The sequence below is a fragment of the Schistocerca serialis genome, chromosome 11, assembly GCF_023864345.2.
Source record: "Schistocerca serialis cubense isolate TAMUIC-IGC-003099 chromosome 11, iqSchSeri2.2, whole genome shotgun sequence".
Taxonomy (NCBI): Eukaryota; Metazoa; Arthropoda; class Insecta; order Orthoptera; family Acrididae; genus Schistocerca; species Schistocerca serialis.
The window spans coordinates 100,589,821-100,733,999 of NC_064648.1; the positions used below are offsets into that span (position 1 = coordinate 100,589,821).

The 144,179-nt window shown below is 39.6% G+C and overlaps 1 protein-coding gene across 6 annotated transcripts; it reads left to right on the forward strand.

Moving 5' to 3' along the window:
- Positions 1-15,838: 15,838 nt before the first annotated feature.
- LOC126427334 (zinc finger protein 708-like) lies at positions 15,839-103,437 on the forward strand. 6 transcript variants are annotated; one of them, XM_050089656.1, is made up of 7 exons: positions 15,839-15,914; positions 17,483-17,572; positions 39,597-39,689; positions 40,626-40,718; positions 68,084-68,121; positions 101,362-102,195; positions 102,280-103,437. In XM_050089656.1, the coding sequence occupies exons 2-7, from the start codon at positions 17,501-17,503 to the stop codon at positions 102,836-102,838; spliced, it is 1,689 nt and encodes a 562-aa protein (XP_049945613.1). In that variant the 5' UTR covers positions 15,839-15,914; positions 17,483-17,500; the 3' UTR covers positions 102,839-103,437. The 6 variants fall into 6 exon arrangements, with proteins under 6 accessions (XP_049945613.1, XP_049945611.1, XP_049945612.1 ...); XM_050089654.1 differs by having other exon boundaries at positions 101,362-103,437; XM_050089655.1 differs by having other exon boundaries at positions 40,626-40,703; positions 101,362-103,437.
- The last annotated feature ends 40,742 nt before the right edge of the window (positions 103,438-144,179 follow it).

A 144,179-nucleotide genomic window follows, 5' to 3' on the forward strand; every position in this document is an offset into this window, starting at 1 on the left:
TCTGCAAGGCTAATGGTATTCAACATCTGACGTCCGCGCCGTTTTCGCCACTGTCTAACGGGGCCACTGAACGATTTGTCAGGACTTTCCAGTCACAGATGTTGAAGTTGAAAGAGTCGCATTCTCGGGAGGATGCGTTTTTGCTCTTTTTGTCCTCATATCACTCTCAGCCCCGGGATGGTCGCTCGCCAGCCGAGTTGTTCCACGGTCGCCCTCATCGAACCTTGATGTCTTTGCTACATCCGCCGCATCCGGTTCCTGTGCAGTGGCAGACACCTGCTTTTGCCCCACGACGTTGTCTACTACCGCCACTATCGAGGTTCACGGCGTTGGCTGCAACGGCGCATTCTTCGCTGCCTGGGGCGCGCTATATATCTGGTTTTGGGAGCCTCTGGGGCGGTGCGCCGGCATCTCAATCAGCTGCGCCTCTGTCGTCGGACGGGATCTGCCGCTCGTCGTCTGCTTTCAGCGACGGTGCCGTCTGGTCGGCACCCCGGGGACCCATCTACTGGCTCACCTCATCCCCAGGTGTTACCGACGCTGCCTTCCATTTTGCCCCATGGCGACGCGCCGCCGCCGCCGCCGCCGCCTGCTCTCCCGCCGGCGCCGCCCTCAGTGAACGTGTAGCTGCAACCGCCGGGCGCCCCCCTGGGTCACACACCGCCGATCGCTCCCCGGGACTAGTTGTCCTCCGACATGGACCTCTTGCCCTCTCCAGACCATATGTCACCTTCGCCCGTCGGGTGCCCCAGCCCGATGGAGGTCGACCCTTCCGCCCTTCCTGTCTGTCTACGGGCGCATAACCCGCATGTTGGCGTGCACCCTGGAGTAGGTCTTCAGGCGTTCCCTAGCTCCCCGCAGTCCAAATGGCAAGGTGCGGGTGGCGCAGCCTCGACTGTTGTTAGGCTCTCCACCTCGTCGCATACGTCAACATGGGGTTCTCCCCACAACGGGCGGAAATCTTATACCACATCCATACGCCGATTTGTGGTGGAGGAATGTGGTGTCACCGCCAGACACCACACTTGCTAGGTGGTAGCCTTTAAATCGGCCGCGGTCCGTTAGTATATGTCGGACCCGCGTCTCGCCACTATCAGTGATTGCAGACCGAGCGCTGCCACATGGCAGGTCTAGTCTAGAGGGACTCCCTAGCACTCGCTTCAGTTGTACAGCCGACTTTGCTAGGGATGGTTCACTGTCTACATGTTGTTGTTGTGGTCTTCAGTCCTGAGTCTGGTTTGATGCAACTCTCCATGCTACTCTATCCTGTGCAAGCTTCTTCATCTCCCAGTACCTACTGCAACCTACATCCTTCTGAATCTGCTTGGTGTATTCATCTCTTGGTCTCCATCTATGATTTTTACCCTCCACGTTGCCCTCCAATACTAAATTGGTGATCCCTTGATGCCTCAGAACATGTCCTACCAACCGGTTCCTTCTTCTTGTCAAGTTGTGCTACAAACTCCTCTTCTCCCCAATTCTATTCAATACCTCCTCATTAGTTATGTGATCTACCCACCTAATTTTCAGCATTCTTCTGTAGTGCCACATTTCGAAAGCTTCTATTCTCTTCTTGTCCAAACTAGTTATCGTCCATGTTTCACTTCCATACATGGCTACACTCCATACAAATACTTTCAGAAACGACTTCCTGACACTTAAATCTATACTCGATGTTAACAAATTTCTCTTCTTCAGAAACGCTTTCCTTCCCATTGCCAGTCTACATTTTATATCCTCCCTACTTCGACCATCATCAGTTATTTTGCTCCCCAAATAGCAAAACTCCATTACTACTTTAAGTGTCTCATTTCCTAATCTAATTCCCTCAGCATCAGCTGACTTAATTCGACTACATTCCATTATCCTCGTTTTGCTTTTGTTGATGTTCATCTTATATCCTCCTGTCCATTCCGTTCAACTACTCTTCCAAGTCCTTTGCTGTCTCTGACAGAATTACAATGTCATCGGCGAACCTCAAAGTTTTTATTTCTTCTCCATGGATTTTAATACCCACTCCGAATTTTTCTTTTGTTTCCTTCACTGCTTGCTCAATATACAGATTGAATAACATCGGGAAGAGGCTACAACCCTGTCTCACTCCCTTCCCAACCACTGCTTCCCATTCATGACCCTCGACTCTTATAACTGCCATCTGGTTTCTGTACAAATTGTAAATAGCCTTTCGCTCCCTGTATTTTACCCCAGCCACCTTCAGAATTTGAAAGAAAGTATTCCAGTCAACATTGTCAAAAGCTTTCTCTAAGTCTACAAATGCTAGAAACGTTGGTTTGCCTTTCCTTAATCTAGCTTCTAAGATAAGTCGTAGGGTCAGTATTGCCTCACGTGTTCCAATATTTCTACGGAATGCAAACTGATCTTCCCCTAGGTCGGCTTCTACTAGTATTTCCATTAGTCTGTAAGGAATTCGCGTTAGTATTTTGCAGCCGTGACTTATTAAACTGACAGTTCGGTAATTTTCACATCTGTCAACATCTGCTTTCTTTGGGATTGGGATTATTATATTCTTCTTGAAGTCTGAGGGAATTTCGCCTGTCTCATACATCTTGCTCACCAGATGGTAGAGTTTTGTCAGGACTGGCTCTCCCAAGGCCGTCAGTAGTTCTAATGGAATGTTGTCTACTCCCGGGGCCTTGTTTCGACTCAGGTCTTTCAGTGTTCTGTCAAACTCTTCATGCAGTATCATATCTCCCATTTCATCTTCATCTACATCCTCTTCCATTTCCATAATATTGTCCTCACGTACATCGCCCTTGTATAGACCCTCTATATACTCCTTCCACATTTCTGCTTTCCCTTCTTTGCTTAGAACTGGGTTTCCATCTGAGCTCTTAATATTCATACAAGCAGTTATCTTTTCTCCAAAGGTCTTTTTAATTTTCCTGTAGGCAATATCTATCTTACCCAAAGTGAGATAAGCCTCTAAATCCTTACATTTATCCTCTAGCCATCCCTGCTTAGCCATTTTGCACTTCCTGTCGATCTCGTTTTTGAGACGTCTGTATTCCTTTTTTCCTGCTTCATTTACTGCATTTTTATATTTTCTCCTTTCATCAATTAAATTCAATAATTCTTCTGTTACCCAAGAATTTCTACTAGCCCTCGTCTTTTTACGTACTTGATCCTCTGCTGCCTTCACTACTTCATCCCTCAAAACTACCCATTCTTCTTCTATTGTATTTCTTTCCCCCATTCCTGCCATTTGTTCCCTTATGCTCTCCCTGAAACTCTGTATAACCTCTGGTTTAGTCAGTTTATCCAGGTCCCATCTCCTTAAAGTCCCAGCTTTTTGCAGTTCCTTCAGTTTTAATCTACAGTTCATAACCAATAGATTGTGGTCAGAGTCCACATCTGCCCCTGGAAATGTCTTACAGTTTAAAACCTGGTTCCTAAATCTCTGTTTTACCATTATATAATCTATCTTAAATCTGCCAGTATCTCCAGACTTCTTCCATGTATACAATCTTCTTTTATGATTCTTGAACGAAGTGTTAGCTGTGATTAAGCTGTGCTCTGTGCAAAATTCTACCAGGCGGCTTCCTCTTTCATTTCTTAGCCCCAATCCATATTCACCTACTACATTTCCTTCTCTCCCTTTTCCTACTACCGAATTCCAGTCACCCATGACTATTAAATTTTCGTCTCCCTTCACTATCTGAATAATTTCTTTTATTTTGTCATACTTATGGTCAATTTCTTCGTCATCTGCTGAGATAGTTGGCATATAAACTTGTACTACTGTAGTAGGCGTGGGCTTCGTGTCTATCTTGGCCACAATAATGCGTTGACTATGCTGTTTGTAGTAGCTTACCCGCATTCCTATTTTTTTATTCATTATTGAACCTATTCCTGCATTAACCCTATTTGACTTTGTATTTATAAACCTGTATTCGCCTGACCAAAGGTATTGTTCCTCCTGCCACCGAACTTCACTAATTCCCACTATATCTAACTTTAACCTATCCATTTGCCTTTTTAAATTTTCTAACTTACCTGCCCGACTGAGGGATCTGACATTCCACGCTCCGATCAGTAGAACGCCAGTTTTCTTTTTCCTGATAATGACATCCTCTTGAGTAGTACCTGCCCAGAGATCCGAATGGGGGACTACTTTACCTCCGGAATATTTTACCCAAAAGGACGCCATCATCATTAACCATACAGTAAAGCTGCACGCACTCGGGAAAAATTACGGCTGTAGTTTCCCCTTGCCTTCAACCATTCGCAGTACCAGCACAGCAAGGCTGTTTTGGTTGGTGTTACAAGGCCAGATCAGTCAATCGTCCAGACTGTTGCCCCTGCAACTACTGAAAAGGCTGCTGCCCCTCTTCAGGAACCACGCGTTTGTCTGGTTTCTCAACAGATACCCCTCCTTTGTGGTTGCACCTACGGTATGGCTATCTGTATCGCTGAGGCACGCAATCCTCCCCACCAACAGCAAGGTCCATGGTTCATGGGGGACTGTCTACATCCGCTCTCATTTGCAGAGACGACAGTTTAGCATAGCCTTCAGCTACGTCATTTGCTACGACCTAGCAAGGCGCCATGTTCAGTTGCTATAAATGTATTCTGAACAGATAATATTGTGAATCATGTACCATCAAGAGCGACGTTCATCAATAATGGATTAAAGTTAAGTATCAAACTAATTACGTCCGCTTCCTGGATTCTAATTCCTTGTCACGTTACAGACCTCACGTCAGTATAGTTCTTCCCTCCTCATGCCAGCCTGCATGAGCTAAAATGGGTGCATTTCGGCCTCCACTAGTAACATGGTGTTGGCCCTTCTGCCAACACAGCACCATGTGTAAATTTCGACAGTATCTCTATGGAAGGCCATTCACTGTTGTTACAGACCATCATTCACTTTGTTGGTTGACAGGTCGTAAGGATCCAACAGGACGACTCGACAGGTGAGCACTATGTCGTCAAGAGTGTGACATTACCATAGCGTACAAAAGTGGAAGAAGACACAAAGATGCTGATTGTTTCTCAAGAAACCCTGTGAAAGGCCATCAAGGCTTTGATGAAGATACTGACTGTCTCGATGCACTTCAGGATCTCTCTGCTGAATAGAAGAGGGACGCCAAGATATCTCAAATTATGCTTGCCTTAAATCGGTCAGAGGATGTGGAAGGACAATTTAAGGTAGTTTATGGACTGTTTTGCAACAAAAACTTTGATTCGTTTGGGAAAAGGTGGCTACCAGTGATTCCTAAACACATGTACTTAGATGTTCTACAGAAATTCCATGACACACCGGAGGCTGGACATTTAGGATTTATTAATACGATAGAATCCGCAAGAGATTTCTCTGGTCAGGTTCAGTTCCTCATTAACCACCTGGCCGACTCAAACCAATTCCACTATCCGAAACGCCTTTTCAGTGTATTGACCTTCTCGGACGATTTAGTGGCAATAGATGGATTATTGTTTGCATTGATTATCAGACACGCTATGCCATTACAAAAGCCGTGAAAACAGTCGAAGCATCCGAGGTAGCCAAATTCATTGTGGAAGACATTGTATTAAAACACGCTGCCCCAAGGTTGTTCCCATCGGGGGAAGGTTTTTCAATCGAATCTTGTGACAGAGATAACGCACTGGTGCAACATTACTCATGACATGAACACTGCCTACCATCCGCAAACTAACATGCTTACTGAACGCCTTAATAAGACCTTGGCAGACATGCTATCAATGTTCGTCGAGGTTGAGAAGAGCAACTGGGATGAGGTGCTACCTTTCGTGACATTTGTATACAAAACCGCCATTTTTCCTGGTGCATGAGCGTGAGGCGACTATGACGGTGGACATTGTGTTTCTGTTTTATCCTGATGACGTGGATGACGACTACATCGGCCAGGTGTTAATCAGGGCTGAAGAAGCTTGGCACTTAGCTCGACTCCGCATGCTGCAGACTCAAGGAAATGATCCCCGATGGTATGACGTGAGCCACAGCCCTCTTGTCTACCAGCCTGGTAACCTCATCTGGGTCTTCACTCCTGTTCGGAGTTGGTGTCTCTGAGAAGCTCCTCAGGCGCTACTTTGGACCGTATAAGATTGTAAGACAGTTGTCTGATGTTATGTATGAAGTTGAAGATTTCGACCCTGACACAAGACAATGAAAGATCAGAGATACGGTCCACGTTCTTCGAATGAAGCACTGCAAGGATACTGCAACCCAAGGTAAATTCGAAGCTCCAGCGGTAGGCAACAAGCGGAAAAGTAACGAAGAGCGTAGCGGCAAAGGAAGTTCTAAGAAGATCACCACCAGGGCGAGCATCAGTCATCGGTAGTTGGAGTATGCAGGACAGATGACTTGTTCCCGAACTAGGAGGATGTAACACTGAGACGCTGTTCACTTAAGGAGACAGCAAAGCCGCACATCAGATTAGTACAATGGTGTAGTTGTTACGATACTCAACTGTTGCATGGAGGGCCGTGAGTTCAAAGCTCAACTGGACTGTGCAATTCTAATTTCTATATTTGGTTTGAGTAAATTCTGGAAGTATCCACAAATGACAAAAAACATTGTACTAGAATGTTCAGGAGCTGTATATATACTGTATGTGTTCTGGTTGGAGGCATTTTGCTCTGTGCTCTTGTACCTGCAAGTGCTGAATAAACCTTTGTTAACTGAAGTTAGTGTTCGTCATTCAGCTATGTACACCTTCTTCTACGTGATACTAAACAGCACCTATTACATTTTTTTCTTTTTTTCTCTACAAAGGTCCTCTAGCATAATTTGCAGCTTAGATAAGAACAGTTCTGTTGTTGAAGTCCCTGGAATTCTGTATGTTGGGATTATTATAACATCTGCTAGTGAGTCCAATATTTCTACACCACAGCTCTCAAACACACATTCTTCATATAAATAATTAAAACAGTTTCTGGTCTTATAATTTATGTCACTATGTAGAAGTATACATGAGCCTTCGCATGATTTGTTTCTTCTGCTAAAGCTACTTGCCAATCTGAAGTTCCCTATTTTGTTTAGAATTTTAATGGTGTCCTTAGTAAACCACTGCTCATTTAAACAAACAACTCTAGTATTTGCACATTCTGACAGAATGATTTCCAATTCGTCTATTTAGGAGCTTTTATTGTTTGAAGCATCAGTTTTTAAACCATTTATATTCCAGTCGGTAACATATTACCTTTGACTATTAGTTATGGGCTCTAGAACATTTTTTACCAGATAATGGTTTGATTTTGCCTTTCTTAATGCTACACAAGTTTTTCCACCCTATCACTACTTATCAATTTCCCTTATATTTTATGACCTGGCAATTATCTATGAGCGTTTTACACATTTCACAAACACTAAGGTTCATTTTAAACAGAATTTTAATGTTAGACCGTTATATGTAAGGCTGACACTGCCCTTTGTAAAATTATGAAACGCTTTGTATGAAGTGTGAGAGAAAAACAGTACTTTAATAAAAAAAAACTATTTCTATGTTTCAGAAACATTAGTTCCTTCCTCCGCGAATATGGATACGCTTTGCAAGATTGGTAATGATGGGAAGATCACATAGACCACCCATGTAGAACACTTGTGTGACCCATTCATTAGTACTGCTCCAGTGTTTGAGATTCCCACCAGGTCAGATTAAAGCAACATATTGAAGCGACTCAGAGGCGGGTTGCTAGACAGGTTACCATTAATTCCTGCAAGGTGTGAGTATTATGAAGATGCCTGGCAAACTCATATGGGAATCCCTGGAGGGAAGATAACATTATTTTTGTGGAACACTATTGAGAAAATTTAGAAGATATGAGAAATCAGGGCTCATATGGAGCTATATAGATAGCCTTTCTTCCCTCAATGTATTTGTGAGTGTAACAGGAAGCAAAATGATTTGTAGTGGTACAAGGTACCCTCCTCCATCCACCATTTGGTTGCTTGTGTAGTATGTCTATATATGAAAAAACGAAAGAAAATTTTGACTGCCTAGTACATAAAAATATATTAGTTGAAACAACCTAAAGCTTCGTGGTTTATTTCAAATGTTATGTTGCACATTTATCTGTTCCTGATACACTCTGACAATCAGTGACTTGCATCTATAACAGTCTTACAATTTGGAGATCACAGTATTGCTTAGATCTATTAATAATCCCTCATTCAACTCTCTTTATCAAAAGATCACATAAAAAAAGTGGATTTTTGAGAAACTACATATAGGAAGATGTGATTGACATACAGCTGATCTTTTACAGAACAACAACGATCAAAATTTAAGCATATAGGTAACACAGATTTGTTAAGAGCACATATATGGGCTAAAGTACTACATTGGATTTGGCTCCCCTCATTTTACCTACAAACCTTGGCTGGAGTAACAAGTTTATTTGTAGCATGATCTGAGATCTACATTAGGTCGAATAGCGATAATTTAGTTGACATTTGTGGAACTCAGCGAATGAGAAACAAAGGTTGTAGTAACAGACAGACTTGTGGCTTTGCCTAAAATTTTGTTTGCCCCATATTTAAATGACTTACCCATAAGTAAAGCATTTTTCATACTAAAAAAATAAAACTGCTAGATCATGCTCAAAAACATATATTAGAAAATGAACAAGCATCCGACGTAGGTTTTGATGCATATTACGTACAGATATTGTACACAAACTGGGAAAGTGGAAGGGACGTTCCACTACTCATCTTTTACAACGTTTGATCCGTTTTTCCGCATTTGCTACTGCTGGTATGAGTGCAAAGAAAAATTCGTATTGCAAACGTCTGAGTGGTAGTTACATTAGTAAGCTGCACTTAATACACTGAAAAGCATTTACTGACATTGTTCTGAATGAGTAATATATATTATGCTATAAATCACTCTGCCATTCAGCTAATAATTCGTAGCCAACTGGCTTCAGTCAATCGCACAAGACCCTAATCTGTAACTCTGACTAAGCTGAGGATTAGTATGTCACAATAATTGAGATTATTCGCATTCGAACCTTGTTTCTACATTTAATTCTCATAACTGAAGCTTACTCAAGCAATCTGTATTGACTTCACGCTCAACATGACAGCTAGGGGCAAGTCTGTATAAGGCTGTGGCCAACACTTCTCACTTCTGTCAACAGAACCGCATATAAATCTAGTCACCAGATAGCACTATCGCGCTTTCAGCTTCTGATGACGTTATGAAGCGATTCCTCGGGGCCTGCGAGACGCACGTTCCAGTTGAAGGCGTTGTGAGTATTAGCTTTGAAAAAGAAACTTTTAGCGTGCAGGAAGATCTGTGTTTGTTACTTTTTGGTAAAGGTAGTAGATGCTGCATTGAACTGTAGTACTAACTCAGCAATAGGCTTTGCGCTATTCTGATTTCTAAGAGACGAAAATCGGAACGCAAAATTGTTGGAGAGATTTTTTTTTCTTTATTGTTATTTTAAACCTGTAGAACAGGCAGGCTGTCAGCAGCATTCTACGCCGCTCTTCAGCCAGAGGATACACAAAGAGAAGAAACACTGAGAAGACACATAAGTTACAGAACGGTGGGCAATACAACAGTAGACATAGAAAGACAAACACGGAGCCGTTCACACTCGACGATAATCCACACTGCGAACTGCTGATACGACGCACAAACACTGAAGATCATCATGGAGAAGAGGATAATAGGGGGAGGGTTTAGTTCCGGTAAGGCAACGGAAGGCCGACCAGAACTTGGACGAGTTGATTGGTAGGGTAGCATTTAAACGGGTGCATGTCTGTCGCCAGTCCCGGCGTTTCTTAGCCGCGAGCAAATTACGAATATGTCGCTGGAGTTGCCGGTGGCGTCGTAGTGTGCCCGGGTCACGCATGCGGAGGAAGGCACAGTAGAGACGACGGGATTCATGGAGGAGGAGGATGGCCTGTGGGGGTAAGGTAGGATGGTGGGGATGGACGGCGACAGTAGGGATGTGGGCCTCCACGGCTTCAGACAAGGTCTGCTGGAGAAAGGAGGCGGCATGGGAGACATCGTCAGGGTGGTGGTAGGTGAAGGGGTGGCTATCGACCTGGGTGGAAAGGATATCCCGGTAGGCATTCCAGTTGGCATGGCAATAGTCACGGACGTACTTAGGGGGAGGGTCATTACGAGGGTCGGGGCGGGGGCGACGACCGCTGAAACGGTGAGGAGGACAGGGAGATGGTCGCTACCAATAGGCTCCAGGACATCCACCGTTATGCGGCCACGGAGGTTGGGCGAGGAGAGGATAACATCAGGAGTGGAGTTGGATTCGGGATGGGTGTGCTGGGGGATGGGGATGAGGTCGCCTTGAAGGGAGGAGAGGAACCGATGCCACCGCCGTAACTGGGCAGCGGAACGACTATGGATGTTGAGGTCGGCGGCGATCACGTAGGAGGAGAAGATACGGTAGATGTGGGAGAGGAAGTCGAAAGGAATAGGGGCGTTGGGGCGGACATAGATGGTGGCACAGGAAATGGTAAGGCCGGGGAAGAAGAGACTAAGGATCAGGTGTTCGGTGGGGTCGGGAAGGAGAGTTTGGAGCCGAACGGGGATCTGGCGGTGGTGACCAATGGCAACTCCGCCACGCGCAATTGAGAGGGGATTATCGGAGCGGTGGAGGAGATAGAGTGAGGTGTGGATGGAGTGGTGGGGTTGGAGGAAGGTTTCATTGAGGAGGAAGGCATCCACGCAGTGGGTGGCAAGGGTGTGCAGGAAGAGGTTCTTGTTGGCGGGAAGGGAGCGGATATTGTTGAAAAGGGTACGTTGCTGTCGCGCCATGACAGGTATTTAGACGAGGGTGTCAAGACGGGAGAAGGTGAAATGGGCCTGGTTGTGGGAGTAGGTGGAGTACATTTTGAGTTGGAAAATGGAATGGGCGGCGAGGGAGATCTGTTGGAGGGTGTGGGGGCGCTGAAAGGGATGGACATTCTGAAGGACGACGGTGATGAACCTGATGATGTCCTCAGCGGTGGGGGGGGGGGGGACGAAGGGAATTGCCAGGAGGGGTGGGGGCGTCCAGAGGACGGACAGGGACGGTGAGTTCAGGAGTGGTCGGAGGGGGTCGGGCTTTACACTTTTGGGAGTAGGTGGGATGGGGGAGATTGCAGGTATTGCAGGAGGGAGGGGATTGAAGGTTAGGGCACTGCCGGAGGAAGTGTGCTTGCCTACAATGCGGGCAGGTGGGGGCCTCGCAGCACTCACCTGTTGGGTGTGCATTATAGCGCAGACACCTCTGGCAGCGCAGGGATTGAGGAGGGGAATGGGAGGGGTCGACCTTGTAGCGCTGGTTGAAGAGGAGGGCACCCTGCTTCAGGAGACGGTCAATGGAGGGGGCATCCTTGGAGAAAACCCGCATAAGGCGAGTGGGGCCGGCCGAGTTGAAAATGCGGCGAATCGCCCGTACCTCCAGCGTGGGATGCGCCTTGAGCTCCGCCAACACCTCCTCCGTGATCGACGGACTGAGCCGAAGGATCACGGTGGTGAGGGTCGGCGGGCGACGCGGGGGTTGGGGTTGGCGGGTAGGAGACGGAGGAGGAGCAGGTGTGCGGGAGGCCTTGGGGCCAAAACGGGTGATGGGGAGGCGGGAGAGGATGTCAGTATGGAGGGTGGGGCTGGGGGAGGAGATGAGAACAGAATCCCGTCTGGGAGTGAGGAGAGAGATGGGGGCACCAGGGAAGTGTTGGCGGAGGAGGAGGGAGAGATTCTGGGCCTCGAGAAGGGAAGGATCGGGACAGGAGAGGAGGTATTTGTATAAAGAGGGGGGGAGGAGGAGGAGGAGGAGGAGGAGAAGGAGGAGGAGGAGGAGGAGGAGGCGGAGGGAGCAGGGCCAGGTGGGGAGACATCCATGGCACCCTGGGGGGGGGAAGGAGGACAGGGTGGGGCCTTTTTGGGAGCGGAGGAGGTGGTGGTGCCACTAGGGCGTTTTATGGCGGCAGAAGGGCGGGTGGTGATACGTGGGATGGGAGCGATAGGGAGGTGGTGTGAAGGGACAGGTCCCGGCGTGGACGCAGCAGTCGGATGGTGACGGTGAAGGCGACGGCGACGGTGGTGGCGGTGATGGCGAAGGCGATGGGGAGAGTTGGGCATGGCCACCACCCTAGCTGGAGCGGCAGTGACAGGCTGGGGGATTGGGGGGAAAGGATCAGATCGAGAGGAGCGGGAGGAAGAAGTTGGAGAGGGGGCGACAAAGACCGAGGGTGAAGGGAGAGTGAGAAGAGGTGGGATGGAAGGAGGGGGGTGTGACTGGGCACACCATGTTATAGTGGTGGTGGCGGCGGAAGGAGAAGTATAAACAATGGCTGTGGTGGTAGTGGTGGCGGTGGTGGGGGTGGGAGTGGGGGCGGACATGATGACAGGGAGAAACAAAAACGCACAGGACGAAAAAGAAAGGACACAAACTGGGGACAGACGAAGACGGACGAAGACCAGGGACGGCGACGGCGGGTGGCAGGAACGCCGCAGCTGCTGCTGCTGCTGCTGCTGCTGCGGACCGGGCCGGGGCTGCTGTTGCTGCTGCTGGCTGGCTGGCTGGCTGGCTGGCTGGCTGGCTGGCTGGACCGCTGCTGCTGCTGCTGCTGCTGCTGCTGCTGCAGGAGGACTGGCTGGCTGCTGCCGGCTGGACCACCGCTGCAGACTGGGACCGGGACCGGGACCGCTGCCGCTGCTGCTGCTGGCTGGCACCTGCAATACTCCTAACGCTTCGATTAGAACCGAAAGGTCAATCGAAGGGCGGTATCCTTCCAGATTACCGCCGAAGATGTGCATTTTTTGGAGAGAGAATGGGAAACATAATATATTCACAATCTGGAAAGCAACTAATGGTAACAACTTATTCAGCAGTGGATGTCGCGATTGTTATGTTAGACTGTGTTCCCTAACGTTTCTCTCACATTATACGGCACTAGAGGTGGCAAAAAATAACGTAACTGATAGAAATAACCGGTTACTGAAAAGTAACGGTTACTGCGATAACCGTTCCTCTGATACAGGCAGTTATTTCAATAATTGTCTAATGTCAACAGTGCCTCGCGCCATCTGTTGATCGAAGATCGTACTACGCTTTCCCGTCAACTCATCGGAGATCTGGCTAGGAACTAAGGAGAGGGTAGACCATTTTGAAGGCGTTCTATAGGCCAACGGAATAACTATGAGACTGCGCGCCATCTGTTGATAAGAACTGTGTACTATATCGTGCGCCTTCGTTCCCTTAAGCCACCGCCTCATAGGTCAATTTAGCTTGGACAGGTTGTATAAAAAGAGGTACCATAAGGAATTCGAGCGACTATGGAAATAACTGTCAGAGATCGGTATTTTCGTCTGGCAGTTATCGTTATTGGCTCACAGTTCTCGCTCTCTGGCAGTTATCGGGCTACCATTACAGGTAACCTGGAAGTTGGTAACGGAATAACTGTGTGTCGTGTTCCTGATACAGTGACTCCAGTCTTAGACCCCGGTGATATTACAGAAACGATAGCTACTGGAGCGAACAAATATTTACGTACTTCTTCGAAAATAGCCGCTGGCCATCGCGAATGACAAATAGCATGTCAGAAAGTGTAACATAATACAGTTGAATATAATAATTATTATCCTCATCATTTGTCAGGAGATTGTCAAAATATGTGAATATATCACAGTAACTGCTAATATTTACAGAATTGATACACTGTCAGAATAAAACACAGTTACGCACTTTTAATACATTTATCATACACAGAATACCCGATCTTGACTGTTGCAACCAAGTGCTGTCAAAACTGAAATATAGCAGAATTTTTACCTAAGCTGGTCTATCAGTCTCTGTTACGATATTCATCTACAGAGTAGAAGGAGGGGTCAATGGAAGCGTCTGATTCCACCCGTCTGCTTCGACGTAAAGGTGGTGTTGTGTGTGAATGTCATTACAGCACGGTGTTTATGAGTTGGTTTTTGTGTGTGTGTGTGTGTGGGGGGGGGGGGGGGGGGGGGGGAGGCTGCCGATCTAGTTTGCAGTGCCGGAATTTGCGGGTGGTAACTATTATTATTATTATTATTATTTTCCTAGCTGTGATGTTTTGTGTATTTATGGAGTACTGAATGTGATTTAATTTATGTAGGAATTATTGATTTGTGGACTTTTGGGATTGTGGTTTTATTTTTCGCAGTTGTAGGTGTTGTATTTTTGCATCATTAGCTGTGGTGGACCTATATAGGTCACCGGAAATGACTTATTCCCATTTTCATAGTTGTATGTGTTGATCTTTTAGTATCGTAATCTGAGGTCGACCTATGTAGGTCAAGGGAAATGTCCAATTCCAATTTTCGTACTTTAAGTTGTGGGTATTGGTGTTTTAGTATGGTCACCTATGGTTGACCTATATTGTTCAAGGGAAGTGTCTGATTCCTACAGAATTTTGTTGGTGTAGCAGAATGCTGCCTTTTTTTTTTTTTTTTTTTTGGATCATGGTGTTTTTTTTTTTTTTTTTTTTTTTTTTTTTTTTTTTTTTTTTTTTTACTAGCTTGTCTTGTCCTCACCCTAAAACCCCCAACTTCCCGCAGTTGTCCTGTTGGTTTGATTGTATTTTTGATGGGAGATGTTATTGTATTATTTATATGTATTTTCGTGTTTGTTGCCATGTGTATGTAGTGACGTCATAGACACACTTAAAATAGCCATTTCCGGCGTATTGATGACGGGTGGAATCAGACACTTCTGCATCAAATAGTCTTTCAAACACACTGTAAACCGTGCTTTATCTGAAACCAAGTTTTTAATGGTTGCTGACTTGCTGGCAGTTTATTGAAAATGCATGTTCCTGAATATTGGACCCCTTTTGGACCAAGGTAGTGATTTTAGGTCTTTATGTAGATTGCTGTTCCCATTTCTAGTTCTGATATTATGTATTGAGCTATTGGTTGGAAATACTTGTAACAAATTTCATTAAGGAATAAATATACTAGGTAGCAGTGGTTAGAATACAAAGTTCCTTGAACAGGTTCCTACATGATGTTCTTGAATTTATACCACAAACGATTTTTATTACACGCTTTTACATGCGAAAAACTTTTGCTACGTTTGATAAGTTACCACAGAATATGCTCCCTTATGAAATAATAGAGTGAAAAAATGTGGTATGACCTTCCCAACTGAATTTATTATCGAGTTGTAGTCCCAGAAATGTAACACTGTCAACCTTTTCGATCTGCATGTCTTCATATGTTATAAACATGCTGTAGCTGGAGAAATCGAGCAGTTTCCAAATCTGGCATAAAACCTGGATTAGCGTACTCACACTTTCCCCAATAGGACTAGCTTTTACAGCACAGGAGTAAACGAATCTGTCGCATTACGTATATTTTTGTTGTGTTACGAGGCTGTACACTTTATTCTATTATGTGAGTGGCACAAGAAATTAATCTTCGAATTTAACCTACAGTACTCAGTTTACATATTACTTCATACTTAAAAACGCACGTTGTTAACATTTTACTTAAACAGTGCTGTGGCGAAGTTCCGCGTACTTTCTGTCGCAACTGCGAAGATAATATTTCTAATAGCGACCGATAACCTACAAACATATAATATGAAACACTAATAATCGTTCTAACATCAACTGAAATGTACCCGGAGTTAATAAGCTAAGGTTATGACACGATTCATACGACATTCCTGCCATTTCACACTACTCGCAGTTATACTGATGTCGTTATTTAACTGTACCCCCTCGGTGTATTCGGTATTCGCTAGCGAAAAATAACTTGGCTAGCGATAACGGTTATCAAAGGAACTGTGATAACGGTTACTCCACAATAACCGTTTGGCCCACCACTATACCGCACAGTGTTCTGTCTTGCTGTAAGAACTTTGGTTCTGCTGATGCCTGATGAGTGACGATAATCTGTCGCCATCGCTGGGTTTTGAGGAAATTGGTGTGCTACAACCTTCAGGTAATAAATAATCGTTTAGAAGTCACAAACATCAATAAATTAAAAATGAAAATTTGTTTGGGATGTAATTTACCGCAGTATTTCTTTTCTGTTACGATAACAGTTGATTTTGATGGTGTAGTCGCGAATATCTTGTGATGATACTGTGATAACTAATCCTGACACAATTTTTTTTTTCTAATTTTTAATAGGCACGCATGAATGAGATTTTATTCAGTATTTAATTGTGACATTGACCTGCCTGGTAAAATCGTTACGTTTGTCTTCGTAAAAGAAACGTTGAGATTCTGACGTGTTGTCAGAAGTTACTGGGGCAGTTTCTCCACGAAATGATCTCCATAGAAAGTGAATATAAGTTTAGTGTATTAGGTGACATGAGAAATGCGTACAGTGAAGTTTACACGTTCACCATGTTAGTATGATTATGTTGACTTGCTCAGCCGTAATAGTGTTTGCGAAGATAGTTTGCTGTTACCTGATACAGGGATATGGCTGCTCCAGATAGTAGAGCTACCGTTAAAGCAATTTTACAGGTGCCTGCACTTCCAACATTTCATGGTTTATGTTCGCATGAAAGGAAATGATTTAGAAGATATTGTGTTGCATTTTCTGTTAATTTTCAGTGTGTTTTGATTATTTAACCATTTGATTTTTTTTCTATTGTTTAGTAAATCGCGTGTAAATACCAGTTTTTTGTAGTGTGTTGGTTTTAATGTATTTTTGTTTAAGAATACCGTAACATTATTTAGGAAGTGGCAACAAATTTGGCCAGGACGAGGTACTAATTAACCTAAGTGTAATTTCACTAACAAAAACATTGCACATCATCAGAACTCGACAGAACATTCGTCATTGTTGTGGTTATAAGGAAATGGTTTCACTAAATCAGATTTTTAAGAAAAAACTAAGTGACATCAAAACTTGATGGTAATCAAGAATCAGAAGTTCCACAGTGCAGTGTGTAGATAGCAGTACAGGCATATGTTTTTCTTCAATGATCAGTAAAGATTTCGGAGTATCAGTGCTTACTCCAAATTGAGCGTACAACTGTGAATGAATGTAGACGAAGTAAGTTTCAAAGTAATACCTATGTTAAATATACATATTCAGTTGTTGGCGGACATTGCCTGTGTGTCAGACTGAAATTAAGTAACAACTTGGTTTTATTCTATAATTTCACTGTAATGTATGGGGTGCTTTAATTGATCATAATACTGAAGTTAGTGTAAAAAAAAATAATAATAAATAAAAAAAGTCTTCCATAATTGTCAGTGGGACAGTATACCATAAGCCAGTGTTACAAAGGAGCAGTAGCGACAATCGATACACTTTCATTTCCTTTGAATGTGATTTTAAGATTAAATGTTGTGTCCCTTCAAAACCTAAGAAATGTAAATGAGTTAAAATCACTGAACAGTCTTTTCCTCATCCACTGTTCAGTGTGTTTCCTGTGTAATCAAACATTTTCTGCACCCAGTAGTGGAGTGAAAATGCTGCCTTTGAGTTGTACCACATGGTAACAGTGGAAATTGAGTAAAACTGTCTTTATCTGATTGCTTGTTTTTCAGGCGTTTAGAACTGCAGCTATGGACCAGAAGCCACGTGTGTGGATGAAAAAAGAGGAAACAGATGAAGTACCAGCTGACTCAGGCTCCATGGTAAGTAGCTTACTTGTATTTCTTATGAAGGTTTCATTAATTTCTTTGTGCAATGTCGTGCGTGAATACATACAGTTCATGTCATACTGATGGAACCATGAGTACTAAAAAAAAAAAAAAAAAAAAAAAAAATTCAGTGTTAAATAGCCTGTGACATATTTCACATGTTGAAATGATCCTTGTATCAAATGTCACATGGAACTGAGGCAATGGCTAAAATGTAATGTTCCATAAACACGGAAAAATTTTAAATGCACCACCCAATACACTGGTAAGAGCATTGCTATAAATTGGGTATATTCTGCTCAGATATGCTTCTCGTAAATGACAACCTTAATGTGCACCTTAAGAAGAACTATGACTATAATGAATGTTAGCAGTGCCATTAAATTTAAAAATGGGACTGGTGCAGTTAGTGCATTATTGGAGCAGACCATAGAATCGGATAAAAAATATAAATTCTTTATTGATGATTCAAAATAAATATTTAGTAAATAATTTTGAAGTGATATTTATGTAGTCACTAGTCTGAGAAGACAGTTTCATAGTTATATTTATGCTAAGTTTTGTTGTTGTGTATGCAAAGTAAGTGTAAATAGGACTGACAGCAGTAAAGTTCAATTTCAGTCAGATGTCGTACAGAGACATAAATTGTTAAGCAGCATGCAGCTGCAGAATTGACTTGTATTTATGCAGCAAAGTTTTGACAAAGCCATGGTGTTACACGTGACATATTTCTTCATAACCTATTCCTACAGTCACTGCACATTGTTATACATATTGTTTGTAAAATTGCTAGGATGTTACAGTTACTGGTGTAAATGTTATGTACACATGTCACTTGAAATTTGATATGAAGGTTTGTCAGCTATCAGTAGGCAAACAGTTTCGCTGGGCACCAGGAGTATTTTTAATCTGCCAAGTAGCCTTGAGGTTCCTGACCCTACCATACAAACTACTTGTGAAATATCTACACTGAAAAAATCTGTTTGCTCTGACATTCATCTTACGTGCAACTGCAGAAGTATTTTGATAGCATAAATGCAGCATTTTCTTTTGAATATAAATGAGTGCTATCCATCTTGGGCACTGGGCACAATTGCAGAAGTGTTGGATAGCACTGAAGCAGCATTTGCATTTGGATATATGAGAGTGCTTCATTATAGTTTGAACAAATGGATTGAAAAGCTTGTGATTAATTTGACCACCCATATCACAACACTAATCCTAAACCATCTCTGTGGGGAAATTATAGGAAAGTAATTAAGTATACTAAATTTTACTAAACACAGTAATAGGGTGGTTAGAACTAACATATACGGGCTTTGGCTTTGACACTTGAAGTAATGATGGTTTGTCCAACAACACTTAACATGTTATTTATTTTGCAGTTATGTAACTTTTTGTGAAATGAAAATCATTGTGGTAGAGTGATACCTAGCACAAACCAAGGTGTAGACTGGGTTGTAAGGTGCACATTTTGCTTTTGATTTGGGAAACGTCAACAAATGAGAATAAGAATTCATAGTTGTGGTGACATAGTCATCTGTGGCAGAGCCTGACATGTAGGTTAATGTGAAACGTGTCAGTTTATGACTTGTGAGAGCCAGAATCAGAATTACTACATGTCGTCAGAAATACAACAAAACCTGTGGCAGTATCTATTTTAGGCTTGTTTGATTTCTAGTCTGGTGATGATGACAACCATTTTGATAATGTCAGGGGTAAATCCAGATAGATGCTACTGGCAGGTCAAAATTTGCCAGAGTGTAAAGAAATTGTATTTAGAATTTGTCATTTTAAAACTGTAGTGTTTCCAAATTAACAGAGTATTTCAAGGTCTAGAATGAACAAAAATCAATTCAATACTCATTATTCTGGGCCTGAATCTCAAAGCTATTGAAAGGCCACATGAAGGTAAAATTGTGGTGTTAAAATCACCCCCTTGAGACCTATCGTGCAGCTCAAGGGCTGGGTTAGATTGAAAGATGAAAGTGTGGCTGTGACCTGACAAAGCCAACAAATGTGAAGGCTAAATTAAGTTTGGGGGTAACAAGTTGACCAGTAGCAGAGCCTAATATTTACCAAAAAATGTATAGGGGTGTCCAGAATGTAACTTTCACCTATATGACGTCTTCTTACGTTGCATCATGTCATGTTAGTTGATGGACTGAACTTTCCTATTACCTTTAGAGATGCCTGTAGACATAACATGAATTGAAAGCCACCTTCTTGCGAAACTAATTAAAACTTAATTTTCAGATGGTGTATGTTCTGGGAATGAGCACATGACAAAAAGTAATGCCTCAGAACTTTTATGTGAATATTATTAAAGCTTTTTAATTACAACAGACTTCATTACCATTCTACATCTTTATTCTTCATGTTAATATATTTATTTCTCAACATCGTCACCATGGTGACGAACACGTTACTGCCAATGAGATATCAGTTTGTTGGTACCATCACTGTAGAATGTGTGACTTTGTTGGAAGGCCCACCGCTTCTCACACCAATTCATCACTGTCAAAGTGAAGTCCTTGAAGGTGTTTTTTAAGATTTGGAAGCAGATGAAAATAGGTTGGGCTCAGGCTGGGGCTGTATGCAGGGTGATCGATAATCTGGCATTGTCATGTTGAAGAAGAGGGTGCTCCATGTGTGGATGAACTATTGAATTTGTGCTCTGTGTTTACTGAGGGTTTTGTCATGTGCCGACATGGTTAATTCGCACACACACTGCAATTTGGAGACCTCTAGCAGAGGGTTGCATAATTTGTCAGTAAAGTGGGAGAGTTGACAGAGTAATGTGCATGACAAGTAATACAAAAACTGATATTGAGAACAGAATAAAAATTTTGGAGGCATTACTTCCCAGTACACCCTTTTAATAAATAGATACCTTTGACCATTCCCTCCAAAGTTGTGGCATGGCTACCTTTGCTTTGGCGGCATTCTTTTGGAAACCATAATACTGAATGCATATTCATTGATCAGCCAGAACATTATAACCACTGACCTAGAGTCAGTGTAAACCTGTCCAATCAATAGCAGCGTCCCCTGATGAGGAATGATTGCTAGTCACACACACATGTTGCATCTAGTATCAGTGAGCATGTCATCTGTGTATAATAGGGAAGGTTCATGACACACACATGTTACATCTAGTATCAGTGAGCATGTCATCTGTGTGTATAATAGGGAAGGTTCATGATGAATCTGAGTTTGACCTAGGGCAGATTGTGATTGCCTGGAGGCTCGGCATGAATGTTTGAGAAACTGTACAGCTTGTTGAGTGTTTGAGAAGTGCTGTGGTGAAACTAAGGTGAAACCACATCTAGACATTGTGGGGTTGGGCAGTCACTCCTCATGACAGATATTGGACATTGATGGCTGGGCAGATTGGTGAAATACAATGCATCAAATACTTCTAACGATGTATCTGAGCATCAGTGACACCTGCTTGCACCAGTGTTAATGCCATGACGCCGAGAACTATGACTGAAATAGGCATGTGACTATTGGTACTGGAGGTTGGCACAGTGCCAGAGCATTGCATGGTCTGATGCATGCCGATTCCTTCCTCATCAAATCAGTGAGAGGGTGCATATCCATTATCTTCCAGGGCAACAGCTCCTTGACTCCTGTGCTGCAGTGAGGAGACAAGTTGGTGGCAGCTCTGGGGAACATTGACACGGGCATTCACAAGTCGAGTGGAGCACGTGCAAGGCACTATCAGCCAAGGAGTATTGTAAACTGGTTGCAGACCATGTACCCTCCTTCATGATGATCCTATTTTCCGATGGCAGTGGCATTTTTCAACAACATAATGCACTGTGTTACAAGGTCAGGAGTGTAATAATGGTTCGAGGAACACAGTGGCGATTTGAAATTGATGTACTGGTTCCCCAACACACCAGATCTGGGCTGAATCGATGTGGGATGTCATAGAACATGGCATCAGAGCTCATTGCCCCCACCCACTTCCTCATGATTTTTGAGAATTTGGTGACCTGTTGGTGCAGATGTGGTACCAACTACCCTCCAGTGGCTTACCAAGGCCACATTGCTTCCACACCACAATGTGTTCCCACCATTCTGTGCAAAAGTTGGACATACCGGCTTTTAGGAAGGTGGTCATGATGTTCTAGCAGATCAGAGTTTGGCAGTTCCCATTACTGAAAGAAGAACGTTTTGTGGTTGTGGTGGTGGTGATGATACTATCATTGTTATCATTATTTGTATTAGTATATTCAAATTATTATATGCAGTTAATTAATAGGAAGATCAATTAATGACACCATTTTTGTTGTATTCTTGGCATCTCCTGCCAACCATCTCTCTCAAGTGCATCCTCCTTCCATACACCATGCCGCCTTATTATTTCATTGATACAGTCTTTCCAAAACTTAAGTGGTCTACTGTGTTTCTGTCAGCAAGCTAGTTTCCAATCAAAAACTATTCTTTGGCCACCAATTATCTAATATTTTCAACAAATGTCCATATCAGTTTAATGATTTTCTTTGTATGCTATTGCTGTTTCATTTGTCCTCATTTCAGCACTTACGCCAACATGACTGGCTTTTTTCAGTCTTGATACACTGGTGCTTCTTCATAAATAATACAACCATGACTTCATCTTCTTTTGAGGCCAACATGTAAAACCCATAGTTCTGGTCGATAGCATAGGACTGGTTTAATATTTAGCCCCTGCAATCATTTCTTTCTGTTAGAAATGTTCTTGTCCCACCAAAAAGAATTAATGGTGTTGGAATAGTAGTAAATGGTGTGCCAAGGTGTTCATTTTTTAATGATCTTATCAGAAATAAGTGTTCAGTGAAATAAATATTTTGATGTTGCAGTTGTCTTCTAAAAGTTGTATGATTTGAATATTAGAAGTGGTAATGAGTGAAGTGATGCAAGACATTTCAGTAGCATAGATGCCTTATAAATGGCAAAAGTGACAGGATTATGTTGGATGAGGGGGAAAAATGCAGGAGAGGCTAAACTGAAGTTGCTTTGTTAAAATTAAGTGACAGGGAAGATTTTATCATTATATTCTGATAGTAGGTTGGCAGAGTACACATTATTGAACCAGTAGGAGCCAGTGTAGTAAAACACATGAACAGACTGAAACTTTAAAGGAACTGTGAGGTGATAAACTGAAATATATTTAAATGTTCAATAATTACAGGTGTCACAAGAACACTGTGGAATCATTTTCAGGATTGCAGAACACAGTAGCTACTCCCCATCAGTTCAAGATAACAAAAGCAATGTTGTAATTTTACTCAGCATTGTTGCAGTAGAATTTTTATGAGTAATATTGTTTTTGATTGAAGTATTGTGTGAAGATTTGAAGTAATGGTGTTGGAAATATATGTTAGTTATTAACTGAAGTTGAGTGATGATTGTTAATCTTGTAATGGGAAAAATAAATTACCAGGATAGTGGCAAAATGAAATAAAGGAACAAATTTGATTTGGGCTTGTGGGGCAGCTGTGAAATTGGAGTGGAAGATATTACATACAGTACTACACCTTGCTCAGGTTTGTGCAAAGTTCATGAAAAGTCAAAAGTGTCTAGTATTAAACTGAAACTATAAAATTAAAATATTATGGCAGGGAATAGAAGATCCAAGGAGAAAGAAGAATTGCAGGTTTATCAGGTAAGAAGATTGAAGATCGCAAGGTACAGTGGCTAAAGGAGAAGGAAGAATGGCAGGCTCATCAGATAAGAGGAAGATTGAAAGGTACAATGGCTAAAGGAGAAGGGAGAACTTTGAGAATTTATGAAAAGCAGACAAGAGAGATTAAGAAAATTGTCAATTGTCGATAAGCCAGAACAATGTGCACCAAAAACGAACAGTTGAACAAACAGCAAGGTAAGAATTTCTGAATTTGGAGCAGCACTACAAAACTACATTGAAACAGTTGGAGATACAATGAGAGAAAGCCAGGTGAGCACATATTTAGGTAAGAAATAAAATGTGCTAGCTGCAGTGCATTGTGATTTCGCCAAAATCAAGAAGACTGTGGTGGAAACACAGGAAATATGATGTAGTCTTTATAAGTGGAAACTATGAAGTGTGAAATCATAAAGAAAAGAAAGATTGAAGAAATCATACAGGAATGTGTTGAACAGAGAGTTTGACTGCTGTGGAGCAGGCACAGTGGAACTATAGTCATAAGGTATCAGGACTCTCAAGAATGCCAAGTTTTATCCAAAAGACTCAATCCATATTGTCAAACTTTCAGCAAAGTTTAGATGGGGTTGATTGAACAGTAGAGGAGCTCAGTTTTGTTACAAGGTAACAGAAGACATGGTTGCAAGGTGCACTCATGTAGGAATGATAGAAGAAAGTTACACAGATTTTGAGATTAGATTCCCAAAACAGTGAAATAATTTTGACTTTAGTGAGTGGACCAAAATACTAGAGATAATGCATGTTGATGAAAGAAGATTGAAACAGGAACAAAATGGGGAAGCAGGTGAAAGAAGATTGAAACAGGAACAAAATTGGGAAGCAGAAAGCAACAAAAGGTCCCTGACCATCTCAAGAACATTAGATGTGTAATGAAGAAGAAAAGATGCAATGGAAAGTGATGCATCAGAAGGAAGAAAAATAATGAACACTTGATGCAGGTGTGAAACAGGGCTACCCCGTCCTTCAATGCAACAAGCTGAGCTAAGGGTTATACATAAACTCTGTTCGAACATGGGTTGAGTCTGCTGTTTCCCCACAGATGCCGCAGACTACAAGCAGCACCACCAGACGTGGCTCAACACATGAACGGGGTGAGGTAATCGCACAATAAGCCATGCTGCCAGCACTGGCTGACATATGGGAATGTTGACCTCCATCCACTTGCGGGAAGGCAGCTGGCTATGGATGAAGAAACTTGTCTTCATGCAAATAAACAGAATGATTCTGTGTGTGTGAAGCAAATTTTAAGGTTATTTTCAGATTTTGTTTCATGTTTCACCTGGGCAATACCGTCATGTCCACCAGGTTGCCATTCCCCTAGGCATCATTCGTAAAGTACAGACAAGTGCTTACCAACAGTAGCAGACAACAGCAGTAACATATCATTGTGTGTACATGCCAGACTCCAGTGGGCACATGAGATGCCATTGTCATTCGCCAATATACCATGCACCCAATGATGGTGCCATGAACATGGTGCAACATTTTATCTGCATACCATATGAAACCTGTTCACATGTTACATGACACCTCACAGAAACCCTTTCACCAGATTACGTAAGATACTGCTGACAACTAGCTGATATTGCTCACACTTTGGGGTCAATGTTAGCCACCCTCTGCAGCTCATCTGTGCCCCGTGCATTTCCTCCCCCCCCCCCCCCCCTCCACTTGGATTGTGCCTAGACCACAGAACACCAGGTCACCAGCATTGTGAAGCCTAGTGCAGGGTTGGCTCAGGTGACTGAAAGCATAGGGGAGTTATGTAAGAATTTTACGAACGAGGATCAGGTAGTGATAGTGGGTGGAGCAGGGAACAGTCTCTATAGGGACGGGGAATATGACGTCAGTGGTGACTTGGTTAAGATAGCTACTCAATATGGTTGCACTAATGTGCATTTCATGCAACTGTTTCAGCGTCATGATCGGCCTCACCTTAATGTGACTGTTCGGCGCGTTAACGTGGGGATGGGGAGGGCACTGATGGTGGAGGCCATGGATCACATCTCAGGGGTGCCAGGTGGGTCTATCAGTAGATGGGGTTTCACTAGGCATGGCCTAAGCTTATAGGTCACAGTGTACTGGATGGTGGTAGTGGTGTCACTCATGGAAAAAATCCTGTAGTAGTTGGTGTTAGAGCTGCACCTTTTTTAGATTGAAGTCAGCTGATAGGTATACCTGCTTAAAGGAAGTCCCTCTTAAGGGCTCACCTTCAGAGGAGGTAATGTTTCCAAGTAGAGAAGGAATTGGGATATTTCATCAAAATATAAGAGGTATTAGAAATAAAGTTAGTGAACTGCTAATAGAGGTTAACTCTGAAGTTATTGGTATATCAGAGCACCACTTAAATAATTTGATAATTCAGAGGCTTCCTTTACCAGGCTACAGATTAGCTGGCTGTTTCTCGAGGAGTTCCTTGCGGGGTGGTGGAGTGGCTCTGTACGTAAAAAACAGTATTTCATTTGAGTCCATAGATGTATCACGACACTGCACTGAACAGATATTTGAAAGTGGTGCAGCATTAGTTGAATTTAATGAAACTAAACTTCTGATTGTTGTTGTTTATAGGTCCCCTAACTCAGACTTCAGAGCATTTTTGCTTAAGCTAGAGAGGGTTCTTCATCACTTTGCAGGAAATACCAGAAAGTAGTTATATGTGGTGACTTCAATATTAATTTTGTATATGATTGTGCAAGAAAAAGGTTGTTGGTAGATCTTCTAAATTCATATGATTGGCTGCAAACTGTGTTTTTTTTTCCAACTAGGGTGCAGGGGAAGAGTAGCACAGACATAGACAATATTTTTATTCATTCTTCATTACTAGATAGTCATTCTGTTAGTAAAAGGGTGAATGGCCTTTCAGACCATGATGCACAAATTTTAACACTAAAAGACTTGTACTCAAACCAATGTCATATTTAATTACAAACTATGTAGGAAAGTTAATCCAACAGCAATAGAGTTTTTTAAAACTTGTCAACAAACAAGAGTGGCAAGATGTTTATAGCGCTGGTAATATAGATGATAAATACAATGCTTTCCATCACACATTTCTCATGCTCTTTGAGAGTTGCTTTCCATTAGAACATTCTAAACGGGGTGCTGGCTGTAATGGACAGCCCAGGTGGCTGACTAGTGGGATAAGGATATCATGTAGAACAAAATGGGAATTATATCAAAATGTTAGAAGTAGTCACAATCAAGCTACAGTAGCCCATTATAAACAGTATTGTAAGGTGCTTAAAAATGTTATTAGCAAGGCAAAGAGTATGTGGTATGCAAATAGAGTAGCTAATTCACAGGATGAAATTAAAGCCATATGGTCAGTTGTGAAGGAAGTGTCTGGTCACCAGAACAAGGTCGATGATATAAAGTCAGTTCGCAGTTATAATGTTTCTGCTACTGATAAATCAGATATATGTACAATATTTAACAATCATTTTCTGAGCATCGCTGGTGAATTAAATAAAAATTTAGTTTCTACAGGAAATCATATAAATTTCTTAGCAAATCCCTTTCCAAGATTGATGTCTGAAATACTCCTCTGTGATACAGACAAGAGGGAGGTTCAGTCAATAATTAAATTACTGAAGACTAAGGACTCTCATGGTTATGATGGAGTGTCTAGCAGAATGCTAAAGTACTGTGCTGCACATGTTAGCCCTGTATTTAGCCATATTTGTAATTTTTCCTTTAGGAATGTTCAGTTTCCTGAGCGATTAAAGTACTCAGTAGTAAAGCCGCTTCATAAAAAGGGATAATGTAGATAATTTTAGACCTATTTCTATGTCATCAGTGTTTGCAAAAGTTATCGAAAAGGCTGTGTATGTAAGGTTAATTGATCATTTTATATCACACGATTTGCTATCAAATGTACAGTTCGGCTTTAGAAGTCGTTTATCAACTGAAAATGCTATATTCTCTTTTCTGTGAGGTACTGTAGGTGTTAAACAAAAAGTTTCAAATGCTTGGCATATTTTTTGATTTAACTAAGGCATTGGACTGTGTTGATCACAAAATATAGCTCCAGAAGTTCGACCATTACAGAATAAGGGGAGTAGCTCCCAATTGGTTCGCCTATTACTTTAGCAAAAGGCAGCAGAAGGTCATTATTCACAATGTTGATAACGGCTGTGGTGTGGGATCTGAGTGGGGTAGTGTCAAGGGGGGGTGTTGGAGCCACTCCTGTTCCTTATTTGTATAAATGATATGCCCTGTAGTATTATGGGTAACTCTAAAATATTTCTGTTTGCTGATGGCACTAGCTTGGTAGTAAAGGATTTTGTGTGCAACATTGACTCTGTTTCAAATTGTGCAGTACATGACTTCAGTTCATTACTTGTAAAAAATAAACTAACGTTAAATCACAGTAAGACTCAGTTTATGCAGTTTCTTACACACAATTCAACAAGACCTGACGTTTTAATCCCACAGAACGGGCATATGATTAGTGAAATTGAAAAGTTCAAATTTCTAGGTGTTCAGATAGATAGTAAGCTGTCATGGAAAACCCACATTCAGGATCTTGTTGAAAAACTTAATACTGCCATTTTTACTATTTGAACGGTATCAAAAGTGAGTGATACTTCGACACGTAAATTGGTCTACTTTGCTTATTTTCATTCACTTACGTCGTATGGTATTATATTTTGGGGGTTTCTCTTCCCATTCTAGAAGGATATTTTTGGCTCAGAAACGGGTGGTTCGGGTAATAAGTGGTGTGAGTTCACAAACCTCTTGTCCGCCTCTTTTCATGAGTCTGGGTATTTTGACATTGGCCTCTGAATAAGTATATTCCTTATTCTCATTTCTTGTTGCCAATATTAGTTTATTCCCAAGAATAAACAGCTTTCACTCAGTTAATACTTGGCAGAAATCAAACCTCCATGTGGATCGGACTTCCTTAACTGTTGTGCAAAAAGGTGTGCAGTATACGGCTGCATCCATTTTCAATAAGCTGCCACTCGAATTCAAAAATTGTGGCAGTAATCCACGCAGTTTCAAATCAAAACTGAAGAGTTTCCTCACGGGTCCCTCATTATATTCTGTTGAGGAGTTCCTTGAAAAATTTAGCTGATTCTTATTGTATTGCTGATATCGTTTACTTAAACTTATGAACAGACTTTTTTTAGGATCATGAACATTTATTTTTATCTGTTATTACTTTTATGTTGTAAGTTCATGTACTGACACGTTCCATGACCTTGGAGATTTGCTCCTCAATTTGGTCCTACAGAACTTGACATGTAAATAAATAAATTAGAATTGACCTATTCCAGGATTGTAAGGTCTCTGTTGCACCAATGGTTTTCCAGCATTTTGTATTTGTCATCCGTGCAGAGTGCCAGGGTGCCACCATCTTCTACACTGATAGTTCTGAGATGATAGATGAGTTGGGATAAGCTTTCATTTCTCCTACTGGCGTAGAACGCTATTTATTGTCAAGATCATTTATTGTGTCGACAGCAGAGCTTCTATCCATTCACAGAGCATTTTGTTTTTCAGGCCTCCCTCCACAGTGTTTCAATTTGTACCTACTCAGTCCCCCCCGGTTCCCCCCCCCCCCCCCCCCGCTCTCCCCCCACTACCACTGCTCTCCCCCCGCTCTATCTCCCCCCCCTCTCTCTTCTCCCCCTCTCACATCTGCACCTCTTGTGTTATAATGTGTTACATAGAGAAAAGTTCAATTATAACTACCCAGTACTAATTAGTTGTTAAGAAGTACCATAGCTGGACTTCATGTATGTGATGCATTTATATAATATATGGGGATTGTGACTGCTTAAATGCACTCATTATAGTTTGTTATTGTTACCACAGGCTCAGGTTTACCAATCCAGCATGACTGTAAAAGAGAAGTTGGGAGGAGGGTGTGAATATAGCAGGAATTTTAGAATTTATGTGACTGCATGGAATTAAGCAATGGAATTATGCATTGTTGAGTTGCGGTAAAAACAATGAGATGACTGACAAATGTGTGTACTTACATTAGCAGCCATGTTTTTACTTTAAGGTTAACATGGCAGACGCTTAGTACTGTTGTATGCCCGTAGTTGGAAATGAGGAAATGAAAAATAGAATATTTTTTTACACTTTCTGCTATATGGATTTAAGCATTACCTTTCAGCAGGTATAACAATTTAGCATGTATGCTTGTAGAATTGCTTCTTTACATTATAAACATAAATAAGAATTAGATGAGATTTTGTTGATGAAGCGACAAAAATTGGTGCCAAGTGCAAGACTCGGACCATAATGTACCGGGTGATCAAAAAGTCAGTATACATTTGAAAACTTAATAAACCATGGATTAATGTAGATAGAGATGTAAAAATTGACACACATGCTTGGAATGACATGGGGTCTTATTAGAACAACAAAAAACACCCCATATTGGTAGACATGTGAAAGATCTCTTGCACGCGTCAGTTCGTGATGATCGTGTCCTCAGCCGCCACTTTCATCATACTTGGCCTCCCAGGTCCCCAGACCTCAGTCCGTGCGATTACTGGCTTTGGGGTTACCTGAAGTTGCAAGTGTATCGTGATCGACCGACATCTCTAGGGATGCTGAAAGACATCTGACGCCAATGCCTCACCATAACTCCGGACATGCTTTACAGTTCTGTTCCCAACATTATTCCTCATCTACAGCTATTGTTGAGGAATGATGGACATACTGAGCATTTCTTGTTCAGAACATCATATTTGCTTTGCCTTACTTTGTTATGCTAATTATTGCTATTCTGATCAGATGAAGTGCCATCTGTCAGACATTTTTGAACGTTTGTATTTTTTTTTTTTTTTTTTTTGTTCTAATAAAACCCCCTGTCATTCCAAGCATGTGTGTCAATTTGTACCTCTTTACATTATTCCGTGATTTATTCAGTTTTCAAATTTATATTGACTTTTTGATCACCCCGTATATTTATGTGAACTCATAAATTTGATTTTTGTATTCACCATCTGATGTTCCTTTGACAGTTACAGAATCATAAAAAAGGAATCTACACTCAGTGCTGAAATAACAGGTGAGCTTAACCTTCTGAGTAGAGACTAAGATGTCTGTGCTTACATTGCATCTGATATTGACAGGCAGTCTTATGATGTTTGTTTGAACAGTTTTCTGAAAACAGTTTTCTCACGAGCAGCTAGTGTGATACCCCACAAACAGTTGAAATATTTTAGACCTTGTTGCTATAAACATGCTTATCTTTATAAATGGTATCAGTATAAAGATGGATTAGTGATCATGTAATACACTGATGATGGTTACTAAAGTTAATGAATCCTTCAAGAAGTTTAGAATAGGTTTGCAAGAAAGAGCAGGTAAACAGTTGTTAGCATCCCACATAGACGAGTGGATGTGATTTACTTCCAACATGATGTACGTGAGGAATATTGGCAGGCGTTGAATGGCTGTAAATCAGCCATTGAATAAGTATGTGCTGAGTAACTGGATTACAGACTGAAAGTATCCACTGTGATTTAATAACAAAATTCGGTAAATACTGAGGAAGCAGACTGTTGCACTCGGTTTGAAACAGTATGGACAGTGAAGACAGACAAAAAACCACAACCATCATACTTTAGCCACAGATTTTGCTGAGAACATGAGACATTTCTGGTTCTGCATAAAATCGCTAAGTTGGTGGAAGGCTTCTGTTCAGTCACTCATTGACCAGTCTGGCTGGTGTTGCTTTGGAGGATAGCAAAGGGAAAACCAACATTTGTTTCGCATAGGAGGATTGTGCAAACATATTGTCATTAGACCATTGTACAGACTGCTGTATTAGGGACATAGTAATGGGTTCCCAGATGTAGAGAAGCAACGGCAAGAGTTGAAAACAAAATAGTTGCCATTTCTGAATGGAATCACAAATCATTTTTCCAGAGAGTACTCTACAGCATTGGCTCTGAACTTAGTTTGTATTTATTGCAAATATCTCACCTAGTGCCCAAGTCCCAAGCAACTGTAAAATGGTGCAGATGACTTCTGTATATAAAAATGGTAAAAGAATGTACCTGCAAAATTACAGGCCCATATCCTTAACGCTCATTTGCTCCAGAGTTCTTCAACGTATTCTCAGTTCGAATAGAATAAATTTCTTTGAGACAGAAAAGTTTCTGTCTACAAATCAGCATTGATTTTGAAAGCATCACTTTTGAAAGCATCACTTTTGCAATACTCATCTTGACCTTTTGTCACATTATATCCTGCAAAGCATGGATGATGGGGAAACAAGCAGATTTTATATCCCTAGATTTCCAGCAAGCAAAGGACACACTGCCCCACTGTATACTGTTCACTGAGGTACGATGACGTGAAATGTGAATGGCACGTAGAAGTCTCAAAACAGCAAGTGTTCAGCAGATCATGATGCTGTGACTTACCAAACAAGAAAGCGCTGGTAGATACACAATAAAAAACACACAAACAAATTTCAAGCTTTTGCAACCCGAGCTTGCTTCATCAGGAAAGAGGGAAGGAGAGGGAAAGACGAATGAATGTGGTTTTTAAGGGAGAGGGTAAGGAGTCATTCCAATCCCGGGAGGGGAAAGACTTACCTTGGGGGGAAAAAAGGACAGGTATATTCACACACACACACACACACACACACACACACACACACACACACACACACACACACACACACACACACACAGGCAGACACATGTAAAGGCAAAGAGGTGTGTGTGTATATATAGATCTGATGAACAATAGTCTGTGGCTGTTTGCTGATGATATTGTGGTGTATGGGAAGGTGTCATAATTGATTGACTGTAGCAGCATCAGAGATGACTTGGACAAAATTTTTATTTTCTGTGATGAATGGCAGCTGGCTTGAGATGTAGAAAAATGTGAGTGAATAGAGGTATGTAGAAAAAGCAATCCTAAAATTTCAGAATACAGTATTGGTAGTGTGCAGATTGACACAGTCAGGTCAATTAAATATCTCGGCATCACATTGCAAAGTCATAGTAAAGTGGAACAAGCACATAGGTATGGTAGTAGGAAGGGAAATGATGAACTTTTGTGAGTTGGGAAAACTGTAGTAAAGTGTGATTCATCTGTAAAGGGAACTTTGATAGAGCAGTACAGAAATGACTGGCAGTGGTACAAGGTACCATCCACGATTCACCATTCGACTGCTTGTGGAGTTTGTATGCAGATGGAGAGGCACAGCACCAAGAAAGAAGCTAATCTTTTGCAGATTCCATGTGGGATGCATTCTCATATGTTTTAGGTTTGGAAAGCCCCTTTGCAAAGCCAATAAGTAGTGAAATGGCTTATGTGCCAGAGCCAAGGATTGGTCATCTGCGTTTGTCACTGAGGGGAATGTATATTGTGAAATATCAGAAAAAGTAAACATAAAACTAAACTAGAGGTGAAGCTGTCACCAGTGTGGAGGTTTTCGACACTGCAGTTCCCTACTATGGACAGTCCTACTGGCTGTGGTATGTCATTGTTCTCTTTCCACATGTGAACTGATTTATGCGTCCAGTCCTAGATACCATTTCCGCATGGAGATCCATAATGAATGTAACACTGGAGCTCCCAATTGACTAGCAAACCCCTTTCCCCTTATGCCTGTTTGCTACATGATGGAGCAGCCACCAGTCAACTCACAGGATGCTTGGCTGAGGCCAGCTTCCACATTCATTCTCTGCCTCAAATAGTACTAACAGATACTTCAACTCACTCACCTTCGTTGAGGGCAGCTCAGTCACATTGGGTACACTGTAAGGTGCCTTGGCAGCAGAACCAGTGGGCAAAATAAGCAACACCTGAGGTGTCCCATGTGCTAACCCAGATTTTGCAACAAGAGGCAGCAGGCTGGAGGCTGCTGAGCATGGCCGGATGCATCTTCAGCTGCATGCACACATTATATCCATTCTATCACTGTTAATTCAAGAGTTAACCATACAAGTACATAGAGGGAGCAATATATCTAACTTAAGTTCTTGTAATGTGTCACCAGTAGAGGCTGATGCATTACTAAACTGTCGCTGGTCATTCAAAAGAATTGACGCCTTTGCTACACTCTGTGCGAATATTCTGTAAACTCACAAAAATGGGAGATCACACCTTGAATAAAAACAGAGAAAGCTACAGATGTAATGTGCTGCTGAAACAACCCCGATGAAAGTATGGTATTCCTAGTGCTCAAATAATGTACCAGCTTAATCTCTATTTTAAATGGCTGTTACCTGATGGATAACTGCATGTCAGTTTTGACTGCTGTGGGTGTTGTTTGAATCAGAATCAGGCTGCTTAAGAATGCTACAGTCAAGGAAGAGAGATTTATGCATTAAACAAGGTCACAAAAATTAGCACAAAGTAAAATTATATATTTTCATTAAATGTAAATGGAAACAGTCACTGCCATTGCAAAATCATGTACATTCATGTCTAATCTTGACACAGGTCGAATATGTATGTGGTGACTGTTCTTCTGGATATGTCCAAGAGAAGAGAAACTATTTTGATCCTGCAGCCACAATGAATCTAGACAAAGGAATTTTGGGGCTCTGGAAAGTTTCAAAATCATGAAATGTTCAATTTTTACATTTTTGTATTTAAAAATCTATCTACTTCCCCATTCAATTAAGATATAATTTATTCAGTTCAAAAGACTGCAACTATTTTAAAATATTTTTGAAATATGTTTTGCATGCATGTGATCCACTGTGGTGCTGTTAAACTGTTGTCAAGTGTTGTACTAATGACCTGACATTCTCATCATGTACATTTTAGTGATGTGAGAGAAAATGTATTGTGGCTAACGTGTGATAGTTTTATATATATTGCTCACTCAGTTGTTGTGTATTTCATGTTTATTTAATCTTTTGTGATCCTGAAAATATTCGTAGTGAATTTGGTTCCTTGAAGTCTCTGTTTTACTGAAGGATAATCATGGGTAAATGAAAATTGACTAGAAATCCTGTGAAGGCTTTTAAGAAAACGAGAAATTTTGGAAAGCCAAAGGTAGATGTTATTACTGTAAACAATAAAGATAACCAAGTGCGTGAACCTAATCTTACTGCTACACCTGCCCATTGCAGTGAAAGTGGGAAAGAAAGTACTTCATAGAGGAAGCTTGGTTCAGTTAGTGAAAAGTATGAATGTTTTATGGGCGAATCAGATATGAATGAAATACTTGACATGTCAGTTCTCTACAGAATTTTTGTGTATTGCGTAAGTGTATTCAGTAGTGAAATCGGTCTGTAACGCTCTACAAAAAATCATGTAGGACTTGCCGGTGAAATGTAACAGACGTGTGGTAAATGCTCATACATAATGATCTTTTGGAACAGTGTTGCAGTAACTCCAAATGAAGAAAATGGTAGCAAAATCTTTGAACAGAAAATTAGTTTCATTTATGCCTTGCATATAGTTGGTAAGAGTGTTACTGCAGGTGCAGTTTTCTATGGCATGATGAATCATCCAAATCCCCAGCCAAGTTTACAACAATAATACATTTATAGGGTCTAAAGTAGAAAATACCTGTAGAGAATCTATGAAGAAAGCTGTGGAAGAGGCAATAATATAATACAGTGGTAATAGAAACTTGACTGCAGCATTCAATGGTACCTGGCATAAATGGGGACACACATACCTTCATGGTGTACTATCTGCCACCAGTACCTATACAGGAAAAGTTATAGATGTAGCAGTAATATATTTCAAGATTTTGTTGCATGTGGTAAAGTGTGATGTGTGGATTACCTTGGCGACAGTGATCCTAAAAGTTTCAAATATATTTAACAACTGAAGCCTTATGGTGATGATGATGATGTGCAGAAATTTGAGACATGTACAGAAACAAATGGGATCAAGACTTTGGTGACTGAAAACTTACTACAACTAACAGAAACTCAGTGACGGTGAAGGGTTGGTTGGGACAAAAAGGTTAACTGACAGTGTAATTGATAAAATACAAAACTGTTATGGAATGGCTATTAGTTAAAACACACAAAGTGTCAGTGAAATGAAGGAGGCTGTTTGGGCCATTATTTTCATATTTTTTCAACTGATGAAAGTCCCCATCATTACTTGTGTCCCAAAGGAGAAACCAGTTGGTATAAGCACAACAAGGGACTGCTGACTGGTGAAGTGTACACTCATAAACAGTCTCCAGATGCTGTAATGGGCATGATAAAACCCATTTTTCAGAGACTTAGTAGCACCTGAACTTTTGAAAAAGTGTCTTCATGGAAAAACTCAAAACCCCAATGATAGTGTAAATAATATTATATGGTCAAGAATTCCTAAGACTGGGTTTGTTGGAATAGAAACAATTGGCTTTGGTGTGTATGATGCTGTTGCTACTTTCAATGATTGCAACGTTGTAAGGTGCAAAATATTTCGAAATATGGGAATCAAAATAGGTTTCAACATGGGAAGAATGATGCTTGCTTTAAATAAGGAAGTCTTTTGGCTGCTGATATGGCTATAAATCGCCTAGAAATACAAGCCAGAGCAAGCAGGAGGAAGACAAAGAGGATGCTTGGGGAGTATTTCACAGAAGATGGAGATAATCCATTCTATGGCCCTGGAATACACCAAAAGGTAATCCAAACTTCGTCACTAGATTTCCGAAAGTTTTCTTTTTTCTTGCAAATTTGCAGAAGTTTGAGACATGTACAGAAACAAATGGGATCAAGACTTCCCAGGATCTACCAAACCAATTTGCTTCAAATTTTCAGGAAATGTTGCACAATGCCTTCTGCGTAACTTAACTCAGCCTTTTCCCAAAACTTGTGTATTGTTGAATCTGTGAATAAAAAATAGCACAAAAAGTAGTGAATTTTCATTAAAATAGGAAACTTTATCTGTAACAACTGAATTGAAATTCCTAAAAATGTCTGTGTTAAGTTGGAGCCAATACTCCTATAATAACCTGTAAAACTTTCAACACCCTAGGTCAAATGCTTTCAGAGAAAACATAACTTATATGCTGTTTTAACATTGGAAGATACGGCCTTCTGGAGCCTCTTACAGACATTAGCTGCCAGTGCACATTCATTTACGTCAATGAGGAAAGTTGAAAATTTGTGCTGGACCATGATTTGAACCCAGGTCTGTACTTCAGATGCTAAACTGTGTTCAAATTGACCCTGTGTCCATAATCATGTTGTATAAATGGAGATGTTGTCTTAACTGCTGACGACACCTTTGGCACAATTGTTTTATTAAATTCCATTGCAAGATGTAATTTTAGATATCTTACTTCTGATAAAGGTATATTTATATATACTGAAACCTTGGTCAAGAATTTTAATAAATTTTTATTCTGCAACTGTTTTAGCTATCATCATTTACCGTGTCATCTAACTGAAGAGAAATGGCGATTGTTCTGACTAGGGCAAACTATATCTGCTGATTTCTAGGCACCGTAGTTAACTGGGTTAGCAAATCCGCTTCAGACAGCAAAAAGCAGTTTCCAAAATTAGGTTTTCGTCATGTCACATGTAAATGTAGTGATTCGGAACATAGGACACGTGATCTAGTCAGCATATAGCAACATCACTGTTCAGTAGCGCGAACACACAAGTAGGAAAAGTTAATGGTAGAGGTAATGTACATAGTGTAGCTACAAGAAAAGTTAAGCTTTCACATATAATATTTGTCTTTTTTGTGCTTAGTACACTGAGATACATCACACAAATGTACCAGTAAAATTTTAAGTAATGACGTAAATGTCTGGTGTTGCTTGGCCCTCAATTTATTAAGCCTTAAATGAGAATCAAACGCTCCGTGATTTAAGAAATTCAAAGCACATTCACACACGTAACATAATGCATATTGTGTAAAATGAAATGTACTTTGAAAGTAATGCTTTTCAAACCACCAATCGAATTATTTTCCCATGACCTATTAGAATTCGTTTCAGCAGATGTCAGAAAATGCCAGAAAATGGTGTTACTGTGCCTGTGCTGTTATGATGATGCAGGTAGTCCATATGCTCATACGTATATAGCATTAAGAGACGTTACATTATGCCATAAACGAAACAGGACATCAGAGGAACCTGAAGAGCCTCAGAATTTCGTAAACGATAATAAAATGCATAATTTGACATACATAGCACATTCATATGTCTAGATTCACAAAGATGTACGCCTCAAGCTGATATTAAGCTTTCAGTGTTGTTTCGGTATGCAAATTTTCTTGGAGTACCAGTCCCATATTATCTCATGTTTAGTTCTCTATTATATCATAATGCCATGCGTCCCAAAAGATAACAATGTGCACTTGAAATTCCGCAAACATTTTGACCCTAGCCAATAGTCTTTCCAATAAATTGACTACCTCTGAGGAAAAGATTAATCAAAGCCATTTTTTTTAACAAATGTATAAAAATTACTTAAGTGTTCTGCAAGGGAACTAATGCCCGGTTGCCAAAAACATGGAAATAAAATCAAATCAGAAAACTGAAACTAATACCATATTTTAGCCTTCCATTATTAAATGAATGTTTTTTAATTCACTTTATAGCTCCTACCCACAGAAATCCGTTTTCTTTTCATGTGACTTGAGAACTGTAAACCAAGAAGAAACAGCAAAATCACGAAACGTAAACATGGTTCATGTGGAGACTACCTCTCATCCCACTACAACTTGGAGTGCTCTGCGCATGTGCAAATCTGGCAGTTTGGGGTCCAAGAAAACTGTTTCTGGGTAGCATATGGCTGCTTGTTGCTACTGCTGGTACAACAACTCATGTCTAGTTACCTTGGATACAGCTAACAGCCACACTTCAAGTAGCCAGAAGCAGGAGAAGGTACTGCTCATATGTGATTCAACTGCGTATCCGCATAAGCCTGCTGGCAACTACTCAAATGAATCTAATGAAACCATTGTGATGTTATGCCCATTTGGAAGCAGTTTGTTATGAATTATTGCATAGCCTTCATCCTAAAGCTTTTGACACATTTTGCTGTTGACAGACACCTGTTTGTGCCTTGTATTTTGTTGTTTTAAATGGCGCATTTCCTTTGCAACAAATTTTTATTTTTTTCTTGTTTGTTTTATTGCTGCAACTTTACATTGCAGTAGCAAGCTAAAGTAAAATTCTTTGTTAGAGTATCATTTCTTACCAGTCAAAACAAAAAAAAGGAACTGAAAACTTTAACAGGGAGAAATTCCCGAAATTCTTAAAAGATCTGGTGTTTTCCCAGTTTTCTCCTGTGTGAAAAAATTCCTTGGTTTTTCCCAGATTTCCCTGTTGTCTTGGAGCATATACACCTTGTCTTAGTGGTCCAGCCTGATCTTCACCATACCTGGTTTTTTTGTTTTTTTTCCCCCCTCTCACATAGTCTGTGCGACTTGTTAATCTTTTCTCTCTCTGTGCTTATCTTCCTCTGTCCACGTTGATAGTCTGTCCTAGGCAGTTCCTGAGTGGAGTGCCTATGGTAAGTGGCAGGGGTTGGGGGATGAATGTTCCCCCATTGCATCTGCTCTCAGGGGGCTTCCGGCTGCTCCCTTGATGGAGAACCTTGCCTGCCTTTCTACCTCTGTCGCTCTTCTTCTTTTTGTCCCTTAAGTCACTTTCATTGACGTTTTGTAAACCTTGGGGGTTTTCTTTCTCTAGGTTTTGTGCAGTAGGGTCTCTTATCTTCAGTCATTTAGACCTGTGTGTTCAAGGAAAAAGGCACTGTTGGCGTGTCAGTCTGTTCAGTCAACCAACCAATCACTGAACCATCTCTGTCCGTCTGCTACACTCTCACTGTCCATCTGTTCCAGTCCCCCTTCTCACTGTCTTTGTACCTCCCCTTCCTCTCTTCACATTCACACACCCATCTGCATAGGAGGTTGGTATTACTTACCTTTTTAGTATTTTTGTCTAGATAGTAAGTTACATGTATACCTAGCCTGATTGAAGTCGATCCAGTGGCATGGGAGGAAATGTGGAACATATATCCACTTTAATAATATTTATGGATACTGTGTATACTGGTTTCTGCTTGGTGTGTGAGAATAATTTTGATTGATATTTGGTGAACAATCTCTTGCTTATGTGCCTGGCTTTCATGGTAAACAAAGCTTTGATTTCAAATATTTGAATTGTGGCATCCACATTTTCTGGCTGCCTGGTGGTAACTGATGAATATGCATGATTATTAGTGTTTTGGGCTTGTCATCTTCTACACAAGATCTGTTTGAGAGTATTCTCTCTCTCTCTCTCTCTCTCTCTCTCTCTCTCTCTCTCTCTCTCTCTCTCTCTCTCTGTGCTTCCGTACCCTCCTCTAAGAGAGGGCCATGTGTAAGGAAAGGGCATGAAAGCCTTAAATGCACTTTTTTTCCTTTTTTCAGTTTCCTGAAGACCCACTAAAGAATGAAGAGCCTAGTGTTCGGATAAAGCAAGATTCAGAACTGAAACATCATGTGGATGGCTCTGATCTTAATGTAAGTTTCCACAGAAGCACCGTATTGTCCGCTAAGTGTAGTAAAACTCATGAAATTTATATGGGACATTCAGATTAAATTGTCATGGATTGTGAGCAGCTGTAACCTATCGTACCAGCTCAAGTTAGCTGTGTTACATGTTGGTTATTGCCAATAGTATTCATATTTTTACTAACTATTACTTTTGTATTAATGTTTCATCATGCCCTTATGTAATGAATGCCTTAAATACGTATTTGGTACCAGTATAGCAAGGAAGACTTCCTCTTCAAAGTAATTGCTAATCTAGTTAACTGCCTCTGTGTCACAGTGCTATAATGGAAGACTTGCAAGTAACATATGTGGTGGGTGTATGTTTTAGACTTTGCAGTCACAATTCACTAAAGTATTTACATCATCACTGAAATCCTGCATTGACTGTGTGTAATTCCTTATAATTTTTCTCCAGAACATGACACACATGTGCATTGTATCCTAATAAGCAGACAATGAAAATACATGGTGTCAGAGGAGGAAGCTATGTAAATATCATTAAATTTGGTAAATGTTGGATGTAATCTATGGAATGCCAAATTATTTTGATTAATAACCAAAAAGCATCCTTTTTTATGAATTAGCTGGCAGATTATTTCCGTCTCTTGTGTATGGGAGTGTGTAATCACCCAAGAGAGCAGACCCTAGTGCCACTGAAATCAGAGTAGATTATACGACAGGAAAAGAAAGTGAAAGTATGCCAATATAACTCTTACACAATAGCAGATAGGAAAATCAGAGACATTAGAACCGATTTTGAACCATCCTGACACTCGTTCTTCTCAAGTCATATGAATCTCTGTAAAGGTGAATGATACTAATAAAAAAGAATAATGATAGTTATGTTGTACATACAGAAGTTATTAAGCAGTTATAATTCCAAGGTTTGTTTACTTCTTTCAGTTTGTCGAATATCCATTGGGAATCTCTTGGTCCACTGATTTTATCAAGGAGGACCCTGAACTAAATGTGGAAGTCAATGTAAGTGAGAATATTGTAAGTATTCACACCTCTCACACTGCATGCAGAGTCAGAAAAAAGTCTTCTATTAATTGTGTAAAGGAAAGGATGCATTGCAGTGGAATTGGCCCAGATTGTGAGTTTCCTGGAGCTTATTTCTTTTCATAATTCTAAAGCATTCTTACACTCTTCCAATTGACTTGCATATTACTTATCATTTGCTGAGTGTTGTGAACAGAAGCGGAAGAGCGCTGGTGACTGGTATAATCCTATTTTCTGTAGCCGTTGTTGATAGCAAATGTGTTTTTTGATGGCTATGTGTGACGGATACATTAGATTCACATTTACACAAAGTGTAAATTCTAATAGTGTAAGTCATTTGAGAAATATTCCTCTTTCCAAGAACTTCTTTGTAAACAATTCAAAAGAATATCAGTCTTTCTTATCTTACGTGTGAATCGTTGCTATTCATTAGTTAGTACCAAAAATTTTCAGGGTTTTGAAAAAAGAGAAAATTTGTAGGTGTGAGATCACCCCTGATACCTTGGCCACAACCTATACGTATTGTGGCTACTTCTATGGTACCTCTTGTATTAGTAATAAATTATTCAGTCTTTTTAATGTAAAATGCTGGAGCTTAATAATGCAGAAAATAGATTTGATACTGATACTGGCAGATGGACAGCAAGATTCTGTATCATTTGTGGAATTAGTAATTTTACTAGCTAATTGCACAAGAAGCTAGATCAATAAATTTAAAGTCGTTGTTAATTGAACTCCTGGAGTGTGAGATTTATATTTTCTAAAAACCAGCAGAATTGGTTCCTACCTCAGATTTGCTCCTTCTGCATTAGACATTTGTTTGCCAGGCTTAATTTTGATGTGCATTCATGACAGTCTCATTTGCCTGTATGTTATGGTTTTCTAGATTGTAATTGCTGTTGTATGTGAAGGTGGCATTAGTGAAGAAGATAATAACCAAAGAGACGCATCATCTAGGAAATGAAGTCAAGAGATTAGATGTTGGGATCAAGAAGTTGTATTAATTTTTGTCACTTGCATGTTGTTGAACAGTAATTCTCAGTTGTTTTTGTTTTTCTGAGGTTTTGGTGATCTTGCAGACCAATACATATGTGCTACTAGCTGAAAGCCCTTGTTCTGCAATAAGATTCCAGCAGCTAGATGTGATTATAGGCTGATGTGGCATTGCTTGAAAGATTGAACATGGAGGCTAATTTGTAATGGCATGGTTTAAGAAATGTAAGCCATAGCCTCATAAATATTTCGTATTTTGCAATGCTGGTTATAGCTTCCCACGTCTGTGCCATGCATTAGGTGCATGGTAGGTTTAAGGCACTAGACTGCTGATGGTTGATATTTCTCATGTAGAAATCTTTTAAGCTATAGTGAAGATATGGAAAATTGAGGTTCCCAAATGGGTAAATGAGATTGAGAAAATCATCTTTTGCAACCATCAAGTACCGTAACGGAAAATGAGTGGCAGAAATTTGTGTTGGAAGCAGCTATTTCTGGGAAAGAATTCAGTGAGTGGACTATGAATGCATTGGAGAAAAACAGTGCAAGGACTCTGCAGTGACTAATGAGACAACAAGTAAAGTGTCAGACTGTTGTATGTTCAAATTCATGGGAGAGTAAAGACCTACAGTCACTTCGTGTAGAACACAACTAATTTCACAATGAAGTGTAACACAGTGGAGTGATATTGGAAAGAAATAGTGGGTTAGGGGTGAGGTAAGAGAGAGCACAATGTTCTGCAGAGTCATCAGGATGGTTTCACGTGGAATAAACATGTAGTTAAGCATAGGTGTATTTTTCATTCTTTTATTCAGTGAGGTGGGTCCCTTCATGTTATATGTGTAGAGTAGCATCGCGTGACTTTGCTATTTTGATTGATTGTTGAGTGGCTGAACAGAAAAATTTAGTTTCCAGTAGATATAGTGTGTCCAAAACCATAGTTCAGTAGTACATTATTAGCCATATTTTGACTCTGGGGTGAAAGTTCCACTTTACTTTTGTGTTTATGTTGAATGAGTTTCAACTTTGGCAATAAGCAGACAGCTGATACAATTTCTGTGTAAAGGTGTATTAATCCTTTGTTGGAGAAGCAGTTCAGAGGCAGGTTGCTAGATTTGTTACTGGTAGATCTGAACTAAACACAAGTGTTATGGAGATGCTTCGGGAACTCTGATAGGAATCCCTGGAGGGGAGGCAATGTTTTTTTCAAGGAATGCTATTGAGAAGATTTAGGTTAGTGGCATCTGAAGCTGACTGCCAAATGTTCTATTGGTGGCAACATACATTTCTCAAAAGGGGCACTAAGATAAAATGTGATATCAGGGTGCATATGCCTCACTTTTCCCCTCTTTCTGTTTGTGAGTGGAATGGGAAAGGAAATGGATATTAGTGGTACGAGATATCCTCTGCCACATGCCATAAGGGGAATTGCGAAGTATCACTGCAGATGCAGATGCTAGGTAAAATAAGTAGATGAGTGATGCTGCAGGAGCAACAGTGATATTTTTCACAGGAGATAATGTACACTCACACATACATACATACAAAATAATCTATTAGCAGTTCCCATAATGAGCATTGTGAGTAGATGAGCACTAGGCACAATTGCTGGTTGTCAGCATACTTCACAGGAGTAAATTGCTGTGGCAGCTTCTCCTTTAAATGTGTGTTGTGGCTCATTGTACATCCAACCACATCACCATTTAAGGAATCCAATGTGTAAATCAAAGAATGGACAAATGAGTAACCTTCACACACCATCCTTAGCAAGGTATAGGTTACAGTGTTGAAAGAAAATTTAATATTATGAAAAAAATTCTAAAATGTATAATAATAAATGCAACACATCAATAGAAATTAAGGTTTTTGCATTTTACCAAAAGAAATTATACTTATATAAACAATTCCTCAGGATGTTTAAAATCATCAAATTTCACAAGACTATAACTGTGGCATAAATGAACATACAGGCTTGGGGCAGAGTTTTACTTTCACACATGCCTTATTTACAAAAGTACCATATGATTTTCCAGTTGTATATGACTTACATGCATACAACATTAAGGTACTTTCCATAAATGTGTTTACTGTTGTATCCGCGGACCCAACCGAATAGCGCACGCGCCCTGCCGTCGCATCACTTGCCACAGTCTCCCGTTGCGACCGCTGGCGGCGCATGGCGTTGCAGCCGACTGAAGATGTCGCATGATTGCTGAACTGGGGCCTACAGCACCGTCTTGCTACACCATATAACAGGAGCGCTGGCCCCGAGTCAGGCAGTCTTGCAGACAGCTCGTTGCAGTCATCAGTACCATTGTTTGTTGTCTTGTTAACTAGCTCGCGGTGTGATTCAGTATTGTATAACAACTTAGGCCATGAATCAGGAATATTCTTTGGACACTAATTGGAACTGATCTACGGTACACTCTACACTGTCAATAAAGCTAAGTAACTGTTTTATTCCAGCTGGCACTTATTTGTCACTAATCATTTTCCTGCCACCAGATTTTAGTCACAACCTGGTCACGTCCTACTCCATATCCAAATTATGGTTGCCACACCCAGGCAGCCATAAAATTTATGATCAAACTCTCCATTTACTGATCACAAATATTAATATTTTTTAACACACTTAATCATCAAGACCCATGCATTTGCAAGTGTGTCAAGAGTTCCTAAAGTCACAGTTGTTACCATGTAGCATCATAGTTCACCCAAAGTTGTTTGAAGGGAAGCACATATGAGATCTGTTAAAAATTCGGGAACTTTGTCCACAAAATATTTCTATGCTTACCTTTTACTTATTGTTCATGGTCTCCTCCACAAATGGTACACCACACTCAATGCCATTTACACTTCCAGAAGTAGTCGTGGTATGCTTCTTGCTGGATTGCGTGAAGTACCACCTGTGAATATTTAGTTTGCTAAGTTTAACAAATCTTCGTCTTTTCAATGGGGTTTTCAACTTTTGAAATAAAAAGAAGTCCGCATGGGGTAGGTGTGGAGAGTACAAAGGATGAGGCAGCACAGTGATTCAGTTTTTTGTGTAGTTGTTATGCACCAACAGGGATGAATGTGCTGGTGTATTATCATGATACAAGAGCCATGAATTATCTCACCACATTTCAGGCCGCTCTCACATTTTCTCGCAGGTGTCACATGTCCTGATAGTCCCATTGATTAACAGTTTGTCCCTTTGGCACAAATTCATGAAGAACTAATCCTTCAAAGTCAAAGAAAAGTGTCAGCATGGCTTTGACATTTGATCTGACCTGACGAGTTTTTTTGGCCTTGGAGAACCTTTCCCAATCCACTGTGTAGAATGAACCTTGGTCTCAACATCACAACCACAGACCCACGTGTCATCACCAGCTAAGATTCTCTTAAGAAACATCTCATTGTCATTTTGTGATCCAAAAGCTCTTCAAGGATTGCAAGTCTAAGATCTTTCTGGTCATGACTCATGAGCCGTGGGATGAACTTGGCCACAACATGATGTATTCCAAGATGCTGTGTCAGGATTTCATGACACGATCCAACTGAAATGTTACATTCTTCTGCAACCTCCAACACCCAGTTGTTTTTTTTTTTTTTTTTTTTGCATGCACAGTTTCTTCGACATATCTGACATGAGCATCATGGTTAGATGTTGAAGAGGCCCTGAGTAAGTGTCATTTTTAAACTGTTAAACCGTTTCCAACACTGAGTACAGCTTAAGCACTCGCCCCCATAGGATTCCTGTATCATTTGGTGTGTCTCTGTAAAGGTTTTCTTCAGTTTCACACAAAACTTAATGCAAGCTCATTTCTCCTCTAACTCTGGCATCTCGAAATTCACAAAATGTGACACAATATTCTACTCAATACAACACAGAGCAATAACTGACAGATGTATGACAATGAAGCTTCTGGCAATTACACTTTAAGCATAGGCATGTGCAGGGGTGCCAACTGCTTTCCTGCCCAATACACCATTGACGGAAAACTGCGAATGTTCCAGAATTTTTTGAACAGACCATGTAGATGGAGCCTTTCAGAAACTCCCACAAATAAAGAAGATACTGTACTGTGAGGTCAAGCCTGGATTTGCAGCCCCGTACAGGCGATTGATCTACCTGTCAGCTCACAATTAAGAAGTGTTCTTTTATGCATGTTTCAAAGCAGTGGTACTACGTCCAGTTGAAAAATTATATTTCTGATAATTTTCCATTCCATCTATTTTCAGTCTGTTTGTGTTTTCCAATTTGTCCACATTCTTTAATTTGTTGCATAATTCCCTACTCTTCAAAGATTCAATTCACTGTTTATCTCACTAACTGTTCCTTCATAAAATTACGAAGTTGAATAAAAAATCATGAAAATCACCAACAAACTTCCTGTTGCCTGCTTCACAGAATGTTAGCTTTACTGCTGTTACATGTTTTGAGAACAGCAGTTAAAAAGTAACAAGAATAACATTTATTTGTATGTTAAATCCAGCTGCTCTCATAGTTCCATGCTGTTAATGCCTAGTGGTTGTTTACATCAGACAAGTTTCTCATTGGCTGATCATCTCCTGGCATACTGATTGAATTTCTTCATTCTCATTCATCTTAATGGTTCTCTGCAAGGCAGCAGTTAAAGACTCATTTTACTGCCATTGCAGTAGTCCTCTTCCTGGCTTCTTCTCCAATTATGCTCTTTGTGTAGTGGCTGTTCATATAATTTGTCACTGGGATATTTCAGATATATTACTAATTTCCCATAAAGTTCTTTTACATACTATAATTTTCTTTTAACATAGGCATATCAATCAAATGCCTATCCTCAACCTAAAAAGACACAGCTTAGATGACAGCTGATCATGCGTACAACTGGTTTACAGGTACCAGTTTGTCTTAATCCCACAAGAATTCATTTTATATGATTTCAAGCAATGAAAAATGACCTGCTACTGGTCATACACTAAATGAAATGTACTGCATACAAATCCATGGTCTCTGCTTGGATTTCAAATTGAAATCGTCAACAAATCGATAAACTTACCAAGTTGATGCACTCAGTGTTACTCGCGTACAGACAATAATGGCAACTTCTTTTGGATTTTTCATTTGTTCTTGGAATTACCTTGTGGGGCAGCCCACCACAAATAAATAAAATATCTATATGGTTTTTTAACATAAAAACCAATGTTGAGTTATGTACTGGCATGTATTTGCATGATTCCCTGGGTCTTTAAAGAGGTTCATGCAATTTTCAGTTGTCAACATCACATCACTTTTGTGCTGCATGCTTCTATAAGATAAATACTTATACCATGCCATGCAATATAAGATCATCCTATTGGACAGTACTAAGTGAAACTGTGCAAAGTGCTAGGAAGCATTTTTTTTTTCACATTCGAGGAATGTTTATAATTTCAAGGCCAAGAAAGCTTTCTGTTGACTCATTTTCATGCTGGTGTCTCTGTACTCTATTAACTGTCTGCACGCCGAGGAGCTTTGCACGTGGATTCTGATCCCGTATCTGTCATTGATACCTCTTCCTTGTATCTGTAACTCATTCTGATTTGTGTGGAATTTCATGATGTGTGTTTTTATATGTATAAATGTTGAATTTTTCTTTCACTGCCTGTAAACCAGTTGTGATCAGGACCATTATTCTCCTGGCTGTTTCTGGTATGAATGGGTTTCACTCAGTTAGCAGTATACTTGTGTTATCAGCAAACGTTACAGTTTTGAAGGTTCCTCCAGTGGCTTCAACACAACATTTATGTAGTCAAGACGAGTCAAATGCTGAACCCTATATAACATTGGACATAATGTTTCCCCATTCTGAATTCAATTTTCCTCCAGAAGTATCATTTGTTACTATGACCCAGTTTTTGATTGCTAAACTATGATTCAGTTATTGTAACTGAAATTCTCTTAACACCATAAAATTATGGCTTCCCAAGTAAAGAGGAGATCAAAATTGTAATAAGTGTTTCTACTGCAATTATAAATCTTGCTGCAAAATCAGCACAACATTTTAGTAATTAGGTTGTTACGATCATAACAAGAAGAGTTCCTGCTTCTGTCACCAGATGATTCCTGTGATCAATTTGACAGATCACCGGATCAAACTGATGTCCGCTGGTCGAGTATACACTTCCCGACTGAGTGTAATGGGTCTAATTTCAATTGTCACTTTTTCTTACCAGTAATTTCAGATACTGTTACAAAATTATTGTTTTCATGCAACTTTTTTTTCTCAATTTTTTTTCTAGATATTAGGCTGGTACATAAGTTTGTAGCACATTTGTTTTGCATGTTGGTATTCCAGTTGCTTTGAGTTTATTTATCAATTGTCATTTTTATTTGTTGTTCACTGTTGCTGTTGGAGTATAAATGTTGTCATTTGGTCATTTGGGGAGAGGGGACTTTGGTCACTAGAAAGTGGAGTGCCAAGTGGAGAAATAAGGATATTGCTGACATATTCTTCAGTTTTAGTTCTGTACAGGGGTAACTGTTGTGGAGGCAGCGAGAAACATTTGCGCCATGTACGTACACAATACCATTGGACATAGCTCAGCAAGAAAATGATTTTCTCATCTTAAGAACTGTTTTGATATTAGTGACCCTCCATGTTCAGGAAGACCTTGGGGGTTTGAAGAAGATAATCTAAAAGTATTAATCCATAATGATTCAATTCAGTGTACTCAAGAACTGGCAAGCGTGAGAATTGTGATCATTCCAGCATGCAGTGGAGGGGGTTTAAAAATCAGGAATATGGATACCACATGCTGTAAACCAAAATCACAAAAATCAGTGGATGGCCATATGCACATCTCTGATTGCTTGTCATCAGTTTGCTTGTGAAAGACACCAAACATTCCAGTCTGTGCCATTATGGTGACAATAAATGGTGTCTTTATGATGAAATAAGGAAAAGAAAGGAATAGTTGAGCCCAAAGAAAGCAGTAACAAGAGGTATCCACAAAAGGTAATGTTATACGTCTGGTGGAATAGCGATGGTGTGGTGTACTATGCATTGCATCCATGTAGAGTAACCACTTGCTGTTGCTGACGTTTACTGTCAAAAACACACACATCTTGTGGACGCAGTCCAAGAAAGATGTCAAAGAAGATTGTCTTAAGTGATGCCACTCCATGATAACCCCCACCCACATTGTGCTTGACTGACAAAAAACTATGCACAGGACTTGGGTTTTGAAGCAAACCCACACCCACCTTATTCATCTGATCTTGCACCCTCAGATTTTCGCCTTTTCTGCTCAGTATCAAATAACCTTCAAGGAACTTCCTTTCTAGATGAAAATGCACTCTGAACATGGCTTGACAAGTTTTTCACCTCAAAACCATGTGACATCTACAGTCACAGAAACAAAAAGTGACCCCGCGTGGGAAGACAGCTGTAAATAGTATAGGAGAATGTATCATTGCTGCCTAAAGTCACTGTTATGGGTATCTGTTGTGTGTATTAAACTTATGGAAAAATGCCAAGAACTTGCACACCAACTGAATACTTCGTGCAAATCGACACATCTACATAACCTTTTTTCTTTGTACTAATAAACTGTGTTTCTTTTCATCTCTATGTAACAGGTATCTCTAATGTTTGGTCTGTCACTTGGTCTGTCAAGCCCAATATTTGGAAATAGGTATTGTGAACACAGATATTGTACATACCTTTCACAATGAATTTAACTCGGTGCATCTGTGCTAAGTGTTTGATGATGAGGCTTTAGTTGTCAAGTTTACAAAGCACTTAATATTTCCTTAAAATAATTTTGATCCCTAAGTTAGTCATTGAGAGGTTAATGGATTCTGGCACCATTGATTCTTACAAAATTTGAGGAGTGTGTGGGTCAGTTGTGTGTTTTGACTGTTGCACAACATAAAGGGTAATACTCCTATTCTGAAATGAAAAGTTTCTTTCTATTCTGTTCACATGATTGTAATGAACAACTCAGAGGACGCAGTAAAATATTTTGTAGGTTATCAAAAATGAGCAGAGCTTCTATAATTAGTTTCATATGAAGAAAATACAGTAAAGAATTAACAGAAGCTCTAAATTAGTTAATAAATTTATTTGATTCATTGTGGAAATGACTGAAACACTCAATATTCACCAATTAATGATTGAAATAATTTGGATTTGTGGCATGATCAATTCACCTGGTAGTTTAGTAGACAGATATAAATGGAGTTCGTAATGGAATAAAACCGTAGACTTATTCATTAAAGGTCAGTTACATCAAAAGTAAAATTCGACTGGGTAAAGAGCAATTCAAAGTTCCCTATTGGGCAACCAAGCTTTTGAAAAATAAGGTCCATTACTTGTTATAGTAATAGTTCCTTTCCTAAATAATTCATAATACATTCAGACAACTGGTTGTGCAAAATGAAAGGTAAATTATGAAAGAATTCTTAAATATTATGTTTAAAGCGTAAAATGAAATGTTTCACACAGGACATGAAATGTACCTAGCACCACACAAGAATATACAGATTCTAGAAATTATTTGAATTACAACCATCCTTTAAAATATGATTACATTAAGAATGAAATACTTTAGGTATGCCATAATTGTACCTAAGCATCAAACTCTTGGAAACAAATATTAAAAACTGGTCGCATTTGGAACTCCCTTGGTTCCACAAAGGACTCATGGAAACTGCACCATTCTTATTGCAACTTCTGGCACTCTACAAAACTTAAGATATACATAAATTGTACAATTTAAATACAGATTTATCTTTCTATACTGTCATAGGTCCCAATTCCAAAGATGTAAGTAATGACATAAATTGCTCTTTTGAATAATAATTGCATAATTTATTCAGGTCTAACAAAAGGGGTGTTATCACTTTTGAGTTGTGTGAATAAATTCTAGTCTTTTGAAATGGATTTCTAAAACATTACCTTAACTTCTCCATTTTCAGAGATGCCATAGAAATCATTTTATACCTTTCTCATTTAAAATTTCTGCAGTGACAAGCACTCCAGGATTATTAGATCAACATACACATCTATGCCAGCACCTGTGCCAGTGTGTCTTCATCTGCAGCATCTGATTCCACAAAAAAGAAGAAGAAAAAAAAAAAAACATTTTACACTTCTGAATAGCCAGCACATCTTTGATGGGTTAGATCCTCCGTTACAACAAGATGTTTGGTTATTTCCAGCTTCAGGGTGGTTGTGACAAGAATATTATGATTTCTTAAGATAGAAAATAATGATAGTTGGGAATAACAGTAATAAGCTTGAGCTGAATGCAAGTTTTTATGGTGTCAATTTCTTCCAGCACTACTTCAGACATTAGCTGAGTCCATCCCATGTTGTATTGCAGCACTTCTGCATGTTCCAGGGACTGTACACGATATTAGGCAGGTGTACCCGTTTCTTTGGCTCCTCCATGTAGTTCTGTAATAAAAAAAAAATAAATAAAAAATAAAAGCGGCATCATATGATGCAGGCTATAAATTGAAAGTAATAGCATATGCAAAACAACATGGAAAAAGAGCAGGTATGTAACATTTTGGGCCCCTACCAACAGAAAAAGCCATTTGCAGTTGGCGGGCTAGTAAAAAAGAACTGGAAAAAAATTGAGAAGGCTAAATATGCTAATAGAGGACTGAATTTAAAACGACCAAAACTAGATGCTGACCTACTGAAGTGGATTCAAGGACAGCATCAAAATTCATTGGCATTAATACAGAAATAATTCAAATGCATGCTTGTAAGCTAGTACTAAAGTGGATCTTGACATACTTTAAGGGTGAAATTGGTTGGGGGCTACAGGTTTATGAAGCATCATGGATGTTGCATGTGACCCAAAGTATCTCAGAAAAAGCCACAAGAAAGGGAAGAGGGAAATATGGACGAAACTCTTCTGACATTTGATGTGCTGAGTAACAGAACTGTTGCCATTGAAGGTGCTAAAAGTGTAACTCTAAAAACAAGTAGACATCAAAAAAATGCAGTACAATGTTGTCCTTTCATGTTGTGCTGATTGAACTAAGCTTAATCCAGTGGTAATTTTAAAGCACAAAACAGTGCCAAAACCCCACTGAAATACCACCAGCTTTTATTGTTCATGTATATGACAAGGGTTGGATGGACAAGGCTGTTATGAAATTATGGATTAATAGTGTGTGGGAGAGAAGGAAAGCTGCTTTATTGAAGAATTATTCTCTTCTTGTGCTAGATCAGTCTTGTAGTCATTTGATAAATTCTGTGAAAGAGAAATTGCAGCAGGGAAATCCAGAGCTTGCAGTTATTCTGGGAGGACTCAATTCACAGTTGCAACCTGTTGATGGTTGGAGAAATAAATGATTTAAAGTGTATGTGAGAAGGTAATGGAACAAATGGATGATGGATGTGTTAAATGTCCCCTTGGTTGTCACCTGTGGAGATGAAATGAAACATTAGGACAACAGTATATTTGTTCAATTAATTTCTTTATTCTGGCCCACATCCGTAGTGCATCAGGGACAACTTGGTCGAGGTGTCCAGTTGCCTCTCGTGTGAAGCAATAGATATCCAACATTGCTGACAGCACAAACAGAATGGCATCACACAAATGCTGCTGTCAGTGACGTCTCCAGCTGCAGTCATGATGACAGTGCAGTGGCATAGCTGATGATGGCCGTGAGCTTGCTCCAGCAACCAGGCAGCTCCCTCTTGACACATCTTATGGTCGAACAGCAGACCCTGTACTGCATTCTGGAATGTTGCTCCAGGTGTCGCAGGCCAATGGCATAGGCAGTGAAGCTGAGACAGGAATCATTTAGCACTTAATCTTGCACATTTCCACAGGGTCCCTTACCGTGCTCCTTTACGCAGACACCATGGAACTTACTTCATTACTAGGCTTGTTGCACAATCACATCTCTATACCCATCTTCAAAGTGAAAATGAATCAGTTATTCTTATTGGTACCCATTTGTTCATTTGGCTTCCTTCTGCTGCTTTTAATGCTCAGGACATCCAGTCCATTGGAACCTCAACTATGGCTGGGTCGAAGTTCAGTCCTGTGCTTCATCTTCTATGTTCTAAAACAAGGACTACACTCAGCAGAACATTTGCCAATGCAGTGGCTGGTATGACAATAGTCTGTATTGTCTCCCAGTAAGGGTTTTCCCTATATGAATTTAAATGCTGCAGTAAGGTTTTCTGGGAGACTCATCCTCCCTGCTGGTTCAGAAGCATCTGTATAGACGGCATTAATTCTGGCACTAGATTCTGGCACTTGGTTTAAGCTGGTTAGATTTGTAGACGGTAGCACTTACAAGGGCTCCTGTGGCCAGTACAAATGCAGCTGCAAAAATATACTGGTGAGCTGTCCTTGGAATCATAGTGGGCAGACAAAAGTCAGCCCCATTCCATTTAATAACAAACCATTCCCTTTTAATTCTAGCCACCTTGCTGACATAAGCTTCCCCTGCTCAAAACAAGTGGCCATTACCACCATATTGTCAGAACTCCAACCAATGCACCTCGTCCAGCTGAAACTGCAACTGTGGGTCAATCACTTCTTCATTGCATTATCTTACATCTTTTGTTCCATTAACAATTTTACTGTGCAGAAATCCTGCCCCTCTCTTATTCCCATATTTGGACAGACTGTGTCATCCACATGGTGGCAGTCTAGTAACTTTGCTTCCTTCATTTGTACATACCTTTACCTGTCTTTTGCAGTTAATGACAGTCACTGCATTTTTACTCTTACAGATTTCTTCAGCATTTGCCACCTGACGGGCTATGCATGAACTGTGTAACAATTATGATGCGCTTGTTTACCTGCTACTGGTGTAGAAATTAAAGTAGAAACTTTTTCTCGGTCAATTCTCACTGATACTACTCTGAAACAAAAGAGCGAGATTTGTGCTCGGGTTTTAAAGCCAACCTCATCTCCAGTGGTATTTGCTTTGGTATTGTACTTAGACCCTCTGAATACAGCTCTGGCAGCAACAATCTTACTGCTAGCTAACCTCGTACAGGCTACCACATAGCCTCCTGTAGCTCTGCTACTTTCCCTCATGCTTACCAAACACTGTCTTCCATGGACTGCAACCATTTTGTCAGTACTACTTCCCTATCGAAGACTTTTGCTTCGGGTTGTACTTCCCTGCTATTTTGATTAATATGTAATATTGCTACTTTACTACTTAAGCAGTCTGAATTTATGTGGTTTTTCCCAGGTTTATGTGTAACTTCCAAATCAAATTCACTGGGTCATACTGCCCATCGTGCCAACCTACCGGAAGGATCCTATAACCCCAACAACCATTTTGATGCCACATTAGCTCTTATTACTCTAATCTTTTTACTGTACAGATAACATTTGATATATGTGATTCCATAAATAAGGCTTACCATACCTTTCTCTGTTGCAGAATAATTTCTTTCTGCTGAATTTAATTGCACTGAAGTGTAAGCTACTGGATGTTCTATGCCTTCTACCTCTTGTGACAATGTACGGTCAAGTGCATTGTTTGATGCATTGCATGATAAAACAAATTGTTTTAAAATGCAGAATATCAATATTGGACTAGATGTTAAAGCTTCTTTTAGCTCCTCAGAAGCATGCTGGCATTCTTATGACCATTCAGATATAGTACCCTTTCTTAACAATTGTTTCAAACATGTGCAATCCTTTTGTGAACTGGCAGTAATAGTTCCCAAGTCTCAAAAATAATTGCAACTCCCTTACATATTCTGGTACAGGAAATTCATGTACAGCTTTAATTAATCTTGCGTTTGTCTTAACACCATCTTTACTTGTGGTTAGACCTAGGTATGCTATCTCTTCCATCACAAAATAACACTTTTCCATACTCAATTTCGTTGATTTTTGCCTTTGTTATACTTCTCTTAATTGCTGCGTATACTGTTCCATGTCACTCCCATAGATGATTACATCATCGAAGTACACTAAGCATTGCAGTGATTTCAAACCTCTGAGTACTCCATTCAGCAATCAATTTCAGGTGCATTTTTTAATCTGAATCTCATCCTTATAAATTGGTATTGTCCCCAGGGTGCCAAAAAAATTGTTGTGTTGATCCTGTGGTGCAACCTCTATCTGGTGATAACCACTCTTTAAATCCATTGTTGAAAAATATTTGCATTGCCCTGAACTATCTAAGGTTTCTGTGATGTTTGGCAAGGGGTAGGCATCCATTATGGTATTCTCATACAGGCGTGCATAATAAAAGCAAAACCTTTCTTTTCGTATGTTATCCAGTGACTTTTTGTACAGTGGCTATTCCTCTCCCAAGGACTATTACATCCTTCAGTTATTCCATCTTTCAGCTGTTGACCATTAAATTGGTCCAAAATTGGCTGCAAGTACTTGGGTATTTTGTATGGTGATCCATTTCCCGTCGGTATGTGGTGCTGTGTATATGCATAGATGGTAGTGGCCCTTTTGGAAAAAGTAAATCTTTATATTCCAAAAGTGATTTTTTTCATCTGTTGCTTGTAGATTCCTTCTAGGTGCTTCAGTTTTCTCATAATGCTGTTTCAATGGTGTCTGACAATTATCCATGGCTGATACCCCACATGTCCCATTCTTCCTCAAAGTTGTCCATCTTAGCGATTAACAACCTCTTCATTAATCCAATGTCGTCTACGCTATCGATAGAAGCAGATACCTTTTTTCACTCCTTATCTGTTTCATTGTTTTCTAATGGTTCCACCATTGATAAAATTCCTACTGGCAAGCTACACTCAACACTGACCCAAAGGGATTTTCCAGTACCCTTACATACACAATAGTGCAAATCAAACCTTAGTGTGGTTCATGGTTTAATTGGTTCATCTTAAGAAATCTGATCCCAGAATCATGTTGTAGCCATCACTCATGAGTGGCACAATTTCTACTCATTGTTTAAATTGAGCCATATCCAGGCAAAAGTCTACATTCGCTGATGCTAATAGTGTGACATCTTTATCCCCAACTCCATGCCATTTGTACCGTAGTGGGTCCCATTGCTTATATTTCACCAGATCACTGCTGGTGACTGATATATGCACCCCTGTGTCCAGTAAAATCATGCAACCCTTTGTTCCCACTATTCCTTTTATTGCACAGTCCTCCTCTGCATACGATTTCATAGCATCCAGTCTTACTGGAAAGGACCGTACATGGACCTGGAGTTCGCATTGGTATTTAGCACCTTATTTCTGCCCAGTTCTGTATTTCTAAAATTATTACTTCCTCTTACTTTATTCACATTACCCTGAGGCGGACGACAGTGCCTCCTTACATGCCTTGCTCATTGACACCTGAAACATTGTATATAATCTGGAAATGTTGTCCATTCATCATGCATTCCCACCAACTAGTCGATATCCTCACACACTATAGCTAACTGCACTGTTGTGCGCAAATCTTTTGGACCTGTTTCCACACACATTTTGACATTTCCGCAACCAACCATCTTAAAAAAAGATCGGGGACCATCTGGTCAGCTTCTTGCAAATTAATGTTATTGACTGCAGCATCATGCCCTATGTTGTAGGTATGTCCATTAATTTTCTGTATCCTATCTGCAAATTGTTTCTTACTTTCTGTATTTTTCTAAGTTATTATCCCAAATTGTTCCCTTTAGCAAAATGATATGTCAGGATGACAGATTTGTTCAGTTGATTCCATTATTCCAGCCCTCAGCCATAGTACATAAGGAACAGCTTGGTAGAGGCATCCATTAGCCTCTAATGTGAAACAATAGACATCCAGCATTTCCAACAGTGCAAGGAGAGGGCTGAGTGTGATGTCACTCGAATATTGCTGTCAGTGACATCTCCAGCTGTGACTGTGATGATAGCGCAGTGATGCAGATGATGGTGGCCGTCAGTTTTCTCCAGCTAGAAGGCAGCTCCCTCTTGATTCAGGGTGGGCTGTCCTGTCTTGTGGTCAAACAGCTAGTTGACCATATTTTGCTTTGCAGTGAATAACACTCTCCACTGCCTGTGGCTGGCTCTGTTGCAACTCACTTCTGCTCTGGCATATTTTTGACCGAATACAGTTAATATGTTACAGATGAAACCCAACACGAATTCAAACCAAAGGCAGCTGTAAAATGACTTACAATCAAAGAAGTGTGTCAGTGAATAAAACAGTTGTTGCATAGTCAGAGGAGACGTTGTTAAATCTTTCAAGAAGTTTGCCATTAGTAATGCTGTCGATGGTAGCGAAGAACATCTTAGGCATTAAGAGGATGATGATGATGATGATGATGATGAAGAACAAGGAGAAGTATGATTTTCAGGGGTTTTAAATGTCAGTTTGATGTCATAAACAAAGGACTTCTTTAGTCTGTATTTGCAGTCTGGTAAATATGCTAATTTTTAAAAAATTAATAAGAACTGATGTGCATCTTATAGTTGATACTGTCTTACAATCTGTGATACATGGTACTTAAAAGATATCAACCCTGAAACTGATCCAGCTTGGAAATTTTGGCCATAATTCTGATAATTTGTGTTTACAACCAACTCGTAGTACAGCTTTTAAACATGCACATGCACAAATTATCTCACTTTTCTCCAGTGGGTCTGCATAATGCTTGAGCATCAGTTACTATACTGTTGACGGAGTAAAAGGTTTGTGAAATACTGTTTTGTCATTGCTTTTATGTTTTATTCATTGTGTAAAAGGGTGTGGCCTCTAATCTGTAACTGGTGGCAGAGATCTCTTTGCTTGGAACATTCTTACGCTGCAATTCACATATGCAGTGTAATTGAATGAATGTAATGTTAAAGTACTAGTATAGCACTATTTAGCTATTAACATTGCCATTGGGTGTTAGTTTCCTTAGAATTTATAGCTGGCAGTGTTAAAGTGAAGTACATTTTGCAGAAGATGCTCTGTTCTTAACGTAATTGGCACGATTAAAATAAAGATCAAAATTAGGTAACTTCATTTCATAATAAATCTGTATTAGTATGATGCAATGGGTCAAACACTGTTGCAGAAACAATGAAAAAAGCATGCCAAATTTTAATGAATGCAAAAGCTAAAAGACTGGCAATCTTTTACAGAAGCTTGAAATTGAGCACAGGCTTCAGTGTGATGTTCTTATAATAATTTCCACAACAGAACGTTGTCTTCAAACATGGCATATATTCCAGAGAGAGTTTCTTCATATCTAAAATATGCTAATGACAAGACACAATCAATGCCTTCTCTGCATGATAGTAATGGAATTACTATCAGTGTTTGTGCTCCTAAAGCAGAGTTATTGAACGTAGCCTTCTGAAATTCTTTCACCAAAGACGTGAAGTAAATATTCCATAATTAGTCAAGTAGTGAAGTAACTTAAATCATTTAATAAAAGCAAGTCGTATTATCCTGACTGTATACCCTTTCAGGGCATGCTGATGCAGTATCTCCATACTTAACAATCATATACAGCCACTCACTTTATGAAAGATTCAGACCCAACAACTGTAAAGTTGCACAGGTTACACCAATGCTCAATAAAGGAAGTAAGAGTGGTCCACTAAATTACAGGCCTATATCATTAACATTGATACACAGTAGGTTTTTGGAACATATTATGTTTGAACACAATGAATTACCTCAGAGAGAATGGTCTATTGGCATAGTGTCAACACAGATTCAGAAAACATTGTTCTTGTGAAACACAACTAGCTCTTTACTCACACAGTGTTGAGTGCTGTAGACAAAGTATTTCAAATTGGTATTGTGTTTTTAGATATCCAGAAATCTTTTGATATGGTACCTACCAAGCAGATTGTAGTCACATTGCGTGCTTGTGGAATATAATATCTGTTATGCAACTGGATTTGTGATTTCCCATCAGAGGGGTCACAGTTCATAGTAATTGATAGAAAGTCATCGAGTAAAGCAGTTGCAGTTGCTGGCGTTTTCCAGGGTAGTGTTACATGCCCTTTGCTGTTCCTTATCTATGTCAACAATTTAGGAGACAATCTGAGTAGCAGTCATAGGTTTTTCGCAGATGATGCTGTCATTTATCGTCTAGTAAAGTCATCAGAAGATCAAAACAAATTGCAAAATAATATGGGAAAGTTCGCTGTTTGGTGCGAAAATGAGCAGTTGACCCTAAATAGTGAAAAGTGTGAGCTCATTCACATGAGTACTTAAAAGAATCGATTAAACTTTGGATACATGATAAATCACTCAAATCTAAAGGCTATAAATGGAATTAAATACCTGGTTGCAGAAGAGAACAATAGAGACAAGAAGAGAGTATCAAGCAAGAAAGAAGCAGAAAGTGTGGTAGCAGAGGAGAGAAGTGGATGGAACAATGAACAGAGTGATGGAGGAGGATAGTGAAGGTTCAAAAAAGGTTGTATGAGATGGTTAAAAGTAAACAGAAGAACTGTATGATAGATTATGCCCAAATTGTGAACAAAAGTGGCCAAGATGTAGAGAATAAGGAGGAACTCAAGACAATTTGGAAGGAGTATTTTGAAGAACTCCTGAACCCAAATGGAGAACTGGAAGAGGAGGAACAAGCTGAAGAGAAAAAGGAGGAGCAACAGCAAATAGAAAAAGACCTTACATGGGCAGAAGTGGAAGAGGCATAGGGCAAGATGGAGGTAGGGAAGTGACCAGGTCTGGATGAGCTAACTCTAGAGATGGTGAGAGCAGGAGGAGAGGTGGGGATACAATGGCTATCTCGAGTAATGAAAATTGTGTGGAGACAGATGATGACCCAGAAGACTGGAAGGAAATAATTGGTCCAATCTGTAAGAAGGAAAATAGAAAAAAACGCAAGAATTATTTGGGGATAACATTGATGAGTCATAGTGCAAAATTTTTTAGAAAATTGTGGAAGCACGAATTCAGGCAAAATTAGAAGGAAGGATAAGAGAACCACAACATGGCTTCAGAACAGGAAGGTCTACTGTGGATCAAATTTATGCTGTAAGACAACTGCAGGAAGAGCATTATGAATATAGAATAGATCTACTAATGATCTTCCTGAACATTGAAAAATCGTATGATAGTATACATAGAAGCAGTGTGTAGAAAGCCCTGGAGAACAGAGGAGTAGCAATAGAGATTATTTGGAGGATAAGAGAAATGTACCATGGAAGCATGAGCTGTGTGAAAGCAAGAGGAGAGAGATCAGCTTGGATCGAACAGAAGAATGGCTTGAGGCAGGGAAGTGCACCTTCACCATTACTCTCCATTGTAGTGATGTATGATATAATGAGTACAGTAGCACAAGTAATTGGTGAAGGAGAAAAGAAAGCTATGGTGTTTGCAGGTGATATGATGATTTAGGAGAATAAGGAGGAGGAAGTAAAAGAGCAGTTGGATGTATGGGAATGAACAGTACAAGGATATGGGATGAAATTTAGTATAAGTAAGAGTGAGATGATTACCACAACATGAATGTAGGAGAGAGGAACAACTGGAAATATAATTGGTGGGGAACGATTGAAGAGAGTGAACAGTTTCAAGTTCCTAGGAAGCCTGATACAGGAATATGGACAAAACAACAAAGAAATAGAGTGGGGAAGAAAAGCAGAAGCATTTGGGAAGAGTGCCAGAAGCCTGAAATGGAGCAAGGATGTACCCTAAATCAGTAAAAAGGTTCTATACCAGTCATACTATGTCCGATCCTGACAGATACATCTGATACAGCCGACTGGTGTGCTGAGCAGTTCTGTGCGCTTCAGTCTGGAACAGTGTGACCGCTTCGGTCGCAGGTTGGAATCCTGCCTCGAGCATGGATGTATGTGACGTCCTTAGGTTAGTTAGGCTTAAGTAGTTCTAAGTTCTAGGGGACTGATGACCTCAGATCTTAAGTCCGATAGTGCACAGAGCCATTTGAACCATTTTTTGAGTATCTGATACGTGGGTTACGTAAGGCAGAGAGAAAAGCAGAGTACAAGATAGTGAGATGAAATTCTTCAGGAACAGTATTGGAGCGACAAAGATAGACAGGTTAAGAAATGAGGTGATTAGAGGGTTAATGAAGGTGGAACCATTACAGGAGGGGATAGAGAAATCAAGGCTGATATGGTATGGGCATGTTAAGTGAATGGAGGAGAAGAGGATACCCAGGAGGATACACAAGATGAAACTGGAAGGAAAGAGACCAAGAGGACACCCAAGAGAGATGGCTGAAAGGAGTGGAGAAATGTGTCCAGAAGAAAGAAGACTGAACAGCCTTCACATTGTTAAAGAAACTCACTGTTCATCTTTTGGACAATCACATCTGAAAACTGCTGTTTTCCACTCTGTTATTCATCGTGAACTTCAATGCGACCCTCAGCAGAAGCCCAGCACCATTTGCAGGCGTGATGAATGGACATGCACGCTTCACCATAACCGTCAGTCAGTTCCTGATAAATCTGTGTGGGTGGTAACTTCCTTGTGTGGAAAAACCGGAGTACTGCTCGAACCTCACACTTGGCGGGAGCGGTGATCACCACTACCATCTCTGATGGTTGCCAAGCCAGCACTGAGGGATGTAGGCTGGCCACTGTGGCCGAACAGTTCTATGCGCTTCAGTCCAGAACCGCGCTGCTGCTATGGTTGCAGGTTTGAATCCTGCCTCAGGTGTGAATGTGTGTGATGTCCTTAGGTTGGTTAGGTTTATGTAGTTCTAAGTCTAGGGGACTGATGACCTTAGATGTTAAGTCCTATAGTGCTTAGAGCCAATTGAACCATTTTTTGAGTGACATAGCGAATCACAGACAGGCAGGCTCAAGAGTGGGGGAATCACTGCACATGGCACTGTTGTTGGATTTTGCCTGGCACCTTCTCTCAAGGTTGTAGCTCATTGGGAACCTTACTTTTCATACAACCCTCGTAGATGACACTTGCAGAATGGCCACAACTAGATAATGATATTTTGAAATGGATTCAAGGACACCAGCAACATCACATTGGAATTAATACAAAAATGATTGAAATATGTTGTTGTATGGTAGTGCTAAAGTGGTATTTAACAGACTTAAAGGGTGGAGTTCATTGTCATTACAGGTTTATGAAGCATCGTGGACTTCGCATGCAAACAAAAACCCAATCACCTCGGAGAATGCCACAAGAGTATGAAGAGAAAATACTGTCTTTACATTGCTTTATTATTCAACGCCAAAAGGAAATCACTGTGGAACTGTGTCAAATAGCAAATACAAACGAAACTTCTCAGACATTTGATGTGCTGATTAACAGAACTGTTGCCAGTGAAGGTGCTAAAAATGTAACTATTAAAACAAGTGGACACGAAAAATTGCACTACACAGTTGTCTTTTCATGTTGTGCTAATGGTACTAAACTTAATCCATTGATCATTTTTGTGCACAAATAATGCCAAAACCTTTTGAAATACTGCAGGAGTTGTTGTTCACGTACATGACGGGGGTTGGATGGACAAGGCTGGTATGAAATTTAGGATTAACATTTTGAGAGAGAAGAAAATGTGCTTTATTGAAGAAGAGTACTGTTCTTGTGCTAGATCAGTTTAGCAGTCATTTGAAAAATTCTGCATGAAAGAGAAATTGAGACAGAAAAATACAGAGCTTTCAGTTATTATAGAAGGATTTACTTCACAATTTCAATTTCTTGGTGTCTCAATAAATAAACTATTTAAAGTGTATTTGCGAACAGAATGGAACAGATGGCTGATGGATGAAACCAAACATGAATTTATGCTGGAGGGATCTTTAAAATGGCTGCCAATCAAGCAAGTGTCAGTGGGTAAAATGGCCATGGTCTAGAGTAAGGGAAGAGATAATTGTCAAATCTTTCAGGAAATGTGGCACAAATAATGCTCTTAATTGCAGCAAAGATCATCTTAAAGATGAAAAGTACAACAATAATGTAGAGGAGGAGAGGGAGGAGGGGAGGAAGAGGAGAAAATTCAGATGACAATTTTCAGGAATTTTAAATGTTAATTCAGTTTCATAAACTAAGAATTTTTTTGGTCTGGCTTTGCAATATAACAATAGAAATGGTAAAAACGTCTTTTTTCTTTGTTTCTTTTTTTTTTTTTAATATTGCTTGAAAATTGTGTATCTTATATTCCATAGCATTTTATAATCCATAAAATATGGTAGTTCTCTTCTTTGAATGAGTTATGATTTGATTGGAAGAGCTCACATCACACACTGTAGTTAAGGATTCCTGCTGCCGTCCAGAGGAGCATCAGATTACCTATAGCAATCTGAATAACAAAACAGTGGTAGTATGCTGATACTGTTATTCATTATCTGCTTCGTTCATCTCACTGTGGGTAGATACAATCCTACTACAGTAGCACTCGAAAGTATTTTGTAAAAAACATTAGTTATGATTACATCAAGATAAGTGTGTAATATAGAAATAACTGCCAGTGGATTATTAAAAATTATGTAATTGTAATCCATTTACTACAAATCTACGTATAGTTTAAACTAAGTTACATTACATCAAAACAGAAATAACAATTCTGATGACCCAAAAGTAATTTGTAGGTCTTATACACACACAAAACTATTTTGGAATCTCAAGAACAATTCAACAAATCAGTGTTTTGTTACATAGCCATAGGCTTTGATCACAGTTAGTAGTGCCTCGAGAATTTCGGTGTATGATCTAGAGACACTCGGCTTTCCACAATCTCAAACACCCGATATTTTAAGTACGAGAATGAGAGAGTGGAGATGTTTCCACCTCACCACCGGTTTCTGTGTGTGCAGGATGGACGTGTATCGGGAGAATACTGCAATAGTAATGGTCGATCAGCTCGGACAAGTGTTTGCAGCGTGTGCCATGGAAACTGTGTGTCCAGTACAAGGAGCAAGCACGCTATATTCGTTGATGGTGTAACGACTGTATTGTTGTGAACAAATGAATTGTGTGTTGAACTAAAGAGAAGCAAGAACTGATTCTATAGTGGTTTTTAAACCAAACATATTGTAATTTTATCTGTTAGTATCTTATGGTCCAAGACAGGTTTGACTTGCGAGAGTTGGATGCTTGTGTGAAACTTGTGTTGTTTTACTGTGGAGACGAAAATATAACAGAGTTGAATAAAAAGTATCCTAAAACTTCAGAATTATTTCAAGAGTAGGAAAGGTTTCTATTTTGAAATTCCTTTAACCAACTATAGTCTTCGGAGAAGAAGGGTTTTTGAAAATGGATGCAGCCGTCTGACCCGAGAAGAAGACTGGCTGCACATAATACGTGAGTCAACTGTGAGAAACGTGAGAGTCTTGCACCCCAGTACCACACTGTCTCCTGTCGTCCGAAAACTGTTATAAGTTGTACAGCTAATTGTCATTGAACGCAAAAACTTTTGTAAAGGGTCAACTGGGAGTTTCAACTATGTGTCCAGTAAGGCACCAGGAGATTGATCCTTTGCTGAACAACTTCTACTATGAACACTTCAATTCCGTGCATACTGGAGGTGTTTGATTTGATTTACATCCACACTCTGGCTTAGGCAGCCCGAAAGTTTGGAGTTTGGATCTGAATTGGATTTTTTAAATGGAGGGGGGTGCATTTTGAATCATCCTGCTGGAATATCCAATTATGTGACATATTCCTTCTCCCACATGGTACCATATTCTTTTTTAAATGTCACTGCACAGGAAACAAGCAATTTGGCCTTCTATTTGGCCTAGAGGACCAACACCTTTCCTAGAATAACACCTTCCCCACCTTGCTTAATGATTCATGCATGATACATTTTTGTTCCTGTAGCTTTTTGGTCAGCATATATACTGCACACCATCTCAAGAAAGTACATTAAAGTTGCTTCTGTCATGCCATAAAATCTTAGGCCAATCTGTAGCATTCCAAGTTCAGTGCTATTTACATGTTACTGGGTGAATTGTTATGGTAGACACTTGCAAGTTCATTCCATTATGCTGCTTCAGAGCATCCGTACTTTTTTGAGCTGTTCCTCTTGGAACAGCAGCTAGTTGCTTACAAATGTTTCTGTTCTTCCTCCTTGCTCTTTTTCAAGGATGACCCAAGCTTGGCTGGCTAGTGTTACTTCATGTTTTTACCACTGACTGTGCACACTTTTTAGTTGTAATGTGCCATAGACTCTAGCACTGCTAGGCTGCTACCATCCAATCTTAAAAATATGCAAAACAACTTGTCTCACATCAAGTGAGTGTTCTGTTTTGGTGTACTTCTAGTTGTCTCTACAAGTAAACAAGTACTGAGTGAATGCCCAAGTAACAATAATTAATGAATACTGTACCATTGAATCAAATTGCGTAGTAATTTTGAGCTAAAGGAATATTTACTTATCTTGTTATTGTATGACCTTGTTTGTTCACTAGATATGTAACTGCAGTAGTGTGAAGCTGCTGGTGGAGTATCAGTTACATGCATTGCCCTATTGTGACTGCATGCAAGCAATCATGGTAGCATAACACCACAACTATAAAATACTTATGAGCATTGCTGTAACCTAACAAAACACTCTGAATAATTATTTTCCTGCATATTTCCTTTCTTTAAAATAAGAGATTTTGAACTGCTTGCAGTCATTTGTTTGCATTACATCATCATCATTACAGGCCAGCTAAGGTTCTAAATTTCCTTATGCTACCCCTTAATCTGTTCACTTTTTTTCCACTCTTCTGATTTCCAATTTATACCTTGTATTTTTGGAACTGTTTTGTCTTGGGAGACTTTTATCACTTCTCATTTCTGTTTCTGTATTTAGTTTGATCCTCAATTTGATGCATGCATACACCAGTTTCTTCTAGGTCTTGTATACTTTCCTAACCCAGTGAGTTCTTTTAAGCTTTAGTAATTCTGCACAGTTTTTCTTGACAGTGTGCTAGGACTCATTAGTATTCTATTCATAACTTTATCTCCAATTTTATAGTACATATTTTTGTATACTTTTGTATTGTTTCTAAATTTAAATTGTTGTACTGTTCTGTTTTCTAATATATTTATTTTTTTCTGAATTTTTCCCAACTGGCAATGATGCTGAAAGTAGTGTTTTTGATGCAGATGTGCATTCTGGCAAAATGACTCTTAGAAGTAGGAGGTTTTGCAGTTTTGTAGACTGAATTTTTATTATAAACATCTTTAGTTAAGTGGGCTGCAAAGTCCATCTTTCATAGTCTTGCTCTTATGGCTTCTTTTTCCCCACCAATGGCTGGTTGACTTCTCATAGATACCTACTTTTTGTTTTCCCTGATACTCACTCACTTTGTATCTGATTTGGATGTTGCAGTCTTGTTCTTAGTCATTACTGCTTGTTATCAGCAGAGATTTGTAGTTGTGCTTTTCCTGCTGTTTTTCTTTGTATCTTTTTGTGGTTCCTCTACACTGTCAACAGTGCTAAATCATCTACAAAAGTTGCAGTCAACTTTGATGTTATCCATTTTCCACTAAATATTATTCCACTTTTCATATTAGAGTCTGACAACTGAGCCTGTTCAGTGATTTCTTTTTCAAGTATGGACCGAAACAAGAATGGAGATAGTCCATTGACTTGACTGAAGTATGTTCTTGTCCCAAATGAGGCTGAAGATGGAGATAGTCCATTGACTTGGCTGAAGTATGTTCTTGTCCCAAATGAGGCTGAAGATCATTTGAGAGGACTTGTGTTGCCTTCTGTGTTTCAGAATTTTCAATGAATTTGATCCTTATTTATTGTCACAGCCTTCTCAAAATTTACAAATATATTCGAATAGCATTTTGCTCTTTCACTTCTTTCTTACTCATTTGTCTTTCACAGGGCCTACCTGTCCTATGCCATGCCCGATATTTCTTGTGTTTTAGAATTTGTGCTGTTATGTTATTTTCTCCTTGCACTTCTCCTGGAATTTTTTTGAATCTTGTGAGAATATGGTTTAGATTAAATTTATTATCTTTTTTGAATTACACTTACTGGCAGATGAGCCATCTGACATTCTCAAATCATATTATTGTTGGCCTCGTGACTTTTTTGCGATATGTGTGTGCATGGGGGGGGGGGGGGGGGGTTAGCTGGCAATAACTTTTCTACATTTTCTGAAGTCTTTTTCTTACCATTTTTTCCTTTTTTAGACAGTAAATGAAAACATTTTCTCCCTGGACTGTTATACAATGTATTTATTCAAAATTGTTGTCTTGGCAGTTGTACCATTCTCAAGTCATAACGCATTGTGGTGTCAGAATGCTTCATAATTCCTTTTCAGACAACTTTTTCCTTTTGTTAACCATGTTTACAACTTCCCTATTCATAATAAGACAGCAGTCTTTGTCATCTATATGCCTACAAAATGACAGTGTTTCATATAATAATATCTGTCAAAGTTCTGTCCTACTGTTCTTTTTAATTTGTACTCCCCACACACTAGGTGTGACATTTGGTAACTTGACTTACTTCAAAGTGAGGTGTCACTTGAGAATGACACAATAGTCAAAATTCCAGTAGTGAATTTTTAATAGCAGAAAATGTTTTAATCTCCGTTGTCTACCAGTTTGAGGATTAAAATGTGATAAAATTTTTATACTTTTTCTCTGGTACTTCATCAGATTCAAATCAACATTGTTTTCAAACTGTTTTTCTTTGTCTCCATTGTTCTTGTTATCCTGATTTATTGGTGTATGTCCATTAAGAATTGTCTGTCATTTACATGTTGAAATGTTACAGGGGGAGAGTTGTTCTGAAGACACTGAAAATTTTGTAACGGATTATAATACAGATTTTCCATTTATGAATGCAGTACATAGTTTTGGCATAGTTTTATGAATTTCTTCTTTGTTTTCCCTGTGAAAAATCTACAGTTACGAGAAAGTGGGAGTTCTTCTTGGGTGTATCTGATATTTTGTAATGCTAATGTTTTAATTTGTAGTAGATTTACAATATCCAACAGTATTTTCACTTTGCCAACATTTATTAGTATTTGTATATTTAATGTTCCAAGCCCATACTTTATTTGGGGTTTCAATTTTATAGCTAGATTTAGAAGACACTCCTCATCTTTGCAAGTTGTTTTTGAGTTGCCATGGACACGAGGTTCCAAATGGATGACTTGTTATGATGCAGTCACCTCTTTGTGAATAACAGTTTTCATAATGAAATGAGGAAAAGAAAATTTTCTGCAAGGTGTAAGTGCATGACAGATGAAAAAGTCTTTGGCCACTTTTCCTTTGAATCATCTAGTGGGAAGTATGGTAAAACTGAACCACTGGCTTGAATAGCTATTTACAGGACCAAAACCGAAGGGTGGAAATGAAGTGTGAATTCTTACTGACACTCTGTTTCAATAACTGCAACAGTTTGTTTTCCATCTCATTTTAATGCTATTTTCAAGCCTCACATAAAGCATCTGATGGACCAAACAGATGTTGGTGGGTGTTAATAGAATTATATTTATTTACTCTCATCACTTGTGAATCACTGGATATTTCTTGAAATATTTCAGGTGGCAACCTCAACAAGGTATGCATCAAATAGTTCAAGGTAAGTTTTTATTTTATACTGTGGAACTTTTTTAGTAACATAAATTTTTACTTACTCTATGTGGAAGTAATTCAGATATGAAATGCACTTCTGTAATTATTTAGTGTTACAGATAAGCTACAATGTAACAAGGCAGTAGGGTCAGTAATGCTATTCTCTACAAGAGCCATTATGTGATCGTTTCTAAATATGGAAAACCAGATTATAATATGCATGCAGGAAAATGAAAGTCCAGGTGGAAGCCAGCTGCTGTAGCGTGCTTAATGAAGAAAAGCACATGAAATGAATGAAATTCAATAGATTTATCTTGATGGACACAAGCTAATGTTGTACTTCTGTAGAACAAGACTGGAGTTAATTCACTGCCGTGGTATATTAAAGAATATAGTGTTGAACAGCTCTTTCAATGTGCTGCAGTCATGCTCAGGAAACACACAAGCTTGTAGTATTTACAGTTGACAGCCCATCATCAAGAAGTACCTTAAATAGGTGGAGACAGTTTCAGTAAGGTTGTGAAGATGTAAGTGATGAATCCTCATTGATTCTAGAGACAGTAATATTGTATCTCTGTCACATAGTCTTGAGGGCACCTGTATGATGTCACTTTCGAAAATCTGCCTGAGAGAAATTCCTCAAAGACCTACTTCAAGAGCCATTGCCTATTTGTATTGAGACCCAATGACCATTAGTGTTTCAGAAACAAAACGAAAGGCCAGTGTTTCACCCGACCATGCTGATCAAATTTATACTGATCGTTAGGTGCAGGTCATAGGAGGAAAGTATGTTTTCATAGAATCTAAATAAAAATCCACTCCCCCCCCCCCCCCCCCCACTCTTCCTGGGGGCTCACTATACTTAGCTCCTCCCTCTCCCTCCTTCTTCCACTTTGTTGTTTGAAGTTTCTTTGTTTCTTCTTCGTCCCTGTGCATTCCTCAAGACCAACCCATCTATTTGATGCATAATAGGTAACTGGGTAGTGCATAGTTGCTAGCCCCAGGTCACCAGATAGGTTGGTTGATCTAGGAGGCGGGAACCAAACAGTGAGGTCATCAAAGGAACCATTCTGCCATTTGCCTGAAGCAATTTATGGAAGATCACAGAAAACCTAAATCAGGATGGGTGGACGTGGGTTTGAACCATCATCCTCCTGAATGCAGTTGCTTGGTTGATGGGTAGGTTTGGCACATACCCCTGGTACAGTCAAGGCACAGGGAGGGGTGATTACCTGAGCTGTTACCTCCCCAGTTGCCAATTGGTCCCTCTGTTCAGTGACCTGAGATGTGAACAGTCACCTAAGGTGGCAGCCCCATCTGAGGGGAGCCCCAATTGAGAAGAGCATGGCGTTGGAGCTGCTGGCAAACATGAGGGACCTTTTTTGCAATGAGCCAATCATCATCTCAGTCTACATCCACTAAGTATAAACAGAATGAGGCTACAGATTTGGAGACTCTCCCAGCTCCACCTTGGTTCTTTTGTTTCAGTTAAAACGTGTATTATTCAGAAGGGTATAGATGCAATTGCAGGCTATATGAAACCTTGTTCTCATTTACATATTGCGACTTTGCTTCTGGAGACCAGTTGTGAGTTTAAGCCCAACTGCTAACAGCGTCACTCTGCCATGGTTACCCTGTTCATGTTGAGGTCCATTGTATGCGGAATTCTTCATGTGCTGTTACTTGCTCTCAGCTCTTTGAAGGTCTGATCAAGGGAAAAAATCAACACTTATGTGATCAGTGTGTCACTGCAGTCCATTGGGTAATGAAATAGGTTGATGCAAACTTTAGTGCACACATGCACTCTTTTTTTCTGTCATATGATTGAGTAGTGCTGCCCTCAAAGATTTATGAACGAAGGATCGGTTGATAGGACACGTTCTGAGGCATCAAGGGATCATCAATTTAGTATTGGAGGGAAGTGTGGAGGGTAAAAATCATAGAGGGAGACCAAGGCATGAATAAACAAAACAGATTCAGAACGATGTAGGTTGCAGAAGTTACTTGGATATGATGAATCTTGCACAGGATAGAGTAGCATAGAGAGCTGCATAAACCAGTCTCTGAATTGAACACAACAATGACAACAACAACATGCAGTCATCACAGTCCGACCATTCGTCCAAACTAGATATTTCCTAGCAGTGTCAACATTATAGCCACACGTGCATGCCCTGTCAAGACATGGCTAAATGTGTTACTTGTGGTATAGATGCTCATGAGGGTGGTTTCTCACCTCCTTCTCTCCACTGTATCAATTCTAATGGCGACATGCCACCTCATCCCATGAATGGCCCATGTACCTAGATGAGTAGGCCATTTGGAAGATAAAGGTGAAGGAGAAACTACCATACCCTGTCTCTTGCACGTTGTTAGCTAGTCAAGAGCCCTGCATTTTAGTACCATTCTTGCTATGCATTGTTGCTTCACAAAGGATGTAGCCATGTAGACTTTTGACCTCCATTTCAGAACTGCAGTTGTGAAATGGCCCAGTATCGCATTAGTATCACAGTCTTCTTTTCCTGCAGGTGCCCAACAAGCTGCCATATTATCGCCTTGGCAGCAGAATCACCTGCTACACAATTGGCAGGCCAGAAAGGAGAAAAGGAATACTCCTGCGAAGACTTTCTACATTCCTCCAGCCAACAAACATTAGAGTCTTCAACTGTCAGCTGTAAAGGCTCTAATAAATTCAAAGAAAGGCAAATTGTTTTGTCCTTCGCTGACTGAGTGATCCTCTTCAACGGCCTCACCACGTGATACCCTTATACGGCTGACCTCTCTTTGGTTGGTGCACACCACCCAAGAATTTTCACCCCTGGAATCCGCAGGCTGACCCAGGGAGAATGCCGATGCTTCCAGCCTGTGCACAGTGTAGCAGTGTGTCTTTGAAGGCTGGCACTCGGCAGCCACGGAGGTGACTACCATTCGTTTGTTGCCTCCTCCCCAATCCCTGTTATGACTCTTCACCAATGGAACATAGGAAGCATTATATCGAATAATGAGGAACTACAGTTGCTCATGGAATCACAAGGCACTTGTTTTCTGCTTCCAAGAAACAAAAATGTGTCCTGGTGACCTCCCACGTGTCCTTTCAGTCCACTTTGACCTTCCCCATCCCAAGGACGCCATTCAGTCTCATGGCGGAGACCTACTGATCTTCTGGAATGATAGTCATATCTGAAGCATCTCATCGAACACCCGACTGCGAGCTGTTGCAGTCTGCATTTTCCTTAATTGTTTCACGTATCTCTCTTTAATGTCTGCAGCTGTCCCCAGGGGAGACTTCATCCAGCACATTTGTCAGCTCCCCCACCCAATTTTGGTGCTTAGCGACTGTAATGCCCACTGTCACCCTTCAGGCCTTTTGAGAACATGTCCAAGAGGTTCGCTCTTGGCAGACCTTCTCAGTTAACATGGAACACCCACATTTCTTTTGGACTTAACATGCTCCTATTCCTATTCCCATCTGGACCTATTGTTCTGCACTACCCAGTTTGCCCGTCATCTCAAGTGGTCTTTTCTGTCTGACACAAGCTTGATCGACCATTTCCCAATGGCAAACCGTTTGCTGACTCCTACCCCAACTGATTGTAAATGCAGTTGGCAGCTTTCTAAGGCCGAACCAACAACAGCTGTGATGACCAGGTAAAGTATCTTACAAACGTTATCCTTATTATCGCCACAGAATGTTCCATACCTTTCACTTCATATTACCTCAATGTGTGCCATTCCTTAGGTGGACTGAGATGTACAATGATGTGATCCGCATGCAGAGACATGCTCTCCGCATTTTTAACAATCATCCTGTGATGGCGAACTGTATTCATTATAAACAGTTGTCATGGTACCAAAAAAGCTAGCTAGATTTCATTTACCCTTTCTTTTAACAGTTTCATTCCCTCTTCAATCGTGTGGGGCAACATTCATTCGCCCTCTGTGATCAATCTCCGTTATTCGATTTCTGGCATGACCGAGATGGATGATGTCATTATGGACCCAACTGCTATCTCCATCACTTTGGGCCACTGCTTTGCGGAGATTTATAGCTCTACCCACTATCACCCCACCTTCCTCCCTCAGCAACGAGTGAAGGAGGGTTAGTTGACATTTTCTCCTCTCAGAATCGTGAATGCTACAGTCTCACCTTTACCATGAAACAGCTAGACCATGCTCTTAAATCATCCCAATCTTCTGCCCCAGTACTGGATGATGATCACATTCAGATGTTGCAGCACCTTTCTCTTGTGGGAAAGCATTTTCTCCTTTGTAGGTACAGTCACATTTGGGCAGAGGGCACATTACCCAGATGCTGGTGTGAAGCTGCTGTTATTCCCATACATAAGTCCAGTATGGACATGACAAACACCTCTCTTCTAGCTACAGCCTGTTCCTCTCATCAGCTGTGCTTGCAATGTGATGGAATATATGATTATTGGACGGCTGGTTTGGTGGCCAAAGTCTTGCTATCTCCTGACCATTGCACAGTGAGAATTTGGAATGCACTGTTTGGCAGTCGTCCGTATCGTCAGTTTGTCAATGAATGTCATATATGGTTTCCTGCAGGAAAACGAGACTTTGGCTGTGTTCTTTGATTTGGAGAAAGCCCAAGACATCAGCTGGAGGACTGGTATCCTCTGTACTGTACACATGTGAGCTTCTGAAGCTGCCTGCCCCATTTCCTTAATGAATTTTTAAAGGACCAAAGTTCACAGTACAAGTGGGTTCAGCCCTGTCAGGCACCCTTATCCAGGGGAAAGTGGTACCTCAGGAATCTGCCTGAGCTTAGTCATCTTCGCAATAGCCATAAACCCTGTTATTACTGGGTAGTGGAGCAGACTACCTTCATCTGTTTGTACTGATACCTTGTCTGTTCAAAACCAGACTATGGGTGTTTCATGTATTCATCTGCATGTCTGCCTATCTTACAGTGTCTTAACAAACTAATTAAACTAACTTAGGCTAAGAACACACACACACACACACACACACACACACACACACACACACGAGGGAGGACTCAAACCTCTGGCAGGACGGGTCGCACAATCCCTGACATGGCGCCTGGTGCCTCAAATGGTGCGGCCACTCTGCGCGGCCCCACTTTTTCAATGACCGCCTTTCCCGCCATATGGGGCATGCCCTTCTTGTGTTACCTCCCGAAGTTCACTTTCAGTTATGGCTTGACACCTAAACTTTGCAGTACCTGCCACTGTCCCAATGGGTTCGAAACCTTCATCACCTTGGCTTTGAGTGGTGGTCTGTGTTCATCTTGAACTTCATTGACTTCAATTTTATAAGCAGGACCTACTGTAGGAAAAAGTATATATAATATATACTAATATGTCGTCAAGGTACAAAATTCGTTGTGATATTACACTCTACATAATTTGTACTGACTGGCAGTACGTCCACTGGTTGATTTGACTTGTAAATTTTATCAGTATTTTGCACCATATCTTGTCCCTTCAAGAAACCTACAAGCCATGCTATTGAACATTTATTACTAAAGTCCACAATATTTCCTGCTTTTAACTGATGAGAACATATTAACATTTGCATGTAGCTCAAATCCTTAAACAAATTGTTTTTCTGTATACATATAAATCGTAAATCTCGCAGGACCAAAGAGGTATTGCTGCAACTCCCCTGCTCCCTATTTATTATTAATTCAGTGACATTAGCTATGCTTTTTATATTCCTAGACCAATCAGTGATATAATGCACTACCCTCTGCTGAGGTCTGTTGGAGGAAAGTACTTTTCTTTTAATTTAGACCAATGTTCTTTCAGTGTGAATAACATTACATCACAACTTTAAATGATGCAGAGACTTGAATACTGCTTGTTTTTATTCAGTTTTCAGGATAACTATCAGGCAGAAATTTCCTCAGAGGTATGACTTGATGTCTCGGTACTGTCGAAAATTGTACACCTGGTTTCTGTCACTGAGGTAATGTAACAATTCTTCAATCAGCCTTAAATCGCTGAGAGTCCCATACCCCCCACAACATCTGAATTGATAGTCCCACATTTCTTATATTTCCACATTCTCTCAGGCAATTTATCCTACATGAACATGCTGCGAAATCTCGTGATTTAAGTTTTTTGGTCAGTGTAGGCAGATCTATGTTTCTAAGCAGTCTCATTGGTAGCATTGTTATAGACTTGTTTTTTAATGTACAACCCAAGCCTTTTTCCTGTATGGTTTTAAATATAGGCCTTTACCAATAGCTTCCATGGTTGTATTATGCTTTTCAGTTTCTTGTAGTTGCTTTTCAGCAGTTTGGGAATTCTTTGCTGCTTGAGATATGGCAGTGGCTTCCCATCCCCCCCCCCCCCCAAGTAGTCAACCAGTGGCTGTAAGCCCAGCAAATAGAGGGATTAGAAGCAGAACTCTTCAGCCAGACATCTTTGGTATTGGTAAGACCCTGGGCATTTTGACACATTGTTTCCTTCCTCCTTTCTGGTTCAAAGCACCTTTTTCCACTGTCACCACTGATTCAGTTGTAGGTTTTTTCTTCTTCTTTAGTGTGTGACAAGCTGCTTTCATTATTCGTTTGAAAGTTATTCCAGTACCCAACTTACATTTGACAAAAATTGCCTTATCAACTACTAATGTAGTGATAAATTGTCCTATACCAGTATCCTTTCCTTGTCTTACCTGTCTAGCCTTATCAGTGCATATTTATTATGTCAATTATATATATAGTGATGGGGCATGCCCTTCTTATGTTACCTCCCGAAGTTCACTTTCGACTATGGCTCAACAGCTAAACTTCGTAGTACACAAATCTCTGCATCATTTAAAGTTGTGATGTAATGTCATTCACACTGAAAGAACATTGGTCTAAATTAAAAGAAAAGTACTTCGCTCCAGCCGATCTCTGCGGGGGATAGTGAAGTATATCACTTATAGACACTTTCGATATGATAAATAAATAAAAGTGAATATTTTGTCTGCAGTATGATAATCTTTATTTGTAGCGTAAACAATGTTGTGTTCTTTGCATGTATTGTCCAATATTTCAAATCCCTTCTCACCGTAAGCTAGGCACTCTTTCAGTTGTGTTCCAGGTCCACGGAAATTGTATCCAGAGATACAAAGTTGGAATGGAAGATTCTTGAGAATAACACCTTCACTTATCTTGATATGTTTCCTTGCACACATGTCACACTACTGCATGGTTTGAGGTTTACTTTTCTGATTGCATAGAAAAGTGTGTGTGTGTGTTCATCCAATAATTGGGCTTTGTTGAGAAACTGAGCCATTTCAACAATGTCATATTCTCTCAATGTCTTAGGACTTGCTCTGTGAGGAACACCTTCAGTTCAGAGCTTTTCTGTAATTCCTCTATGTTCTTCTGTGACATCAATAGATTTCTTCTTAATTGTACACTGAGTAATGTGATTATACTTGTCAATGATTTGTGGTAGTATGTTCAGTCATATGTACATATGTTGAAAACTAAATTGCACCCACATTCAGTTTTTATCATCGTGTTCAACAGTCTTGGCCTTCAAACAGGAGATGGCTGAATAATCATTAATCCCTTATTGTTCCATTTGTGCTTTGAAATGCCTATTATAAAATTCACCTCTATAATAGGTTTGAAGGTTGTTGGGGAACCAATTTGTTCCAGTCTGCAACAATTTTTCAGAAATCCTGAAACCTCCTTCCCTGTCTTTTCCTTCACAGGTAAGGCCCAAACAAATTTGGAATATGTATCTATGACTATTAGAATGTACTTGAAACCACTATTGGATTGTGAGTAGTCTTCCATATCTTAGAGATCAGCCTGGCATAAATGGTCCATTCCTGATATCACATGTTTGTACAGAAATATTCTGTATACTGGTCTTCGAAGCTCATTGATAACTGTCTCCATAATTAATCGATGATGTGCCTTTCTCAAAGCTTAGATGTGATCAATAATATTTCGTTCGTGTGACCTGCATCCCCTGAAGCTGTTTGCAGTCATAATTTATCTATGATTGCATTCAGATCATCATAATTTATATACTCTAGGGGTTGGTAGTTCAGTCTTTCGTGCATAATTTCTAGCAGTTTACCTGCACTATATGCAGCTGCTAGTGTTGGTTTAATTGCATTCTGGTATTTGTCATTTTTTTTTATTTTTTCATTAATCCTTTTGGGGTCTTATGTGCATTGGTTATGTGTAATATTTGAATATACATTTGTATAATTTCAGGGTGTATTTTTTGATGTTTTCAATTTCTGAGAATATTGACTGTAATAGGTATACATTCTTTCAAATTCCTTATCCCCATATCTTACTGCATTCTAAGTAAACATATTGAGTGCTTACCTAACATCTGTGGTTTTGTCCTGATGACCCCACATGTTCTGTTGTAACTCAGTATTACTGTAATCAGTAACAGTCTTTACTGTGACTTCTTCTTTTCCTCCTCCTCCTTTTCTGCTTCTGTCAATAGTGTGTTACAGCACTTTCGGCCTTTCCTATTCCATTAATTTAGTGTTGATTATCTCAATTTTTCTGTCAAATAAATGAATGTGCTTTGTGCCATGTGAATGAATGTGCAACATGTGTGCAGCTTTGTCTCTAGTCTACAGTATGCTGATTAAGTTACTTTTTGATAGACTGGGTTTCATGATGAATGTCATTGAAGTTTTATCTCTATTGACCCTTTTTCAATTTCCTAGTTTTATCTATAACCAGAAAGCCTGTGCTTGGTAAATATGCTTTAAATTCAGATTGCCCTTTTTGAAAGCAATAATAAGGTTTGTGTTATCCTGGGGCATCTGCTTTGAGATCCTTAAGGAAGTATGTCTCTCTGGAATAAAATATGTAAAATTGCACGTGGTGACCAAAGCAGAAATATCTGCAGAAATACCCGATTTTCCACAAAGACATCACCATATATAAATTTGCTGTTTGGCTTTTTTCTGGTGTTGGAAAATCACTGCTTCTGCTGAATGTCTGATATGTTACTCCCTTAATTCCATGCAAAATCTCCTGCAGGAGCTGATACTCTTACTGAAACAGGTCTTGAAAAAAATATGTACATGTCGAAGCAGACTCCCTCAGGATATGTAAACAGCATAAGAACTAGATTATTTTCGCCTAGCACAAAGCCCCAATAACAGAAACCTGTAATATCAGGAAGTATGATCCATTCATGTTGTTATTCTGGTTTCCACGATCATTGCGGGAACAGTCAGTTACAACAAGACCCTTGTGGTGAGACTGTTTCGTCCACTTGGTTATGGTGGTATCTATTTGTTTACATTGGAATGTAGAGGGTTTTATAAACTGTTACTTATAGCTGGATATGTTAAACTTAAACAAGATTCTAATTCAGAGCCCACGCCTGCTAGTTTTGAATCATATGTTTCTACCACTGTCAATCCACACAATGTGTCATGGAGCTGAGCTATGGTTTTTTCCAATGTGTGTAGAGCTTTGGTGATCTAACTAAAGTAGATTACTGCACAGTGTGCCATAGAATCGGTAGATATGTGACTGCAATCTTTTCCAGCACTTAAGATCATGCTGTATTGCATAGCTGGCATTCATTACTCATGTAAGTCTGCTCCCATAGATGAATGCACTCTCTGTTGTTAAATATATTAGGTGTACCAGGAAGGTCCCCTCCAGTGGTTATATGTTCACCTGGTATCGTGGGTTGAGATCAAACATTCCTGTGGAACAAAGCTGAAATCTGCATTGACTCGCCACGTAGTTAGCATTATTCATCCATGGATAACATAACATTGACATAACTAAATAGATGGTTTTCGAATACTACCACTGAGTAGAACTTCCCATTTCATATCATACTGACACTGATGTGCTTGCAGCCACTGGTATTCAGACAGTAGGTTTGGTTGTACAGTGTTACGTTGACATCAACCACCTCACCTCACCTATAAGGAAAGCACACACTGTTAGTTAAACTTATTTGCTTTTTTTCTCTGTGTATTGGCATCAGCTGCAGGGACTGTTGATACATGACTTGACATCCTTACCATTTGATGTTTTTCTCACAAACAAGTAAACTATCTATCAACTACTCGAAATATATTTTTCTAATTACTACTACTACTACTACTACTGGTACTGCTATTATTATTATTATTATTATCTTTCCTTTCTCAGACCTTAGGTCTGGTTCGGAATGAAAGTGACGCGGACCTTGATCAAGCGTCACTTCCTTTTAACTGTACGGTATATGCTACATTGCGTTTAGGAACTTTCGGGTAATTGAACATGTATCAATAATTATGGATTTCTGTAGCTGTATATATATGTTTGGATGTAGCTGTATTGCATTGATGTACTGGTGGATATTGCGTGGTATGACTCCTGTAGTATAATTGGTATAACGTCAGCTTTATCCTGATGCCACATGTCCTTGACTTCCTCAGCCAGTTGGATGTATTTTTCAATTTTTTCTCCTGTTTTCTTCTGTATATTTGCTGTATTGGGTATGGATACTTCAATTAGTTGTGTTAATTTCTTCTTTTTATTGGTATGATGTCAGGTTTGTTATGTGGCGTTGTTTTATCTGTTATAATGGTTCTGTTCCAGTATAATTTGTATTCATCATTCTCCAGTACATTTTGTGGTGTATACTTGTATGTAGGAACGTGTTGTTTTAAAAGTTTATGTTGTAAGGCAAGCTGTTGATGTATTATTTTTGCGACGTTGTCATGTCTTCTGGGGTATTCTGTATTTGCTAGTATTGTACATCCGCTTGTGATGTGATCTACTGTTTCCATTTGTTGTTTGCAAAGTCTGCATTTATCTGTTGTGGTATTGGGATCTTTAATAATATGCTTGCTGTAATATCTGGTGTTTATTGTTTGATCCTGTATTGCAATCATGAATTCTTCTGTCTCACTGTATATATTGCCTCTTCTTAGCCATGTGTTGGATGCGTCTTGATCGATGTGTGGCTGTGTTAGATGATACGGGTGCTTGCCATGTAGTGTTTTCTTTTTTCAATTTACTTTCTTTGTATCTGTTGATGTTATGTGATCTAAAGGGTTGTAGAGGTGGTTATGAAATTGTAGTGGTGTAGCCGATGTATTTATGTGGGTGATTGCTTTGTGTATTTTGCTAGTTTCTGCTCGTTCTAGAAAGAATTTTCTTAAATTGTCTACCTGTCCATAATGTAGGTTTTTTATGTCGATAAATCCCCTTCCTCCTTCCTTTCTGCTTAATGTGAATCTTTCTGTTGCTGAATGTATGTGATGTATTCTATATTTGTGGCATTGTGATTGTGTAAGTGTATTGAGTGATTCTAGGTCTGTGTTACTCCATTTCACTACCCCAAATGAGTAGGTCAATATTGATATAGCATAGGTATTTATAGCTTTTGTCTTGTTTCTTGCTGTCAATTCTGTTTTCAGTATTTTTGTTAGTCTTTGTCTATATTTTTCTTTTAACTCTTCCTTAATATTTCTATCATCTATTCCTATTTTTTGCCTGTATCCTAGATATTTATAGGCATCTGTTTTTTCCATCGCTTCTATGCAGTCGCTGTGGTTATCCAATATGTAATCTTCTTGTTTAGTGTGTTTTCCCTTGACTATGCTATTTTTCTTACATTTGTCTGTTCCAAAAGCCATATTTATATCATTGCTAAATACTTCTGTTATCTTCAGTAATTGGTTGAGTTGTTGATTTGTTGCTGCCAGTAGTTTTAGATCATCCATGTATAGCAAATGTGTGATTTTGTGTGGGTATGTTCCAGTAATATTGTAACCATAATTTGTATTATTTAGCATGTTGGATAGTGGGTTCAGAGCAAGGCAGAACCAGAAAGGACTTAATGAATCTCCTTGGTATATTCCACGCTTAATCTGTATTGGCTGTGATGTGATATTATTTGAATTTGTTTGGATATTAAGTGTAGTTTTCCAGTTTTTCATTACTATGTTTAGGAACTGTATCAATTTAGGATCTACTTTATATATTTCCAATATTTGTAGTAACCATGAGTGGGGTACACTATCAAAAGCTTTTTGGTAATCGATGTATGCGTAGTGTAGCGACCTTTGTTTAGTTTTAGCTTGATATGTCACCTCTGCATCTATTATCAGTTGCTCTTTACATCCTCCCTCGTGCTCCTTTGCAACAGCCTTTTTGCTCTTCATTTATAATTTTGTTCTGTGTTGTATGTGTCACTAGTTTCTGTTTAATGACTGAAGTTAATATTTTGTATATTGTTGGTAGGCATGTTATGGGGCGATATTTAGCTGGGTTCACTGTGTCTGCTTGATCTTTAGGTTTCAGATAAGTTATTCCATGTGTAAGTGTATCAGGGAATGTGTATGGGTCTGCAATGTAACTGTTAAATAATTTAGTTAGATGTGAATGTGTTGAGGTGAACTTCTTTAACCAGAAATTTGCTATTTTATCGTTTCCAGGGGCTTTCCAATTGTGAGTAGAATTAATTGCTTGGGTGACTTCATGTTGCAATATTGTCACTTCAGGCATTTGTGGTATCATCTTGTATGTGTCTGTTTCTGCTTGTATCCACCGTGCATGCCTGTTATGTTGTACCGGGTTTGACCATATGTTGCTCCAGAAGTGTTCCATGTCTGTTATGTTTGGTGGATTGTTTATTTCAATGTGTGTGTTATCTATTGTCTGGTAAAATTTCTTTTGGTTTGTGTTGAATGTTTGGTTTTGTTTCCTTCTATTTTCACTTTTTTTGTATCTTCTGAGTCGTTTGGCGAATGCTTGTAATTTCTGCTTCTTTTCGTCTAATTGCTCTGTCGCTTCTTGTTGTGAGATTTTACCTAACCTTTTTCGTTTTTTTTCCGAGATTTCATTTCTTATAAATTGTGTTAGCTGTCCGATGTCTTTTCTCAGTTTTTCTATTTTGATCTGTAGCCTGTGTTGCCATGCTGGTTTTGTGGGTTTCTTCTGTGTGTTGGTTGGTTCTGATCTCTGCCTAGTGTGTATATTTAGTGTAGTGGGTGCTCCTATATATACCAGTAGTTGTAACTCTTCCATAGTTGTGTTTTCATTTATTTTGTTGTGTATGATTGTGTTGATAGTTGTTACTGTTGTTTCGACTTGTGGGTTATTTGGTGGTCTATGCAAGAATGGTCTAATGTCTGTATTTGTGTCTTTGTATTCTATATATGTTAGCTGAAATTTTTCTTCTATATCTAATATCTGTGTCACTTTGTGTTCTATTTGTGCTTGCTCTGGTGGCTGCCTTAAGATTTCGTTTTCCTCTGATTGTTTAATTGGTGCGTGTTGTTCTTTGTTTGTTTGCTCTGGGATGTTTGAGTCCATTACTGTATTTTCTTCTTCTGATTGCACATTATTTTGTTCCAGTATTTGTTGTACTTGTTGTTTGATGTTATCTAATTCTGACTGGGGTATCCTGTTATTTTTTATTATTACACGGATCTGATCAGCTAGTCGTTGTTCTGTTAAAAATTTTAATTCTGGGTATCTGGTAATAAATGTTGTGTATACTTGTGATCTGTATCCAGTTCTGTTGGTTCCTAGGTTTGTTGCTTGGTAATAACAGAACATGAGGTGTCGATTAACTTCATCTGACCATCTCATCCTCTGTCTTTGTTTTCCTTCTAGGGTGGTTGCAGGAAGCATATCCTGCAAAACACCTCTATTTGGATTTAAATCATTTTCCAGTTGGCTAGCAGTGTCGTTACCATTGTGGGCGGGCATAGGGTTCAAGCGTCGTCCCCAACCATGACGGCGCTTGTCCGAGGCTTCATTAGTTCTGTCCTGAACCAACTAATCACACTAAAAGGGGGGTTAGCCCTATTAGTGGTTTGTTCTTTTCGTCGCCTTTTACGACTGGCAGAACATACCGGAGGCCTATTCTTTTCCCGGGCCTCCACGGGATTTATTATTATTATTATTATTATTATTATTATTATTATTATTATGTAGCTTCAGCTCCCATGTTTTGTGCACACCTGTGTATTTATCAGGCATGGCTGTACACTTTATTAACTGTGTGGTGCATAGAAGAGCTGTTTGCATTACACCACCCTTTTTTGTGTGTGTGTTTCAAGAATAACTTGAAATAGTTAGCTACCCCAGTCAAATGGTAGCACTCATAACAGCAGCAGTGTATCAGAGTACTGTGAGCTGACACATTATCACAAGAACAATTTATTTTAAATTTCGTCAGTGTTTCTTCGTTTCAACTTCTATATATCATGTGTGTCTGTGTATTTGTCATGCCAACTTTATGGATAGAAACATTAATGCTGGGTTCAGGTTCAAGCTGAGTTGGTGACTCTTAGCTCACAGCTCCTGGCAGTGTTGTATTCAGTCACAGGACATCCAGCATGACCCATATGGTGCCCGATCAGTCTACTACTGTGGCCACATCAGTCACTGCCCACAATGAGGTTGACCTCTCACTTGTGGTTGTGTGGGAAGTCATTCCAGTGTGTGGCTGGCAGCAAAAGACTTTCCGAGGGGCCAATCAGAGAACTTCCCCAGTTCATCTGATGAACAGATTTCAAGTGATGTCTGTGGCTGATTAAGTCCATGAGCCAGATGAAATCGCTTGCCCTGTTTCAGAGGAAGCCTCTTGACCTGCAAGATCTGGGTATTCACGGAGGGTGGTATTACTCATATCTGGGAGATCCAATGTTAGGTGCATGACACTTCTTTAGGATATGACTTCAAAGGAGAGGAAGGAATCCAGTGTTCATTGCTGTTTGTAGTTGTTTACCTTGGAGTGAAATTGAAATAGATAGTTACTGTGAGTTAGTACAGCCACAGGTTATACTTGACAACCAGAATAAATTAATAATTGATTCCTTTTGCCAAAATTCTGACTTGTATGATACAGTTGCTGAATAGTTGAAAGAAAACTTGTGTCATTTCAAATAGGTACCCCATCCATACAATTATTGTTGGTGGTGACTTCAATCTACCTTCGATATGTTGGTGAAAATACACGAATGCTGATGCTAGTCATAAAATGACATCAGAATAACTGAGACGGCAGTCAGGACGTTTTTGGAACAATTAGTTCAGGAGCCCACTCACTGTGTAAATGGTGGCGAAAACACAGCCTGCTTTAGGTCTTTGTGATTTCCCTAAATCGCTCCAGGCAAATGCGGGGATGGTTCCTTTGAAAGGGCACAGCTGACTTACTTCCCTAATCCGATGAGACTGATGACCTCGCTGTTTGATCTACTCCCCAAACAACCCAACCAGAGCCTGACCACCTAATATTCCTGACCAAACAGGGAACAATGTGGCAGGTACAGGCATTAGTGACTACAAGGTTGTTGTAACAAGAACGAGTACTGAAACATCCAACTTGTCGAAAATAAACACAAGATATAAGTTCTTAAAAAAGCGGATAGAAATTCGCTTGACAACTTTATAAGAGACAGTCTCCACTCCTTCAGATCTGCCTTTGTAATCTTAGGCCAGATGTGATTTAAATTCAGAGAAATAATGTCGATTATAACTGTGAGACATGAACCAAATAAATTAATAAGAAGTGGTACTGATCCCCCAAGATACACAGAACAGGCCGCAAGACTTGCAGAAAAACGCATACCAAGTTTAAAAGAACGCTAAATCCCCAAGATTTGCAATATTTTACAGAAGCTCGAAATTAAGCGCAAACTTGAGTGAAAGAGAGGGTTTTAATAGTTTCCAAAGTGAAACCGTCTCGAAATCTGGCACAAAAGCGAAATAAATTCTAATTGGACGTAAAGTATACAAGTGACAAATTGCAGTCAATACCTTCACTGCATGATAACAATGGTGGTGTTATTGATGACAGAGCTACTGAAGCAGAGTTATTATAGGTTTTCATAAATCCCTTCACAAAAAGACAAAGTAAATATTCCTGAATTCTTATCGAGAACAACTGCTTATATTAGTAACCTAGATCTGGATTCCCTCAGTGTATCAAAGCACCTTAATAACACTTCAGAAATGCAAGGCCGCGGTCCAGATTGTATACCAGTCAGGTTCTGTTCAGAGTATGCCGGTATAATACTGCCATACTTAGCAGCCGTATACAACTGCTCAACTGTAGAAAGATCCGTTCCCAAAGACAGGAATCTTGCACAGATCACACCAGCACCCAAGAAAGAAAAAGAATAATCTGCTGAAATATAGACCCCTATCACTAACGTCAATTTTTAGCAGGGTTTTGGAACATTCTATGAGTGAACATCATGCGTTACCTCTAGGAACACGATTTATTGATAAATAGCCAACATGGATTCAGGAAACATGATGCTTGTCAAACACGACTAGCTCTTTATTCTTATGGAGTAAATAGTGATACGGACAGATGATACCATACGAATCCATTAATCTAAAAACTGTAAAGTCAACTAAATACGTAAGGATAACAGTTATGAATAACTTAAATTGTAACTGTCACATAGAAAATGCGCTGGGGAAAGCAAAGCAAAGACTACGATTTATTGGCAAAACACTTACGTTATGTGACCCATCTACTGAAAAGACTGCTTACATTACGCTTGTCAACACAGTTCTGGAGTATTGCAGTGCAGTGTGGGTCATGGGAAAAGTTCAAAGAAGGGTAGCTCGTTTTGTATTTTCATGAAATAAGAGATTGTGCCACCATTAAAATGCACGAATTGCGGTGGCTGTCATAAAAAAAGTGGTTTTTGCAGTGGCAGGCCTTCTCATGAAATTTCAGTCATTAATTGTGTCGTCAGAATGTGAACATGTTTTGTTGAGCCTATCTGCATAGGGAGAAATGATCATCATAATAAAATGAAACATAACTTGCATGGAAAGATGTGTTCTTTTTCCGCACACACAGTTGGAGAGTGGAACAGTAGAGAAGCAGACTGAAGGTTTCTCGATGAGCCTCTGCCAGGCTCGTAATTGACAGTTGCAGACGAATTGTGTAGATGTAGGCGACTATTATTAATATAAGTATGATCATCGCCATATGTTTTCTATACTCGTTGGATTAGGATCTCCATGTGGTGTGGCTGACAATTGTCTCAGATCCAGAGGTGGCATGCCAACAGCTGTTTACATAATTTCCGACAACATTCTCACTTAATTTTCATGAATGCCACAGCAACAACAGCAAGTTCCAACCACCCATTACATCGTGCTGTGGACAAAAACTAAATTCAACATAGAAAATCGAATGCTTAGCACAAAGATGTAAGAATACCAGACAATTGATTTTGATTTTAAGTACTTAACATTCGATGCATTCATCAGGATGCAAACACTGTGAAGGAGTGCTGTGCACAGATATTAAAAAAGAAAAGGAAAGAAAGAAAACCTACAACCTCTTGCTGACATAATAGCAACATACCATAATGACAGATACAGGTAGACCAATATTTGAACATTCCTTTCATGGGCAGGCATTTTAAACAATTCCCTACATATGCAACACTTCATACATGTTAGTTGTAGCATCAAATGGGTGCAGAGGCATAAGGTGCATGGATGAGGGGTGTTTCATACAAATTGCAGGAGTACAGGGCAGAGAGTGCGGATGCTCGTGCCCTGTTTGTAGATGCTCATATGAGTGAAATATAACGTGCATATGAACTGTGGCTGAATGCAGACAGGGAGGCTGCTCAGAATGGAAGGTGCAACATGCATAATTAATAGTATTGCAGTGAGGGGGCAGAAGGATCTACCTACTTCTTGCAGCATTTTCCCCTCTTGCCCAATCCCCACCCCTCTTGCCCAATCCCCACCCCTCTTGCCCAATCCCCACCCCTCTTGCCCAATCCCCACCCCTCTTGCCCAATCCCCACCCCTCTTGCCCAATCCCCACCCCTCTTGCCCAATCCCCACCCCTCTTGCCCAATCCCCACCCCTCTTGCCCAATCCCCACCCCTCTTGCCCAATCCCCACCCCTCTTGCCCAATCCCCACCCCTCTTGCCCAATCCCCACCCCTCTTGCCCAATCCCCACCCCTCTTGCCCAATCCCCACCCCTCTTGCCCAATCCCCACCCCCCCTCTTACCCAATCCCCACCCCCCTCTTACCCAATCCCCACCCCCCTCTTACCCAATCCCCACCCCCCCTCTTACCCAATCCCCACCCCCCCTCTTACCCAATCCCCACCCCCCCTCTTACCCAATCCCCACCCCCCCTCTTACCCAATCCCCACCCCCCCTCTTACCCAATCCCCACCCCCCCTCTTACCCAATCCCCACCCCCCCTCTTACCCAATCCCCACCAACCCCCCTTTTACCCAATCCCCACCCCCCCCTCTTACCCAATCCCCACCCCCCCTCTTACCCAATCCCCACCCCCCCTCTTACCCAATCCCCACCCCCCCTCTTACCCAATCCCCACCCCCCCCTCTTATCCAATCCCCACCCCCCCTCTTACCCAATCCCCACCCCCCCTCTTACCCAATCCCCACCCCCCCTCTTACCCAATCCCCACCCCCCCTTACCCAATCCCCCCCCCCTTACCCAATCCCCACACCCCCTCTTACCCACTCCCCACCCCCCCTCTTACCCAATCCCCACCCCCCCTCTTACCCAATCCCCACCCCCCCTCTTACCCAATCCCCACCCCCCCCCCTCTTACCCAATCCCCACCCCCCCCTCTTACCCAATCCCCACCCCCCCTCTTACCCAATCCCCACCCCCCCTCTTACCCAATCCCCACCCCCCTCTTACCCAATCCCCACCCCCCCCTCTTACCCAATCCCCACCCCCCCTCTTACCCAATCCCCACCCCCCCTCTTACCCAATCCCCACCCCCCCTCTTACCCAATCCCCCCCCCCTCTTACCCACTCCCCACCCCCCCCCCTCTTACCCACTCCCCACCCCCCCCCCCCTCTTACCCAATCCCCACCCCCCCCTCTTACCCAATCCCCACCCCCCCCTCTTACCCAATCCCCACCCCCCCCTCTTACCCAATCCCCACCCCCCCTCTTACCCAATCCCCACCCCCCCTCTTACCCAATCCCCACCCCCCCTCTTACCCAATCCCCACCCCCCCTCTTACCCAATCCCCACCCCCCCTCTTACCCAATCCCCACCCCCCTCTTACCCAATCCCCACCCCCCCTCTTACCCAATCCCCACCCCCCCCTCTTACCCAATCCAAACCCCCCCTCTTACATAATCCCAACCCCCCCTCTTACCTAATCCCAACCCCCCCTCTTACCTAATCCCAACCCCCCCTCTTACCTAATCCCAACCCCCCCTCTTACCTAATCCCACTCCCCCCTCTTACCTAATCCCAACCCCCCCTCTTACCTAATCCCAACCCCCCCTCTTACCTAATCCCAACCCCCCCTCTTACCTAATCCCAACCCCCCCTCTTACCTAATCCCAACCCCCCCTCTTACCTAATCCCAACCCCCCCCTCTTACCTAATCCCAACCCCCCCCTCTTACCTAATCCCAACCCCCCCTCTTACCTAATCCCAACCCCCCCCCCCCCCTCTTACCCAATCTCCCCCCCCTCTTACCCAATCTCCCCCCCTCTTACCCAATCTCCCCCCCTCTTGACCGGTTTCCTCCTGCCCACCCCCTCTGTCCCTGGGCCACAGCAGGAGTCTTGCATACAGCTTGGTGTCAGTTGCAATTTTGGTAATTAGTGGATAATGTTGTGCTACTAGAGGCCTTGAAAACATTTGTACAATGAAGAACTTTTTACATATTTTATCAGTTGTTCACCAAAGTCTATACCAGTATAAGAAGCAACCAGCATGGAGTATTAACCCTAGCATTACCAACGGGGGGGGCCTCGTAGGCCCACTGACTCAGTTTTTCTATGTTGTATCCACACCCTTTGATATATGAACTTGAAAGCAAAGGTAATTGTTCGTTATTGAATGTACTATTGAGTCATTACAGAATTTCGGAATAAAAATGTAATTAAAATTCATTTACTTGATTTAATTCTCTGTGGGCCTTAGAAGCCCACCCGTTGGTAATAGCAAGGTAAGATTTACGAGGTTGAGTCTCTCGTTTCAAATTATTACCATGAAACGAATTTTGGCATTGTTGCCTTCAGACATATTATTATGAAGCGGACCATTGTTATTTTCAGTGTTTCTGCTGCTGTTGAGCCAGCACATCGTTTACGTGATAGTTCCATTGAAAGAGTGCTAGAAGAAGTTTTGAACGAATCAGATTTAGAGGAAAGTGAAGTGGATGATGTTGTGGAAGAAATTAGAACTGATTCATCGTCTGAGAATGAAGATGAGGTTGAAGCCAATCCACCAGATGATAATGATACGGAATGTGATAAATTCATTGCAAAAAGTGGACGAGAGTATATTACGAAGCCATCTCGACAATATCGGCGTTCTGTACAAAATATAGTGCGAGAAAGAATGGGGCTAGGACAACAAGGAAGAATTGCGTCCCCGAAAGAGGCTATAGAGCTCTTTCTTACACCTCAAATTATGAATCTAATAAAACTACACTCAAATGAAGAGGCTTCTCGACTATGTATTCAGCACACAGATGAAGATGAGTTATTTTGTTATATAGGACTCTTGCTAATCATGGGTTCAAATCATGACAATAAGATACCTGTCCAAGATTTATCGTCTTTGCTTCAGGGCCGACAAGTGTACTATGGATCAATGAGTCGGACCCGATTTTTCGAATTGACTAAAATATTGAGGTTTGATGATAAGAACACAAGAGAAATTCGTCGCCAGACTGACAAGTTTGCTCCAATGAGGGAAATTTTTGAAAGCTTCAATTCTTCACTTCCATTGTATTTCATTCCTGGTCTACATACAACAGTGGATGAGATGTTGTCTTTGTTCCGTGGTCGCTGTCCATTCAAGGTGTTTCTGAAAGAAAAACCTGGAAAATACGGCATTCTAATTCGAATGCTGTCTGATTCTGAGACTAGATATGTGATCAGCATGGACATCTATACAGGCAAGTCAGGAAATACACAGCATTCAAATGGACCGATGGAAATTGTAAAGAGACTAATAAAACCTATTGAAAAATCAGGCCGTAATGTTACCACAGATCGGTACTATACTTCAGTGGAGCTTGCTGAGACTCTATGGAATGATTTTCACCTCACACTTGTTGGCACCCTACAGTCTAACAGACGACACATACCTGAAGAGCTGAAGACAACTGGCCGCAGTTTACACTCTTCCATCTTTGCTTATACTGACCCTCAGACACAGAGGCCACCAGTTACTCTTGCATCAACGCTAGTCCGCGAGAAGCCAAAACGACTGCTGTTGATGCTTTCAACTTATCACTCAGAAGGGGTGTTGAATGAAGACTCAAAAAAGACTAACATAAATCTTTTTTATAATTCTACAAAGGGAGGCGTGGACACCATAGACCAGATGGCAAGACACTACAGCACAAAGAGAGGAACAAGAAGATGGTCTTTGTCCCTCTTCTACACACTCATTGACATAGCAGCAATAAATGCATATTCACTCTTCCTCCTCAACTTTCCGAATTGGAAAAAGAATTTGCTAAACCGCAGAAGAGTTTTTATCACTAACTTAGGTCTCGATCTAATAAGATCTCAAGTAGATAAACGGGCACAAAATTTGTATGGACTTCAGAAGCCAGTAATAATGGCAATGGAAAGCATCACACAATGGAAGCTCAGCTGCTCTGTAGAACCATCATCCTCAACAGCAGAACCAGGAACACGTGGACAGTGCCACCTATGCTGCCAAGAAGCTGCATCTAAAAAGATCAAGTACAACAAGCTGGGAAAGTCAACTGTTACCTGCTCTCAGTGCCACAAACACGTCTGTGGGAAACACTGCAGGAAGATAGTGTTGTGTGAAAAATGCGTTGCAGAATGAGACAGTAAATTTTGTTTGCTTCATGTAGTGTATCGAATTAAAAAAGTCGTTTTTATAAGAAAACACTGTTTTGAAACATTATTCCAAAAAATATATAAACTGAATCTCGTGATTTGTTCATTTTATTCCTATTATAATATCTTTTATTATCCAGTATACAAAAACAATGTCTAAGCATTTTGAATTGTTATTAGAGGTATCAGAAGTAAATAAACTTGATTTATGATAAAATAAATTGTGGTATTCTTTATGGGCCTTTGAGGCCTCCCGTTGGTATTACATGTAACAAAAAATACGTTGGTAATGCTAGGGTTAATACCATTATGGTTCACAAAGTTACTATATAAGGCAGAGATCGCCATAAACATGGGAGCTTAGCCCAAACAATGGGAAAAGGGGACAGCAAAAAACATAGATATATCTTTTGGTTGTCAAGTAGTGATAATTAAGACATTTGTTGCAAACCTATTACGTACATAATTGTCATTTCTCCATGTGGAATCTTCTTTCTGTAATCTCAGAATTCTGCCATGTCAGTGTTAACACCTGTTGGGTTTGGCTAGTAGTTCGATGGGTGATAATCTGCTTCTGCCAAGTGCTATTGGCATGTGGTGTGTATCATCACTTTTGAGTCCAATTGAGGAGCAACTTGACGTAGAGGGTTGGTTCTGGGCATGAAAACTGGCTACAGGTCAGAGAGTGCTACATGCCCCACCATAACTGCATCCAGTTACACCTATTGCATGAAGGTGATGTGGCAGTTGGTTGGTAATGTTAGGCCTTTCAAGGCCAGTTCAGAGTATTCACAGAAGTCACATAAATCCCATCATCCCTAGAAATGACTTCATCCAGATATAATGTTGCAGAAACTAAATGTCAAATATTTGTGTTTTCTTTTTTTTTTTATCAAAAGTAGACTGTGTTACGAGCAGTGAAAATGGTGACTAGAGGGATAAGTGTAAACGGCACCCTGTCTACCTTTCCTTCACTTCCCTAAACCATGTGCTTGCTGCACAGCATAGTTGCCATTCGTTGGAAGACTTTGGCCCATCTGTCGAGCCGATTGCAGCAAACTATACAATCAGACCATGGTGTCCACCATATTGAATGACACTCATTTGAAAACTGTAATTCCCAAAACTGGCAAGAAGCACATTACAGTAAGGACAATAGGCTCAGATAATGACTTACTTCAAACTATTTATTATAACTCCAAAACTTTGCATCCAGAAAATGCTAAGAAATTGTGAAATGCAACCTCTCCCTACTAATGTATTCTGTGTTTTAGAAGATATAATACAGCTAAATACTTTATTACTGCTCATCTATTTAAGTTTAAGCCATTTCAGTTTTGGTTACCTGAATATCAAATCAGTTAGTCTTGATCTTAATAGAAACCAGAAAAGGTGGATCTTATGCTCCTCACAAATAACACCAACAAACAAACCAGCACAGGCAGTGTATGCCTGGTGGCTGTTGTGCCCCACATTTATAAATTTTACACAGCTAATCCAGTGTTTCATTATATCAGTTGCTTCCTCCAATAAATTCTGAATATTGTTCATTCTGACTGTGCAACTTCTGGAAACGTCCTTCCATTTCACTAGGGCATACATGTTCTATTTCGGGTTGTATTGGCAGTGGTAAGGGACAGTCTCACAATCGCATGGTCGAAAGTGCGAGCTTAGAGCCACAGTCACAGTCCAAGCCACAATAGGCCAAAGGCTTCTCATTGTTACCCCAAAAAATGGAGGGGAGGCGAAGAGTATGAAAGCTGACATTCTGCAGGCAACACTTGTTGCTCCTTGATGTACAGAAGCACAAATTTTGTGTAAGCAAGCACTCTTGTTTCCTGTCACATGTCATATATTACAAGTTTTTTCAAGCCCAATGTGTGTGTTAGTCAAGTGAAAGAGGGTGTAGGATCTTGTGCAAGGGTTTTACAAAGTATGGTCATATGTGAAGCAGGAAACAATATTGATAGGGATCAGGGCCACAGTGTTGAGTGCAACCTGGAAAAAGCAGCATCTCCAGTGAACCATAGAAATGTGGGCTTAGTGGCTGCTTTCATGCAGTTAGGTTTTCCCCAATTAAAGAGCTTTCCCGGGAGTGTCAATATTTAGTTAGATCAGCTGCTTTGGGTGCCTACTTTGTCGGCCATGGGTTTTGTTCATGTTGATAATATTGATAGGTGGGACTTCACAAGGCATGGCCTGCATCTCAGTAGGAGAGGGAAGGGTAAATGGGTTGGGTGGTAGCAAAATCATTGAGGGGGTCACAGGAACTCATGGGAGTACGTCCTCTCCAGGCTAAGAACGGTGTCCAACGATTCAGCGTTGAATGATACTAAGCTTAATGAGCTCTGGCATGCGGGTGTTACAGATATTAAGATTCACAAGTGTCTCATAGAAGTACGGTGAAGAATGTTAGTGTGTCACAAAATTCTCATAAAAGTACAGCAAAAAATTATGTTTTTGTCTTGCATCATAATATCAGGGAATTAAAAAACAAAGTAGATGAGCTTCTTGTTTGTTCAGCTATTAGGAAACTGAGGGTGAGATACATGTACTATGCCTGTGTGAACATCATATCGTCATAGATGTGAAAAGGTATATATGTAGGTGGATATGAGCTTTCAGCACATGTAAGTAGAGACTCGGTGGAGAGGGGAGGAGTTGCCATACATGTTGAAATTTATAATGGTGTGAAAAATTTATAAACTAAAAACCTTTGTGTGGAGCAACATAAAAAGCATGTGCCAGTGAGTGTAAACTAAATTATGGTACTTTTGTAATTCTAATGGTGTATAAGTCCCCTTTGGGCAATTTTCAGTTATTTCTGAAAAACTTGGATAATTTGTTGTGCTGTCTGTCAGACAGAGGGAAGCAAATTATCGTTTGTGGGATTTCAGTGGAGATTTTCTGAAGGAGTTCAATAGAAAGAACGACTTTCAAGTGTTATGTGGTTCTTTCAATTGGACATCAAATATTTTCCTACTCGTGTAGGATAGGAAAGCAGTACGCTGGTAGTTTCGTTATAGACCCAAGATAAATTTAATCAAATAAAAACTTTTCCTGTTAAGAATGGCGTTTCTGGTAACGATGCCCAGCTATTTACAGTATAGCTCCACACAGTTACACAAAACAGTCCCCTGAAACAGTACATTGAATTAACGATTTAACAATTGCAAATGCTAGGGAAGCTTGCAACGGAGTGGGATGAGGTGTATGGGGAAGCTGATGTTAATTTAAAATTGAACCTGTTTCATGATACCTTTATGAATATATGTGAAAGCAGTTTCCCTAAGAAAACAGAAACATAATTGTTAGATATCATCTATAATGCTGTGGCTTACTAAAGGGATAAAAATACATTGTAAACAGAAAAGGGAATGAACACTGAAGAGCCAAAGAAACTGTATATGCATGCATATTCAAATACAGAGATATTTAAGCAGGCAGAACAACTCACTGCAGTCGGCAGCTCCTATATACGTGCGTAAGTCAATTATTATCTGCAGTGTAGTTATTTATTTTGGTAGTACTGTCGTTGATGATGCATGCTTTGATTATTTGTTGTTATATAGTTAAACATTTTAAGCTTCTAGGTTAGTTTCATTATTGCTGCCATGCTGTTAATCATGGCTACTCCGCTGTCTATTTGAACCAGAGAAGAGCAACATTCAGTGATCAGTTTCTTGTGGTTGGGAGGCGTATCAGGAGCTGAAATTCATTGAAGACTTAAGATACAGTATGGGAACAGCCACAATGGAGTGCCTACGAATGGATTGAAAAATTCCGAAATGGTCGCACAAGTGTTAATCGTGATGAAGGAACTGGACGACCATTTACCGCCACAAATGAAAAAAACCATTGAGTGTTCACGTGAGATTATTTTCTTAGACGATTAATTATTGATGAAGTGGCACATCGTCTGCAAATTAGTCACAGTTCTGTTTATGAAGTCATCCAGAGTAGGCTTGGGTTTCATAAAGTTTGTGCAAGATGAGTTCCAAAACAACTCACAAAGTTGCATAAACAAACATGCTTGGACATGCAAAAAACATTTGGATCGCTATGGTAACAAAGGGGACAATTTCTTAGACAGGATCATTACTGATGACGAAGCATGGATTCATCATTACGAGACGGAGAGTAAATGGCAGAGTATGGAATGGAAACATCGAAATTCGCCATGCAAGAAAAAGTTCAAGACCCATCCATCCGCAGGAAAACGGATGCTTACCGTTTTTTGGGATGCACAAGGTCCAGTACTGGAGCATTATGGGGAAAGGGGCAAAACAGTAAACAGTTGGTTACAGTGAGATGCTTACTGCCAGGCTAAAGCCTGCAATTCGAAAGAAATACCGAGGATTGCTGTCAATAGGTCTTGTGTTGTTGCACGACACTGCCCATTCACATACTGCTGCCCACTTTGCTGAAACATTGCAGAAACTCAAATTTGAAGTACTGGATCGTCCTCCATATAGTCCCGATCCGGCCCCTTTATCACTTTATTGGTCCACTCAAACCATGCGTTAAGGGGCCGTCGATTTGCCTCTAATGAAGCAGTGCATTTTTGGCTCGCAGTTCAACTGAGGACCTTGTTTTATGAGGGCATCAGGAAGCTTGTACAACGCTGGACCAAGTGTGTTGAAACGCAAGGAGACTGTCAAAAAATGTTCTTCTAAGTTCCCTATTTGATTACAATAAAATTTTATAACTACTTTGGTGATAATAATAGACTTACGGTCGTAAGACAACAAGTGTCTAGGACGGTTGTTAGATTGGTTACTGCTGTTGGAATGGCAAGTTAGCAAGATTTAAGTGAGTTTAAATGTAGCGCTGTAGTTGTTGCGCAAACGTTGGGACACAGCATCTCTGAGGTAGCGATGAAGTGGGGATTTTCCTGTATGACCATATCAAAAGTGTACTGTAAATATCAGGAATCAGGTAAACATCAAATCTCCAACATTGCTGTGGCTGGGAAAAGATCCAGCAAGGACAGCATCAACCACGACTGAATAGAGTCGTTCAACATGACAGAAGTGTAACCCTTCAACAAATTTCTGTAGATTTCAGAGGTGGTCCATCAACAAATGTCAGTGTGTGAACCAATCAACGAAACATCATCAATATGACCCATTTGTGCCCCCATTATGAATGCGTGACACAAAGCTTTATGCCTCGCCAGGACATGTCAACACCAACATTGTACTCTGGATGACAGTAAACGTGTTCCCTGGTCGGACAAGTCTTGTTTCAAATTGTATCAAGTAGATGGATATGTATGGGTGTGGAGACAACCTCATGAATTCATGGACCCTGCGTCTCAGCAGGGGACTGCTGAAGCTGGTGTAGGCTCTGTAATGGCGTGGGGTGTGTATAGTTTGTCATATGGGACCACTGAGACGTCGAGATAAAACTGACAGGTGACATGTAAACATCCTGTCTGATCACATGCATCCATTCACCATGTCCATTGTGCATTTCGACGGACTTGAGCAATTCCAGCTGGGCAATGTGTCACCCCACATGTCCAGAATTGCCACAGGGTGGGGTGACTTAAAACACATTCTCTTACCACCAAACTCCTCAGACATGAACATTATTGAGAACATATGGGATGCCTTAGAACGTGCTGTTGAAAAGGGATCTCCACCCCCTTGTAATCTTATGGATTTATGGACAGCCCTACAGGATTCGTGGTGTCAATTCTTCCAGCACTACATCAGATATTAGTTCAGGCCACGCCACTTCGTTTTGGAGCACTTCTGAATGCTTGCAGGGAATCTACATGATGATGGGCAAGTGTACCAGTTTGTTTGGTTTTTCAGCTCATCTTATAGCTAGGAGTGATGATCCAGAAACAGTCAAAAATTACAAAAACCGTTTCATTCTATTAAGAAAAGTTATTAAATAGTCCAGAAGGATGTGCAGTATGTCTGCGATTAACTGTGATAGCAAAATTAAAAAAGTTTAGATTATTTTTAAGAGAAACATGAACAGTGAGACCACAGAAAGCCTGTATTTCTATCAGACTCAATGAAAAAATTGTTAACAAAAGTCAGAAGGTAACAATATTTTGTTTAATGACTTTTTAAATGTTGTAGAGAAAATAGGATCCAGGCTCTATATGGAAGAGCAAATACCTATGCAATTTGATAAAGTAGAAATTCAACCCACCTTTCCTACTGAAGTTGATATGGTAATAAATTCACTCAAAAGTAAAAGCTCGCATGGAATTGACGACATTTCCAACAAAGTACTAAAAGCTGTTTCTGACAGATAATTAGCATTCCCAGTCATGTGTATTAGCTCACTGAAACAGGACATTTTTCCAGATATACTGAAATATTATTTTTAAACCATTGTGTAAAAACAGGGATAGGTCTGATGCTAATGACTACTGCTCAGCATCCTTTTCTGACAGCATTTTGCAAAATTCTGGAGAAAGTAACGTATTAAAGAGTAATTTCACATATTTGTGAAAATTAAGTATCAACAAAAGACAGTGTGATTTTCAGATAGGCTTTTCAACAGAAAAGGCTATATATGCCCTCACTGATCAGGCATTAAATGAACATCACCCACTGGGATTTCTTGTGATCTCTCAAAGCCTTTTGACTGTGTGAATCATGAAATAACTTACATGCACTCCAGTATTGTGATACGAGTAGGACAGTGCACAAATGGCTTCGTTAATATTTAACTGAAAGAATACAGAACGTTGAAATTAACAGTACAGTAGTCTGCAAAAATCAGCCATCTTCTAACTGAAAAGGTGTCCCATAGGCTTCATTTTTGGATCATTCATTGTTCTTCAAATATATTAATGACTTCCCATTTTAAATTCATGAAGATACAAAGTAGTTCTTTTTGCCGATGATGCTAGTGTAGTAATAATGCACTGAATAAACAATTCTCTCAGGAAATTATAAATGTCCCTCAGGAGACTATTATATCGTTTTCTGCAAATGGACTCACTAAATTTCGAGAAAACACAGCATATAAAATTCTGTACGGTAAATGGCATAACACCATTGATCAGTATAGACTTTGAACAAAAGACTGTTGATAAGGCAGGATATTCAAAATTTCTGGGTGTGTGTGCATTGATGAGGAATTGAACTGGAAGAAACTCATTGATGATCTGATGAAACATTTGAGTTCAGCTACTAATGCTATTTGGGTTATTGCAGATGTTGGTGATAAACCAATCAGTAAATTAGCCAACAATGCCTATTCATTGCTTTAATATCGCTTCATATTTTAGGGTAATTCATCATTAAGGGAGAATGTATTCATTGCACAACATTGAGTCATGAGAATAATAGTTTGAGCCCACCTAAGATTACCTCGTAGACATTTAAGGAACTATGGATATTCACAGTACCGTCAAACTACATATATTCACTTACAAAATTGGTTGTTAATCATGGATCCCAATTCAAAAATAATATCCAAGTGCCTTTTACAACACTAGAGGAAAGCATGATCTTCGCTAGTCTGAGCTAAATCTGACTGGCACAGAAAGAGGTGACTTATGCCACCACAGAAGTCTTTGTTCATTTATTAAATAGCATTTAAAGTCTGACAGATAGCCAACCAGCATTTAAAAACGAATTAAAAGATTTGAACTGTTCTCGGGTATCCGACCGGGTATCATCGTAATTTTCCACAATATTTCGGCAGACATACACAGTGCCATCTTCAGGTTGTTACTGACGAATGCTGTGCTGTTCTTCTCGCCGCCCTATATATATTAGCTGTTACTCCCTCCACCGTTCCTCTCCTGATGTCTTTGGTGCGGCTGGCGTGGTGGCTACTGGAGGTGGTGGGGGAAGCGGCGCTGGGTCTGAACTAGGGGCTGCAGTCTCCCTTCTGCCACCGTCAGGGGCGGTCCTCTTTCTCTCCAGGCTGAGTGCAGGGTTCCAAGCCTGACTAAGTTGAAAGCCGCTGTCTTTATTAATTAGATCGTCCTGTAGTCGGATTTCGATGGCGTCTTTAGTAACACAGTCCCAGAAGTAGGAGGATTGACAGAGTATTTTTGTTTTATCATAGTCCATAGTATGGCCACTCTCTAAACAATGGTCAGCCATGGCTGATGTGGGGGCCTGGCGTAATACGGTATTGCGCTTGTATTCACGGCACACCTCTTCTACAGTGCGGACTGTCTCCCCAAAGTATGATTATCCGCACTGACAGGAAATTTGGTTTTCGAAGGCCTAGGTCATCTTTCACTGAACCCAGTAGAGTCAACGTTCTTGCAGGTGGTTGTAATACACATTTCACATTGTGTTTCCCCAGGATTCTACCGATTTCTCTTGAGGTGTTTCCGACAAACGGAATGCACGCCAATGATTTGTGTTCTTCTGTTTCTTCTTCTTGTTCTCTTGGCGCAGACACGCGCTTTTGGTTGTACCATTTTTCCAAAATGTTGTCTCGAGGTGCTGCAGTTCTGCTGGAAGGCTCTCCTGATCGTGGATCAATCGTGCCTCGTGAACAAGTGTGTGCAAAATGCCTTCAGGCTGGGAGTTGTGGTTGAAACTGAAGGCATTTAGGTACAAATCAGTGTGTGTAGGTTTTGTGTACACACTGTGTCCCAGCTTGCCATCAGGTTTCTATTTCACCAGGACATCAAGAAACGGTAGGGCACCATCCTGCTGCACCTCCATCGTGAATTGTATGTTGGGGTGCAGCGAGTAGAGGTGTTTGAGAAATTCATTTAAGCTGTCCCGTCCATGTGGCCAAGGATGGGACATCTATGCGTCCAACTGTCAGCAACATAGGAGCAGCATAAGTGATTGATGATGTTCTAGATTACAGTCATATTCATCAAGATTACGTGATAGAAACTGGTGGTGATACAAATTCAGAACCCAAACTGGATGATAATGACGATGATGGCAACAGAGAACATAGTCATATCACCATGATTCCAGGTTTTATGGTCAGGGAAACTCTTTGAAATGGAGAAATGTACAGCTACCAACCAATGTTGGTAGAAGACAGTATAACGTTGCTCCTTTGAATTCCTGGCCTGTGAATTAGTGGTAAAGTATTGGGTAGGACTCCAGAAGTGCAACAAGTAAACAGGTGTACTTTCGGCTAAATATATTTTAGATGAGATTTAACAATGATCAAACAAAATTTTAATGATATAAAAACATGTTTAAAAGAATAGATCTTTTGAGCATGATATTGGTGTTTCTGATATAAAATCTTTTAGAGGCTTCTTGTATTCACAGCAGTCTCCAAATCTAGTATCAAATACATTGATGATCCATTCTTAGGTGGAATTAGATGTAATATTTTTCACAGTACTGTAAGAAGCTGTTTTTGTTCAAAACTGCAGCTCCTTAGTTTGCGAATCGAGAGAAGGAAAGAAAGAAAAAAGGATAGAAAGGAATGAAATAAAGCCAACTGCCAAAGTGTCAAACTTTTTGACAGATGTACTGTAAACCATCAACATTGTTACTCTCCAGGCTGTACTACATGTGTTGATAAAATGGTTGTGCATTTCCATGATCACTGTATGATTAGTTTATGGGTGTACCTGCCAAGAAAGCTGCTGAAGTGTGGGGTAAAAATTTAGTGTATTACAGACACCAGGACCCAGTACTTACATGTCTACTTTCTGACCTGTAAAGAATTGGTAATTAAGATCAAAATTTACTTATCCTTCAGGTTTTTCAGAAATTCTGTTTCTTATTTTTGGTTGTTTCAGAAAGAATGGCACAGCGTAATAATGATAATTAAAAGTTTTATTTCTGGAAGCGTAGTGAAGTACTTATTTGGAACCTTATTTGCATTTTTTCCCTTGTTCCTTTTTAATATTCAGTTGCTTCGTTACCTTGTGTAAGAAAATACATTTTGTAACTAGTTGAATGAAATCAATCCAAAAATTTAAGACAGTATTTAGTGATTCATTTGTTAACTTCTGGAATCTGCTAAACACAACGATGCCAATTAAGTTAAAAATCGTATGATACCAGTTAATTTTTGAAAAACACTCGAAGTTTGCTATATACCATGCCAAACAAAACTATATATATCGAAGATCATGCAGGAAGTCAGAAGCTACAATCAGAATAAATGGAAAACACTGGAGCATACATGGCCCCACAAGTTAATTCTGTGCTGCAGCCCAGACTCGAACTTGGGTCTTCCTACTTGCTAGCCAGAAATGCTAACTGTTACACCACCACAGCAGTATGGTTAACATTGCTGCATGAACTACCCAAGTTTAGTGCCCTCCCCAACACAAACATCAAATCATATTTTTTGCTTATTTTCTCTTACACTGTCACTATTGCCAGGTAGATAATGAAGAGACTCGAATATCTCAGGGAAAAATGTAATTATAAGATTTACATATGTTCCAAAATGGCTATCTGTAAGATTTGTTAACCGCTGCATCACCACTGTTTTGACTTCATCATCGTCTTGAAGATGCTGACCACCTAGGTGTTTCTTCAAGTGCAGGAACAATGGTGGTCACTGCGTGCAAGATTGAGGCTGTACATAGGATGATCTAGAGTTTCCCATCAAAAAGATGTGATGAGATCTTTGGTTTGATTCGCCACATGCGTATGGGCATTGTCTTGCAGCAAAACGATGCCCTTGCTCAACTTCCATGGACTGTTGCTTTGATTCTGGTGTGATGTAGGCCACCTATGTTTCATCGCTTGTAACAATTTGCCTGAAGAAATCATCACCGTCGTTGTGGTACTGCTCAAGGAAAGTCAATACACTGTCTAAACGTTTGGTTTTGTGCACTCACGATTATCAGAGCCATCTCAAACACTTAGTACACAATGTAAACAATGAATAATCAGACTGTAATGATGTCAGTGCGTAATTAAGGTACAGGCTTTCATGTAAAAATAAAATAATTGAAATATCTTAGCACATCTTTTCTAATTTCAAAACGGTACTTACTTAAAAAAACACCCCTCATACCCAGTAAAAATGATGGAGCTTGCACTACTTCTTGACCCACTAGGAGTCAAATGGCAAAAATTGTTTTATTTGTAGAAATAAATTAACGGTTGGTGGTTGTACCAATTTCTTTCCAAAGGTGTTTCCAAAACAAAGGTACATGCAGAGCTATTATAATGGAAGAAGAACACTAAAAGAATTGTAACAATTGAAAGTTAAATCTTTTAATTCTTATGTGAAAATTCCAAATTAAAACATCAGTGACTCAGCTTGATTATTATTGAATTTCCTCTTGTTATTTTCTTTTTAAACCACCTTTACTTCATTAGTTCTTTCTTTCTGGTAGAATATTATAATTTTAAATCGCTAACATTTACTGAATATGTAATTTTGTATGCACCTATGTCTGTTACTTGTGGTCTATAGTGCTGGATGTCTGGACCCTGAAATATATAGTTTCTGTGCCTTTTATGTATCAATATTTAACATTCTCCTCCTCACTCCTCAGATTGATTCAAAGTACTGGTGGGTGCTGTGGCATTTCGTTTGAAGAAACTGTTCATCATGGACTGGTCAAGAATGAGCTGGAGAGAGGCAGAGAGAAGACAGCACACGAGTGTGGTACTCATACACAAGAATTAACTATGGACGATGATAGCTCACTTAGCACCACATATGAATGTAGTATGAGGGAAAAGGAATTCAATGTATTTAGTTGTAATTTCTGCCTACAGAGCTTTCCTTCAAAATACAGACTCATAATGCATGTGTTCATGCACATTGATGGCGTGCAACCTCCTATGTATGTTTGCAAATGGTGTGGTGAGGTATTTCGGAGTAATGTTAACTTGAAAAAACATTTGAGAATGGGTGAGAATTGTCGATTACTAACTGCTGGCAATCATGAGAGGGGCTGTAGTGGTGAACACTCAAACAGTGTCCTCTTAGGTAGTGAACCACAAGATTCTCCCATGGAACACACTGAGCAATCTTCACATAAGGAATCTTTGAAGGCTACAAAAATGTTCTTAAATGACACATTTAACGCCCGCATGACACATGATTCGGTGAAACCGATTGGTCATAGAACTTTATCCTCAGCTGGTGCCCACGGTTTTCTACTTGCCGCAAACAGACCCCATGAATGTAATATTTGTGGCAAATCATTTGCTGTGCGAGGTAATCTCAAGAATCATGAATTAATTCACACAGCAGAGAAACCTTACAAATGTGATATTTGCGGCATTTCTTTTGCTAGGTCAGGTTACCTCAAGCGACACATTTCGTTACACACTGGGGAGAGACCCCATGAATGTACAATTTGTGGCAAATCATTTGCTAGGTCTTGTATTCTCAAGCGACATACTTTGTTACACACTGGGGAGAAACCCCATGAATGTACAATTTGTGGCAAATCATTTGCTAGGTCATGTCTTCTCAAGCGACACTCCATGTTACACACTGGGGAGAGACCTCATGAATGTTCTATTTGTGGCAAATTTTTTGCTAGTTCACATTATCTCCAGAAACACTCACTTATTCACACTGGAAAGAAACATTACAAATGTAATATTTGTGGCAAATCGTTTTCTGCGTTGGGTAAGGTCAAGAGACATTCATTAATTCACACTGGAGAGAAACGATACAAATGCGATATTTGTGGCAAGTTTTTTGCTAGGTCAGGTTATCTTAAGCAACATACATTCATACACACTGGGAAGAGACCTCACAAATGTCATATTTGTGGCAAATCTTTTGCTTGGTCAATTTGTCTCAAGAGACACGCATTAATTCACAGTGGAAAGAAATCTTACAGGTGTAATATTTGTGGGAAATTTTTCGCTGTTTCAAGTTATCTCCAGAAACATTTATTCATTCACACAGGACAGAAACCTCACAAATGTAATACTTGTGGCAAATCGTTTGCTGAGTTGGGAAAGCTCAAGAGACATGCATTACTTCACATCAGAAAGAAGCCACAATGAAGTATAACCTCAAGCTGATAGTTTTCTCTGGTTGGTGCCCTGAATGCCTATAGAATAAAGGATATTGCAGACACACATTAAATTTGTGATGCCTGTAAAATAACATTAAAATGTGCTAGAACTGTGAAAATTATGCAACAATGTCTACTATACAGGGGTCACAGATAGTGTGACAATATAAAAATCCTTAACATGAAATGTGATGAATTTGCAGTACCAAACTGTAGACAGAAATGCCATTTATGCTGCTGTTTTTCCTATTGGATAAATCCTTAAGCTCTGTCAGTAATTATAAGCACCACAAAGTATTCACTGTAACCCAAAGGAATTGTGATGCATTTCCTTGTTAATCAAAAACATGCAGCTCTGCATTATATGTTCAGTGACAGAAAAATATATTCACAGCACATCCTTCATTCAGTACAGTAAACTAAACTGGAGATTATTGGGATTGATGACCCGATAGCTTGGTCCCTTTACTCCCCAAACCAGCCAACCAGAAATGATTATGGCAATTATGTTATTCAGGTATGCTTTGTCAAGAGATGTGCATTGTATGCAATTAATAGTATGTACCAACTATGTTATTTAAATACTAATTCTCCATTAATAAATATTTTATAATGACATATAAATGCATGTAAGCTAAAATATTATGATCACTTCCTTAATAGCTTGTTGGTCCACCTTTGGAATAAATAACATCGAAAATTTTGCATTGCATAGACTTCATCTGAGGGCACAACTTCCATGAAGGAAAATAGGGAGTTGCAATAACAGTCATCTACACTACAGCTGTTATGATGCATTTGATTACTAACACGTGTCCCATGGGGGCCCAAGTGAATTATTCTTATGTGCTGCCATGTAATAGCATATCTGGATGTGACTGTTTCCTGTGTAACAGGAAATGTCACTCATCCTTGCAGGTGACATTTACCTTGACCTACATTCCAGTGTTAATGATCCCTTGCCCACTGCAATTGTGATTTAAAATTTTTTATTGAAACACACACTGGCCATATGTTGTGGAACCTCATGTTGTTCAACAATGTGTTCTGCATGGTTTGTTGCAAAATGTGTGTGCCTACACCACCATTGCTTTTTGTCATTATACTGTATATGCTACATATTGCCACCTTTCCATCTTTACAGAGGAAGCTAGCCACTGATCTCCATGTTTTGTGATGAGATGTTGATGTTCTACCGCTTTTCATCAGGTTGTGGATTTATGAGCTTTCAGCAAGTTTTTGCAGATGTTCACAGTGGTAGCATACAACCACCCCAGAACAGTTTGATCTTTGTTAAAGTCACTTAGGTCATTAGATTTACATGTTTGTAACTCATATCACTGCTAGAATAATTCTGTGTTGCTCTCTGATCTGCTTATATACTCACACTCTCCTTACTGTGACATGTGCCTGCAACATATGGCATTCAGTCTCCTGGTGGACAGTGTTCATAAACTTCCTGCTCATCAGTGCATAGTCACACAAATGAGTCAGTAGGTAAAGTGTGTAGTCTAACAAGCTCGTCATGCTTGGTTTCCCATCACATCAATGCACAATAGCTATATTTTTTGTGAAATTATTTTTAGGTTTCGCAAAGCTCTGTCCATGATTCAGATATAAGGTTGAGAAGTGTTATGCACCAAAGCTCTTAATTATTTATTCAGCATTTAGCACTACAGTAAGTTTGATTCCATGTATTGGAATACACAAGAACAACACTTGGGAAGCTCAGAATGTGTTTACTAGTTACATGAATTTAATTCAATTGCTTCTGTGAAGTGTTGCATCTTAACATTCTCACTGTGGAAATGGTATGCATGTGAACAAGGCATGGGCTGCTAACAATATACAACAGTAAATGGTGCAGAACCAGCCTCTGCCTAGCCATGGCTCTACAGTGAAACACAGTACAGCTATATAAAGAGTGAACCTTTGAAAAATTACAATTCTGAGTAAAATAAAGCTTAGTCAGTCAGTCCACCACACACACTTAATTCCCCCTCTGTAGCAGCAGGTTACTGACTGAAAATTACAAACATATTTGGTGAATGATTGAAAATACTCCTTCGGATAACTGGCATTTGCTAAGGGATGCTTTGTTCTAATAGCAGTAACAGAAAAATTGCTGAACATAGTAAAACAGTGGACAGTGATACAAAGCTTGAAAGAATTTTGGCATTATTAAAAATAGTCCAGTAATTTAGATTTCGAATTAGCCGATTTTGGTTCTTGTAGAAAAAGTGGCCAACTGAAATGATACAGTGGCGTGGTGGTGCAGTGACAGAAGTTGTACTAACAGTGTATTGAGGCAGCAGGGACAGCAAGAGGGGTGCCAAGATGTGTCAGCTGAGCAGTGGTGAGGCTGATGCAATGGTGATGCCTGAGCACAGTGATGCCTGAGCACAGTGATGGAGTATTGTGGTCTGGAATGACAGCATTGGGACACAGAAGATTGTTACAAATTGTGGAGGTATAAGACTCCATCAGAGGGATGTGTCAGCAAATGGTGGTGGGGTATTTCGATACAAAGAAGGTTTCTCAATAATATTGCTGACATTCATCTTTTTCCTGATAAACAATGTAGTTTTTGGTATAAAAGTTAATGTCAAAATTATTGAAAGATACATTACAAACTGATTAAATATCCTTAATAAACAGATCTCACGAAGATTACGGTAACACTATAATTGTTTTATTAAATCTTGATTCATAATACTTCTCAGTGAGACTAATATTGACAGATAAATCGTAAGTCACTAGTTTACATTTTCCTCGAATAAATATGAGTCATATAATGATTCTGAGGACAGCTACAGTTACTGGAAGAGATAAGACACGGGATATGTAGGTATTCTAGCTTATTCCATTCAGTGACGATGTGTGCTGTGGAGTGGTCAAGGGTCACTTGCCATGTTCCCAAGCTAATAATTCATCAATGGCTTACAGAAGGCGAGCCTTCGATTTATGTGGCAGTGTACAGAAAAGGTTAAAAGCGATTATGCTTGTAAGCTAAATGAGCTGATAACCTAATGGTGGATATGATACATCATAATAAGAAATGTTGAATAAAAGCCCACATTTAGAGAAACCCAACAAGTTTGAGGCATAAACGCATGGTCATAACAGAGGAAAGCTACCACATTTCGCTGTTTGAGAGCAACACAATGCTCTAGTTTCCTTTAAAAAAAAACACAGTTTCACAATTCACGACGCTAGTGCAGAGCAATAAGGTAGGACAATGTACTAATTAGTGGACTGTGCAGTTGAAACTCGAGCTATATGACAGATTCTGTTTCATTATCGTTGCTAATAATCTGGATGACCTATGTTTGCCAAACACATTCATAAGCAGCCGCTGAGGCGACTGTCAAAGGGAAGGCGGCAATACTCAACCTTGCAACTGGTGCAATTTATGGATGGAGATATCTGTACATTTAATAGTTCTACAGATCATGCCAGTTGTACCTTAGCTGTAGTGTAATATATAGCGAGGTTGTTTCCCATATGATGTAAATAATTTACTTGGGTGCTGATACGTGAACTGAATTATTAGTCAAGGTTTTCAAGAAGATTTTGGGTGGCAGTAAGTTAGGGCTCAGTTTCTAATGTAATCTTATCTGAATGATGGCGTGCAAGGTGTTAACATGCAGCTGTGTTGCGTGTGTGCCATACAAAAACAGCTGTAAAGTTTTGGTTACTTCCAAAGTAGTAGTCAGTTTTCACAATTCCCTGTGTACCGTTATTAAGTCACAACGAATCGAGTTTTGAAGTTACTAATATTGCAGTTCTAGCTCAGTGGCTATACTATGGATTTGTCACTTGGTAGCCAAAAGGTGGTCATCAATGTGAGTGAACTGCACGTGCTTGCATACTAGTATTTTGGGTTCTGAGTAACAAAGAATGTAGTCTTTTGGAGAGCTTGATCCCAGCGGTCTGCATCAGCCTGATCAGCGTTACCAATTTTGTCTTCAACACAACATATTAAACCAAACTCTCACACCACAGCAGAGCATTGTTGGGACAAGATGAACCATGTATCCAGTGCAGTGAAGGAGAACTAAGTCAACGTTAAAAGGTAGAGGAGGTGGGAAACATGGACTGGTCGTTTCTGCTTGCAGCTTGCAAGTGTCAGCAATCACGTGGCGGCAACTGCAACAGGTTAGCAAGGTTCAATTTCTTCGCAATGAAGACGTTTATCATCAGTATTTATAGTGTGTTGGCCGATGCTAGTTGTTTTGAACCTTTGCATAAGTTTACAAGTTCATTATTCTTTCGAAAGTGAGTATTTGTAATAAGTAGTGCACTAAATTCCCAGCTAATGGCGAAGCTGGTGAAGGTGGTAGTGATAGTCATTTGGCATACTTTTAGAAAGAATAGAACAACTAGTTGCCAGACTTACGGCAGAATTAACTCGACAGTCAACAATTGTGAATGATTTACCATGTTTGTGCTAATTCTATACTTATGGAGAAACCCAGAGTGGGTTTCTATTCCCATTTTTAGGGAAATGCAATGGAACTGAAACCACATTTTGGTAGTAGCCATGATATAATCTAGCATGAATATGGAGATGTTAAATTTAGAAGAACGTTTACAAAACAGGAGCCAGAAGGCTCACCCAATAATGATAGTCATCTCAGTGTACTATAGGAATGAATAGAGGGCTTAGCTGTCGCGAAAATGGAAGAACCAGCTTCAATTGTGTGTAAGAAAGATAAAGTTGAGGCTACTGGTTAAATGTATATAATGTGTTGAAATATATAGTAAGGTGCAATAAGAAAGGATGTGAGCTAGGAAGGCAGTCGTGATCAACTGTCGAAGCTCATAACCTCCCAAGCAAACTGGCGTGTGATGCACCACATAGGGTAGCCTTCTACGTGATCAGCTGAAAACAGGTATTCACAATAGTCACTTTTTGAAAAAGACTTGAATTATAGCTACTCAGCGACCTAACTGATCCATGCCAGTACTAATTAGATTAGACGAAAAGACGAGTTGGCACAACATGACAATATCAAGTGAAAAATAGAAATACAGACACAGGAAATAGGTGACATAATGTACACAATTACTGCAGCTTACATTTAATCATAAAGGGATGTAAAAGGAATGACTGGGGCTTGTTGCTAGACGAATCCAGCGTTTTTCATCATGTCATCAGCATGTCAAAGTGTAATCAACTCTACAAGTGGTAGGAATCGAAGTGTGTGTGCTGCTGCCATACAAGATTTGTGTTGTGAACCGTAGATATTTATTCTGTTGCTATAAAAGTACATAACAGCTAAAGCAATGTGAAACCAAGTGGAAATGCCCATGAATAAGTGAGTTAAGAAAATGCCTTAAAAGAGGCAAAACATTTAAAGTTATCCTCAGTGATGCAGTGCTGGTAAGCAGTACATTAATTTTGTATGTGTACAAGACATAGGGTTGTGTTCAGCTGCATAACTGTTTATAGTGTGCGGTGTGTGAACGTAAAACGCTCTTATGTATCAGTGGAAATGAAAGGGACGCAGAAGTAACTTGTAGTAACTTGTATCAGTAGTGTCTGCTTAGTGACAGATGGAGAAGCACAGAGCAATGGAACAGATTACATGAAGCATGCTACATGTTTCCATGAACAAGAACGGTCATCATTAGACGAGTTTGCATTCACATAATCAAAATAGCAGTGCATAATTGGCAGGTAAAACACGTTACTGGAGGGATAAGTGCACAAAATTACGGGTTGGTGAGTATATGAGCATAACTCATAACATTGGTGGCGGACAAATTGGAAAGATACTTCATTATTCATATTTTTCTTGAAGGAGAGGGCGAGACTGAAACTGATGCAGTGCTGGTGTATTAGCTGGGATCTGTTTCATAAAAGTGATTTTGTACTGCTAGGTGCCACATTCGATTCAGTGGGCGATGTAGATAATGTCCAAGGTCCCCTTTTGCACAACAAATGCAAGGCGATGAGTAGTGTAGGACAAGTAGGCTCCAGTATTATTGTAAAAACATCCTAAACAGACAGATACCCACAGGTAGACCAGTTTTCACAGTTGAAACGATGTGGAACATTATTGCCCATGTACACATGGTGTTCAAGGCAGTGTCAGTGGTAGTTAAAACATAATGAGTCAAAATAACACAGTGGTGCTGGAATGAGAGAGAGAGAGTAACCCACTCGGTCCACACACCATTCAAGTGTCCAATAGCGAACATTGTGTTTCATGGTGTTTGTCTTGTGTGTGAGAGGAGGCACTACAACCATAATTGAAGCGCTGTAGTTCTCAGTGCGCAAGTGAGGCATGTATGTTATTGTATGACAGCAAGATCAAAGATGGCAGACAGACCATAGTCCAAAGACGATTCAGAAGTAAGTGCTGTGACCAGATTGGTCATGTGAATCAGAGGAACAACAGTTGTTTGCACTGTTGTTGGATCATTCTCTGCAACACAGCACAACTTTATTATTATGCTTGTGATTTCAGTGGACGGCTAAATACTGTTGTCAATGTGTGTGCTTGTAACCGAGCCATCCAGAACGTTCCTACAGTCAATGCTGACAGATCCTCAGAATATAAATTTGTATGCTATAAAAACAGCCAACATGTCGAAAGCAGACCTCAAACGGTTCTATTGTGATGTATTTTGGCTAGGCCTGCCTACTGACGGCAAGAAAATTCACTTTTTAGTGGATTCATGGTGTTCTAACGAAGATCTTGTATCTACTTGCAAAGTACCTGATGGTGAAGTTGTACAAAAAGAACTGTTACCTGAAAGATGTCCAGAAATTATCCAGACTCTGGATATTTATTTTTCTACAAATCTTATGTTTGTTACGTAACAGACACAATCATTATCGAGACACAGGAGCACATTTGGCATCGTCATAGTTTTCTGGCGCTGCAGGCCTTTTCCCTGTCAGTTCTGCACTCCTCATTTCAAGAACTTCATTAAGTATTCTTTTTGTTAGGGTGAATACCTGAATGACAAACCAGGAATGTATATTGCATCAATGGATTGCTGATGCTATTCATTGATAAACGATGAGTGTGCAAAGTATGAGGCCATCGCTTTTGTAAAATGTGCCAATTGTGAGCAGTGTTTCTGCCTGTCTAACTGTTTATTTGATGAATTGCACATTGATTGTCTTTTGTAATAGATTTTGTTTGAAGTCAGTACCAAGTCACACACGTTTTACATCCCATTGTATATTGTTTCTTTTCAGTGAATTGTTCCCTCCTTTATATGGAGATATCGAAGTTCTTACCGTGCATTGATTCGTGTAAATTCTTGAAAAGGGGCATTTTAGCGACTTTTGGTGTCATGTTTCCAACGCTTTACTGACACTTTGTGGGACCTATAGCTCGTAACCGCTTGTTGTTCTGCTCCTAATGCTTCACAGATTTTGTACTTGTGACACAAGCTTTCAGAAAATACACGAGTTTCTGGCAAACTGGCGTCAAAGGAGAGAAGATTTACGTGTCAGATGCCTCCTTTTTCAGGCAGAGGTGAATTACACTGCAATCTGCAAACAACCGTAAGTGACTGTAGCACATCAGATATCTAAAAGCCCCAAGGGGCTCAGCATTTAGTTTCTGGGTACGGGCTTGGCAACCCCAGGGTCCCTGAGCTGGGGACTGGGAAGCGCCAGCAGTCCTCAGTACCGTAAGCTCTCAGCGTGCTTCAACGACCACTTTAAGGCACAACAGTGGAACATTGTACGGTACAGAGCTCGGGGATCTTGGCTTAACTGCCTGGGTTGCGAGGACGGTATAAACCTCTATAAAAAAAACCTCAATCTCAAGGTGTGCTGTGCGCCGAGGAGACGCATGGCTGTTGAGATAGAACAGCTGCTAGTGGGCGACCTCTGGGGAACCTGCCGCCCCCCAGTTGTATTATGCCTACCCAGGCAAGCGGGGCTCTGTCTGGGTGGACATTCCTTCCCCTAGCTGCTCGTGGGACCACCATGAAACGAAATACGAATAGTGCACAAGCACAAGTCTCTAAGAAAGGAAAGTTCAATGCTTTACAGTATGACCCCCTATCATTCCCTTCCCTGTCCACACCAGGGGAGGAACGGCGGCTTAAATTACCTCATGAGATGTATTGTCCTCGATTTCTGGTTTGCAGCTGAACAGGTGGGGACTCATTTCTGACCACAAAGCCTCAGTTTTTTGTGGAAAATTTAGAGGGCAAGTTTGGAGAAGTTGAGGGCCTGTCAAAAATGAGATCTGGAGCAATCTTCATACAGACAGCATCCCCAGCACAGTCACGGGCATTGCATTGATGTTGCAGTCTTCATTATGCCTCATAAGAGCCTCAATATGGTTCAGGGACTTATTTTCCATCGTGACCTGTTGTTGCAGTCTGACAACAAGCTTCGTGCAAATCTGGAACGCCGCAATGTCCACTTTGTATGACGTGTCTTCAGGTGACTTAAAGATAGTAGGGTCGCCACCGGCGCCTTCATCTTGGCTTTCGAGGGAGACACCCTGCCCGAGAAGGTCAAGGTGATGATATATCGATGTGATGTTAAACCTTACGTCCCTCCTCCCATGTGCTGCTTTAAGTGCTGGAGGTTTGGGCATATGTCATCGAGATGTGACGCCTGCCCTACCTGTTGGGATTGTGGACATACCTCTCACCCCACGTTCCGTGTTCGCTGCCCCCTGTTTGTGTCAACTGCGGACAGAAACATTCACCTTGCTCATCAGATTGCACGGTTTATCACAAAGAACGGAAGATTATGGAGTATAAGACCTTCGACAGGCTCACTTACACAGAGGCTAAACGCAAGTATGACCGACTTCACCCTGTACGCATTTCATCGACGTTTGCTGCAGCAGCTTCAATGTCGCCGTCCCTGGTGACAAGTCCCCGAGCTCAGCCGTTTTTTGTGGACCCTCCAGCTCGGCCGTCTATTCCTGCCCCCCAGGTAGTTGGGGCAATACCCTCTTATCTTGCTCCCCTGTTATCAACATCGGGAGTAACAACACCTCCTTCTTTGGGGACTTCAGTCCCCACCTCTGCGCCGGAGAAGTGCCCACCTCCTGTGGCTCCCCTCGCGCGGAAGGGATCGCTTGGTGACCACCCTTCGACGGTTAATGCCCCTCTAGATGTCAGCCAGTGGCTGAAAAAGCCACCATCTGAAGGCCCTAGGGCTTCCAGGTCTTCCTCGGTCCATGAGACTGGGTGGGGAAAGCCCACCCAGCCTGATAAACTGAAGGACAAACTGGACCCTACCACAAAAGAAAAAGCAAAAGGAGAAGGCCATAGAGACAGAAAAGGTGTTCACCATTGCACCTGAAGATGATATGGAGCATCTAGTGTCCCCTCAGGAGCTAGATGTTGCTCGACCCACAGCTCCTATGGAGCTGATCAGGCTACTTCGCAATCGGTGGCGGCAAGCGCTTCTAAGGCGTAACCTTACACCTCCCCTCCCAGGTTCTTTCATGTCATTACAGTCGGATACCATTACCCTTCAATGGAATTGCTGTGGTTTTTTCCACCACCTTGATGAGTTGAAACAGCTTTTGTGCTGCTTCCCTGCCACTTGTCTGGCCCTACAGGAACCCTGGTTTCCTGTTCGGCAGACCCCTCCCTCTGTGGCTACCAGGTTTACTATAAGAACCACGTAGAATACGACAGGGTGTCTGGCAGTGTCTGTGTTTATGTTCTTGCCACTGTTCCTAGTGTCCCAGTGCCACTTCACACAGCTCACGAGGTTGTGGCTGTTAGAATTTGGGCAGGAATTGAGCTTACCATCTGTTCCTTCTACCTTCCCCTAGATGAGGTTGTCCCTCTTGCCGACCTAGCGGCCTTGTTTGTCCAGCTCCCCTGCCATTCCTCCCTTTGGGCGACTTTAATGCCCACCACCCTTCATGGGGTGGGGCCCAGATCTTGGGCCAGGGTAGGAACGTTGGCTCTCTTGGCACAACAGGACATTTGCCTCCTTAACACTGGTGCTCCCACATATTTTAGCTTGACTTATGGCACATACTCGGCCATTGACCTCTCTCTTAGTAGCCCAGGTCTTCTTCCATACCTCAGTTGGAGGGTTCACGACAACCTCTGTGGTAGTGCCCGCTTTCCTATCCTGGTTTCTCTTCTTCAATCCCAACCCCCTGTCCAGTTGCCACGATGGTCTCTTCATGGAGCTGATTGGGCAGCCTACACACTGCTACTACGGCCATTGCTCTGATTCCTGGTGACATTGATTTGGCAGTGGACGAGGTGACTATGGCCATTGTTTCCGCTGCCGAGGCAACTGTCCCCTGCTCTTCAAGTACCCTAAGGAGTAAGTCAGTCCCTTGGTGGACATCAGAGATTGCAGAAGCTATGCAGGACTGCTGGCAAGCCCTGCAACGACACTGTTCTCCTGCAGGTGAACAGCGTCTCGCAGGGCTTGGTTCTCAGTGTTTTTTGGTGGCGATTAATGGTCTTGTGGCTGTGGTGGGCTCATCGGTCTGTTCCTCTCTATATTCCAATGACTTTTGTCTTTATTACAGTTCCCCAAGCATCAGTGTCCCTGAACGGCGGCTGCAGGGAGCTATCTGTAAGGCACATTTTTTGGCATCCAACCATGGTTTTCAGTTCTCAGCCTCCAAGATCTGAGTGATGCATTTCTGTCATCATCACACGGTCCACCTCCATCCAGAGCTCTACCTTGCCAATGAACTCCTTTGTATTGAGGAGAAGCATTGCTTCCTTGGCGTGCTGTTTGATGCTCAGCTCACTTGGACACCTCATCTTCGCGAGCTTGAACAACGGTGCTGGCGGCACCTCAACATCATTCGCTGCCTCAGTCACACCGTTTGGGGGACTGCACGAACAACCCTCCTACAGCTCTATAAGGCCTTAGTCCAGTCGTGTCTCGACTACGGGAGTGTGGTGTAGGACTCAGCAGCACCTTCAACATTGCAGATCCTCGACCCGATTCTCCATTGTGGCGTCAGACTGGCGACAGGTGTCTTCTGCACTAGTCTGGTGACTAGCCTTCTTGTAGAAGCTGGAATCACTCCCCTACGATTCTGCTGACTACAGCTGCTTGCGTCATACATCGCCCGCATCCATGCCTTGCCCGACCACCCAAACAATAGGCTTCTTTTTCCATCTTCTGTGCTCCCCTCCCCATGACTGCGGCCTAGGTCGGGTCTCCCGATCACAGTCCGTGTTCGTTCCCTTTTCTCGTCACTTGAGTCCTTTCCCCTTCCTCCACCCTTCCGACCCTCTTCTTCTACTCCTCCTTGGTCCCTCCCTCTCTTGCGGCTTTGCTTGGATTTGTCCTGTGACTCCAAGTCCTCCGTTCCACCTGCCAGTCTTTGTCAACAATTCCTGGCTCTTCTTGCCCGTTTCGCGATGCAGATGTAGTCTACACCGATGGTTCTATGGTCAATGGATGCACTGGGTTTGCTTTCATCCACGGCGACTACGTTGAACAGCATTCCCTGCCTTGTGGGAGCAGTGTTTTCACCACAGAGCTGGTTGCTCTTTATCGTGCACTCACTCACCTTTCCTCCTGCCCTGGGGAGTCATTTGTCATATGCAGTGACCCCCTCAGTGGATTGCAAGCACTCAACCAGTGTTTTTCTCGGGACCTTTTGGTGCGCGGTATTCAAGATGCTGTTTTTGCTCTCGCTGAGTATGGTCGTTCAGCGACGTTTGTGTGGAGCCCGGGCCACATCGGCATTCCAGGAAACGAACGTGTAGATCAGTTGGCCAAGCAGGCCACCACTTCGCCACCCCTGGAGCTTGGTCTCGTGTACAGAGACCTCCGGTCAGCTCTACATCGCAATGTCTATGATGTCTGGAGCTCTGAATTGTCTGTCTTGAACACGCCAAATAAGCTCCACATGCTCAAGTCATCCACGGCCGTATGGAACTCATCCTTGAGGGGCATGTGCAGGGACTCAGTTGTTCTCTGCTGTCTCCAAATTGGACAAATGTGGTCGACCCACAGCTATCTCCTTCGTCGTGAGAACCCGCCCAAGTGTCACTGTGATGCAGGGCTGACCGTGATACCATCTTCTGATGGACTGCCCCCTTTTTTCCCCCTTGCGGCAGCCCTTTAATTTACCAGCTGCACTTCCTTTAATTCTAGGTGACGATGCCTCTATAGTTAACTCAGTTTTACGTTTTATCCGTGCAGCTGGGTTTTATCACTCGCTCTGGTGTGGGTGCTCTCGCATGATTTCTCAGGCTATACCAGCGACTTTTCACTGTGATGTGGATACCAAACTAGCGTCTTTTATGGTAAGAAGTTGTGTTGGTACCTCTATCAACGCTTTCCAGCTGGAGGTTCTTCATTCGTAGTTGAGGGGTTGACCTTTTACCTGATCCATCAACCACTGTACTCTGTTTTACTCTAGTCAACTATTTGCTCTGCCCTTTTAATTGTCCTCTATTTTGTGTTACTGCGATGTTCATTTTAGCTATGTACCCCTTGGTGTTCCCTCCCTCTGGGTGCAGAGATTACGCTTTTACTGTATAGGCCTTTTACAAGTATGTCTGTTTGGAACTGGGGACTGATGACCTCGATGTTTAGCCCCCATCAAACTCCAAAACCCACCATATCTAAAAGGCAAGTGCTTAACTTTCAGCCTGTAATATCAAGTACACGCTCTGAGTATCAAAATAATACAACAGGTCACAAGAATCCATTCCTCAGTCATAGATAATGATAGTCAAATATACATTTAATTAAGAGAAACCTCAAATATGTATAAGAAAGAAAAAAAAGAAACATTGCTATGATCAGCTACACTAATATGTGTTGACTTGAGAATTGCCAAAGCATGTACATACCAGTGTGGGTTATGTAGAATAGTGTAGCAACAATAGGTTAGGAGTGGGTGTAGTTGGCGGCAGATGGCAAACAATGGGTTCTTCCAAGGCTGCCAGTAACATATCTAGTAATGTAAGATGAAAGTTACACACTTGGAACTTGAAGTAATTTCACTTATTTTACGTTATTTTATAAATTCCTTCTTCTTTTTCAAATGCTACATTTTATTTCTGCATTAATATTACATATGATTGCTGCTAACATGATTTATTACTACATGCATAAATGAAACATTCTATGTCAGTATGGTTAGCAAATATGTACAACCTGTTTTGACTTTTCGGATAACAGATCTAAAATTCGTTGCAATAAATTTAATTTAATTTAATTGCTTGAAATATTACTGCATCTTGTAATGCATCAACATATTCGACATACTTACATTTGTCACCTAACAGCATTAACCTCCCTACTTAGCAGAATTCCGTGTGGCCAACTGCAAGCATGCCGCATATCGCTAACATGCTGTAAGAAAGTGATAACATTTCCATTCATTTTTCCTGAAAAAGTAGGTATAAAGGAGGCTGCAGGGAAGCTGCTTGCAGTGGTTGCTTCGGATGCTGCAGAACTAGCTGTAAGGTATCCCAAAAAACTTACAGCAGTCTTACATGCTTTGTGCTCAGTTTCTTGCCTTCGCACATATTCTTCACATTGTTCCTGTACATCTAATTTCAAGATAAGTGTATTATCTTCTTCACCTGTCATTCCCAGCAGCGGCTACTTCGGTCACTCTTGCACTCGAATCGCTCCAGAATGGATATAGCGGTTGGTCATAAAATACGAAAGAACAGTTACTTAAAAACCACGTAACTTTGACAAAAAAGGTGACGAAATATCCTCGCAGAGAAACAGCGAAGCAGCGGCAGAGTGTAAGTATGCGTGTCTAGTGGGACTTAATTTAAGTTTTCGGCAGGGAAGTGTGCACCGGTGGTTACGATGACTACGGCAACATCGACGTCAATAACGGCACGTCGACGGCAAGGACGATGACCAAGACTCTTGGAAACGTGCATCGACCCACGGTGTTCGAGAAACACTCGTTGAATGAAGGGGTAACCTTGGCAACGGTGGGTCGGGTGGGTCTAGCATCCACATTGATGATGCGGCTGTGCGGCCTAGAGAATGTGTCCACGTGGAAAAGGTGCCGTCAGTGGCCGGAACGTTGGGGAGTAGCGGCAGACACAAGTTCTCACTCTGAGCGGCATATGTAGACACATCTGAACGACAAGAAAGGTTAGGAGAACGACTTACAGTGTAGTGTGGCTGAGCCTACCACGTGTCTACGACAGTGTAGCGTTGTTATGGGCTAACGATGTGCAGCATGCAGGAGGCTCCATAACATAGAGATAAAGAAGCGGCATCCGTTAGTTCGAATCCCATGGCTCATACCCATATACAGGAATTGGTGATAGCAAGGCAATTTTAGGATGTGGGTGTGAGGGAATGACGAAAATTGAGGGAACTATTCCGAAGAGACCAATGCAGTGTGCTTCAAAACAACTGTCTGGTGTTTATTTCTGAAATTTACCTCTAACGGATGCAAGTGGCACAGGGGAGGCCATTAACAAACTGACAGGCTTATGGTCAAAGACAAGGACGAGAGATCCAGACAAAGGCTAGCTGCCAAGAGCGAGTCAGGTCAGCCCCCAGGTGACCATTCACACAACTCTCTGTTTGGTTGCTGGAGGGTTTTCTAGAAGACTTCCCATGTCAGTAATGCTTCAACTAAGCACCGTCTCGTCAGCGTCCTCAGTGTCAGAATGATATGCATGTGAACCAAGCATGGGCTCGTGATGATATCCAGTGATATTTGGTACCAAACCAGCAGCCCCTGCCTAAGCAGTCTCTGCAGTGAAACACATTTTGGCTGCATAAAGAACGAAACTTCGAAAATTTTTATTTTTAACAAATAAATTCTTTCACACTCAATTCATCTGTCCACTAAGTACACCATAAAATCAATACAAACTTCCAGTGGTCACAGCTTAAAGTTGTCATCAACATGTGCCCATATAATGTGAAGTAACCAAACTTTGACACGCTGACATTAGAAAAAGAGTTGGTACAAAATCTCCTGCACCCACAGCCATCAGACCATCCATGATGTGTCCTCTTTATGTAAAGATTCTGACTTATGAATGCTGGATAGACGTTCATCCAGAACACCATACCAGCCACAAACAAATGTTAAAATGCAATATGATGGGCTGAAATGCCGTGTAAGTGAGTCAACTGTTGGCGTCATCGTGTGGGTAAGCTCAACACTATGGGAAAAGCATTCTGACTATGTATTATAGACACGGTATAAAATTCCAATGCTTTCTCATTATGTGTATTATCCCACACCAATACAGAGCAGAGCCCCAGGGACACAACAGATGGCAGAAGCAAGTGTAAAAATATGGTAATATAAATCTGAATGCTGAATAATGGCACTTCTTATCCTGTATAGGCAGTGTGGGTTTATCCACTGGGATGCGATAGTCTAAAAACAGGGTATGCAATTATTATACATGCTATAATGCCTTAATTTAGTTTGTTTGTTAAGGGCTTTCTTCAGTTTCTCTCAAGACGTTAAGCATTAGACCTTTAGGCTGCATATGTATGTTTTCTTTCCTAATGTCCTGTAAGCTTTGATTGTTAAATGCTAAATACGGAGATAGGACTGAAAAGATTATTCACTGCAGTGTGCTCCATATATATGATATGGAAGCTTCTTCCTATTTGGCCTACATATTTGCAATCACACTGTAGGCAATCGATCTGGTAAACACCTATATTACCATAGGCTGAACTGCTCAGTCTTCGTGTATGAACTGTTGTCCATTGTTCTTGGGGATAAAACATGATGGAATGACATTTAAGGCTTTGTCACCTATGTATCTTACACAAGATTGGTCCATAATACGTTAGTCTACAATATTTTTTCTTATCACACTAACGATAACCAAAAGGTAGTTAAAATTATAAACAAGAAGTTGGATGGGGGTGGGGCCCTCTGCATTCGGGCAGATAGGGATATAACCACTATTGTGCTGTCTGAAATTGAGTATAAACAGAAAGTGAAAGCTATTATTGTGGGTAATGATATACGCCTGGTTAAATGTGGTCTTATTGGCAGATACACAGAGCAAATCAAAAAAGTACTTAAACACATCCAATTGGTATTTGATCAGTGCCACCACCCTAAGGGGGATATTCAAGATGCCTAAACAGTAACCCCTTCAAGAGCTATTATTAACACCACTGAGAGACTGGGATGTCAGTTGGCTAGGTATCTGAAAGATATCCTTAAATGAGGACTTTTTTTCGGAATCGAATATAGTTACAGACCAGAATGAAGTTATTGAGCATCTGCAGATACTGAACGTACCAAAAGGAGCGGTACTAGCGTACTTTGATATGGGAAGTATGTATTTCAACACCCCAACTCATGGAGTTCTCGACATCATAGATAACCTCCAGTCTTGAGTAATTTCAAGTATAGCTAAAAGATTGTGCTGTTAAATATTGCCTCAGAATTATTTATGTGAAAACTCTTAAAGCTTTTTAAGTAAAGCAAACTGTGTTAACATTCTACATCTTTATCATTCATGTCTACATATTTATTTCTGGACCTAGTCACCCTGGTGATAAACACATATATCTCACAAGAGACCAATATGTTGATGTCATCAGCGCAGTATGTTATACTTCATTGACAGATACATGGACCCACCTCTGCTTGCACCCCTTCGTCACTAACGAACTGACGCCCTCGAAGGCTTGTTTTCAGTTATTGAAACCGATGAAAATCATATGGGGCTAAGTCGGTACTGTGTGGAGGATGACTAATGATAGTGATCGTAAGGCGTCGGATTGTTCCAGATGTGGTCTGGTATTGTCACGCAGAAGGAGAGGGTGCCCAATGCATGGGCAAACTCTTGGAATTCGTGCTGTTTGTTTTCTGAGGGATTCTCACACCCTAACTAACTTATATTACACATTTTCACGTTACACATTGCAATTAGAAACCCCATAGTAATAGAGGGTTGCAACTTGCGTCAGGAAAGCAGGAAGTGGACCGAGTACTATGCATGACATGTAAAATTTCATCTGATATTGAGAACAGAATAAGAAATTTGAAGGCATTACTTTTCAAGGCACCCACATGCATTACTGAACTAATGAAACTATAACTGGCAGGCCTGAAGTTTAATTATTTCTAATTGGAGAACATTTTTACGCTAGTAAGTTAGTACACTGAGTGCACTAGGCATGTTTTTAATATGCAACCTTTTTTTACAAATTTTATACACTGTTTTTTATGAAATTTGTAAAAAATCATCTGCCTGTTAAAAATATGCCCAGCGCACTCAACATACCCACTTACTGGTATATATAAAGATCCAAGCCTATTCTGAGTGCACTAGAATTGAAATAAAATTTAGCTGTAGATAATGAGCTTATTATTTTTTTTTTTTATTTTGATCATCACTGTTGGACTGTGATTTGGATGCTGTCATCCACCCATCTTCTGTCAGCAGATGTTCTCATTTTCATCGAGATGGGCTTGAGTGGTGGATGGCGATAGCAAATACCAATAGTATAGGCCAGCTGAACCCATCCTATAGCTATTCAACTATACAAGGAAAAAATGTTCCCAAATCATATATATCGTTAGAATTTGAGGAACTAAGTTGATTTCAGAACAAAGATGAGACATCTATTAGTGGTTTGCTGAACCAGCTCCATCTACTAAAGCCATCCAGGAAACTAATTTGATAGTGCAGTGCGACTTCATACTACGCCAGATAGCGATAAGAACTTCGATCAGCTGCAAGGCACATTAGAGGCATGAGCTATGCAATATCTCCCACCAGCTGACCTGCTGAATAGATCGATTTTTATTAATTCCTCAGTAAAATATTAACCGATTTTCAAAATTAAAAAAAGCTAACATAATCTACATGGAAAGGGCTATCCAGAAAAATAATAATGACTAAATTTTTAAAATCATTAGATATGCAAATTTCAGTTTAAAAGTTTTCAGCAGTTATTCTGTGTTGAGAATTTCATGTCAAATTTTTCTTACACACACGAGTATATACAGAAGTGTCTTTTGGTACCTTATCATTAAAGGTACCCACCTATTTCGTCGTTGTGTTTCGACTTGCAACGATATTTTTTCTGTGTGTCATGTTATTCATATATACAGAATAATTTTTTATGATATAATAGGGATTTACATCAACATTTTCTTTCAAATGAGAAACTCGTTTAAAATCGAGAAAAGCATCATAAGCTTTCAAATACGTAATATAGATTACTCAGCTATACATGATCATATTGAGATGAATCAGTCACCTGGTTATTTTTTCGATTAGGTTGATAAAACAACAAAAATAAATTTGATATATCAGATTATAGTTGTACCGATTCGTGAGATGCAGCTCGAAATATATCTTCCCACTTAATCCTTCTAGCTAGTCTGAGTAGTTCATAGAAAGAAATTGGAATTTTTAGGATTCTTCAGACTATTTTTTCGTTGTTCAAGCTCATAATTTGTTTCATATTTAGCAACAGGTACACAGATGTTCTCATTTTCATCCAGATGGGCTTGAGTGGTGGATGGTTATAACAAATACCGATAGTACAGGCCAGCTGAACCAATCCTATAGCTGTTCAACTATGCAAGGAAAAATTGCTTCCAAATCATATATATCGTTAGATATACCTTCTTTTGGAAGTGTCTCTTTTATTTCTACTTCAGCATCATTGTAACTGAGAAGAGAATGTTCAGCAGTGGAACTCCACATAAAAATTACGGTAAGATTCCTTCCCAAAAAAATTCTTTATAGTCCATTAGGAAACCACCAAGCATATTCAGTGGATAAAGCACTTCATTTTTCTTACACTTTACTTTATGTGGCGCGTGCCCCCAGACTCCAACCACGTGCTGATGTAGTCGACGCCGTAGAGCTCCTACTGCCGCAGCTCTCGCGGCAGAGTAGACACACGATGCGATATAACGTCAGTCCCCGTAGATTAATGGGAGAAAAAACCTGAAAAACGTCCGAGGAACTCGCGTAGTCGTATCTCAATTACAAGTCCGCAGCGTTTCGACTTATGCGAACTCATATAATTGATGCTTTTTGTTATTAATATTGTATTGTTAATTGCCCGGATTTGCAGTAGTTATTATTCTCCTCTCGTTCGCATAGCACACACCACTGATTGCGAGGAAATATTTTAGTTAACCGTTTTTTCTTACGCTGTTGTCTCGTTGCTATGGAACTGTTGTGCTGGTATGCAGTGAGATCCAGAGATACTCTTTGATTCAGTCCTTGTAAGATTGCGTCGTAATAAGAAAATATTTTAAAGTTCACTTCTCAACTAATGACGTGAATATTTGCACTTCAATGAAATAGTCTTTCATGAATAGTCGTTGATTTAGTCATTTATCAAACTATTTAATGATGTAGTCCAAACCGGGTATTTAACTGGTAATGGTTTATTGTTATTTTGTCACTAAATACTTATAACTCCCCCTCCACACGCACACGGAATACTTTAGTTAAGTCAGTCCGTTTGAGTTATAGTTTCTTGGCAATTTCCACAACTCAACACTTTAGAGTAATTGTTTTATCTTCATGATGTCGTGTACTTGGGTCCTACTCAAGACTAATTGCGTGTATTCTTTCATAGAATGTTCACTTCTCCTTAAGTCCAACTAATTTAAAGTCAAGTCCAATGTTCACTAATTCCGTTATTAGATTTCAAACAACCCATAGTGCATGGTTTAATTAGTCTATCTGTTCCTGTCTCAGTTCATAAAATCAATTTCTTAAGCCGTGAATCCCGTCATGCAACAAACATTTCTACACTCGAAAACAATCTCGTCACGATTCGCAGTCTCAGTAATTCAGATCAGAACTGCTCTTGTATGTCTGCACTGGATGAGCTCTAGCAAACGACTTCTTCTGTGGAAGAGCATTGTAGGTGCTTTGAATTTCTTCGTTGCACTTACAACTCTGAGCTCTGAGCACTATGGGACTTAACATCTATGGTCATCAGTCCTTACAACTCTCTTCCCCATAAAAGTTATCTCTGATGACATTACTTTGGACTTAACTTTTGAGATATTAATTTGAGATTTGTCACTTGGTTATTTGTCCATTGCTGAAACACGATGTTTCTTCTTTCTCTTTCGCTAACAAATATGCTCATTGGTGTACAATGTAGTCGTTGACAAAACTCTTTCATGTTAGCTCATCGACAAAGATGTCGTAACTGCCAAGATAATTTTCCCTACTTCATGTTCTTTCTTAATTGACTTTAAGGTGGTCGTTGGGGCGTTACATTTACCATTATTAAGTGTATATCCTTCCATACTTATTTTATCATTAAGAGATGAAGTCAAATTCAATAAAACTGATGATGCAATAAAAGGATGCTCTGTTCTAGACATCACATTATTTCCTTTCTTTATGGCTATAAAATCAAATAGCTTTGCCACATAATTATCAATTTTTTATGTTTGTCATCTTAAGTTGGGTAACCCATACCAGCAGCTTCAATAACACTGAAACCTAGGTACATCTGTGTATGATTAGGCTGAATCCATGAATCTCTTATATTTATAATAATTTATCTAACCTAGTTTTGAATATTTAGATTATTTTTTGATTTACCATTCACAGTGAATTTTGTTTGTTATTTGTTAAAGATAAAAATTCATTATGCCATTTCTGAAATAGCTATCATAGTACCACTAGTGGAGTCAATCAGTATGTCATTTTTATTAGTTACAATTATTTCTAATTTCTGTGTGCACTCAGAAATTGAAATATATATAGTATAATGTGGTTCTTGAATTACATGTCCACTAAAGTCGGCATTAGGCTTGAATGAAGCAATAATATAAGTTTCTTGGTGAAAATGATCAGTATGATTCACAAACAATCCATCAGCTAGTTAAAATTTATGTTGATTAACTCAAATGGAATAAATTTATGAACATCATTAGAAACAGCTTTTCATTAGCTTCCTTAATAGGTTGCTAAATCCAAGCACATTTCCAATACTATCATTTATATCTACATATAATTTAACATCACTCTCAATAATAATTCTGTTTAAAATTTCATCTGCTTTAATTTGAATATTTGGCCTTCTGAAATGAATAAATTTTCCCAAGCTTTCAAGCTACATTGACCAACCAGAATTTCTATCGTTTCCCCCTCACAATATAAATTATTACTTTTTGTGTTATATTTGGAGTTAAAAATGTTGTATAAAATCCAACTAGTGCAACACAGCTATGACTTTCTTTTATAGGTACAGTGAATCTTTTTTCAAGAGCAGATGATTTTCCAAAATGGTTCAAATGGCGCTGAGCACTATGAGACTTAACATCTGAGGTCATCAGTCCCCTAGAAGTTAGAACTACTTAAACCTAACTAACCTAAGGACATCACACAAATCCATGCCCAGGGCAGGATTCGAACCTGTGACTATAGCAATCGCACAGTTCTGGACTGAAGCACCTTGACCCGTTGGCAACCTCAGCCGGTGGTTTTTCACTCAACTGAAATAGGTGACTTATTTAAACGTAATAAAAATTCATTTAGTTAAAAGAAATTAGATTGGAAACCCAAAATAAGAATTCCAGAGAAGAAATCAAAAAATAAAATAGTAAGCTTTAACGTAATTCTGTTTGATGTGCTATAATAGGTCCAAGGGGTTGTGGAAAAATAACATTAATGATTAACAGATATATTCTAGCTCCAGCGTGGTTAAACTGAAATAAGATAAATCACTTGTATGTTTATTCAAGAACTTTAGCTGAACCAAAGTATTAAGAATTTGTAAGAATATGTAAGCAGGTTGAAGATAAAAATAATGAGAAGATTACTACGTTTATTGAAAACAATGATGTAATTGTACCACTTGATAGATGCCAAGTTAATTCACATGTCATATTGGGTAATTTCATTCTTGAAGATTAAAATGTAGTTAGAGAATATTTTATTAGAGGAAGTCATAAACGAATAGATTTTTTTCCATTTAGCTCAGACATATACAAAAATGTCACCACAGTCAGTATGAGGTAGCAATAATTTTTTTTAAATATGTCGGACAACGTGATATGTATTTAAACCATATCTACCATGATTTTGTTGGTGGTGATTTAAAATTTGATAATTTAAAAAATTGTTGTAAATGTTTGAATGATAACTTCGATCATTTTGTATCTTTTTTTATAAATGATGTGTGCTGGGGAACATAATGAAGGGAAATATAGATATTGTATATAAGTTTTCCTAACCTAGATTTAATGAGTACTTTAAATATAATATTGCGTATCTGTTTGGCTATGATGATGGTATTTTACTTTAAGATATATATGAATTTAATGAAGCTCTTGGTTATAGAAGAAAAATTAGAAAAAAATTGGTCAACATTATACTAATTGTTCATGGACTAGTAAAGAAGCTAAATGTGGACCGAGATACTGTGGTTGCTGTAAAAGCAGACTGAATTATCTCATAAATTTTTATGAATCCATACACGAAAATAATTTCATTAAACTTTTTTATCATTAGTAAATGTTTTCTAAGAATGACCCAGAGCTTGTTAAAAATCGAAATGAAGCAGAAAAAATTGATGAATTGAAAGAAGCGTTCAAGTTTTCACAAAACCAACCAACAACAACAATATGAAAACTGGTATTGATGGAATCGAAGAAGTTAAAGAAGGACTTAAAGGATTAGGTGATAATGTGCTTAAAGCTATTGGAGACAATATTGAGATTGAGAAAAAAGGTTCTATATCATCATACGCATTTAGAAGAATATGAAACTCTAAAGTAAGTGCATAGTATGAAAGGTATGATGATCATCCTAATAAGTATTTATTGACAAAATATTGAGAAGAGCTATAAGATAGATAAAAAATAGCTCAAATTGAAGGTGAAATTAAAAAAAATTATAAGTGAGAGAATATAAAGTAATTTAGTCATAATACAGATAAAGTTAATGGATTGAAACCTGTTGGTATGCTTAAATACATTGGCAATAAACCAGCAAAATTTGAGGGAGATGAGTTAATGACCAATGGAAAGGAATATGAAGATACAGATGGATTAATCGATCTGTTGACTAAGGAACACATTATTATAGAATTTGGTGAAAAATTTGATGGTGATGATTTGTCAAATTATAGCGATATATTATATAACTCAAATGCATTGTATTCTGAAAAGAATCTCAATAAAATAAAATCAACTAAGGGTATTAAACACAATAGATCGATAAAACAAATTGTACTTGAATCCTTCCGAATATTAAGATGATTCCAGTCAAATGCAGACTATTCAGAACAAGAAGCTTTTCCCAGAACAGAAGTAAATTTAAACTCGAGTGAAGATGAGAAACTAGATGAAGGCTTAGTAAAATAAAGGTTTAGTAAAGGAGTATGCAGAAGAACCAATATTTGGATCAACGTTGTTAGAGATTTATTCGATAGCTTAGCAGTTATTTATGGAGAAGAATTAGCTGGAAATAAAAATTATGATAATGAAAAGGTGGAAATAACACAAATGTTAACAAACAAATTTAGTGTTTTTATTGTCAACAGTCCAAAAGGAATTCTATATTTGATTAGATTTTTGAATAACTTGCCACACACGTTTTGGAAAAATGAAAAATATGGAAATGTTTTAGTTAACACAGTAATTAATTGATTACCTTTTGAAATGCACCTACCTGGCTGCTATTTTTTTATACAGTGACCAAATCAGTTCACAGACTAGCTAGAGGAGATCAGGGAATAAAACTACTATAGCTTGCAAACCAGATGATACTGTATCTAGAGATTATAAAGATTTATAAAAAAGACACAAAGCAGATAAAGAACTTTAACCAGCTGTGAAAGCAGGAATGCATGCTTCTGATGCAACAACTGCAGAAAAATTAGCCATTGCACCAGTTAGAAGAATAATGTTTGGGAAGAGAATAGTGGGTATGGTTTTAGATATGATGCCAGTTGTAGCAGTGTTTAGACTGTGCCTCGAAGATAATGGTTGGTTACTGTAAAAATTGTTAATCTTCATAATAAATTATATTAATGAATAACTTCACCATCCTTTTACTTTACCAACTTATAGCAAAAGCAAACCAAAATCGATTAAAATTAAACTCAATAGTTAAAAATTAATTAGTATTGATAATTTTTAGCTGATACACAAAAGACAATGAGAGGTAAAAACTAGTGGTATTTTACTCATAACATTGGGTATTGTGAAAAATTATTGAATACACAACAAAAAGGAAAGACGTTTTAGGAGTAACAAAACAGGAAGGAGGATTTCTTCCTTTATTTTGGCAGCATTACCATATCTAGCAATTATTGATTCACTAGCAGGTGGGCAGCTGGTATTGCAAATGCAAATTATGGACCTGGAGAAATGTGATGCAGAATTAAAAGAACCTAAAAGACATAATTTAGCAATGGGGAAGAAAGCTGGCACTAGAATAAATGAACACAAAAAATAATTCATATGCATCTTGATGTATTAAGTAATTCTGATACAGAAAAACTTAATAAACAATTAAAAATCTAATACTTTGATGGTGTTTTATGATTGATGAATAACGTAATCATCTTAGAAAATATGAAGCTGGAATAGTTGAATTATATATGTCGTATCACGCTGGCTCACAATGGACCTGTTAAAAAAATTGTGTTTGATTCATTTGGATGAAATATTCTATAGAAGTGTTTGAATGTCTTGGCTCAAGTGAGTTGTACGATAATAAACAACGAATACATACTTTTAATTAAGTAATTTGTGGCCATATGCGTATATTTATTATAAAATTGATGTCAGATAATTATAAGTTTAATGAAATTTCGAAATTAGTAATTTGATATTTTTGGAAATAAGCTAAACATGTAGAGTACTGAAAAAAATAATCTCAAATATCAATGTGAAATCTGAGTAACTCGAATCTTAGGAATCAAAAATAGAAAAAATACTTAACGAATTAGGTAATGTTGGTCCAAAATAGGTAACTTAATTCAACAGTTTCAGACAGAATTAATGAAAGTCTATAAATCTACTAAAAGTTATATTGATTTTGAAGGTAGAAGATTATTAAACTTAAAAAGATCCTGCATATTTTTTATAGTGCAGTTACTAATGAATACTTAGAAAATGAACTAGCCAATCTTGTTAGCAAGGCTCATCACTCATGTATTTAACACAATTCAGTAATTATGTCACTACAGAGCGTCTTAATAAAAAGTTATGCAGATTCATACCACTGTAACATATCTCGACGAAAAGGTGAAAAGCATGTGATAGCTCTTAAATTTGCTTTCGATAGGTTCAATAAAAATATATTAGTCAACATACTACAAAATACATCAGATAATAAACAAGTAATTGCATTTACTTTTATGACTGGGGATGAACAAGAAATCTCCGATTTCGAATATGATTTCATGCTTTAAAGTATACTGTGTTGGTAAGAATATACACAACGGTGTGAAATTTGATCATTTTGATGTTACAGTAAATGTAGCTGATTAATCTAATGAAGTAAATAATAGTAATTAATCAGCATTTTTCTAACTGTAATGATAAAAGATATAGTTGCAACTGTATCAGTTGATGTAAAGTTAATTATATTTGGTGAAATAATTTAAAATCTACAAACTCTTTATTTATGTAAATGGATAACCAAATCTGGTGCTTAAAGGACAGAAAATTTAGTGAAACACGTAATCCTCACAGATTAATGACAAAAAATGTAAGACAAACAATTGTATGTCTTTGCACAGTATATAAAACCAAAGAGTATATTTGTTAAAAAATTTTGTAAGTGAAGGGATGGGTGGATCACCTGGACCTGAAATTATTAATGAATTACATAAACTGATGAGAAAAAAAATTTAAAAGGAGACATGTGGTTCTTTTGGTATAGATGACTTATTATTTCAAGCTAATATAGTAGAAATCGATTACGCTAAATTGAAAAAATTTCAAAAATAACTGAAGGATATAAACGTTTTTTGACATTTTCAAATTAGCCTAGGGCTATTCCAGTTACAGATAAAACTAGTAAAAATGTTGCTGATGCTTTCAAAAAAATTATTTAGAGAGCAAAGTCCTAGAAAGTTACAAACAGATTGTAGCAAGAAATTGTGTAATAAAGCCTTTCTAAAACTTTTGAAAAAATATAATATTAATCATTAGTCAACTTTTAGTGAATTAAAATGTCTGTAATAGAAAGATTTAATAGAATGCTTAAAGGGAAGATGTGGAACAATTTCACTTACAAGGAAATTAATAATAAATGGAAGAACTAGTTGAAAATTTGGTTGATAACAACAATAATATAAAACATTCAACATTAAAAATGAAGCCAATACAAGTTAATAACCAAAATTGTAAGTCAGCTGTCATTGTATCTAAAGCTAAACCTAAATATAAAGTTGGCAATAAAGTTAGAATTAGTACACTTAAAGGAAAAAAATGGAAATGTCATCATTGGCCAGGAGGTCCCATCCAGGGAAGTTCGGCTGTCAAGTGCAAGTCTTATTTCAGTTGACACGACATTGGGCAACTTGTGCTTCGGTGATGAGGATGAAATTATGAAAACACAACATCCAGTCCCTGAGAAGGGAAAATCTCAGCCCTGGGCGGGAATTGAACCCATACCCATTTGCATGGGAGGCAAGCACATTACCACTCAGCTAAGCAGGAGGATCCACATAAAGGAATTTTTGAAAGAATGTTGTACAGCTGGTTGGTGAACAGAACTTTGTGAATTTGAAGATGTTATTCATTCTAATCCAGCCACATATAAATTAAATGCTTTGGCTGGTGAAAAAGTAAACAAATATTTTTACAAGTATGAACTACAGAAGAAAAAATATCCAGACGTTTATCTAGTTGGGAAAGTATTAAGAAAGAAAGAAGATAAAGTGCATGTTAAATGGTTAGTATTTAACAATTCACATAATAGGTGGATAAATAAAGATTCTTACATATTGTAACTGCTGTTGCTCAGTGTATCCTTTAATTAATGAAAAATAGTTTCTGAAAAAATTAATATTCTGATTCAGTTCCTCTTTCATTTTATTGTGAAAGTTCATTGAGTCTGGATTATATTTTATTCTTACTATTGCTTCACAATTTGGATGCGTGTCTGCAAGTACATTTAATCATGTTGGAGGTTTTCTCTTTTGCATGTGATCACACAGTAATCATATGAAAATTAATTTTAAAATTATCATAGAATAAGAAACATATTTCTGAAATCAGTATTTTCAGTTGGTACAATGACATGTGGTTGCAATACATTTATTTCTTCAACAAATACGAACTCTCATCTTCTTAAGTTTTGAATTTCTTTTCCTCTTTTCTTCACACACACATAGTACTTCTTTATCAATTTCTAAATCTTCAGTTCGTTCTTGAAAATTTTCGTCTGTTGATAATAAAAATAACTGTTGTTAGACTTTTATTTTTGTTAATAAAATTTTTATAATGTTTTAAGTCTATAGAATGAAGCTACTTCTGCTATTGTTTCTGGAAACTGTAGCCTTTCCATAATTCGAATGAAGGTAAAAAATATTTGAATGATTTTGGATGTTTACATATTCAAGATCATACAAAATTTACACAAATGAATGATGTTGTATTTAGAGAAGCATTAATGACATTTCATGATACACAACACTTTAAATTTTAGGAATAATCGTAGGTGTGGTGTAAAAGATATAAATACTGGCTGTAGAACTAGAATGTATAAATTAATTAAGTAAAATAAAAATGGTATTATAATACTACAACTGAAAAGGAATTACAAGTAACAAAGACTGCATTTCATTTATTGATGTTCAGTTTTATCAACATCAGAATAATATTGATATTTTAATTACAAGTAAACGATGTGTGTGTAGTAACAAAATATATGTTCACTATTGTCCAAAGGATCTTGATGGAAATGGTAATGTTTTGGGTCATGCATTTTTTCCAACTATGAATAATGATGCAGTGGATATATACAGAGTGTTACAAAAATGTATGGCCAAACTTTCAGGAAACATTTCTCACACACACAAATAAAGAAAAGATGTTATGTGGAGATGTGTCCGGAAACACTTAATTTCCATGTTAGAGCTCATTTTAGTTTCGTCAGTATGTACTGTACTTCCTCGATTCACCGCCATGATTTCTTACGGGATACTCTACCTGTGCTGCTAGAACATGTGCCTTTACAAGTACGACACAACATGTGGTTCATGCACGATGGACCTCCTGAACATTTCAGTCAAAGTGTTCATACGCTTCTCAACAACAGATTCGGTGACCAATGGATTGGTAGAGGCGGACCAATTCCATGGCCTCCACGCTCTCCTGACCTCAACCCTCTTGACTTTCATTTATGGGGGCATTTGAAAGCTCTTGTCTACGCAACCCCAGTAGCAAATGTAGAGACTCTTCGTGCTCGTATTGTGGACGGCTGTGATACAATACGCCATTCTCCAGGGCTGCATCAGCGCATCAGGGATTCCATGCGACGGAGGGTGGATGCATGTATCCTCGCTAACGGAGGACATTTTGAACATTTCCTGTAACAAAGTGTTTGAAGTCACGCTGGTACGTTCTGTTGCTGTGTGTTTCCATTCCATGATTAATGTGATTTGAAGAGAAGTAATAAAATGAGCTCTAACATTGAAAGTAAGCGTTTCTGGACACATGTCCACATAACATATTTTCTTTATTTGTGTTTGAGGAATGTTTGCTGAAAGTTTGGCCGTACCTTTTTGTAACACCCTGTATATATACAGGGTGTCTCACCTAACTCTACCACCTCAAATGTCTCTGGAACGACAATAGATATTCAAAAACGGTTTTCACCAGCATGAACGTACGGCAGGGGCTTCGGAAATCAAATACTAAGCGAAATTTTAACACGTAAATAAACACCATTTTCATCACAAACTTGTGTATTTTTAAATGTACACCCCCTATTATGCAGTCAATAACATGAAAAATCGCAAAAATAATGGTGTTGGTGGCATCACAATACGTCAATTACATCCCTAAAAATTGCAAAGCGAAGTTGACGCTTGAAATAAATGAAGTGCACAGCTAGCGCACGCCCTGAGACTCAAGCGTGCACCTCATGCTGCCGCTAAGCATGATGAGAATGATGTACTACGTCAGTGGAATGTTAATGTATGGTGTGGTATTTTATGACAACACATCATTGGCCCATATTTCACTGATTGGCACACCTAAAGTGGGATGGTTCAGCCTTGAGCTGTACCTTACTTGAACCAGTACACCTCTTATAATGTGCCAAATAATATGGTATCAGAATGATGAATGTCCTGCGCATAATGTTTATTGTTGCGAAATGACAACTAGAGGTATAATTAGTGGTTTCACGTTTCTAAACCTCGTAAGTTCTGAAATATGTGGCTTGTAAGGGATAGCAACGGCCTCACAGTTTCAGACGTAATGCATCACATGTAGTACTGTGCTCAGGGGTTACTCGCACTGGCGCCTGTATCCTGTCATAAACATGCGAATATCACCACGGAATGGTCTACCTTCGGTTTACAAGTGTCTCCTAATTTGGTCTGCTGAACTGCTCTCAAACTGTAACGTAATTTACATACGTTGCCACATTAAAGCCTTTTTTTTGTGGCTTGTTACATTTTCCGCCATCTAGTCGATATGCTAGCCTTCAGTAATGAATTTTAATTTATGGTGAATGTCACAGAAATGCAACTGCAGCTGTGACACTTTATGCTGAACGCTCCGCAGATCGGCGGTGCCTGTTACGTCGAACCACTAGCAACATCTGCAAGACACTCACTGAAACAGGAAGCTGGCCTCCCACATAACGTCGACGTACAACGGCAGCGACTGGCAATGGAAACGATATTGCTGTTATGGCTCCTGTAGCACACAATCCTCAGGTGGATGTACGAGAAATGGCATGAGATGTAGGAATAAGCCACAGTACTGGTCCGTGTAAAATCCCCACTGGATTCGCAAAGTTGCTCATCAACGGCAGTGGAGTGTCAATGTTTGGTGTGGTATCATTGTTATCTGTATTATAGGTCCCTATTTTCAGCATGGAACGTTGAACGGACAGCGATATACATAATTTCCTCAACACACACCAGCGCTCCTCATGGAGGATCTAGGATTGGAAACTCGTCTGTCAATGTGTTTCCAACATGATGTATGTCCGGCACACAATGCAAAAGTTGCCAGAGACGTTCTAGATGCGACATTTCCTGATAGGTGGATGAGACGGGGAGGTACTGTGCGATGGCCAGTTCTTTACTTAACTTGACGCCATTAGACTTCTTTCTCTGGGGCGCAGTGAGAGACAGAGTGTATCAAGAACCCCCCAACGACAATAGAGGATATGCAACATCGTATTACTCTGGCTGGTGCAGCAATGTCTGTAGTAATTCTACTATCTGTGCAACACTCTTTCGTTGCCCTTCTGCAAACGTGTATTGATGCAAACGGGGGCGCTTTGAACATATGTTGACGTGACATAGTTTCATTGGTCAAGATGTGGGTCTATTTTCTATGCTGGATGACATGCACAACAATACAGTGTCTGTGGGCTACAGGGCGCTAGTAAACGTGTTTAGCGAAGTGAATTCAAGTGTGTTATCTGTAATTGTAGCTCTAGTTGTCATTTCGCAAGAATAAACATACATTTACAATTTGAAAAACGTAACTTTGCGCTGGACGTGTTACTCGTTTATTTTTGTGGATTGTGCATACGTTCCCATTGTGTGAGCCCCAGACACAGGCAGCGTGAGGTGCACGCTTGAGTCTCAGGATGTTTGCTAGCTGTGCCCTTTATTTATTTCAAGCATCAACTTCGCTTTGCAATTTCTCGGGATGTAATTGACGGATTGCGATGCAACCACCAACATTATTTTTGTGATTTTTCATGCTATTGATTTCATACGAAATAATAGGGGATATCCATTTTAAAAAAAACGAGTTAATGTTGAAAATAGTATTTGTTTACGTTTTAAAATTTCGCACAGTATTTGGTTTCCTAAGACGCTGCCATACATTCATGCTCGTGGCTGGTGAAAACCGGGGTTGAAAATCTATTATTGTTCTAGAGATATTTCAGATATATGTTGTTAGACCGGATCCAGAATACCTTACTTTAAACCAGTCACGAATAGTAGACAAAAGTAAAATGCTGAAAACGACAAACTGGACACAACTTTCAGGAACAATCCGAGAGGCCAGGAAACTAGCACAAACACCACGCACAAGGAAACACTATTGGTGGAACCACGCATGTGGCCAAGCTACTGACCAACGAATCAGTGCATGGAAAAAATGTGGTAGCCATAAATCCCCAGAGAACTGGATGAACTTCCTGAAAACACAGAAACAATCAAGCAAAATCATTTGCAGTGACAAACGGCAGTATGATAAACAGTGACTGACGGAGATCGAATTGGACTTCACGAAAAACAATACAAGAAAATTCTACAGAACGTTCAGAGAAAATATGACTGGATATCAACCACCCAACTAGTGCTTCAAAAGAGCAGAAGGAACCCTAGAAACCAAAACCAAAAACGATTGTGACATTCTGCTAAAGTACTTTCAAAAACTCCTCGATACGAACCCCCCCATGGAAGAACTGGTAACAGGAACGAGCACATACAATCCAGGTAGTGAACCTCCAACTCTAGAAGACGTTAAAGAAATAATCAAGTAACTCAAGAAACTTAGAGCACCAGGAGAAGACGGCATTATCACGGAAATCTGGAAGTTACAAGACCCAGAACTCACCAAAGACATCCACAGGATCTTGGAAGACCATAAAATTTCCTGACGACTGGAAAACTGCCTTGATACATCCCATGCACAAAGAAGGTGACAGGACTGATCCAAACAACTACAGAAGAATATCCCTACTACCAGTCACATGCAAGATCCTCTCTAAAGCTTTTCTAAACAGACTAGAATGCCAGACCGACCACTTGATTGGAGAATACAAAGGGCGGTCTTGTGTGGAACAAATTTGGAACCTGAAAACGATTTTACAACACAAAGAGAACCTGATCATTACCTTTGTCGACTTCAGAAAGGCGTACGACTCTATCGAGCGGAAAACTCTCTTCAAAATTCTAGCTGAATACAAAGTAGACAACAAAACACGGACTATCGTAGAGCAAACCTTGACCAACACGATCTCCAAAGTAAAGTTCTGTGGGGAACTATCAGAGCCCTTTGAAATTCGCACATGTGTCCGACAAGGCGATGGCCTCTCACCTTTCCTTTTCAATCTAGTGTTAGGTATGCTAATAAAAGGATGGGAAATATCACAACAGGGGATAACCTTAGGAAACCTACAGATTAAAGGCCTGGCTTTTGCTGACTATTTGGCGATTGTCACGAAAGGTATGAACGAAACAAAAGAAGCTATTGAAAAACTACATGAAATCGCTTGCAAAACTGGACTACAGATCTCTTACGAAAAGACACAGTTTATGAGCACAAAGAATCATCTCGGAACACAAATGGCAAACTTCAAATACCTCGGTGAAACACTAAAAATGAGCGGGCATAACAGAGACTCAAACGAAGAAAGAAGAACTGCACAGGGCATGCAAAGTAGTGTGGAATCATTACAACAAGAAATCTGTCTAAAAAAAAGCCAAATTACGCCACTACGACACAGTGGTGCTCCCGAAGAACTGTATGCACCAAAGACCACACTAATCGTAGGGCATACACGAATCATACAACTAGAAAAATTAGAACAGAAAATACTTAGGAAAATATTTGACGCTAGTAACAACAATGAAATAGGGATCAAGAAACCTTCAGAGGAACTATACAAACATACAGAGACAATCACAGAAAAAATATATATATATTCAGGTGGAGCTCATGCTTTGCTATTTCCATCAATGGTAGAAAATGTATGTAAACAGGAAATCCAAACAATCTGAGAAGGTGCAACCTTGGAACCCCACACATCATTTCCATCAATATTATGTGATAACCATCCCAGATCGCCTTATTGACACTCCTTAAGCCTAAAACATCAGTTTAACTACCATCCGAAACATAATCATGTAGCAACCAGTGTAATATTACTGCTAGTGGTATATTGGCGACTGAACTACGATATGCAACTTGATCTCCTTCACTTACGTTACATGTCTCTGTTTTTTCTTCAGTAAGACAATAAAGCTCTTACAGAAATAGGTATACTATTTAACAAACCAAAGATGTAATTGCATGTATGACAGTAAAAATTAATAAATATTATTAAAAATTATAGAGATTATTCGAGGGTGGGAAAGGGATAAGTTTATAAATAACACTTTGTGTGAATAATAAACTTTGTAAAATGCCCTGCTGCAATTAAAGTAACTAGGAGGGCATTTGAACGGGTAAAGAAGATTAATCTTGATGAATTGAAAAATTCGTTAAAACTATTTATGAACCTGTAACTACAATAGTTTTATAAAATGGCAACCTTAAATAAAATAACGCGAAAGCACTGTCTGAACAGAAGAGTTTTCCCCCAGCACTGTCAAACACTGAGTAACAGCTTATGTATACACTATCGGCCTATGACCAATGCGAGCGCATGAAGCTAAAAGTGTAATGAATTATGGAACTTTTACTCATATTGTGTGAAAAGCAAAACATAGGAGAAAACCACATAAAGGTACACAGACTCGCAGGCAAAATAGAAGACGATATGGCATATATTACTAATAAAATCGAACTGCAGCACGTCGTCATCTACCAAGTCCCCAGGATGGCAGCAGAAGTATATGTGCTCCGTAAATAGACTGACAAACCAGTTCTTGGTGAAATCCATTTCTTCGTTTAGTATATCTGACGAAAATTTTATCTGACTCAGAAAAATCTCCAATTTCTCTTGTATATTTAATATCAGCCTCATAGGGGCGTTGTGCAGAATATTAAGATTAAATTGAATTTCACGTATTCAGTGGATGTTGCGTAAAACCTTTTCATATAGACTCCAGTGCTGCCATATGTTTTCTCTCTAAAATGTTTCTTAAAGTACCTACCAGTTTGTCCTATATGAAATTTCTCACAATCATCACACTTAATCCTGTAAACTCCCACGCCATCATATTTATCACCCCTGGCCTCAGCTGGCTGTTGTACTTGTTTCCCTAATTGCCAGTTGGTTTTTAGCCATAAACTGATATTATGCCTTCTAAATCTGTTTACTACTCTTTCAGTGAAAGTTCCTTTCTATGTCATACTCGTCCTTATTTATTGTTTTTTTGTTTTTGTGACTTTTGGATACTCTTGTTATTTGTAAGGTTACTGTACAGAGACCTAACTTCTTTACAATTAAAACCATTGCTGTGTGTTTTAAAATATTCAATCCTTTCTTAATGCCATTCTCATTTAAGGGCAGCTTTATTAACCGATTTAGCATATCCCGAAATATGTGATCTGTGCACTTTTGGGTGTTGTGATGGTGTCTGTAGACGTTGGCTTCCTAAAAATGCCGAAAGTCGGATTGTTGGTGATCTTATTTACAGTTAAAACAAGAAGATTTGTAGCGTGGTCAACTATCTACTCAACTGGAAATTCTATGTTATGGTTCAAATGGCTCTGAGCACTATGGGACTTAACTTCTGAGGTCATCAGTCCCCTAGAACTTAGAACTACTTAAACCTAACTAACCTAAGGTCACCACACACATCCATGCCCGAGGCAGGATTCGAACCTGCGACGTAGCGGTCGCGCGGTTCCAGACTGTAGCGCCTAGAACCGCTCGGCCACTCCGGCCGGCTCTATGTTATGGCACATACTGTTAAACTTCATAACCATCTATTTAATCGCTTCATCATTGTCCTTTACTAACATGAAGGTGTCATCCACATATCTACTATAAGCGAGAATGTTACTCCAGATTTCTAATGAACCAGCTTTCTAAGTGATCTGTGAGAATCACCGCCGCTGTGCCCAACAAACTGTTTCCCATAGGTAGGAGTACTGGTTGATGATAATGTTTACCATTAAAGGAGAAATAATTGAAAGATAAAGAAAATTCTAATATATCGACCAATTCTCTTGTCGCATCTTGGCAAATTTTTCTTATGTTTTAACAGATTACGCTTGATAATGTCAATGGTTTCAGAAACTGGTATGCTATTGCATAGTTTAAAAATATCCAAGGAGGCTAGGTAAGCAATTGCAGGAGGGACTAAACATTTTGTCTCTTGCACAAAATTGTATGAGCTCCTCAAAGAAAAGCACCTCTCAGAAGTTTAAGCTTCTCTAAGCCTTTTATTGAGATCACTATTTGTTATATATGTGGATGCAGCATGACTGCTCACAATTGAACACACAGGATGCGACTCTTTGTGCACTTCCCCTATGATTTAAGTACTGGTGTACTTGGTTTCATTACTGTTACTCTTTATCTATCTCTCTCTGTTCGATGTAGAAAACAATTCGTGCTTAACTTCGTTTTCAATGTTGCATTAACCATGTCTCTAATGAACTGTCAAGTGTTACATATTTTCATATTTTCAGATAGCAATTTTGTGTTGTATTTTACAGCCACTGGAAATGAATGAATGTCGAATCACGTAAAGTGGTTTTGGAAATAATAAAAACTTGTGGTCAATAAATCTGAGAAGTTATTAAAGTCATTTTCTTCAGTGTAGCCCAAGTCTTCGCGTACATGGTCGCAAACATACTGACGTAACAATTTGAAGCGCCGCGAGATACATCAAAGACAACTGATGGCGACTAAATGAATTGACATGTTCCACAATGGTGGCCCATTTGTACTGTCGGTATATTTTCGAAGTGGACTGCAAGCGGAATGCCTATATCTACAATGCTTAAGCACCTGCTGCAGTGCTCAAATGGCAACCTTTTCCACTACGAGACATCACACAGTTTGTTGGCTGAGGATGAACAATTTCCCAATTTTTCTGTGAATAGTAGTGTACACTACGTATGTCCCATCGATACATCATTTAGATAACTCGTAAATTCTGGCTTGTAGAAATTTTCAAGCGGAACTGAGAGAAGACTTAGATCTCTAATATGTCCATTTTCTGTCGTCTCTACCTGTGTAAAGTTACATAATTCTCTAGAAATCTAAATAGCTTTATCATTATTACATATAAGTGACATAGTGCTGCAATTTTGTCTTTGTGACTTACTTCTACGGGGTAGTTAACGCAAAATGATTTTACAAATTTTAGTACAAAAATCCACTTTTATTTAATAATGTGGAAAATACTCATCAAAGAGGTATCTTTCTAAACCCTCTATAGTATGTTTTTACATTACACAGAATCTAAATATAGAACTACAACTTCTTATATTTAATATTTCGCACTGTTGAAATTTTGTGAAAAGTTGATTTTTGTGGAATTTAATCAGCAGGTAATGCTGAAACTCAAAATACGAAACAATGGCACCTTTCACGGCATCTAATAAAGTTTTGTGACAGCATTTAAACATTTTTATTTTGTGTTAGATTGTATGCAATGCAATAATGTGTAGGTTCATGTACCCATTACGTGCGTCTGGCTATGGTGTAGCCAGATAAAAGATAACTGCTTTTCTATATGATCACTACCCTCATGGGAGGGTACATAATTTCTCCCACCTCCCGTATTGTTATCTCCAGCTTCATTTAAATATTTTATTTACTTTAGATAGTTATGCAATGCTTTGTCTGAATAATTGTGCACGCATTGGGTGTGGCCAGCTTCACTGTCACTGGGATTTGGGGAAGTACCAATCTCATTCTCTCACCACTGTTACACTGTGGCCATAGCACATACTTCTCCACACTACCACTGCAGGTAGACCAGCATGTGGAGGATGTGGGTAAACGCTGAAAGAACGTCCCTGAGTTGTGTTGTGTCTTTGCTTTCGTAAAAAAAAAAAAAAAAAAAAAAAAAAGAAAAAAAAAAAAAAATTTATGCAACTTCCATCCTATATAAATTCTGTATAAATAAAGGCGTATATTAATTGACACTAAAATAACATTTTGATTGTGATTCTTGAAGTTTTCCCGGCGGACGTAATGTTCCATCATCTTTCGGGCGTGCACTCGGGACAGCGACAATTCTTCTTGCGATATTTCGGCTGGAAACCTCCCAGCCAACTTCAAGGTGAGTTGGAGACTGAGTTCATAGCGTTTGTGCGTGCCTATTTATACGGAGAGTCAAGTGATACAAAGCTGCTGAGGATTGAAAGCGCATGCGTCAAAGATATCAAAGTCGCCACTACTGTGACAGTCATAGATAAGATGTATATAGCAAAGATAAACATATAAGCGCAGAGTGCAAACAAAATAGTGCTGCTACGAACCCACCGTGCTTGTAAATAAATAATTAATCTTTAAAAGTGGTAACATATATCGGAAGTGAAGATGCAAAAATTCTTTCCGAACGAAGGTGTGAAATAAGATGGATCCCTAGCTCATTGCATATACTGTAAGCCCACACACACAGACCTGTATTTGCAGGCGTCTAGCTGCCACCATCTGTAGCAAATTATGAGTGTTCTGAAAACTTTGATCCACAGGGCTCATGTAGTGTCTGATGTTGACAGCCTGCAGGATGAGCTTGTACACCTGGAGGCAGTTTTTAGGAGACATGGCTATTCGCAACAGCAGATTAAGAAAGCCCTGCAAATAAAAACTGCAGAAAAAATCACAGGAAAAGGATGAGGAAGTGGAAAGGGAAGTGAAATCTACAGCCTCTCTCCCATACGTGGGTAATGTTTCTTCTAAAATCGCTAGAATCTTGAAGAAACATAAAGTGGATGTGATATTCCAACTACCAGCTAAGACTGCAGCCTTGTTGGGATCCGTTAAGGATGATCTGCTCTTGCGAAGGGCGGGAGTTTATGAAATCCCTTGTGAGTGTGGCAAACGTTACATAGGGCAAACCACGCGCACTGTACAGGAACGATGCGTCCAACACCAGCGGTACACACGTCTTCTTCAGTCCAACAAATCAGCAGTTGCCGAACATTGCATTTCTACTGGCCATGCCATGGATTATAAAGATGTTAAGATTTTAACTACTGCTTCATCTTTCTGGGACTCAGTTTTTAAGGAAGCTGTAGAAATACAACTAGCCGACAACCTGCTAAACCGTGACGAAGGATTTCATCTTGACAAGGCTTGGAAACCGCTTATTTCACACCTTCATTCGGAAAGAATTTTTGCATCTTGACTTCCGATAGATGTTACCACTTTTAAAGATTAATTATTTATTTACAATCACGGTGGATTCGCAGCAGCACTATTTTGTTTGCACTTTGCGCTTATATGTTTATCTTTGCTATATACATCTTATCTATGACTGTCGCAGTAGCGGCGACTTTGATATCTTTGACGCATGCGCTTTCAATCCTCAGCAGCTTTGTATCACGTGACTCTCCGTATAAATAGGCACGCGCAAACGCTATGAACTCAGTCTCCGACTCGCCTTGAAGATGGCTGGGAGGTTTCCAGTCTAAATATCGCAAGAAGAATTGTCACTGTCCCGAGTGCACGTCTGAAAGATGATGGAACAACATTTTGATTGTTCCCACACACATGTGTGTAATGCAGATCAGAAAGGAAGGTTGTCGACATAGTCCACACATGACAATATCCAGGCAGTTCAGGAAGAACATCAAAAGGGCAATAGATTTTATAATGGCCCTTGAATGTCTCCATACCCAAGCTGAGGACCTGTCTCATCAGGAATTTCGCAACTGCTGGCATATTCCAAACTGTTGTTGACAGAGACCTGGTGACTATGTGAAAATATAGTGTCATTCATCTGTGTCAGTTTGAAGTGTAGAATAATTAACACATGTGAAATGTTGCAAGCAATGTAATGATTTAAGTGACATTGCATATTGCATCATAATGCTATGAAAACAGTACTTAAAAGGAATATTCTTTTTAAAAGACAATCTCATTTTAGTATTCATACAAGATTACATATGACAATGAAAGTGTTTCAGTAATGGAGAGAACACTATGGAATATAATATTGACTAATTTGAGCATAAAATCACATCAAACTATCTATGTGACTACAGAGACCTGTCACCTTCTTCATGTTCTAAAATTTATACCAAAATGAGAAGTGAACAATTCAAGTAGGGTTCAAAAATACATTTAGCCATTTTAGTTAATGTTTGTAGCAGTAATATGACCAGTATCATAAGAATAACATAATTATCAAAAATGTGTAGAGAGATTCATATATGATTTATGTTCTTCATTCAAAGGAACCAGACTTTAATCTTAGATTGATGTGGTAAAAATTCTAAATAAATGCATATTGTATGAAACAATTAATCGCAAAGTAAATATATTTCTGCAAATAAGATTTCACAGATAATGCCACAGAACATTCGATTCTATCATTGTACAGATTCTGTTACCAACAAATCTAACACTGCAAAGATGATTAAGGCATCAGAGCATTTAAATCCTGTACCAAGAATGAGAAATATTCAGGAATTAATATTATTTCCATTGCCAGCTATGTAAATGCAATAACTTCACTGTGATGAAACTAATTAAAGAAATCTTGAAAGCTATAGTTTTTAATGGAGCAATGTGGTAATCTGCATTCAGCTGTAATTATGGTGGGAGTTAATGCACAAGCAGTGTACGAAATGAAACTTCTTTTAGATAAGGTCACCTGCAGGTGATAGGCAATGCATGTAGGTGAAAAAGCTTGTAACCTTCCTAAGCAACAGTTCACATGTTATTAAATTTAGCCTTAACCTTCATTTCACTTGTTTATCATTATTAAGGTAGAATTGGATTTGTGTATGATTTTCTGTATCTGCTTTCAGTGACAAGGTTTTTCCACAATCATTACATCTGAACAGTCTGTTGCCTTTGTGAATTTTTGAGTGACACATCATAATACTTCTGTACTGAAAGCTTTTTCCACACTGCACCAGTACAGACATGCTGGGCACTGTAAAACGATCCTAGCTCTTCTCCCAAATCTTTTTCACTCTTGTCACACTTCTATGGAAGCTCTCCTGTGTGAATCCTTGAGTGTAACTTTGTGTCACGATTGGTTCTAAACAGTTTCCCACAAATATGGCAGCTGAATGCTGTTTCACTTATGTGAATTTTTAAATGGGTTGTGGTGCCTTTTTGTATATATGACTTTCCACAATAATCACATCTGTATGGGCGTTTACCTCTATGAATTTTTGAATGAGTTCTCATGCAGCTGTTATATCTAAATGATTTTCCACAATTATCGCATCTGTATTGGCATACATCCCTGTGAATTTTTGAATGTATATTCATGTTCCTTGCGTATTTAAATGATTTTTCACAATGATCACATTTGTATGGGTGCATAGACGTGTGGATTATTGAATGAATGTTCAATTACCTTTTCTATCACATCTAAACTGATGATCACTGGTATGAAGGCTTAAATGATTTAACAGGCAGTGTTTAGAAATAAATGATTTTCCACATTGATCACAGCTATATGGTCGTTCTCCAGTGTGATTTCATGAGTAAACTGTCAACTCAATTTTCTTCCTAAATGACTTACCACCTCAGCGCAGCTTGGGATCGTTTATTTCTGCGTCTTAGTTCATGGTTTCTCAGAACACTTGCTTTTCTGAATTTCTTTCCACATTCCACACATGGATATAGCCATGAATCTGCATGTGTTCTTGTATGATGACTGATAATAGATTTCAGGAAAAATACCTTACCACATTCATGTATATATTTGTTTAGATTTAACCACATCTGAGATAGGAGGCGACCTGTTGATTCCACAAATGTTGGAAGTACTTTTTCCTTATGAATGGCAGTGTGCATATCACCCTTCTTGTGGGCAATTGTTTGAGAATGTAAACCAAGAATATCGTTTTCATTCGCCTAGGGAGCCACTGACAATTGCATCCCATTTTCATGGAATACAATTTTTTCCCAATCCCTTTCGCGTAATCTGCAATAGAAAGAAAATATTAATGCTAAAGCGACAATTTAATTCGACAAATTTTTCTAGAAATTGAGAAATTGTAGTGGTTCTCAATATGATAACTTGAGATCTTAAAAAAAGGTATATGAAAGTAAGATGAAAGCCAATTTTTAGAGAGCTATATTTATTGCCCTACTTAGAGGCGTCTTATGTTTGTCTAGGTACTTACAGCATATACATATTTCTTTCTAATCATTCAGTTGAGTTCTCTCCCACTAATTTACTTTAAAAGGTTAGTATTTGTTAGTATTTGTGTCTTATTACTTCTTGTGCAGGAATGTACTATCCTTCTGATAATGAGGTGTGAGGTATGACTGCCAGTCTGTTTCTCTCACCTATTGTGGCTATAGTATGTGGCGTGATATTAAGAGATTTCTATGCCATTGCTTTAGATATATGTCAATTTTTGCCTGCGGTTTTA

Bases quoted from the DNA above. Each gene is read 5' to 3' on its own strand.
- LOC126427334 (XM_050089654.1), top strand. From the start codon at position 17,501: ATGGACCAGAAGCCACGTGTGTGGATGAAAAAAGAGGAAACAGATGAA. The intron at 39,690-40,625 runs GTAAGTTTCCAC...TACTTCTTTCAG, and splicing joins TGGATGGCTCTGATCTTAAT to TTTGTCGAATATCCATTGGG. The intron at 68,122-101,361 runs GTAAGTTTTTAT...CTCACTCCTCAG, and splicing joins TATGCATCAAATAGTTCAAG to ATTGATTCAAAGTACTGGTG.